The following is a 144,179-nucleotide window of genomic DNA, read 5'->3' on the forward strand; positions in this document are numbered from 1 at the left end:
ATTTTCGTACATTGCCACCCCCGACTGCCGCCGAGGAATGCACTATATATTAGCCCCGCCATCAAGATTATCGCCATCTCCCTCTTCGATGCGTTGATATTCATGTGGTTGCTCGTTTCTCTCTGTGTTGTCTCGTAAATTGTGTTCAGGTGGGTGTTATAGCAGTTGGAAAGAATCATATATAGCTTACCTGCGTGCAGAGTCAAAGATTTATAGTTGTTTTTAAGTCATTAAAAGGTTAGCTAGTTACAAAGAAGACAACCGGATGTTATGACTCGGTAAAGAGTTGACGAAAGTGCATCCTTTGTTTGGTAGAATGGAGAACATCGGCTTCATGAGGAGAGACTTTTTTCCCTAATTTTAGGTTGTATTTGTATGGGTGACCATACAGAATTTGATGTCTAGTCATATTTTAAATTGCCACCCAAACGTATTTCACAAAGTTAACTTTCGGTGAATGATATATATAATTCTTTTTCTTTTTTTGCCTTAACACGTGCTCATACATATCATTTCATTCGGCTTGTTGGCAATACCACCAAGTGATGCAATTATGTGATGTCGTTCCGGAGTCTAACAATCTTATGCACACCGTGAAAACATATAATCGTGTTTCGATACGAATCGTTAGAGGCATGACAAAGCCAACTTTGTTATATTGTAGGGCTTACATTTTCTTTTGTATTTATATCTCATGGTCAAGTTGAATATTAAAAAGGCACTTTTTATTTCTTGAGCAATGAAAGTACAAAGGCATTACAAAAGCTGAATGACTTTAGTGCAATGGATAAGTCTTCTGGCAACTCCGAGAGCATGAATCTGCACAAGCTCCAGCCTTGTTCACGTCCATTCCAACTTTCTCGGTGTCTACATAAGTTCGAATATGAAACAAGAGATTAAAAAAGTCACTCAAATTAAAATAGAAATTGAATTTCTTTTAACAAGAGCGTATATATGGAAGTCGAAGGAAATGAAATGATTTGGTACGCAACCATGCTCTCATATTTAAAATATATCAATGACACATTTATAAAGAAAATAAGATTATATAATGACTTCCTTGGTTTCACGGATCTCACAAGAAGCTACGTTATTTTTTCGATCTCGATGTGAAGATTGTTACCTTGATGATAGTCAAGGCAAGTAGACAAGAAACAACCGACATCGCAGTGTTGCGATGCCGCGTACGTCAAGGACTGTGGGGGAGGAATAATGAGGCATTTGAGCACGCATGGAAGTATGGGAGGTGAAAAGGCACATGAAATTACACATCTCCACTTGCGCGACAAAAGTTTGTGCGAATCGGCGTTGACACCTATTGTGACATTCCGGATTTCGACCCATTTTTGGGATTTATAAAACGTGTATTTCGTCAGTGCGCTTATAACAAAATCTCGCTCGGAACTGATCACTTTTGGGTTATTTCTTTGTAAATTAGAGATTTCAGTAGAATCGCACTCGATCGAATTTGACCGTTATTTAAAGCTCAAACTTTGGTGTTGAATTTCTTGGAGTTCCATGACGAATTTAATTGGATGGTGTCGATATTATTGTGGCCAGCCTCAATATTGCCCGGGATATGTGAAAAGTGAAATTTTGACAGGGTGCAGATTTGGACTAGTAGATCTCCCTCGTAGTGTGTTTTATTTGATTTCTTTTGGCCCTTTTTCCTAATTATTAATTAGGATTTTCGTGAACCGTTAGATCGTTTTCGGATTCGAATCGTGACCATTGGATCGCACTCGAGGACAAAAACTGACTTTTGTTCTCTCTCTCTCTCTCTCTCTCCTCTCTCTCCTCTGCCGCGCCCACACTGCGCACACGTCTCCCCTGCGCCTGTCCTCTCTCTCTCACTCTTCTTTACCGCGTGCCACTAAATCCCGCTCACGTCCCCTCGCCCACGTTTTCCCCCATGCCCATGCATACCTACCCCCTGCCCCCTCTCTCTCCTCCTTTTCTCTTCTTCTTCCTTTCTTCCTCTTTGGCCCCGACTGGTTCTGCTCCTGCTTCTGTTTCTGCTCGCCCGACTGTCGCTTGCTGCCTGACCGCCGCGCGCCGCCGCCGTCACCAGCCAGCTCGACCGCCACGCCACACCGTCCTTCTAGCCGCCACCTCGACCGACTATTCTCTCTCTCTTCTCTGCGCGAGCAGCAGCTCGCCGCCGCACCTGTCGCAGCCCGACGCTGCCCAGCCGGCTTGTCCTACTCTGCTCCGCCGCCAGTGATGTCGCCGTGCCACCCTCGACCGCCGCCTGCCTTGCTGTTCCCGCCGCCAACCCTCCTTCCCCGAGCTCCTCTCCCCTCTGTCCAACTCGCCAGTCGCCGCTGCATGCCCCCGTGCCGACCGCCGTTGCTCCCACTACCACTACCCAGCTCCCTTTGCCACCAACCGCCGCTGTAGCTTGCCGCCACCACCCAGCTTTCCCTCGAGCCGCCGTCGCCGCTACCTTGGCCGGACTGCTCGTGCCTTGGCCGAGCCAGTCGCCGGGACCAGCTCACCGCCTCCCACCGTCCTCCCATCGCCGCCGCCGGCCAGCCAGCCAGCCAGCCAGCCCGACCGTTGCCGAGCCCGTTGCCGAGTGTCCCGAGACGTGCCCGTTGTTGCCCGGGCCGTGGCCGACCACCAGGTTGCTGTCCTTGCCCGTGGTCCAATCACCGGTCCGTGTCACATCCCGATTTTGGGCCTGGGAAGCCGCAGGTAAATTGTAATATCCTCAATTTCAGTCCCGGGGAAATGGCTATGGTTTGAGTATGATGGTTTTCCAATCAGAACTAAATTGTTTACTCTTGTTTTGGAAAACCCAGTTTCGGATCCTTTGTATCCCTTCGTTTTGTTATTTTTTAGGAGACTTTTGTGATCCGAATTTCAGAATACTTCCTTCTTTAAAGTTGTTCCAAAAATCTTGAAGTTTTACATACTTTAATTTCATAATTTTTGGAGTTGATATGAGTGGTACGATGGACTGATTTTCGGACCGTGTGAAACTGCCCAGAATGGGTATTTCGGTGATGTTCACACCGTATTTATTTTCTACAAGATTTTCTGGGCCGATTTTGGAAAAGTTTCCTTCATGAAAGTTGTTGAGAACTTCCTTTTTTATAACTTTTATAAATTTGGGAATTTTCCAAGATGATTTGGATTCTGGACGGAGCTTACTTTGAGAAACAAGAATGCTGTTCCAGTGAACTGTTTTTAGTCTGTCTTTGAGTGACTGAAAATGGTGTTTACAGAGAGATTTAGATTTTGTATTCTTCATGAAAAATGTTTTTTAAGATCTTGTTTATGACATATCCGAATTTGAGAATTTTCGGAGTTGATTTACTATGTTTTTAAGTCCAATTTCGTAAACAGTGCAAAACTGTCTGGTTTTGTCAGATTTCAAAGATTCGGCATTTTCTATACGAGAACGTTGGAATTTGGACTTGGTGTCTTCTGGTGATTTAAAGTACATGTTTTGAGCTTTCAAATGAGATATTTTATACTTTGATTGGAGAAAACCCTAGAAAGTTTGACTAAGTCAAACCTTATCATCTTCATCATTACTCTCATTAATGCTTGGCCTTATTTTTCCACAAGCCATTATGAAGCCATTAATTGAAGCCTTGGTCATCAAGTATTGACCAAGAAAGGGAGAGGAAGCCACGGCAAGGAGGGGAGAGAGAGAGAGAGAGGCTATTAATGCTTGGATGACACGCGCGCTTACCTCACCTCATCGATGACACGTGCGCTTACCTCATCCAAGCTTTGGCCCCAAGTTTGTCTCTCTATAAATAGAAAGAAGGCCATTCGGCCAAAGAGAAAGAGAGAGAAAGAGAGAGAATAGCCGTGAGGGAGAAAGAGAAAAAGAGAAAACCGAGAGAGAGAAAGTCAAGGGAAAGAAAAGAAAGAGGTCGACACCGTGAGTGGCCGAGATCCCGAGGCCGTCGTCTTTTCCCATCCATTTTCTACTCTCTAGTTCTGGTTTCGTGAAGGGTAAGCGGATTCCCTAATATCGGGAAAGGATGTTGAGATGCGTTTTGACGTGGTTTGCTTGGACCGTTTCTCGGTCGTTTGGTTGGTTGTAGTTGGTTCATTTCTCGATTTGATCATGTTTCATGTTTGATGTTGTGTTGAGATAGAACCGAGCCTTGGTTTGTAAGGTGTGCACGATGTGGCCATGCGTGATGTTCTCTTGTTTGAACTTTGCTATTGATCTGCCATTGATGCGGGTGCGGTAAGGGCCGACTTATGTTAACGACGATCGATATATCCTCGCTTGATATTAGTGTTTTCACTTGTTGAGTCTCCCCGACTCATCCCCCATTTTTCCCACCCTCAGGTACATAGGATGGTCGAACGGACGGCGGCGACAGGGGGAGTTGAGCCATGTTGGAGTTCGGGGAAAGCTAGGAGCAGTGAATCCGAACTAGTGGGCTTAGGACACCCAAGCCAATTGTTATTATTGTGTAAATGGCTATGAAAATATGTGTTGTTGCCATGGCCCGAAGGGCTTGTTAAAACATGTTTGCATGCTTTATAAACATAAGGTTTGCTCATGATGCTGTTTGTCTTAATCCCGCTGTTGTTTTTAACGTGATTATCCCGAGAAATGCTTCCGCTTGTGTATTATGAAAGATAATAATGAACGGGACGTCACGTTAATGACCCCGAGGTCGGGGCGTCACAGTCCGTGTGCCCAGTTATGGCCGAGCGCCGCGCCGAGTTACCGGGCCATGTGTCGAGTCGTGGTCGAGCCCTGCGCCCGTCACGCTCTCGCCTGCTTCGAGTCGTCACTGTTCACCCGGGCCATTTTAAGCTTGAGTGGATTTTTCCCGGGGCAAATTTAAGTAAGTGACTTTCTAAACCCTACATAGTATAATGGGTATTTTTAGACTTGTTTAGGGTGTGATTAGTACCGGTTTAGTGGTTAAACTTGGGTTAGGGCCAATTTATGAATGTGGTTAATTGGTAGATTGAATTGCAATGATTATGTGGCATGTTTAGTGGCTAATTTATGTGGGTGTGATGATCGGATTGTCGTGGCGTTTATGGGTGAAATTGACGTGTGATTGGGTCGACTTGAATGTTGAATTGGTGGGCTAGTGTGATGAGTTTGTGATTGAAATTGGATTTGTACGACGTGTGAGAATGGCAAATTGTGATGTGGTGTATGTGCATGCGAAATGTCCAGTGAGGGACGGAGCCCGGATTGATCAGAGGGCTGACCTGAGGCGTGTTGACGCGGGTCGTGTGAAAGTGTGAAATGTTCAGTGAGAGACGGAGCCCGAATTGATCGGAGGGTTGACCTGAGGCGTGTTGACACGGATCGTGTGAAAGTGTGAAAGGTCTAGTGAGGGACGGAGCCCGGCTTGATCAGAGGGCTGACCTGTGGGGTGTTGACCCGGGTCGTGGAAAGTTGCTCGGCCACGCATGCAAATTGAGTGTGATTGAATTGATTGAATATATGTGTGAGAATAGCGAATTGTGATGTGGTGTATGTGCATACGAAATGTCCAGTGAGGGACGGAGCCCGGATTGATCGGAGAGCTGACCTGAGACGTGTTGATGCGAGTCGTGTGAAAGTGTGAAATATCCAGTGAGGGACGGAGCCCGGCTTGATCTGAGGGCTGACCTGAGGCGTGATGACGCGGGTCATGAGAAAGTGTGAAATGTCCAGTGAGGGATGGAGCCCGGCTTGATCGGAGGGCTGACCTATGGGGTGTTGACCCAGGTTGTGGAAAGTTGGTCGACCACACATACGAATTGAGTGTGATTGAATTGAGTGAATGTATGTGTGTATATGGCGCCCGAATGATAGCGATGTGTTCATAAGTTATTATGATATTCATGTGATTTGACTAATGTGCATAGTTGGCATGTGAATCGTGGCGAGGTAAGTTTGTTGTGTGAAAATTGATTGTGTTGGCTGGTGAATTACATGTTAGACTCGTCTGGATACGCATTGGCCTAGGTGGGGTATAGGTTGTCTACTTATTGAGATTTATCTCATCCCCCGTTGTTAAATATTTTCAGGTTTGGAGTGACGAACAGTCGTCAGGTGTGAGTCGGAGACCAGGAGTGGTGTTGGATATTGATGCTTTATCCCTTTTGTGGATGTCCCCTTTTTGTATAGTGAAGTGGGCTATCCAACCACTGTCCCTTTTGATGATCATGATTTAATGCTATGTTTATGGATGTTGTAAGCAACTATTTGATTTATGCAAGTGCTATCCCGTCGTCATTGATTATTGTCTGGGTTGATTTAAATTTGCTTCCGCTCGTGATTTAATTTGAATGTTTCGTTTGGGTCGGTGACGCGTCCTGGGACGTCGCGTTCAATACGGCCATCGAAGGGGTGTCGCGAGCCCGTCGGGGTTCGGGGCTTAACACCAATGGACGAGCACAGTATGAGAGTCGCCACAAGCATCATCAAGCCCATTCTTTTGGATGCTATTACCACCATGGCTATTCCCACCTATACTGTACTTGGCCTCTCTCTCTCTCTCTCTCTCTCTCTCTCTCTCTCTCAACGAGCCTTGACAGCTTCGTGACCTAATGCAGTGATGTGTTGAGATGAACTAGAGTAGCACCAATATATACTTAGAAATTCATTCAAATTGTTGAATGAGTTGATGACTAGAAAGGTAGAGGAGAAAGGGGATCCTTTTCATTTAATGATATATATCATCTAGTGGAATGATATGGATTTCTAACCAAATTTTAGGTCCATTGCAAAGCTGACAATATGTTGCCAGCTATTATGAGAATTTCTTGTTATACGTGGGTACTTGTCAAATTTAATCTCATCAATAAGTTCCGTTTTAGAGAGCCTTAATTTTCTATTGAATTTTTGAAGGATTCCATTGAATTTATTTGAAAAAACTAGAACTTTTTTTATACATGCCCAGAAAATAACATTGCATTTGGTCCCTAATTTGATCATTGTGTTGATTGGATCATGTGTTTAGATCCGGAAATTTAAGCCTATAAGTATCCACATGTGGTTCCGCAATTTCGTCATACTTGATGACCTCTTTTGCAAAATTTCAAAACTTTAAAGTTGTTCATTGGGGTCTTTATTTGAAGAACTCAAAGTTTGAGGACATTATTGCAACATTTGGGGGAGTCAATTTCATAAAAAAACTCGAATATGGTCAATCTGTTTTTGGAAAACGGTTTGCAACTGAGTCCTAGGTGAAATTCAATTTTTTTAAGAAAGATGAGGGGGGTATAGTAAAAACTCAAAACATGAAAGTTGTTCGTCACATGTTTTCCTAACTGCTTGCAAAATTTGGCAGGATTTGGATAATGTTTGTTATTTTTCCCGCATTTTTTCAAATTCCGAGCAAAATTCAGGTTGGGTCAAGGGTATCCAGGTCAAATCCCAATTTCGAAAAATTCGAATAGGAAATTGAACTTTAATCCTCACGACCTAAGATTTCTAATGGTAACTCATTCACGTCGTTTGAACATTGTTTGGTGGGTTGCTCGAATTTAAACATAACGTGTCCGAATTTGACAAATTTTAGTTGAATTAAGTGACCCTCCCAAGGCTCATTTTCCATTGCTTCTTTGATTGAGAAATAAGGTCATTTGGCCTAAACACATGTTCAATTCATCGCTTATGAATGTGTTTGCTAGGTGAATGATTAGGGTCTATACATATGTGGCGGGTAGCCCACGGTGGACATTTAGAGCCGACTTTGGGGGTTAATTGATATCGACCACCGTTTTGCGAATGTAAATGGTGGCCGACTATCATTAACCACTAATCAATCAATCATAGTTGATTAGGTCATTTGGTGATCGAAATGCATGAAATTCAAAGGCTGACCCCATGGCTTATTCTCGAATTGATGTTCGGGATGATTTGCTTGAATGTTTGCCTATTACTTGTACGAAATGTATGATGTGAATGTAAAATCGATACCCACAGGGCGATCCATGCTGAAAGTTGCCAAAACACGTGAAGATGACGACATACGACCGATATCCAATCCGATCTCATTTTGTACATCATTCAACACCCGACCATGTCTCGGGTTTTCCTTTCGTATTGTAATTAATACCTGACGAGTTGCGTGTTTTCATTTTCTGTTCTTAGATTAGATTGCCGTTTCAATTTCCTTGGGTGTTTACTTTACGCACCGCTTTTCATTACAATTGTTTGTTTGTTTTCTTTTCTAGACTAAGATAGGATTAGTTTAAAATCATAAACGAAAACACACAAAAACAAGATGCATGGTCACTTAGGGTGCGCATGAATACCATTCTGTGCCCGGGCGCTATTTCTGAACAGAAATGATTTTTTTTGATTCTGTGCCCGGAAACAATTTCTGAGTATTTGAAGGCGTTTGATAAACTGTCCAAAATTTCTATTCCTAGAGTAGAAAAGAACAGAAATGCGTTTGGTAACTACACAAAATTTATGTTCCCAAATAATATTTTAATAATATTTTGACTTGTTTAATTTTTTTTTTTACCCATTTTCTTCATTTGCCATGGCCGGTCGCCGGTCGCCGGCGACCGGCCACAGCCCCAGGGCCGGCGAGGGCGTCACGGCCCTCGCCGGCCGCCGGCGGAGGCGAGGGTCGCCCTCGCCGCCCGGGCGAGACGGCCTCGCCCATAGACAGGCGAGGCTCGGCCTCGCCCAGATCCTGGCGAGGCCGAGCCTCGCCGTCGCGACCCACGGCGGCCGACCTCGCCGTGGGTTGCGACGGCGAGGCTCGGCCTCGCCAGATCCGGGCGAGGCCGAGCTCGCCGTCGCGACCCACGGCGAGGTTGGCTTTGCCGTGGGTCGCGAGCCTCGCCAGATCTAGGCGAGGCCGAGCCTCGCCGTCTGCGGGCGAGGTCGACCTCGCCGTCGCGACCGACGGCGAGGCTCGGCCTCGCTCGATCCGGGCGAGGTCGCCGCCCGGGCGGCGAGGGTCCAGCCCTCGCCCTCGCCGGCGAGGGCCGTGACGCCCTCGCCGGCCCTGGGCGGTGCCGGCCGCCGGTCGCCGGCGGCCGGCGGCCAGCCCAGGGAAGAACAACACAAAAATAAGAAAAGAAAAAAAAAAAAGAAAAAAAACTGATTCTCAAAATTGTGCCGAGAAACAAGAAGCAACTTTTTTTTACTTCTTGTTTCTCTTCCAAAACTGTTTCTCGGCACAAATTTTTGCAAAAATGTGCCAAGGAATAAAAAGTTTACCAAACGCATTTCTGTTCCCAAACTATTTCTGGGAACAAAAGAACAGAAATTTTCACTATTTGGCACGTTACCAAACGGGCCCTTAGTGGATTAGGGCTTTGGCATGAAAATGATAAAAACAAATGTATGCCAACTTAGATAATAACCACATTAAGTTTAGCAATACCGAAAGGGCATTAGTGGAAATATTAACATAAGCTAGTCCTCCAACCCATGATCTCTGATTTTCATAGAAATAGAAACGAAATTCACGCGTTTCGATTGGGTAATCTAGTCGACCCCCAACAAAGGCTATGACATTCTAAATTTCGACCCATTTTCGGGATTTATGAAATGAATATTTCTTCAATGCGCTTTCAGTGAAATCTTGCTCGGAATTGATCACTCTCGAGTAGACTAACCATTAGGGAATGGCTAGCTAGGACTTAAGTACGTGGACCTAAGAACTTGGCCATGGATTGACACTTTGACCATAAGGATTGGCGAGGGAATATTTTGGGCCATTAAAGGCCGATCCAAGGATGGTTATGGAACGATTCGCAAATGTCGTGCAATTGGATCGCGGGTGATTCTGCTTGGCCATTGTATGAATTTCGAACGATCCTAAACCTAATCCGAACGATTGCGTCATTCGGAACTAGTGATTGACCCTCGCAATTACATGACAACCAAGGTCGCCATGGCTCGAGTAAACTTACATGTGGCTTGATAGCGAATCGACCACGAGTCGATACGCGTAATTTCTAAAAGCCGCCCGTTAGTTCGAGATACGCTAAAGTCGCATTCGATTGAATTTGGCCATTAATTAGAATCCGAATTGGGTATTGAAGTTTCAAGATTTCCACGACTAATTTATCGAACGTCGTCTCATTAAAGTGTGGCCAATTATCGGGTTGATCGGAATTTTGGAAAAAGGAAAATTGGACAATATTTTGTGGGTTAATGATTGAACCCCCTCTCCTCTCTCCTCTCTCTCTCTCCTCTCCTTCTCCCCTGCTGAACCCCCCATGCCGCTGCCCCACGTGCGGACTTCTTTCCGCTAACCTCTCCCACGTCCTTGCTGCCATTTCTGTTTCAATGTCTGCTGATTGCTTCTGCCTTGTTTTGACTGACCTGGCTGACTTTCCTCTGCTCCCTCACGTGTTACTGCTACTGCTGTTCTGCCTCTGCTTTGCTGCTTCCCTCCCCGCTAACTTCTCGCCGACATATTCTCGCCGACTTTGCTACGCCCCATGTTACTTCGCTTCGTTCTCGCGAACCCATGCCTCTCGTTTCCGCCTCGCCGAGCCGCTGGTTCCGCTTCACTTCGCTTTGTTTTCCCGTCGTCGCTTCTCACTCTCCATTCCACGACCACTCCCTCTCCTCTTCTTCTTCTTCTTCTTCTTCTTCTGTTTTCTTTTCCTTCTTGCTGCTTTGCTCCTGCTTCGCTACTGCTGCTGCTGCTTTGATGCTTCTTGTTCTGCTTCTCGCTTCTTCTTGCTGCAAGTCTGACCAGCAGCTTCGTCTGCCTCCACCGGTCAACCGCCTCAGCCGTTCGGCGACCGCTCGCCGCCGTCCGTCGCTGCTGCACCCGTGAGGTTGTTGCTGCCCTTTCGCTCAGTTTTTCTTGCTTAGGCTCCTAGTAAGTGCTCCCTAAGCCTTGGTTAGGATAATGGGTTACTAATGCACATGTTTAGGGGTGGATTAGAGCTGTGGATAGTTGGTTTAGTGGTTGGTGGTGCTTGTTGGTTGATTTCCGGTAAGGTTGCTGCTGCGTCGCTGGATTTTTCTATTTTTGTTGTAATTTGTGTGGGACGAATTTGATGAAGTGTTCTTCATGAAAGTTTCTCATGACATCTTGTAGCATAACATAAATTAAATCTGGAATTTTTGGAGATCATTTAGGGTCATTCGTAAGTCCATTTTTTTACTGTATTCAGTCTACCGGATTTACTGTTCACCCCGACCTTCTTGTCTTTTCTAATTTTTATAAAATTTTCCAGGCCTTTTTTCAACAAATTTCCTGCACGAAACTTGTTAAGAACACTTGTTTCTATGGTATATAAAAATTTCAAGGCTTTCCAAAGTGATTTGGGTACTGGATGAGATGCATTTTGAAGGTCAGGCGGCCTGACTGGACGGGTTGAATTTCGTCTGATTTCAAGTGACAAAAAGAGGTGTTTACATTTGGAACTGGGTTTTGAGTTCTTCACGGAAAATCTTTATCAAGATGTTTTATATGACATATCCAAAATTTAGAATTTTTGGAGTTGATTTACTATTTATTTAAAAAGGATTTCGGTCACTGTACAACAGCCCAGTTTGGCTTCGGTTTTGTACATTCTCGGTTTTTCTCTCTCTCGAGAATTATTCGGTGTTATCGTGGCGTTTTGACTGATTTAGTTGACATTGGGCTAATTTACAAAGATAAGAATTGGTAATGATTGTTGAGGTGTGTGCATGGTCACGACACGTTCCGTCTAGGCGGGAGTTCTAGACAATGCCCGGCAGGAGTTCGGATGCTGTCTGGTACTCGGGGTTGCCGGGGGTGTTCGATCTCAGATGATGCCGATCGCGGTGGAGGCCGGATTGATGCTCCTAAGTGGAATGCCATTGGGTACCCGGCTTACCGGGGGGTGTTCGATCCCCAACATTGTTGTCGCCGACGTAGCGAGACGATGCCTGGTTACGCCAGAAGACCGGCGGGAGTTCAGTAGCCCGAGGGGTCATTAATAATATGGAGTTAATGAGTGCAATTTGCATTTGGGAATGCTTTGCCTAAGTTAATCGATGAGCACGTCTAGATTATCAACCGTGTTATGCATGATTATGCCTTGAATTGCGTTGTACAAGCTTGATGAGCAATTGGCCATATTATGACGGGATTCTAATGTATAGGGCTTGCGTATGTGCCGAGGTAAGGTAAGGGCACCTATGATTGTTATGACATGTTGGATGTCGGTATTGCATGATTAGGATTGTTCGGAGGTACGCGTTAGCCTAAGCGAGACTTAGGTAGTTACTTATTGAGATTTATCTCATCCCCCATTGTTAAACATTTTTCAGGCTTGGAATGACGAGTAATCATCACGTGCGGTTCGGAGCTCCGGAGTGATATTGGGCATTTGATGCTTCATTCCTTTTTGGATGCCTTTTTTTTGTAGAGGAGTTAAGCTTATCAACCACCCAATCATTTTTGTTGTGTGTGGTTCGTAGATAGTGGCCTCGTAGAAGGCTTGCAAATGTATTTGTTGTAATCGATGTTCTGTTTAAAAAATTGCCTTGTTGATGTGTATACTTTGTCTTTCTACTATCCCATGGTTTATATATTGTAAGGAGAGTTCGAGGTTGCTTCCGCATGTGTTGCTTGTTAGTGTTTCGATTGGGTCGGCGACAAGTCCTGGGATGTCGCATACATTACGACCTTTAAGGGATGATCGTGCGCTCGTAGGGTTTGGGGCGTGACAAAGGCTAGTGGCGACTCTATTTGTTAAAAATAGATAAAATCAATCTCGTGTCATGCGAGGTATGGATTGAGGGAGAAGCGACGTTCATGATCAATGGACCTTATGGATGAACAGAAGATCGACGCTTTGGTAAGCTATCTTTTAAGATGTGCCATTTGGACCGTTTCATGAATAATTACCTCTAAACCCTTGCCCTTAGGTCGGTCTCGAGTTGCGGGTCGCGACAAGTACTTCTCCCCTGATATTTTCTTGTGACTGGTCTAACCCATAGATATCCTTTGGTTTTGCAGGAATACAGAAACTTCTCCAAATCGCATGTGGCAAGTTCTAAATCAGGAAGACGGGAAAGAGTAACATCCATGCTAATTTTCGTGTATACGGATATCCTCTTATATTATAATTGCAATATCTCTATTTTTTTTTCTTAAGAAAGCCATCTAGCATGGTTGTACCACTGAAGCGATTTCTGGCAACGTTAAAGACTTTGAGATTTTAGAGCTGAGAGACTGATGAGGGTATCGAGCCTTCGAGTCTTTTGGTGTCTAGGTGAAGCAGTGTTAGTTGAGTCAAGTTATGAGACAAGATGGTGACTGATCTAATAGTTGATTCGCGTGTAGGTCTAATTTAGCGAGATGCATGAGGTTCATAAGCTGAGGCGGTATGGTACCATTTATAAGATTGCCAAAAACCTTAAGTTAACAAGCTGAGGTAGGTTTTCAATTGAAAGAGAAATGTCACCTATTGGAATGATTCTTTCGATTTTCGAACTGGTGAGCTTTATCAGTTCCAAACCCAAAATAGAGAACATATAGTCTGAGCAATCGACGATTTCACTGTTGGATATAGGTATTCAAGCTTGTTAAGGTGACCAAATGATGATGGGATCATTCCGAAATATTCACAAGCTACCATATCAAGATAACTCGAAGACATAAGGTTTCTGATTGATGGTGGTAACTCCTCGAAACAACGCATAACTGGTAGTTGCAGTTCATTAGGTGGACTACTTGAGCTAAAATCCGGTAAGTGTCCCACGAGACTGTTGTTTCAGTCTAGGTTAATAAAATACTCTAGTTGGAAATACTCCAAATATGTCACAGCCATGCATCCTGAGACTTCTCAAAGTAGTCAAATTTGATAGAGTATTTGACACTATCGACGAAATGTTCAAGTCACCAGGGACTTGTTCTTCCACTTTGTAGAGCGCTTTTGGGATATATGTGTGAAAATTGCAATAAACTCACGGAGGCACCTTTTGAAGTAAGCGCACTGCTCGGCTTTGAAACTCCAAAGTCAAGTGTGCTCAAGTGGGAGCACCACCAAGAAGGGTTGGGAAAGTGCCTTCCCGTAAACCGAAATAAAAAATGGTTAGGCTCGGTATTAGATGGGCGAAGATGGACAACACCCCAGGGGGAATTAAATTCAGAGTGTCACAAATTGGAAATTAAGTATTACTTGTGTTAACTTCGAGCGAAGATTAGACGTAACGATAGTGTAGAAATTACACCTAAAGGCGATCGAAACACTCAGACACACACAACCAACATAGCATTGCTCAAGAACGGTCAGGACAAATGATTTGCCATCATTACATCCTCGCACGCAAAGGTCATAACAAATCCATGGTAAAATGGTAATCACGCAAGCACGAGCACACATTTTCTTACATTCCAAAGATGCCTCGACGAGGAATGCACTATATATTAGCCCCGCCATCAAGATTTTCGCCATCTCCCTCTTCGATGCTTTGATATTCATGTGGTTGCTCGTTTCTCTCTATGTTGTCTCGTAAATTGTGTTCAGGTGGGTGTTATAGCTGTTGGAAAGAATCATATTTAGCTTACTTGCGTGCAGAGTCAAAGATTTATAGTTGTTTTTAAGTCATTAAATGGTTAGCTAGTTACAAAGAAGACAACCGGATGTTATGACTCGGCAAAGAGTTGACGAAAGTGCATACTTTGTTTGGTAGAATGGAGAACATCGGCTTCATGAGGAGAGACTTTTTTCCCTAATTTTAGGTTGTATTTGTATGGGTGACCATACAGAATTTGATGTCTAGTCGTATTTTAAATTGCCACCCAAACGTATTTCACAAAGTTAACTTTCGGTGAATGATATATATAATTCTTTTTCTTTTTTTGCCTTAACACGTGCTCATTCATATCATTTCATTCGGCTTGTTGGCAGTACCACCAACTGATGCAATTATGTGATGTCATTCCCGAGGCTAACAATCTTATGCACACCGTGAAAACATACAATCGTGTTTCGATACAAATCGGTAGAGGCATGACAAAGCCAACTTCGTTATATTGTAGGGCTTACCTTTTCTTTTGTATTTATATCTCATGGTCAAGTTGAATATTAAAAAGGCACTTTTTTATTTCTTGAGCAATGAAAGTACAAAGGCATTACAAAGGTTGAATGACTTCAGTGCAATGGATAAGTCTTCTGGCAACTCCGAGAGCATGAATCTACACAAGCTCCAGCCTTGTTCACGTCCATTCCAACTTTCTCGGTGTCTACATAAGTTCGAATATGAAACAAGAGATTAAAAAAGTCACTCAAATTAAAATAGAAATTGAATTTCTTTTAACAAGAGCGTATATATGGAAGTCGAAGGAAATGAAATGATTTGGTATGCAACCATGCTCTCATATTTAAAATATATCAATGACACATTTATAATAAAAATAAGATTACATAATGGCTTCCTTGGTTTCACGGATCTCGCAAGAAGCTAAGTTATTTTTTCGATTTCGATGTGAAGATTGTTACCTTGATGATAGTCAAGGCAAGTAGACAAGAAACAACCGACATCGCAGTGTTGCGATGCCGCGTACGTCAAGGACTGTGGGGGAGGAATAATGAGGCATTTGAGCACGCATGGAAGTATGGGAGGTGAAAAGGCACATGAAATTACACATCTCCACTTGCGCGACAAAAGTATGTGCGAGTCGGCGTTGACACCAATGGACGAGCACAGTATGAGAGTTGCCACAAGCATCATCAAGCCCATTCTTTTGGATGCTATTACCACCATGGCTATTCCCACCTATACTGTAATTGGCCTCTCTCTCTCTCTCTCTCTCTCTCTCTCTCTCTCTCTCTCTTTCTCAACGAGCCTTGACAGCTTCGTGACCTAGTGTAGTGATGTGTTGAGATGAACCAGAGTAGCACCAATATATACTCAGAAATTCATTCAAGTTGTTGAATGAGTTGATGACTGGAAAGGTAGAGGAGAAAGGGGATCCTTTTCATTTAATGATATATATCATCTAGTGGAATGATGTGGATTTCTAACCAAATTTTAGGTCCATTGCAAAGCTGACAATATGTTGCCAGCTATTATGAGAATTTCTTGTTATACGTGGGTACTTGTCAAATTTAATCTCATCAATAAGTTCCGTTTTAGAGAGACTTAATTTTCTATTGAATTTATGAAGGATTCCATTGAATTTATTTGAAAAAACTAGAACTTTTTTTATACATGCCCAGAAAATAACGTTACATTTGGTCCCTAATTTGTTCATTGTTTTTATTGGATCATGTGTTTAGATCCGGTAATTTAAGCCTATAAGTATCCACATGTGTTTTCGCAATTTCGTCATACCTGATGACCTCTTTTGAAAAGTTTCAAAACTTCAAAGTTGTTCATTGGGGTCTTTATTTGAAGAACTCAAAGTTTGAGGACCTTATTGCAACATTTGGGGGAGTCAATTTCATAAAAAAACTCGGATAAGGTCAATCTGTTTTTGGAAAACGATTTGCAACTGAGTCCTAAGTGAAATTCAATTTTTTTAAGAAAGATGAGGGGGTTCTAGCCAAAACTCAAAACATGAAAGTTGTTTGAAACATGTTTTCCTAACTGCCTGCAAAATTTGGTAGGATTTGGATAATGTTTTTCATTTTTTCCGCATTTTTTCAAATTCCGGGCAAAAATCAGGTTGGGTCAAGGGTATCCAGGTCAAATCCCAATTTTCAAAAAATTTGAGAAGGAAATTGAACTTTAATCCTCACGACCTAAGATTTCTAATGGTACCTAATTCACATCATTTGGAGATCGTTTGGTGGGTTGCTTGCATTTAAACATAACCTGTCTGAATTTGACAAATTTTAGTTGAATTAAGTGATCCTCCCAAGGCTCACTTTCCATTGCTTGTTTGATTGAGAAATAAGGTCATTTGGCCTAAATACATGTTCAATTCATCGCTTATGAATGTGTTTGCTAGGCGAATGATTAGGCTCTATACATATGCAGCGAGTAGCCCACGGTGGACATTTAGAACCGACTTTAGGGGTTAATTGATATCGACCACCGTTTTGTGAATGTAAATGGTGGCCGACTATCATTAACCACTAATCAATCAATCATAGTTGATTAGGTCGTTTGGTGATCGAAATGCATGAAATTCAAAGGCCGACCCCATGGCTCATTCTCGAATTGATGTTCGGGATGATTTGCTTGATACTTTGCCTATTACTTACACGAAATGTATGATGTGAATGTAAAATTGATACCCACGGGGCGATCCATGCTGAAAGGTACCAAAACACGTGAAGATGACGACATAAGACCGATGTCCAATCCGATCTCATTTTGTACATCATTCAACACCTGACCATGTCTCGGGTTTTCCATTCGTAATGTAATTAATACCTGACGAGTTGCGCGTTTTCATTTTCTGTTCTTAGATTAGATTGCCATTTCAATTTCCTTGGGTGTTTACTTTACGCACCACTTTTCATTACAATTGTTTGTTTGTTTTCTTTTCTAGACTAAGATAGGATTAGTTTAAAATCATAAACGAAAACACACAAAAACAAGATGCATGGTCACTTAGTGGATTAGGGCTTTGGCATGAAAATGATAAAAACAAATGTATGCCAACTTAGATAATAACCACATTAAGTTTAGCAGTACCGAAAGGGTATTAGTGGAAATATTAACGTAAGCTAGTCCCCCAACCCATGATCTCTAGTTTTCATAGAAATAGAAACAAAATTCTCGCGTTTTGATTGGGTAATCTAGTCGACCCCCAACAAAGGCTAGTGGCGACTCTATTTGTTAAAAATGGATAAAATCAATATCGCGTCACGCGAGGTATGGATTGAGGGAGAAGCAACATTCATGATCAATAAACCTTATGAATGAACAGAAGATCGACGCTTTGGTAAGCTATATTTTAAGATGTGCCATTTGGATCGTTTCATGAATAATTACCTCTAAACCCGTGCCCCTAGGTCGGCCTCAAGGTGCGGGTCGCGACAGGTACTTCTCCCTTGATATTTTCTTGTGACTGGTCTATCCCATAGATATCCTTTGGTTTTGCAGGAATACAGAAACTTCCCCAAATCGTATGTGGCAAGTTCTAAATCAGGAAGACGGGAAAGAGTAACATCCATGCTAATTTTCGTGTATACGGATATCCTCTTATATGGCAATTGCAATATCTCTAATTTTTTTTCTTTTAAGAAAGCCGTCTAGCATGGTTGTACCTCTGAAGCGATTCTGGCAACGTTAAGGACTTTGAGATATTAGAGCTGAGAGATCGATGAGGGTATCGAGCCTTCGAGTCTTTTGGTGTCCAGGTGAAGCAGTGTTAGTTGAGTCAAGTTATGAGACAAGATGGTGAATGATCTGATAGTTGATTCGCGTGTAGGTCTAATTTAGTGAGATGCATGAGGTTCATAAGCTGAGGCGGTATGGTACCATTTATAAGATTGCCAAAAACCTTAAGTTAACAAGATGAGTTAGGTTTTCAATTGAAAGAGGAATGTCGCCTATTGGAATGATTCTTTCGATTTTCGAACTGGTGAACTTTATCAGTTCCAAACCCAAAATAGAGAACATATAGTCTGAGCAATCAACGATTTCACTGTTGGATATAGGTATTCAAGCTTGTTAAGGTGACCAAATGATGATGGGATCATTCCGAAATATTCACAAGCTACCATATCAAGATAACTCGAAGACATAAGGTTTCTATTTGATGGTGGTAACTCCTCGAAACAACGCATAACTGGTAGTTGCAGTTCATCAGGTGGACTACTTGAGCTAAAATCCGGAAAGTGTCCCACCAGACTGTTGTTTCAGTCTTGGTTAATAAAATACTCTAGTTGGAAATACTCCAAATATGTCACAGCCATGCATCCTGAGACTTCTCAAAGTAGTCAAATTTAGTAGAGTATTTGACACTACCGACGAAATGTTCAAGTCACCAGGGACTTGTTCTTCCAATTTGTAGAGCGCTTTTGGAATATATGTGTGAAAATTGCAATTAACTCACGGAGGCACCTTTTGAAGTAAGCGCACTGCTCGGCTTTGAAACTCCAAAGTCAAGTGTGCTCAGGTGGGAGCACCACCAAGAAGGGTTGGGAAAGTGCCTTCTCGTAAGCCGAAATAAAAAATGGTTAGGTTCGGTATTAGATGGGCCAAGATGGACAACACCCCAGGGTGAATTAAATTCAGAGTGTCACAAATTGGAAATTAAGTGTTACTTGTGTTAACTTCGAGCGAAGATTAGACGTGACGATTGTGACATTCCGAATTTCGGCCCATTTTTGGGATTTATAAAACGTGTAATTCGTCAGTGTGCTTATAGTAAAATCTCGCTCGGGAACTGATCACTCTCGGTTATTGTTTTTAAAATTGAGATTTCGCTAGAATCGCACTCGATCGAATTTGGCCATTATTTAGAGCCCAAACGTTGGTGTCAAATTTCTCGGAGTTCCGGGACGAATTTAATTGGACGGTGTCGATATTATTGTGGTCAGCCTCGATATTGCCCGGGATATGCGAAATGTGAAATTTTGACCGGGTGCGAATTTGGACTAGTAGACCTCTCTCGTAGTGTGTTTTAGTTATTATCTTTTAGCCTTTTTCCTAATTTATAATTAGGGTTTTTCGTAGGCCGTTGGATCATTTTCGGATTTGAACGATGATCGTCGGATCGCACTCAAGTGCATTTGACTTTCTCTCTCTCCTCTCTCTCTCCTCCCCCACGCCGCTGACTTCCTCCTCTTTCCCCGCTGCCCTCCTCCACGTTGTTGACTCCTCATCTCACGCTGCTCCACCCATGCTTCTGCTTTGCTTCTGTTTCTGCTTCTGCCTTTGCTGCTGCTGCTGACTTCTTCCACCAACTCCACCAGCCATCATCACTCCCCCATACTTCAGCTGACTCCCCCACGTTGCTGACCTCCCCATGCAGCTGCCATGATGGACTTCCCTGCTGCTTCTGCTGCCGTGTTGCTTCTGCTCCGCCCATGCCATTTCTGGCTTGCTTCTGCTTCTTACCGCTGCATCCACTGACTCCTCAAGCTGCCCATGCTGCCCCACGTTGTTTCTGTCACTACTATGCTGCTGCTAACTTCCCCCTACATTGTTTCTTTGCTGACCACCCCCACGCCTGCTGCTTCTACTTCATTTTCTGCTGCTGCTTCGCTGCTACTTGCTTCTTCATTCTGCTTCCTCTGGTTTCTGCTGCTTCTCGCCCTCCATTCCAGCCCGACCAGCACCACCGTTCAGCCCCCATCTCCACCCGACTCTGCCGTGAGCTGCCGCCTGTCCGCTGAGGCTGCTGCTGCTCCGGCGTCGCTGCTGCTGCTTTGCCGTGACTGAGCTGCTCCTTTCGCTCGGTTTTCTTGCTTAGGCTAAGTGTAAGTGGCTTCCTAACCCTTGACTAGGCTAAGGGGTGACTAATGGACATGTTAGGGATGGTTTAAGGGCTGTGGATAGTTGGTTTAGTGGCTGGTTGTGCTTGGTTTGCTTGGTGGTGCTTGTTGGTTAATTTCCGGTAAGGTTGCTGCTGCGTCGCTGGATTTTGCTATTTTTCCTGTGACTTGTATGGGCCGAATTTGAGGATGTGTTCTTCATGAAAGTTGTTCATAACATCTTGACGTTTGACATATATTAAATCTGGAATTTTTTGAGATCATTTAGTGCCATTCGTAAGACCATTTTTGGACCGAATTCAGTCTGCCGGATTTACTGTTCATCCGACCTTCTGGTCTTTCCGATTTTCTATAAATTTTTGTAGACCTCTTTTCAACAAAATTCCTTCACGAAAATTTTTAAGAACATCCGTTTCTATAACATATAAAAATTTTAAGACTTTCCAAAATGATTTGGATACTGGATGAGATGCATTTTGATGGTCAGGCGGTCTGACTGGACGGGTTGAATTTTGTCTGACTTCAAGTGACAAAAAGTGATGTTTACAGTAGGAACTGGGTTTTGAGTTCTTCATGGAAAATATTTATCAAGATGTTTTATGCGACATATCCAAATTTCAGAATTTTTGAAGTTGATTTACTATTTATTTTAAAGGAAATTCGGTGACTATGTTACTGCCCAGTTTGGCCCCGATTCTGTGCATACTCGGTTTTTCTCTCTCTCGGGAATTGATCGGTGTTACCATGACATTTTGGTGGATTTAGTTGACATTGGGCTAATTTACAAAGATAAGAATTGTTAATGATTGTTGAGGTGTGTGCATGGTCACGACACGTTCCGTCTAGGCGGGAGTTCTAGACGATGCCCGGCGGGAGTTCGGATGCCGTCTAGGCGGGGGTTCTAGACGTTGCCGATCGCGGTAGAGGCCGGATCGATGCTCCTTTGTGGAATGCCGTCTGGGCGGGGGTTCTGGACGTTGCCGTCGCCGAAGTAGCGGGACGATGCCTGGTTACGCCAGAAGACCGGCGGGAGTTCGGTGGCCCAAGGGGTCGTTAATAATCTGGACTTAATGAGTGCGATTTGCATTGGGGAATGCTTTGCCTAAGTTAATTGATGAGCACGTCTGGATTATTAACCATGTTATGCTTGATCATGCCATGAATTGCTTTGTGCGTGCTTGATGGGCAATTGGCCATGTTATGGCGATATTCTAATGTGCAGGGCTTGTGTATGCACCAAGGCGAGGTAAGGACGCCTGTGATTGTTTATGGCACGTCTATTGTTTGAGTCGCATGTTTAGAATTGTTCGGAAGTACACTTTGGCCTAAGCGAGGCTTAGGTAGTTGCTTATTGAGAAGTGTTTTCATGGTTGTATAACCAAACCATTTCAGACCCGCGACCGTGATTGATCCGGAGACGCTGCCAGGATACTACGGGGATTGAGGATAGGTCGAGTTACCCCGTTTTTTGAGTGCACCTTTTTCTAGAGGAGTTAAGCTTACCAACCACCCGATCCATGTCATTGTGCGTGGTTCGTAGATAGTGGCCTCGTAGAAGGCTTGTAAATGTATGTGTTGTAATCGATGTTATGTTTATAAAAGTGACTTGTTGATGTGTATTCTTTGTCTCTCTACTATCCCGTTGTTTATATGTTGTACGGAGAGTTCGAGGTTACTTCCGCATGCGTTACTCATTAGTGTTTCGATTGGGTCGGCGACAAGTCCTGGGATGTCGCGTACATTACGACCACGAAGGGATGATCGCACGCTCGTAGGGTTCGGGGTGTGACAACGATAGTGTAGAAATTATACCTAAAGGCGATCGAAACACTCAGACACACACAACCAACATAGCATTGCTCAAGAACTGTCAGGACAAATGATTTGCCATCATGACAACCTCGCACGCAAAGGTCATAACAAATCCACGGCAAAATGGTAATCGCGCAAGCACGAGCACACATTTTCTTACATTCCATAGATGCCTCGACGAGGAATGCACTATATATTAGCCCCGCCATCAAGATTTTCGCCATCTCCCTCTTCGATGCTTTGATATTCATGTGGTTGCTCGTTTCTCTCTGTGTTGTCTCGTAAATTGTGTTCAGGTGGGTGTTATAGCAGTTGGAAAGAATCATATGTAGCTTACCTGCGTGCAGAGTCAAAGATTTATAGTTGTTTTTAAGTCATTAAATGGTTAGCTAGTTACAAAGAAGCCAACAGGATGTTATGACTCGGCAAAGAGTTGACGAAAGAGCATCCTTTGTTTGGTAGAATGGAGAACATCGGCTTCATGAGGAGAGACTTTTTTCCCTAATTTTAGGTTGTATTTGTATGGGTGACCATACAGAATTTGATGTCTAGTCTTATTTTAAATTGCCACCCAAACGTATTTCACAAAGTTAACTTTCGGTGAATGATATATATAATTCTTTTTCTTTTTTTGCCTTGACACGTGCTCATACATATCATTTCATTCGGCTTGTTGGCAGTACCACTAAGTGATGCAATTATGTGATGTCGTTGCAGAGGCTAACAATCTTATGCACACCATGAAAACATACAATCGTGTTTCAATACGAATCGGTAGAGGCATGACAAGGCCAACTTCGTTATATTGTAGGGCTTACTTTTTCTTTTGTATTTATATCTCATGGTCAAGTTGAATATTAAAAAGGCACTTTTTTATTTCTTGAGCATTGAAAGTACAAAGGCATTACAAAAGTTCAATGACTTCAGTGCAATGGATAAGTCTTCTGGCAACTCCGAGAGCATGAATCTGCACAAGCTCCAGCCTTGTTCACGTCCATTCCAACTTTCTCGGTGTCTACATAAGTTCGAATATGAAACAAGAGATTAAAAAAGTCACTCAAATTAAAATAGAAATTGAATTTCTTTTAACAAGAGCGTATATATGGAAGTCGAAGGAAATGAAATGATTTGGTATGCAACCATGCTCTCATATTTAAAATATATCAATGACACATTTATAATGAAAATAAGATTATATCATGACTTCCTTGGTTTCACGGATCTCACAAGAAGCTACGTTATTTTTTCGATCTGGATGTGAAGATTGTTACCTTGATGATAGTCAAGGCAAGTCGACACGAAACAACCGACATCGCAGTGTTGCGATGCCGCGTACGTCAAGGACTGTGGGGGAGCAATAATGAGGCATTTGAGCACGCATGGAAGTATGGGAGGTGAAAAGGCACATGAAATTACGCATCTCCACTTGCGTGACAAAAGTATGTGCGAATTGGCGTTGACACCAATGGACGAGCACAGTATGAGAGTCGCCACAAGCATCATCAAGCCCATTCTTTTAGATGCTATTACCACCATGGCTATTCCCACCTATACTGTACTTGGCCTCTCTCTCTCTCTCTCTCTCTCTCTCTCTCTCAACGAGCCTTGACAGCTTCGTGACCTAGTGCAGTGATGTGTTGAGATGAACTAGAGTAGCACCATTATATACTTAGAAATTCATTCAAGTTGTTGAATGAGTTGATGACTCGAAAGGTAGAGGAGAAAGGGGATCCTTTTCATTTAATGATATATATCATCTAGTGGAATGATATGAATTTCTTACCAAATTTTAGGTCCATTGCAAAGGTGACAATATGTTGCTAGGTATTATGAGAATTTCTTGTTATACGTGGGTACTTGTCAAATTTAATCTCATCAATAAGTTCCTTTTTAGAGGGCCTTAATTTTTTAAATAAATTCAGCTTAATCCTTAACAAATTATCTGATACTAGTCCTTGGCAGAGCTCCATGGGGATGTACCCGAAGCTACTAAAGATTTGTTTACTTTTTTTGGTCTTTGGAGTCATTAACACATCGTTTTGTCCTTTAAATACTAGATTATATGTATGAAGGATTCCATTGAATTTATTTGAAAAAACTAGAACTTGTTTTATACATGCCCAGAAAATAACGTTGCATTTGGTCCCTAATTTGATCATTGTGTTGATTGGATCATGTGTTTAGATCTGGAAATTTAAGCCTATAAGTATCCACACGTGTTTTTGCAATTTCGTTAAACTTGATGACCTCTTTTGAAAAATTTCAAAACTTCAAAGTTGTTCATTGGGGTCTTTATTTGAAGAGCACAAAGTTTGAGGACCTAATTGCAACATTTGGGGGAGTCAATTTCATAAAAAAACTTGCATAAGGTCAATATGTTTTTGGAAAATGGTTTGCAACTAAGTCCCAGGTGAAAATCAATATTTTTAAGAAAGATGAGGGGGTTTTATCAAAAACTCAAAACATGAAAGTTGTTTGTCACATGTTTTCCTAACTGCTTGCAAAATTTGGCAGGATTTGGATAATGTTTTTTATTTTTCCCGCATTTTTTCGAATTTCGGGCCAAAATCAGGTTGGGTCAAGGGTATCCAGGTTAAATTCCAATTTTCGAAAAAATTGAGTAGGAAGTTGATCGTTGATCCTCACGACCTAAGATTTCTAATGGCACCTAATTCACGTTATTTGGACATCGTTTGGTGGGTTAATCGCATTTCAACAAAATGTGTCCGAATTTGACAAATTTTAGTTGAATTAAGTGATCCTCCTAAGGCTCACTTTCCATTGCTTGTTTGATTGAGAAATAAGGTCATTTGGCCTAAACACATGTTCAATTCATCGCTTATGCTTATGTTTGTGAGATGAATGATTAGGCTCTATACATATGCAGCGGGTAGCCCCTACGGGACATTTAGAACTGACTTTCGGGGTTAATTGATATCGACCACCATTTTGTAAATGTAATTGGTGGCCGACTATCATTAATCACTAATCAATCAATCATAGTTGATTAGGTGGTTGGGTGATCGCAATGCATGAAATTCAAAGGCCGATCCCATGGCTCGTTCTCGAATTGATGTTCTGGATGATTTGCTTGAATGTTTGCATATAACTTGTACGAAATGTATGATGTGAATGTAAAATCGATACCCACGGGGCAATCCATGGTGAAAGTTGCCAAAAGACGTGAAGACGATGACAAAAGACCGATGTCCAATCCGATCTCATTTTGGAACTCATTCAACACCCAACCATATCTCATTCATCACCTGACCATGTCTTGAGTGTTCCATTCATATTGTAATGAATATCCGACAAGTTGTGGGTTTTCATTTCTTGTTCTTAGATTAGGTTGCCATTTCAATTTCGTTGGGTGTTTACTTTACACACCACTTTTCAATAGAATTGTTTGTTTGTTTTTTTTTTTTAGACTAAAATAGGATTGGCTTAAAATCATAAACGGAAAACACAAAAACAAGATGCATTGTCACTTAGTGGATTTGGGCTTTGGCATGAAAATGATAAAAATAAACGTATGACAACTTAGATAATAACCACATTAAGTTTAGCAGTACTAAAAGGGTGTTAGTGGAATTATAAACATAAGCTAGTCCCCAAATCCATGATCACTGGTTTTCGTAGAAATCGAAACGAAATTCTCACGTTTCGATTGGGTAATCTAACCAACCCCCAACAAAGGCTAGTGGGGACTCTACTTGTTAAAAAAGTTAAAATTAATCCCGTGTCACGTGAGGTATGGATTGAGAGAAAATCCACCTTCATGATTAATGGACCTTATGGATAAACAAAAAATTAACACTTTGGTGAGCTGTCTTTTATTTTATTTTATTTTATTTTTTTTTTTTGGTAAAGGTAAGAGTTTGTATTACTTTTCTGAATCACCAAATACAAGGAAATGACAAGAGAAAACCCCGAATCCCGAATCTACATGAAGTCCGAAAGAGGGGGGGGCACTCAACAAGGCAAAAACGAAAAACTAACAACCAACAATGCTAGGTACAAGATAGAGAAACTACACAACCAAATTATGAAAAAATGGAAGGTGAGAGTTCCCAGTTCCTTTGGAGTCGCCTATTTGTAGGTGTGTCAGCAATTTTCCCTGAGGATAGTGCTTTATCCTTCACCAGCTTGAGCAAGTGTTTGCGGATTCCCGGAATAAAGATACTCTTGTTTCTGAAAAGAGAGTTATTCCGCTCAATCCATATGATGTGACAAAGAGCACCGAAGGAGAATCTAGCGATTCGGTGCCGGAAGGAAGTGCCTCCACAAACTTTGAAGGCCCACGAAAGAAGCTCCAGCCACGGACGATTGCGCCATGGCGGATTGCATTTGGTTGCCCAAAATGAGGCCGCCTGGCGTGTAACATTCGAAGAAGAGATGGTTGATGGAATCGGGATAGTACGACTGTAAAGCACATAAACCCGATTCAATCCGACGATTCCGCATAAGAAAGACCCGGGTAGGTAGCCGTTTTAATGACACAATCCATAATAAAAAGGAGTGGCGGGGGGTCAAGTGAGAGTCCCATATAAAGGAGTGCCAAGGTGCTTGGATTGCCTTTCTTCCTTATGTGGTTCCAGGCCTGGGCCACCGAGAAAGATTCAGTCGGGTTTGGACTCCAGGTAAAGCTGTCCGGAGTGTCATCATCTAATCTTGGAAGATGATCCATCCATTCCAGGATAGAGTGGAGGGTTGCTGATGGTTGCCATGTAGAGTGGAAAAAATCCCGAACCGAAAAGTCCCGCGGGATCCGAGATTGGTATATTTCCGTATTGTTGAAAAGTAGGTAGAGGGGGCCTCTTGTGTGCCAGCAATCATACCAAAAGGATATCGACCGGCCATTGCCAATTTTCCACCTGAAAAGGGTCTGGGCTGAGACTCGGAAGTCGAGAATCTTCTTCCAAGTCCATGAGCAAAAGGTGGGCTTGGGTACAACCCAAAAGTTCTTCTTTAAAAAGTTAGAATGTATCCATTTACACCACATGGATTCCTTATCGGTGAAAAGGATCCATATGTGCTTTAGAGTCATGGCTCTATTATATTCAGTAAGCCTTCGTATCCCGAGGCCGCCTTCATCTTTTGGGAGACAGACAACATTCCAAGATACCTTTGCACCTCCCCTGCCTAAGCCAGACCTTTCCAAAGGAAGCGTCGAAGGATAGCCTCAATGCTATTCAAGACCGATTTGGGGAGGGAGAAAATTGTGGCCCAGTAAACTTGGATGGAGAGTAAAACCGATTGTATGAGCTGTACGCGACCAGCAAACGATAGGAATCTTTGGGTCCAAGAACGGGCTCGTGCCGTTATGGATTCAATGAGGAATTTGCAATCCTCTTTACGCAGCCTAGAAGAGATAATAGGCACACCCAAGTATCGAAAGGGCAGAGACCCTTGTTGAAAACCGATGCATTGAAGAAGAGCACTACGGAGATCGGGATTACCGCCCGAGAGGTACATATTGCTCTTATTAAGATTTGGTCTTAAGCCAGAACAATTTGAGAACAAATCGAGGGATTCCTTTATGAGCTCTAACGATCTCATGTGTCCTTGCGAAAATAAAAGAACATCATCAGCAAAGAACAAATGGGATATACGAGGTTTCTTGCATCGCCAAAACCACTGGAAGTCTGGACTGTCAGTTTTGGACTTGAGGATAGCTGAGAAGATTTCCATAGCTAGGATGAATAGGTACGGCGATAGCGGATCGCCCTGACGTATCCCTCGGCTGCTATGAAAATGGCCATGTAGTTCTCCATTAATGGAGACCGAGAACTTTGCAGTTGAGATGCATGTCATAACCAGCCTAATGAAAAAAGCTGGAAATTTGAAGGCTGTGAGTACCCTTTCTATGAAGTTCCAATCAAGTGTGTCAAAGGCTTTATGAAAATCAACCTTAATGGCACATTTTGGTAGATAAGCTTCATGGTGAAAGTCCGCAAAAAGCTCTTGTGCAACCATGATGTTGTCACTGATTCGGCGGCCTTTAACAAATGCTGTTTGGGAGGATCCAATCAACGTCGGTATAACCTTTGCAATGCGCCCAAGCAAGGATTTTTGAGATGCATTTATAAAGGGTGTTGCAAAGATGCAATTGGTCTCAAGTCGCTCGTGGCCGATGCATTTGGGGATTTCGGTACCAACGTTAAGATGGTGTTATTAATCTCTTTAAGCAAACGACCTGTCTCAAAGAAGTCCTTTATAGCCGTCAGAATAGATGGGCCAATGATCCCCCATGTGTGCTTGAAGAACTCAACATTGTAACCGTCCATTCAGGCCATTTCATGAAGAATTACCTCTAAACCTGTGCCCCTAGGTCGGCCCGCGAGGTGCGGGTTGTGATAGGTACTTCTCCCATGATATTTTCTAGTGACAGGTCTAACCCACATATATCCTTTGGTTTTACAGAAATATAGAAACTCCTCCAAATCGCATGTAGCAAGTTCTAAATCAGCAAGATGTGGAAGAGTAACATCTATGCTAATTTTGGTGTATACGGATATCCTGTTATGTGATAATTGCAATATCTATAATTTTTGTATCTTAAGAAAGCCGTTTAGCATGGCTGTACCGCTGAAGCGATGAGGGTATTGAGTGTTGATACCTGATTTTTAACCGACGTGTTATAATGGTAAAAGAATCTTGAGACTAGGGTTTCTAATCGCAATAGAACCCAATCTTCAACCAAAAAGAGTCGTTTAACATTTGAATTAGCATTAACCATTTATTTTCTATGTTTTTGGATTTCAATTCAAAAAGTCAAAAGAGTTGACTTTTGAGTTGACTTTTTTTATCAAACTTTGACCAAAAGTCAACCAAAAGTCAAATTTTGGTTTTTTGCATGAAAAACCCCAAAATAGTGTCAATTTCACTTTTGCACAATCAATTTTCAAAAAATTCAAAGTTTGACCCATTAATTGACATTTTAGTACATAACTACTAAAATATTGACTTTTGGTCAACACTTCATCCAAAAAAAATTCAAAAATTTCAAAACCCCTAAATCAACTCATTTTTAGCTTAATTTCACTTTGGCATCATCAATTTTACAAAAATCGGTTTAGAATCAACTTTTTCTCAATTTGCAGAATTTGGTTCAAATCGGCCAAAAATTAAATTACTTCATTTCTAGTCATTTTTTAGGATAGTTTCCTTCACAACGTTTGATCTAGAGGTCGTATTGCATTCAATTTTGAAGCCAATTTTGTAATTCCAAGACAAGGGCAAAAACCCCCAATTTAGGCCATAATTAGTGATTCCGGTCAGTTCTTCATGATTTGCGCAATTGAGACACAAATAAGCCTAATTTCTTATATGCAATTTAAATCCAAAATCAATTTTGGAAGATTCACATAATTTGAGCCAATTTGACCAATTTAGTGATCCAATGATTGAGAAATCTAAGAGTAATTAGTCCAATTAGTACAATTCAACTTGACCCATTTTAGACTAACATCCAATTTGATGAATTGAAGCTCAATTTGGCCAATTGGACTTCAATTAAATTCATTATTCTAGCTTAGCCATGCAATTTAACTCAAATTGAAGAGCAATTGGGCTAAACAAGCTAAATTGGATTAATTCGTGCTTGAAATTCAAATTGGTTCAATCCAATTTAATCAAATTCAATTTAGTTGAGTCAATCAATTATAATAGGGATCAATTTATACAAAATTAGAACAAATTGGGCCGAGAATTGAACTGGTTCAACCCAGTCAAACTCGGGCCAAACCGCTCCAACCGGTTCAACTCGGTTTGACCGAAATGGAACCAGTCAGATCGGACCAGCCATTTTTTGATCAAAAATCCGGCGACCGGCAGTCCGTTTAGGCCAACCACATTCCTTTGTGCCCAAATTGACAAATATGCCCTTGAATGAAATTACAAAAATGCCACTAGGTGCAAATTACTAAAATGTCCTTACTTAAGGGTTAGTCAAATTACTTAGTGATTAAGCATATCAATTATGGCCATTCATTTAGAATAGATCATGGCCATCCATAGTGCCATGTCACTTATCCTTAGCCTTTAAGGAATATTCTTAATCATTAATGGAACATTTAGAGCCATTGGATTGATCTAAGGGCTATGATTCAAAATTGGGGGAGGTATATAAGCTTTTTCCCTCCAAAAATTGGGTGGAACTCTCCTTCCAGCTCATGCGCTCTCTCTCTCGGTCGTGAACTCCCCTCACCTGTTCGACTGCTCGCCGGCCGGTTCCCGGCGTGTCACCACCACTCTGGCGATCCTCTCGGTGTCCCAAAGCCAGTCGCAAGATCGGCCACAGCTACTGGTGGCCACAACATCTCCGATCAACTCCATCTCTCTCTCGGTTACATCACCGGTAATCGAGCCGGTGATTGATCTAGCCGGCTTCTGCGATGATTCCAGGGATCCGACGGCCCCCTTCGGCAATCTCAAGCCTTAAACGATCTTCCTTGGCATCCTCACGTGGCTGTGATGGCCGGCCTCCCTCCGAACGGTCATCGGATCGCTTCATTTTATTTGATTTTCCATTGATGGTTTATTTGTGCAAAACCGAGTCGGTTCTCACTTTAGCTTGTACACTTGATTTTCATAGGTTTGTTGAGCTTTCCGAGGCTTCTCCGTGCTGTCCTTGAGCTGAATACGGAGGTCAGATCGCTCAGTTATGCGTCAAAGTATCATTACACAAGGTGAGTTCAAATCTATCATTCTTGGATCCTGATGGTCAGTCTACTTGTTATAATGATTTGACCTTGAAAATGTTAGAATCTTGTGAAGTAATGAACTAGAGAGTCATAGAATACCTCTTAAGCTTCGATTTGATAGGTCACATGCCTTAAAAGGACGTCGTTTGCTAGGTCAAAAATTCTTCGAAAATTGTGATCAGAATCTGGAATACTGATGTTCTATCCTATTCTCATGTTTTCCTAATTGACGTTGTGCTGTTCCATGATTTTTACAATTTTTTGTGTCCGTTATTTGAAAAAACTTCCCTCATAAAAGTTGTCAAGAACATTTATATCTGTCCACAGTAAAAATTTCATAAAATTCCAAGCATGTTAGGTTAGGACGATTAGCAACGTCATCTAGGTTCAGTTCCTGTGATAGATGAGTTTCTGACTGACCTTCATGTGTTCTTCGATTTTTATAAATTATTTCGTTAAAAATATGGAAAAGTGTTCCTCATGAAAGTTCACACTGAGATCCATAGCTTTCCAGTGATATCAATCTCATCAAAATCGGAGTTCATTTGGATTTTCAAAGGAATTTTTATGATTTAGTCAGTATCTATGTCCAGATCTGATTTTCCCTCATCTGAAATCCAAAATATGTTTCTCCGAATTTTATAAACTTAGAGTCTTTTTTTCGCAAAAAATTAAAACTACAAAGTTGTTCATTAGGGTCTTATTATGTAGATTGGATTTGGGGACCTAATACCAATTTTTCGGAGGTAAACTTGCTGGAAGTCTCAGATAAGGTCTTCTCGGGCTAAAACTCGGTTTGCAAATGAGTCCTCGGTAAAAACCGAATTTTATAAAAATTTGGAGGACTTTTTAAAAAAAAAAATTTAAAAGTTGTTGGAAATAGGGAATCCTAGCTGTCTAAAAAGTTTTACGTGGTTTGGATAAGGTTTGTTATTTTTCCCGTCATTATTTTTAAATCCCTAACAAAACCGGGTCTAGACTATCCCCGAGGGTAAATTTGTCATTTTCGTGAAAATCAGTGGGGAATTGAGAAAAATGGTCTACTTGAATTTTGATCCTCACAGCATAAGCTTTCTAAAGACACATGATTTGCATCATTTGGACTTCATTAGGCTGATTAATTACATCTGAACAAAATGAGTCCAAATTTGATAATAACAATTGAATAAGTGGTCCATTTATGAGGCCCACTTCCCATTGCTTAATTGGTTGAGAAACAAGGCTCATGGGCCTAAGTGCATGCATTATCCATTGTCCTGCATGTGTTTGTTAGATGTATGTTAGGCCCGACACATGTTCGGCGGGTAGCCCACGGTGGTCACTTAGAACCCGACTTTATACTAGTTGTCGTTTTGTGAATACAAATGGTAGCTCGTTATCGTTAACCATTAATCAAATAATGTTAGATGATTAAGTGGATGGGTGAATCGAAATGCATGCAAAGCAAAGGCCGATCCCAAGGCCCATGTTTAATTAGTGAATTGCTTGCATCATTGCCTTGCTTTGGTTGTTCCTTTGTGCATTGTTTGTCATGAATGTATTTTATGGATGTAAAAACCGACACCCGAGAGACGGTCCATGGAGGAGATAGTCCAAAGTTGTAAAAACGGGGGCGATAGACCGATGTCCAATCCGGTCTCAACTTGCATTCAATTAACGGAGGTGATAGACTGATGTCCAATCCGATCTCAATTTGTATTCAATTCATTCATTCCCGATCATGTCTTAGGCTTCCAATTTGTGTTGTAATAAACATCCAACGATTTGCAGATTTTTACTTTCTCACACTTAGAATTAGCTCATCCTTTCAATACCTTGGGCGTTTATATTACGCAATGCTTTTCAATACAATTATTTCTTTTATTCTTTTTTAGACTAAGATAGGATTAGTTTAAAATCATAAATGAAAATATAAAAACAAGATGCATGATCACCTAGTGGACTAAGACTTCAGTGTGAAAATGGTAAAAAAAATGCATGACAACTTAGATAACAACCATATTTAGTTTAGCAGTACCGAAAGGGTGTTAATAGAAATATTAACGTAAGCTAGTCCCCGAACCTATAATCTCTGGTTTTCGTAGAAACCAAAACAAAACTCTCGCATTTCGATTGGGTATTCTAGCCGACCCCCGACCTAGGCTAGTGGCGACTCCTAAAAAAGATAAAATCGATCCGCTGTCACGCAAGTTATAGATTTAGAAAAAATCCATGTCCATGATCAATGGACTGTATGGATGACCAAAAGATCGATGCTTTGGTAAGCTATCTTTTATGGTGTGCCATATGGATCGTTTTATGAACACTTATCTCTAAACTTGTTTCATTGAGTTCGGCCCTCGAGAGGTAGGTCGTGACAGGCTTGGCAACTCCACTGGGGACTAGGTTACAAACCTAAGTGGATTAAAATCGTAATAAACTTGTTCGTCGTTATCTCACTTGTCTACCTTTTGTAGAATCGACTGCGTGTCAAAGTCACGTGGAAAATGAGGTTAGTCCACTAACCATGTGATAAATGATTTTGTAGGCGGGAGATATAATGGGTGGAGTGAGTGCAAACCCCTTGTTTTGTAGGTGGTGTTTGGATGTATGTCAAATGTATGAGATTATATTGAAGTGTTATTTGTTTAAATTTAAACGCATGTTTACTTGCTTTAGCACGACACAATGCGTTCTAAAACCCTAGATCGCTTTTAGGGCACCTTTAGGAGATATTAAGAGTGGAATCCGCATGTGAATCCATGTGGTAATTCATTCTTCAATATTGCTCATCTTGGTTAGTAAGAAATGCACCGACCGATGTTAGTAGCGATGGGTAAACTCTTCTTATCTAATCAAGGTGGGGACCTTGAATCTTTAGAATCCTATCCTCAGGTGTCAAACCTCACATGTCCTCATGCGATGTGTCGATGTATTTGCCATTTCTTCGCGACAAGGTTGATTGTATCGTTCCAATATTTTTACCGCAATCTCAATTATGCCATTTCAATTCCACGTTATACCATTTCTATAATACGTGGTGATTAATCTCAATGCCCCAAATTAGGGTTAGTCAAAATGGATATGTCAGATATTCGAATCATCCCCGTACTGAGAGCTCTCGTAGACATATGGGAAAGCCTCGAGCCAAAACACAAGGATTACGTGGAAAAGAGGATCGGATATCTTCCCGCACTTTTATACATCGAGCCTCGTGTCGCTATCATCAAAGCATTGTCACATTTTTTGGACATCCGCTTTTGCGTTTGGTCGAAATGAATTGACTCCTACAATTGAGGAGTACAATATTGCCATTGGAAATAATGGTGCTTTAAGTCTAGTTAGTCCTCCCTTAGGTGTCAATCCTATTCCACTTTTAAGTCAATATCTAGGAATAGATATTTCTTAAATCAAAAGTATTCTTAAAGGAAATTGTCATGCTCTTCCTTTCGCATTCTTAGTGTGTCATTTTCTAGGTTTACCAAAGAAAGCCAGAACTCTTACATCTTTCTCTTAGCATTATTTGGTTTTGTGGTCTTTCCACACACCAAAAAGACGGGAGAAGAACACTAGAAGTGCCAAAACTTGTGTATGGCGCTCACTTTAGTGCCAAAAGTTTATTTCGGATCACTTAAGTGCCACTTTTTTGAAAAAATGATCACTTAGGGTGCGCATGGAATGCATTCCGGAATAAAAATTCTGTTCCGGAATGCATTCCGGAATAGAACGGCGTTTGTTAAAAAATTTCCGGAATACATTCTGGAGCGATTTTTGCATTCTGGAATAAAAATGCGTTTGTTAAAAATACTTGATTCCAGAATACATTCTTGATTCCAGAATGCATTTTTGATTCCGGAATGAGTTTTTGGCAAGAAAAAGAGAAGCTACTTTTTGTAGCTTCTTGATACCGGAATGCATTCTCCATATTTTCTCACAATTTTTTTTTCAAAAAATGCATAAAAATTGAAAAATTGTAGAAAAATTCATAAAAATTTCCAGAAAATAAAAAAAAGTTAGATTTCGGGAAAATATGAAATTTGGTGAATTTTTTTTTAAAAAATAAAAAAAATCAAAAATTTCAAAACTTCACAGAATAGCTTAAAACACATGTGGCCACCCACTTTGAGTGAAATTTAAATATTTTGAGGTGCCAAAAAAAAATCAAAAATTTCAAAACTTCACAAAATGGCTTAAAATACCTGTGGCCACCTACTTTGAGTGAAATTTAAATTTTTTGAGGTGCCAAAAAAAAAGAAAATTAATAAAAAAATAAAAATTTTCAAAACTTCACAAAATTTCTTAAAATACCTGTGGCCACCCACTTTGAGTGAAATTTAAATTTTTTGAGGTGCCCAAAAAAATAAAAAAATAAAAAATAAAAAATTTTACATAATGGCTTAGAATATCTGTAGCCACCCACTTTGAGTAAAATTTAAATTTTTTGAGGTGCCCAAAAAAATAAAAAAATAAAAAAAATTCAAAACTTCACAAAATGGCTTAGAATACCTGTGGCCACCCACTTTGAGTGAAATTTAAATTTTTTTAGGTGCCAAAAAAAATTTAAAAAAAATCAAAAAATTCAAAACTTTACAGAATGGCTTATAATACATGTGGCCACCCACTTTGAGTAAAATTTAAATTTTTTTAGGTGCGAAAAAAATCAACAAATCAAAACAGATTTCTGTTCCAGAAATCAATTTCTGGAGCAGAATTAGTCATGTTTTACTAAACAGATTTCTCCTCCAGAAATCAATTTCTTGCAAGAATTCCAGAAATCAATTTCTGGCAAGAATTTGATTTTTGGAGCAGAATGATTACCATTCGCACCCTTAAGTGCCAACTCTGATTTGGGTTGCCGGAAATCTGACGTGGCCATATTTTATTAATTTCTCAGTCCTACGTGGCACGTTGGCGCTGACGAGGACAATATTTGATAATATTTTAATATTTTTAAATTTTTTATGATTTTTTTCTGTTTTTCCTTTTTTCTTTTTTTTTTTCTTTCATCTTCTTCGTTTGGCCGGTGACCAGACACCGGCCACCGGCCATGGCTGGCCGCCTGGCCTCACCCGGACGAGGCTGCCATCGCCCGCCACCGGCGACAAGAGGCCGCCGTGGCCTGGACGACCGCCGGCGAGGCCGCCGTAGCCTGAGCGAGGGTCGGCCTCGCCGGATCTCGGCGAGGTCGGCCTCGCCGTGCCACGGCGGCCTCGCGCGGCGGTCGCCTGTGCCATGGCGACCCCGAGCGACCGCTGCGAGGCCGCCGTGGCCCGGGCGAGGGCCGGCCTTGCTTCGCCCGGGCAAGGGGGAAGGCGACCTCCGGCGAGGCCGCCGTGGCCACGGCGACCTCGGCGAGGCCGTCGTGGCCTAGGCGAGGGCCGGCCCCACCGGATCCGGCAAGGGCCAGCCTCTCCTCGCTTGGGCAAGGGCATGCCCAGGCGAGGCGAGGCAGGCCCTGGCCAGATCCGGCGGGGCCGGCCCTCGCCCAGGCCACGACGACCCCCGGCGAGGCCAGGCGGCCGGCCATGGCCAGTGGCTAGTGTCCGGTCACCGGCCAAATGAAGAAGAAGAGGAAAAAACAGAAAAAAAGAAAAGAAGGAAAAAACAGAAAAAAAAATTAAAATTTTGAAATTTACACGTGGAAATGCCACGTAAGACTGAGAAATTCAAAATATACATGTGAAAATGTCATGTAGATTAAAATTTTAATTAAAAAAGCCACGTATTAATTTGGCCGGAATTTCTCGCTGTTGGCACTTAAGTGATCCGAAACAAACTTTTGGCACTAAAGTGAGCGCCGTACACAAGTTTTGGCACTTCTAGTGCTCTTCTCCCCCAAATGACTATAGATCCTTTGGTAGTCCATATTGTCAATCAAGTATGTATGTTCAAAAGATTCTCCAATATGATCCTAGGTGAAACCTTTGTTTCACTCAATAGGTTCAAACATGACAAAAATGGTACTTTTAGAGCCCCAATTGGTTTACTCCAAATTTGATTGGTCACTCACCTCAAATACTTTGGTTTGAGTTTGAAAATCACAGGTGTGTCCAAAGATTGTCATATTATCTCGCTTTTCCGAGAAAAGGAAGAAATCTTTCCTTATTGGTCATTCTCGACTTGGTTTAACTTTTTCAAGAATCTCATTCCAAATCAAATCAAATCAAATGGCATGTTCGTTGGCTTGGAAATCCCGAGGTGCGCCTTAATAATGGATTTGACAACTCGATCCCACTTTTAGGTCTCACGGAGTCTACGTCATATTGCACTTTTAGGGTGATCCGTCAATATCGCGTGCTTCAAAAGATTCCGCCATCCCTCAAGTTGGGGTTATATCATTTTGACTCTCACAAAGATGTCATCCAAAAAGACCAAATGGCGGATTTGGAGGAAATGATCAAGACCATCATTGATATATGGTACAAATGTCACCCAAAGCCTATCTTAGTCACCAACGAGTCGGAATTGGAAGGTGAGATGAAAATACACCACGCATCGCCGGAGTATATACATCGTCGCCTCGAGCTCGAGCTTAAAGTGAATTTCCCTAACGTCCCCGAGAAGCCAACTCAACAACAAGCCATAGCCACACGAGCTTTTAAGGAAAGGGATGAGGCTTTAGCCGAGGTTGAACGTTTGACTCAATAAAACAAATGGATTCGCCTCGTGCCTAAAGAAAATTCATTAGGAGTTTGTTTATTTTCCATTGGGAAATCTTTTTTCATGTCATCTTCATTTCATAGATTTGATGTATAGGATTTCCGTTTTACTCATTTTTAGTAATGATATAATATGATTCTCCTTTTGTTTCTAGATTGATGTATAGGAACTGTATTTCACAAATTTTGTTGTAAATAGTGAAATTTTCCTTGTATGCACTTTCTTTCTTTGAGATTCCAATGGAATATAGATGGGGCATCTTAATTAATCATCGCGTGTTACCCCTTCAATTGTATAATTTCTTGTGAAGAAATTTTGATAAGAAATTATTCACATGATATTGGGATCGTGAGAATATTTCTTGTCCCCATTTCATCCAAAGAAAATATAAAATTGAAGGGTTTTACACTTATTTCAATTCATTTTCCGAGTACTAACTTGATTTTTGTTTTCTAATCAAGGTAGTAAAAAACGGAACGAGGAAGATCAAGTGTAAGGACCCATTCTCAAGCTAGAATGGATCAAGAGGATGCAAACACTCGACTCACTAATGTCGAGAATCAACTCCCTCAAATAGTCGCCATGTTGGCAGAAATGAAAGCCGCCGCTACTCAAGAGGTGCCACCCATTCCTACAGCACAAATGGAACCACAAGTCAATGAGCATACCGACAAAATAATAGCCGATGATGTTCCCGTGGTCACCCCTATTGTAATCGATCTTGAGACCGTTCCAAAGGAGAATATCATGGCTTCCAAAGATGATGAAAGTGTCAAAAGGTTGGCAAAAATTGAAAAACGCTTGTACATGTTGCAAAGTTACCAAATGCAAGGCGTGAACAACTTGTCTCCGTACACCAAGGTGAAAGTCCCGGAATCTTACAAAAAACCGGAGTTTGTGAGAAAGTATGATGGCACCAGATGTCCCAAAACTCATTTGTGATACTATTTAAATAAGATGGACCGTTACTCGGACAATGTTCCGCTTCTTGTCAATACTTTTCAAGATAGCTTGATTGGACCCGCTTTATCTTGATTCATCGAGCTTGATTTGGAGAAGATTCATGGATGGGAGGACCTTGCCAATGAGTTTTTACAACAATACAAGTTCAACTCCAAGATCGTCCCTACTCGAGAAGATTGAGTGCAAGTTGAGAAAAGAGAAATGAGTCAATCAAGACTTTTGCCCAAAGATGGAGAGCCATGGCTTCTCAAGTGAAACTGCCATTGAGCAAGAAAGAGACCATGCAATTGTTTATTAAGACATTGTCCGCCGGATACTTCAACAATCTCTACAACTTTCTCATATCTTGCGGATGTGGAAGAAAGAGTGGAAGGGGCTATCTGAGATGGAAGAATATTTGAAGGTGGACCTAGAATGTTTCCAACCAAGAAAGATAAAGGATCCACCGTTGAAGTAGCATACATCCAAAACCTCCCGTCTCAAAAACACAACCTGTACCTTCAGAAAAACCGATTGTTTTGTCCGAAAGATCTACTAGAAACTATGAACAAAAAGGAAAGGCGCCTCAAAGGCAATTCTCTCCGTTGCCAAGACCATTATCAAAACTTTTTCCCATGCTCCTTGAGCGAAAAATGGTGGCAAAAGAAGTCCTGAGGGACAACCATATGAAGTTCGTTGGCTTTAATTCCACGAAATCTTGTGAGTACTATATGGGCGAGAAAGGCCATAGCACCAACAATTGTCTTGCTTTGAAAATTAAAGTTTAGAATTTGATTGATAAAGGGATCTTATCTTTCAAGAATCCCAACCCAAATGTGCAACAAAATCCGTTACCCAATCATACCGATTGCGTGAACATGGTGGAAATCAAAGAAAACAAGAAAGTCTTTAAGGTGGATGTGTCAAAATTGAATGACATTTTGATGCAAACCAAACTTTATGAGAAAGGAGATGACATCTCAAAGGAAGAAAAGTTTATGCGTATTTCCAAATTAATTGACATGGGGATTATTCAGTGAATGGGAGATGAATAAGATGCCGCGATGATGACAGCTATGATTGACATATCGTCCGAGAACTTCCTTTACGAGTTAGCAGAGGAAGAGAATGGAGATGGATCCGTCAAAGCCTTGACCAAAGAAATAAAAGCTTTAGAAGTATTTGATGATGATTTCATATTCGAAGAAGATGAAGAAATTGTTTCCGATGTGGATTCCGACCTCGATGTCAAAAGAACCCATTGGGACTATGAATTCATGAAGACTGCTCGTGAATGCGAAGAAGTGGTGGATACCTTGAGCCCACCAAGTGGAAAGTATGACTTCTATGTCAAATACACGCCACCTCCAAGCTTTTTCGTTGACCTAAAGGATATTGTTCCCGATGGATAGAGAGGCATGGAAGATGAAAACATAGATGATGATCACCCATCGAAGGTCATTGAACCATTATCCCTTAAAGAAGATGAGGAGCATATTTCTGAAATGGATTCCGAGCTTAATGCTAGAAGAGCTCATTGAGATCGTGAATTTGTAAGAGCCGCTCATGAGCGTGGTGAAGTGGTTGATTCTCTAGGTCAGCCAAGGGGGAAGTATGATTTCTTTGTCACATACACACCTCCGCCAAGTTTCTTCATTGACCCGAAGGACATTGTTCTCGACGGATGGGAGGGAATGGGTGACGAAGGGAAGGTGGCTATAATCACTCCCATTGTGATTGACCTCTCCAAAGAGGATGTTTATGAGAGCAAGCCCATGGGTTTTGAACCCGTGGTGATTGACTTGTCTAAAGAAGCCGCGTATTATGAAATCAAGCCATTGAGTGTGGAACCTGTTGTTATTGATCCATTAGTCGAAGACTTTAAGTCAATTGAGATTTCGAGGGATGATTTCGAGCCCATTGTGATTGAATTATCGCCAATGATGGAAGGTGAAGAAATAACTGTTGAAGTTACCCTCAAGTTTGATAGAAGAACCGCTCCATGGAAGTACGGAATAAATGAAATTGACGCTGTCACTCGGTCGGGTCATTGTTATCCACCTAAAGAAGGAGTCGAAAAGAAGGCTGTGATGAAGAGGCTGCTAAGCAATTCCTAGCTGTGGTGAAGACTAATGAATTCAATGTGGTGAACCAATTAAGAAAGATGCCTGCTCAAATCTCCTTATTAGATTTATTCAAGTCATCGAACAAATACAAGAATGCTTTGCTCAAGGTGTTAAATGAAGTGCATGTATCCTATTCCATTGATGATGCTCAACTCAGAGAATTTGTTGGGCCAATCCTTTTGAAGGATTAAATCTCTTTTTCCGATGAAGACTTCCCTCCCGGAGGACATTCTCATTCTAAGGCAATGTACATATCCGTAAAGCATCATGACATGATTTTATCGCGAGTTCTCATTGATAATGGCTTGGTCCTAAACATATGCCCATTGGCTACGTTGCGACGATTGAGGACATGTGAGGTTTGATGCCTAAGGGTGGGATTCTAAAGGTTCAAGGTCCCTATATTAATTAGATAAGAAGAGTTTACCGACCACTACTAACATCAGTCGGTGCACTTTTTACTAATCAAGATGAGCGATATTGAAGAATGGATTACCTCATGGATTCACATGCGAATTCCACTCTTAATATCTCCTAAAGGTGCCCTAAAAGCGATCCGGGATTTTAGACCGCGGGACGTGGGTGCATTGTGTTGTGCTAAAGCAAGTAAACATGCGTTTAAATTTAAAGCAAACTACACTTCAATATAATCTCATACATTCGATATACATCCAAACGCTACCTACAAAACAAGGGGTTTGCACTCACTCCACCCCTTATATCTTCCACCTACAAAACCATTTAACATATGGTTAGTGGACTAGCCTCATTTTCCAGGTGACTTTGACATGCAGTCGATTCTACAAAAGGTAGACTAGTGAGATAACAACTAACAAGTTTATTACGGCTTTAATTCACTTAGGTTTGTAACCTAGTCCCCAACGGAGTCACCAAGCCTGTCACGACCTACCTCTCGAGAGCCGAACTCGATGAAGCGGGTTTAGAGGTAAGTGTTCATGAAATGGTCCATACAGCACATCATAAAAGATGGCTTACCGAAGCATTGATATTTTGATCATCCATACGGTCCATTGATCACTTGCATGACAGCGGATTGATTTTATTTTTTTTAGGAGTTGCCACTAGCCTAGGTCGGGGGTCGGCTAGAATACCCAACCGAAACGTGGGAGTTTTGTTTTGATTTCTACGAAAACCAGATGTTATGGGTTCGGGGACTAACGTACATTAATATTTCTATTAACGCCCTTTCGGTACCGCTAAACTTACATGGTTGTTATCTAAGTTGTTATGCATTTGTTTTTTACCATTTTCATGCAAAAGCCTTAGTCCACTAAGTGATCATGCATCTTGTTTTTGTGTTTTCATTTAAAATTATAAACTAATCCTATCTTATTCTAGAAAGGAAAGAAACAAACAACTATATTGAAATGGCGATGCGTAAAGTAAACACACAAAGTATTGAAAAGACGAACTAACCCTAAGTGCAAGAAAGTAAAACCCGCAACTCGTCGGATGTTTATTACAACACAAATTGAAAGCCTGAGACATGGTTAGGAATGAATGAATTGAATACAAATTGAGACCGGATTGGACATCGGTCTATCTCCTCCACTAATTGAATACAAGTTGAGACTGGATTGGACATCGGTTTATCGCCTCTGTCTTTTACAACGTTGGACTATCTCCTCCATGGACCACCTCTCGGGAGTTGGTTTTTACATTCATAAAATACATTCATGACAAACAATGCACAAAGGAACAGCCAAAGCAAGGCAACGGTGCAAGCAATTCACTAATTAAACACGGGCCTCGGGATCGGCCTTTGCTTTGCATGCATTTCGATTCACCCGCCCACTTAATCATCTAACATTGTTTGATTAATGGTTAACAATAACGAGCTACCATTTGCATTCACAAAACGATAACTAGTATCTATTAACTCCTAACATACATCTAACAAACACATGCAAGACAATGGATAATGCGTGAGGATCAAAAGTCAAGAAGACCATTTTTCTCAATTCCCCACCAATTTTCACGAACATGACAAATTTACTCTTGGGGACACTCTGGACCCAGTTTGGTTAGGGATTTCAAAATAATGGAGGGAAAAATAACAAACCTTATCCAAACAGGGTGAAAATTTTTAGGAAGTTCGGATTCCATATTTTCAACAACTTTTATGTTTCAATTTTTTTCTGAAAAGTCCTCCAAATTTTTAAAAAAATCGGTTTTCATCGGGGACTCATTTGCAAATAGGGTTTTAGCCCGGGAGGACCTTATCTAAGACTTTTAACAAATTTACCTCATAAAAATTGATATTAGGTCCCAAAACTTTCCAGTATATATAATAAGACCCTAATGAACAACTTTTTAGTTTTAAGTTTTTGCAAAAAAGGACTCTAACTTTATCAAATTTGGAGAAATATATCTTGGATTTTAGAGGAAGGAAAATCAGATCTGCACACAGATACTGACTAAATAATAAAAATTCTTTTGAAAATCTAGATGAACTCTGATTTCGATAAAATTGATGCCATTAGAAATCTCTGGATCTCACTGTGAACTTTTGTGAAGAATACTTTTCAAAATTTTGAACACACGAATTTATAAAAATCAAAGAACACATGAAGGTCGGTCAGAAACTCATCTATCACAGGAATTGAGCCTAGATGATGTGGCTAATCGTACTAACCTAACAGGCTTGGAATTTTATGAAATTTTTATGATAGATAGATCTGAATGTACTCTACGACTTTCATGAAGGAAGTTTATTCAAAAAACAATCATAAAAAATCGTAAAACTCATGGAACAGCACAATGTCAGTTAGGAAAACAGGAGAATAGCAAACGACGTCCATTTACGGCATGTGACCCATCAAATCGATGCTTTCAAATCGAAGCTTATGATGTATTCTACTACTCTCTAGTTTATCACTTTGCGAGATTCTAGCATTTTAGCGGTCAAATCATCATTTCAAGCAATCATGTCAACAGGATTCGAGAATAGCAAATTTGAACTTACCTTGTGTTTTAACTCTTTGACGTATAACCGAGTGATCCAGCCTCTGTATACAACCTTAGGACACCACGGAGAAGCCTTGGAAAGCTCGACAAACCTCTGAAAGTAGAGTATACAAATCACGGTGGGAATCGGTTCAGTTTGATCAAATGAGCTATCAATGAAAAATCAAGTAAAACGAAGCAATCCGGTGACTGTTCGTAGGGAGGCCGGCCACCGGTGACCGTTCGGAGGGAGGCCGGCCACCACAGCCACATGCGGACACCAAGGAAGACCGCTAGATAGCTTGGGATCGCTGGAGGGACCACTGGGCAACCGGTTCAGCCACTTGAACCGACTAATCCAATCATCGGCACCTATGCCGGTGATGTTGCCGAGGACGAAAATACACCAGACAGAGTAGCTCCAGCCACCAGCAAGGGCGGCTAGTCTTACGACCAGCTTTGGACCACCGTGGAGGACGGCGGTGAGGCGGCGGCTCACGGTAAAATGTCTGGCAAGGGGCCGGCAAGAGAGATCCCAAGAGATAGAGAGGAGGCGTGAGCTAGAGAGAGACAAGGAAGAGAGGAGAGAGAAAATTCATATATGAAAAATGAGTGTTCTCCCCAATTTTTGTAAGGAAAAAGCTTATATATCTCCTCCAACTTTGGATCCTAGCCCTTGGATCCATCCAATGGCTCTAAATGTTCCCTTAATGATTAAGAATATTCCTTAGAAGCTTAGGATAAGTGACATTGCACTATGGATAGCCATGATCCATTCTAAATTAATGGCCATAATTGATTTGCTTAATCCCTATGTAATTTGCTCAATCCTTAAGTAAGGGCATTTTAGTAATTTCCACCTAGAGGGCATTTTTATAATTTCCATTTAAGGGCATATTTGTCATTTTGGCCACAAAGGGATGTGACCAGCCAGAATGGACCGCCAGTCGCCAGATTTTTTACTAGAAAATGGCCGATCCGATCGGATCGGTTCAATTCCGATCAAACCGGGTTGAACTGGTTCAATTCTCGGCCCAATTTGTTTTGATTTCTTGTAATTTCACCCCTATTATGATTGATTGACTCGATTGAATTGAAATTAATTAAATTGGATTGAACCAATTTGAAATTCAAGCACGAATTGATCCAATTTAACTTGTTTAGTTCAATTGCTTTTCAATTTGAGTTAAATTACATGGCCAAGCTAGACTAATGAATTTAATTGAAGTCCAATTGGCCAAATTGAGCTTCAATTCATCAAATTTGATGTTAGTCTAGAATGGGTCAAGTTGAATTGCACTAATTGGACCAATTACTCTTAGATTTCTTAATCATTGGATCACTAAATTGGTCAAATTGGCTCAAATTTATGTGAATCCCTCAAATTTGATTTCAGATTTGAATTGCATGTAAGAAATTAGGCTTATTCGTATCTCAATTGTGCAAATCATGAAATCGATTGGAATCACTGATTAGGGCCTAAATTGGGGGTTTTTGCCCTTGGCTAGGAATTACAAAATTGGTTCCAAAATTGAATGCAATACAACCTCTAGATCAAATGTCGTAAAGAAAACTATCCTAAAAAATTACTAGAAATGAAGTAATTTCATTTTTTGGCCAATTCGAACCAAATTCCGCAAATTAGGGACAAGTTAATTCTAAATCGATTTTTGTAAAATTGATGATGCCAGAGTCAAATTAAACTAAAAATGAGTTGATTAAGGGGTTTTGAATTTTTTGAATTTTTTTAATCAAAGTGTTGACCAAAAGTCAACATTTTAGTATTTATGTACTAAAATGTCAATTAATTGGTCAAACTTTGAATTTTTTGAAAATTAATCGCACAAAAGTGAAATTGACACTATTTTGGGGTTTTTTATGCAAAAAATCAAAATTTTATTTTAGGTTGACTTTTAGTCAAAGTTTGACTAAAAAAATCAACTCGAAAGTCAACTCTTTGACTTTTTGAAATTGAAATGCAAAAAACTAGAAAATGAATGGCTAATGCTAAGTCAAATGCTAAATGACTCTTTTTGGTTGAGAATTGGGTTCTGTCGCGATCAGAAACCCTAATCTTAAGATTTTTTACCTTTATAACGCGCCGCCTAAAAATCAGATGTAAACAATTGCCCCTCTTTAAGAGGGAGTTCGAAGAGGTTCCTCTCAAAGACTAAATGATAGTTGCAATTTTTAGTTGATTCCATCAAGATAAAAGGAAAACAACAAAATGAATGACACTTGATTGGAGGATGTACCTTTGAAACTTGCCTCAAGCCTTGGTATTGATCTCACGATTAATGTTCTCATCTCTCTCTAGACCATGTAGCATGAATGGGAAGGAAAGATGCGAAAGAAAAGAAAGAAGGGTAATTTCTAAGAGTGAATTTTGACCAAAGGTGGGAAGTCTTACCGTGTAACAACGGGGTTCAACTAGAAGGGGAAAGTCTCACCATTCAATAATGGATATTGACTAGAGAAGGAATAGTCTTACCGTGTAACAACAGATTTCGACTAAAAAGAAATGTCTCACCATTAAACAATGGATATTGACTAAAAAAGGATTAGTCTAACCGTGTAACAACGGATTTCAACTAAAAAGGAATGAATCAGTCATGGTTACTAACATTCGCCATGTCGATTTATAATGGGAATGGTCATGAGTGCAAAAGCACATCATGCCAATTTGAAGAGGAAAAGGAGGCCACGGGCGCGAAAGCTCACCATGCCTAATTTGAAAAGGAAGTGGTCATGAGTACGAATGCACATCATACCGATTTGAAGAGGCTATGGGTGCTAAAGCTCACCATACCTAATTTTAAAAAGGGGTGGCCATGAGTGCGAAAGCACATCATGCTGATTTGAAGAGGTCACAGGCACGAAAGCTCACTATGCCTAATTTGAACAGGGGATGATCATGAGTGTGAGAGCACATCATGCCGATTTGAGAAAAGGAAGAGGATAATGAAGATCCACTCCACCTGGGAAATTTTGATTTAAGAAGGACTACTGCATACTGCAATTACTTGGCTATTAAAGATTCGAAGCTATTAACTTGCATCCACTTGGAAAGACTGTTAAGAGGGAATCATTCAATGTTGCATAACCAATCAACCAAGAAATTTTATCAAATGAAGACTTTGAACGTCATTCAAAGAATTGTCAATTGAACTCTTGGTAAATGCCATCAATTTGTCAAAATTCCTTTAAAGGAAAGCTTTGAACAAAATGATTTTGATGTCTTCAAAAGGGTTTGTTAAAAATGCCAAATTGAAGTACCTTAATCGGAAAAGTCTTTTACCATGGCTCTCATGAAGGCTTTCGTTCCCATCCATTAGTGTGGGATTCCAACTTCGATCACTGTGGATACCTCATATTACCTATGCCAAAGGCTTTTCAAAATATTCGCAGTGAATACAACTTGATCAATAAAAAAGGTCTTTTGAAGGACTATAATGTAGGCTTGGTCATGGGCTTACACAAAGGATTATCGCTTTGAGGCCAAGAAAAGAATGCCAAATAATATCTTCGTCATGTTTACAAGTCAAGAACCTTGAAAATAAGACAAGATAGGATTGCTTCCACTCCTTCAAGCTGTGACGCCCTCACCTCGGGGTCATAAACGTGACATCCCGTTCATTGTTATCTTTCTTTACACACAAGCGGAAGCATAATTTCGGGACAATCACATTAAAAACAATAGCGGGATTAAGACAAACAGCATCATAAGCAAACCTTATATTTATAGGACACGCAAACATATTTTTTACAAGTCAACTTAGCCGATTTTAGCCATTTACACACAACAAACGTTATGGCTTGGGTGTCCTAAGCCCACTACTTCGGATTCACAGCTCCTAGCTTTCCCCGAACTCCAACATGGCTCAAACTCCCCCTGTTGCCGCTGTCCGTTCGACCATCTTATGGACCTGAGAGGGAAAAACGGGGGATGAGTCGGGGAGACTCAGCAAGTGAAAACACTAATGTCAAGTGAGGATAAATTGATCGCCGTTAACATGAGTCGGCCCTTTCCGCACCGGCGTCGATGGCAAATCAATAGCAAAGTTCATGCCGACAAATACTAGAGAACTCTAAGCATGGCTATAACACGTGAACATCACTAGCCAAATTCCGGCTTCTATCTCGAGATATGAACGTCAAACACAAAACATAAACAAGCCAAAGAGATAACCAATCAAGACCGAACACGGTCCAAGCAAACCACGTCACAACGCATCTCATCATCCTTTCCCGAGATTAGGGAATTCACTTACCCAATGATATCAAACAAGAACTAGAGAAAACGAGGCGTGTGAAGGACACATGAGTCTCGGCGATTCTCGGGCGATTCTTGGTGGTTCTCGGGCGGCCTTGGACGTGGCTTCCTCACTTGATCGACCCACAAGAGAGACACGGGCTAGTCGGTAAGTTCTCTCTCTTTCTCTCTTTCTAGGCGTGAACAAGAAGCAAGGAAGCAAGAAAGAAGGTTGGTCGGGCCTCTTTGGGCGTGAACTAGGAAGCAAGAAGGTCAAAGAAGAAGGTGATGGCCGGCTAGTTTGGGCGTGGAAATGGCGTGAGGGAGAGGAAGTGGCGTGAGAGAGAGGGAGGGCTTCCTATTTATAGAAGCTCTTTACTTGGTCACCACTCCAAGCCATCAATGCATGTCATCATGGAGGGGCCCTAAAGTCTTGATTCATTAATGCAAGCCATCATGAAGGGCCACCAAAGTCCAACTTTAATAAATGAAAGCCATAATGAAGCTTGGAGGATAAGCTTTGACTTGGTCAAGACCTTATCCTCTAGATTCTTCTACCAATTTCCCGAACCGTGTACTCCCTAGAACCTTCTGACTTTGCTGGTTTCTCACGCAAATGACTCGGGCCAATCGGGTCACATGAAATAGACTAATCGGCTCCACAATCACAACCCACATCATAAACATCTAACTTATTTTCCGAGGGTTTTCCACGACAAAACACGTATAATAATTCCATCCAACCCGAGGTTCGGCGCAGGAATATCCTCAAATATCACCAAAAGACATCAAGTCGAGATTCCAACGTTCTCATATAGAAATTGATAAATCTTTGAAATCTGACAAAACCGGATAGCTTTGCACTGTTCACGAAATCGGACTTGAAAACATAGTAAATGGACTCCGAAAATTCTCAAATTTGAATATGTCATAAAAAAGGCCTTAAAAAACATTTTTCATGAAGAGTAAAAAATCTGAATCTCTCTGTAAATACCATTTTTAGTACCTCAAAGACAGACTAAAAATGGTTCACTGGAACAGAATTCTTGTTTCTCAAAGTAAGCTCTGTCCAGAATCCAAATCATTTCGAAAAATTCCCAGATTTATATACGTTATAGAAAAGGAATTTCTCAACAACTTTTGTGAAGGAAACTTTCCCAAGATCGTCCCAGAAAAGCTTGTAGAAAATAAAGACGGTGTAAACATCACCGAAATACCCATTCTGGGCAGTTTTACACGGTCCGAAAATCAGGCCATCGTACCACTCATATCAACTCCAAAAATTCTGAAATTAAATTATGTAAAACTTCGAGATGTTTGGAACAACTTTCAAGAAGGAAGTGTTCAGAAATTCGGATCACAAAAGTCTCCCCAAAAATAACAAAATGAAGGGGTACAAAGGATCCGAAATAGGGTTTTCCAAAACAAGAGTAAAAATTAGTTCCGATTCGAAAACCACCAAACTTAAACCATAGCCATTTCCCAGGGACTAAAATTGAGGATGTTACAATTTACCTGCGGCTTCCTAGGCCCAAAAATCGGGATGTGACACAAGCGGTAGCTTCTTTGTGAAATCTTCACGTCAACTCAAACTCTCCCAATCGGAAGAGACTTCGGAGAGTGTTGTTATGTCGGTTTGGGCGAGGCTCAAGAGGTTTAAAATTTTGTAGAAGGGTTTTTTTTTAAAATGGTGATTATCTTGGCATCATTACCAAATCATCCATTATTAACAACATATGGCTCTTTGAACTTGTCTCAAAGTCCATTTTTCTTGCAACAAAAAAGCTTTGCCCTTTTCTAAACAATTTTTTTTTTGCAATTGGAATTTTTGGTTTCATCACTAGCATATCGCTTTTTGCTTTTTCTTTTGATGCATTTTTTTTCATGGGCATTGGCCTTGCTGTTATCAGGCACATTGTTTTTTGATGCCCTCTAGTATTTATCTTTTGAGCTCTTAGGACTCTCGAGACACTCTACACATATTTCACCAATTTTTTCAAATTTTCTTGGTAAATCATATGCATTGCCCCAATATAGAGAGATAATCACCACTTGGGTTTTGAAATGAACATGTTTAAGGCTCAACTTGACTAAACAAGGGATAATTGTGTTTGGGTAGAGAAATTAATGCTCTTCTTCGCTTTGGGATGCTTCGAGCTTCCATAAAGATCCACCTAAAGTTACTACAAGAAGGTTAATGCAAGTGAAAGCAATGGAATCTTTCTTAATCTTTTTGCTCCAAAAAATGATCAACCATAACCTCCTAACTTGCCCCAATGTGGAGTGGTTCTTGACAGGGATATTTTGAAAATTCTTCCTATTTGGCTCAAAATGGCCAGCAAGGGACATCATAAGTGTTTAAGATAAAGAAATGAAATGCCTTTCATCACTTTGGGATGCTTCGAGCTTCCATAAAGATCCACATGAAGTTACTACAAGAAAGTTTATGTAAGTGAAAGCAATGAAATCTTTTTTAATCTTTTTGCTCCAAAAAATGATCAATCATAACCTCCTAACTTGCCCCAATGTGGGGTGGTTCTTCACAAGAGTATTTTGAACATTCTCCCTATTTGGCTCAAAATGGCTAGCAAGGGACATCATAAGTGTTTAGGATAAAGAAATGAAATGCCTTTCATCACTTCAATCCATGTATTCAATACAAATAAATCCTATGTCCTAAGACAAAGCTATAATTTTTTCGCTCAACTCTCAAAAGTGTATAGGAACGTATTTGGATTAGGCTTGCCTTCTGTCATCTTAGGCACTTCAACTTGGCATGACTAACATTCTCTTTTATTTCATCAAAAATCATTTGCTCAAATTATCCTCCGTGGGGATTTTTTATGCATGATGTACTTACCAACGTATGAATGAACAATCACAACAGAGAATGTCATTTGAGATCTCTTGAAAAAAGTGATTTCAAATTTCTCTCTTGATCACTTGAAAGTTGAACTTGGAACATTTTTTAGTTCAAAACAATGTATCTAAGATTCTACATCTAGGACTTAATGTGCCTAAGTTTTGTACAAAGGACTTAATGATGCCTAAGATTCCTCATCTTGGACTTGATGAATGCCTAAATTCCACACAAAGGACTTAATGAATGCCTAAGATTCCTCATCTAAAACTTAATAATGCCTAAGTTCCACATAAAGGACTTAAATGTTCCTAAGATTCCTCATCTAGGACTTGGTAAATGCCTAAGTTCCACACAAAGGACTTAATGAATGTTTTAAAATGAACGAATGTCATTCAAAGCATTTGAAGACAATGGTTTCAAATTTACTTTGATCATGAAACCATATTTTTTATCCAATAGGTTTTGAAATGGAATGGCTTTGAAAGTTCATTTTTTAAAATTATTCAAATGATTTTTCTTGAAAGATCTTTGAGGAAAAGGATACTTACTTGTTCCGCATTGGACAGTTGATCCTACAGGAATACAAATGAAATCATGTCAATGAATATCCTTTGAAAGATGACAACTTGGAACAATACAACTTTACCCTTGTATTTTCCTTCTATTGATCAATGTGTTCCTATCAAGAGAAAGGAAATTGAGTCAACAAATGATATCAGAAGAAGTAACTTGGAGCTGATATAGCTTTACCCTTCATTTGAGTCCATATAAATGACTCTTTGAGCTTTCTTGATTGTCGACAACTTAGTTGATTGCACTAAATCCATTTGCCCTAGTTGGACGCTTTTACATTCAAAGAATCTAGTATGTTCAGTGCTCTTCCTTGTTTGATTTCCATTGCCTATTGTTTGAATCTTTTCCTTTTTTCACCTTCATGTAAAGAAAAGATATGTCAATTTGGATTCTAGATAAATTTGAACTTAAAAATGAAATGCTCCCTTTGATGATGACATCATCCCTTCGTCATGTCCATATTATTCAACCGTCTTGACACCTTATCTATAAGATAAACGAATGAACAAGTCAAATCAGATACGGGATATTCCCATTGGAACGAGTACTTTTATTGATCTTTGAGATCAATCTAATTAGGTAAATAGGAGCCAAACTTTATGCATGATTATTTGGAAATCATTTTTGAAAAAATATTCAAAAGTCATTTGTAAATCTAACTCTCAAATCCTTTGGTCCTTTCTTATTTAAAAATCTAATCTTCAAAATTTGTTGAAGGGTCAATCACACATTCATGATGTACCCCGAAAATTGGTTTTGAAACCATGCCATAAAATATTTTAGGAACTTAGTCCTCATATCCTTGGATGTCCTCGTTCCACAAAAAATTGGAAATTAGAAAGCGTGTGGAAGTCCAGGCCTCAAAGCATCATCATAGAACTGGTTTGGTGTACTTCCACACATCCTTAATAAAACGTGCATATGCTTTTATTGAAATTCAAATGATAAGGCCATATTACAATATGTATTACCTTGGACCAACGGCTCAAGATCCAAGTGTTCATTACAAATCAAAGATTGAATTGAAAAAAAATCAATTGAACTAACAAATTGATCCCACGCAAGGGAAACAAATGGAGCAACAACGAATGCAACAATTTGAAAAGAAGGGCAAGGAGCATCCCTACTCAGCAGGATCGGTAGATGCTTTGGATGATTTGGCTTCATTATGTGCCAAGATAGCACCAATAAGGTCTTTATTAAAGAGATTTGCCATAAACTCGAAGGAAGTCTCTTCCTCTTGTAAATCACAGGAGGTCCAAGAAATGTCTCTTTCAAAGATGGAAGCAATAGCCTCTGTCGACTGTTTGTCTTTCCATTTTGGTCTTTACAATCACCTTGACCTTCATGGCTTCTATGGTAACCTAAACCTTTCTTGTTCCTTTTCATAACGGCTTCAATTGGCTTCAAGATGCCTTGGGAATGCTTCCCCAAGCCTTTTTTGAGAGTATAACCATTTTCAAGCAAGACTTTGCTAGACATAATCGCGGGCTTTAACTATTGAGGAATTCTCATCATTGTCTTGACAGGTACATGTGCAATCGAGACAAACTCGAATGAGTGGTAACTCGATTCCTCCTTGATTTCGGGCTTGACATATGGAATGGTGGTGTAATGGAACACCTTGAAATCCGTCTCTGCATGTATGGTTATGAGCTTGCCATCCACCACGAATCTCACTTTTTGGTGAAAGCTTGAGGGTACAGCTCCGGCGGTGTGAATCCAGGGTCTACCAAGAAGCAAGCTAAAATTGCTTGGTTTGTTCAGTACTTGGAAAGTGAGCAAAAATAGCACAAGCCCAATCATGAGCTCTAACTCAATCTCGCCTATAGTTTCCTTCTTCATTCCGTCGATCGCTCGTACGGGCATCTTAGCAGCACGAAGTCTATCTTCATTTACTCCCAATCGTCGTAACATAGCCAATGGGCATATGTTTAGGGCCGAGCCATTATCAATGAGAACTCGCGACAAAATTGTGTCACAATGCTTCACAGATATGTATAAGGCCTTCGAATGAGAACATCCTTCGGGGGGAAAGTCTTAGTCGAAAATGAAATTTGATCCTTCAATAGAATTGCCCCAACGAACTCTTCTAATTGGGCATCGTCGATGGACTTGGGCACATGAACTTCATTTAACACCTTGAGCAAGGCATTCTTGTGTTTTCGGATGCCTTGAATAGATCTAGTAAAGAGATTTGAGTAGGCATCTTCCTTAATTGGTTCACAACATTGAATTCACTAGTTTTCACCACGGCTATAAATTGCTTAGCATCCTCTTCGGTCACAGCCTTCTTTTCGACTCCTTCTTTGGGTGGATAACAACGACCCGACCGAGTGATGGCGTCGATTTCATTTGTTCCATACTTCCATGGAACGGCTCTTCTATCAAACTTGGGAGTAACTTCAATAGTGATTTCTTCACCTTCCATCAATGGTGGTAATTCGATCACAACAAGCTTAAAATCATCCCTTGAGATCTCAATTGATTCAAAGTCTTCAACTAATAGATCAATAACAACAGGTTCCACACCCATCGGCTTGATTTCATAATGCGCGGCTTCTTTAGACAAGTCAATCACCACGGGTTCAATAACCATTGGCTTGCTCTCGTGGACATCCTATTTGGAAAGGTCAATCACAACGGGAGTGATCCTAGCCACCATCCCTTCGTCAACCATTCCCCTCCATTCGTCGGGAACAATGTCCTTCCGGTCAATGAAGAAACTTAGCGGAGGTGCGTATTTGACAAAGAAATCATACTTCCCACTTAGCTGACCTAGAGTATCAATCACTTCACCACGCTCATGAGTGGATTTTACAAATTCACGATCCCAATGAGCTCTTCTAGCACCAAGCTCGGAATCCACATTAGAAACATGCTCCTCGTCTTCATTAATGGGCATAGGTTCAATGACCTTAGATGGGCGATCACCATCCACGTTTTCATCATCTACGCCCCCCCCCTCCTCCCATCCATCGGGAACAATATGCAAAAGCTTGGAGGTGGCATGTATTTGACATAGAAGTCATACTTTCCGCTTAGTGGGCCCAAGGTATCCACTACTTCTCCACATTCACGAGCAGTCTTTATGAATTCATAGTCCCAATGAGTTCTTTTGACATCGAGGTCGGAATCCACATCAGAAACAATTTCTTCATCTTCTTCGAATATGAAATCATCATTAATAACTTCTAAAGCTTCTATTTCTTTGGTCAAGGCTACGATGGATCCATCTCCATTCTCTTCCTCTTCTAACTTGCAAAGAAAGTTCTCGGATGATACATCAATCATAGATGTCATCATCGTGGCATATGATTCATCTCCTATGCATCGAATAATTCCCATGTTAATTAATTTGGAAATACTCATCAACTTTTCTTCCTTCGAGATGTCATCTCCTTTCTCATAATGTCCACCTTGGATCAAAATGTCATTCAATTTTGACATATCTACTTTGAAAACTTTCTTATCTTCGTTTATTTCCACCATGTTCACACTATCGGTATGATTGGGTAACGGATTTTGTTGCACATTTGGCTCGGGGTTCTTGAAAGATAAGATCCATTTATCAATCAAATTTTGAACTTTAATTTTTAAAGCAAGACAATTGTCTGTGCTATGGCCCTTCTCGCCCATATGTTACTCACAAGATTTCGTGGCGTCAAAACCAATGAACTTCATAGGGTTATGCCTCGGGACTTCTTTCGCCACCATTCTTCGCTCAAGGAGCATGGGCAAAAATTTTGATAATGGTCTTGGCAATAGAGAGAATTGCCTTTAAGGAGCCTTTCCTTTCCGTTCATAGTTTCTGGTCGATTCTTCTTACCAACCAATTAGTTTTTGTGAAGGTACTGGTTGTGTTTTTGAGATGGGAGGGTTTTGGATGTATGCCACTTCAACGGCGGTTCCTTTATCTTTCTTGGTTGAAAACTTTCTAACTCTACCTTCGGATATTCTCCCATCTCGAATAGCCCATTCCACTCTTTCTCCAACATCCATAAGATGCGAGAAAGTCAAACAACTGTTGTTGTAGAGATTGTTGAAGTATTCAGTGGGCAATGTCTTCACAAACAATTGCATGGTCTCTTTCTCGCTCAATGGCGGTTTCACTTGAGAAGCCATGGCTCTCCATCTTTGGTCAAAAGTCTTGAATGTCTCATTTCTCTTACTCATACCAAATCTTCTCGAGTAGGGACGATCTCGGAGTTAAACTTGTATTGTTCTAAAAACTCATCTCCAAGGTCCTCCCATCCATGAATCTTCTCTAATCGAGCTCAATTAACAAAGATAAAGCGGGTCCAATCAAGCTATCTTGAAAAGTATTGACAAGAAGCGGAACATTATCCGAGTATCGGGCCATCTTATTCAAATAATATCTCAAATGAGTTTTGGGACACCTGGTGCCATCATACTTTCTCACAAACTCCGGCTTTTTGTAAGATTCCGGGACTTTCACCTTGATAAACAGAGACAAGTTGTTCACGCTTTGCATTTGGCAACCTTGCAACATGCACAAGCGTTCTTCAATTTTTGCCAACCTTCTTGCACTTTCATCATCTTTGGAAGCCACGATATTCTCCTTTGGAAAGGTCTCAAGATCGATCACGACAGGGGTGACCACAGGAACATCATCGGTTATTCCTTTATCGGTATGCTCATTAACTTGTGGTTCCATTGGTGTGGTAGGAATGGGTGGCACCTCTTGAGTAGTAGCGGCTTTCATTTCTGCCAACATGGCAACTATTTGAGCGAGTTGATTCTCGACATTAGTGAGTCGAGTATTTGCGTCTTCTTGATCCATTCTAGCTTGAGAATGGGTCCTCACACGTAATCTTTCTCGTTCTGTTTTTTACTACCTTGATTAGAAAACAAAAATCAAGTTAGTACGCGGAAAATGAATTGAGACAAAAATATAAAACCCTTCAATTTTATATTTTCTTTGGATGAAATAGGGATAAGAAATATTCTCATGATCTCAATATCATGTGAATAATCTCTTATCAAAATTTCTTCACAAGAAATTATACAGTTGAAGGGGTAACACGCAATGATTAATCAAGATACCCCATCTATATTCCATTGGAATCTCGAAGAAAAAGAGTGCATACAAAGGGAAATTTCACTATTTACAACAAAATTCGAGAAATACAATCCCTATTCATCAATCTAAAAACAAGAAGAGAATCCTATTACATTATTACCAAAATGAGTAAAAAGGAAACCCTATACATCAAATCTATAAAATGAAGATTACATGAAAGAAGAATTTCCAATGGAATATAGACAAACTCCTAATGGTTCTTTTTTAGGCACGAGGCAAATTCGTTTGCTTTCTTGGGTCAAACGATTAACCTCGGCTAAAGCCTCAGCCCTTTTCCCTTAGAGCTCGTGCGACTATGGCTTGTTATTGAGTTGGCTTCTCAGGGACATTAGGGAGATCCACTTTAAGCTTGGGCTCGAGGCGACGATGTATATACTCTGGCAATAGATGGTGTGTCTTCATCTCACCTTCCAATTCTGACTCTTCAGTAATGAGAATTGGCTCCGGGTGACATTGGTATCACATATCAATGATAGCCTTGATCATTTTCTTCAAATCCGCCATTTGGTCCTTTTGGATGACATCTTTGAAATAGTCAAAACGATATAACCCCAACTTGAGGGATGGTGGAATCTTTCAAAGCGAGCGATATTGATGGATCACCCTAAAAGGGTAATATGATGTAGGCCCCGTGAGACCCAAAAGTGGGATTGAGTTGTCGGATCCGTTATTAAGGCGCACATGCCATTGGATTTGATTTGGAACGAGGTTCTTGAAAAAGTTGAACCGAGTTGAGAATGATCAATAAGAAAAGATTTCTTCCTTTTTCTTAGAAAAAGCGAGATAGGATGACAATCTTTGGACACATCTATGATTTTCAAACTCAAACCAAAGTTTTTGAGGTGAGAAACCAATCAAATTTGGAGTAAGCCTTTTAGGGCTCTAAAAGTACCATTTTTATCTTGTTTGAACCTATTGAGTGACGCGAAGGTTTCACCTAAAATCATATTGGAGAATCTTTTGAACATACACACTTGATTGACAATGTGAACTACCAAAGGATCCATAGTTTTTATGGTGTATGGAAAGACCACAAAACCAAAGAATGCTAAGAGAAAGATGCGAGGAATTTGAGCTCCGGTTTTCTTTTGTAAACCTAGAAAACGACGCTCTAAAAATGTGAAAGGAAGAGCATGACAACTTCCTTCGAGGATACCTTTGATTTGAGAAATATCTACTCCTAGATATTGACTCAAAAGTGGAATAGGATCGACACCTATTGGAGGACTAACTAGACCGAAAGGACCATTATTTCCAATGGCAATATCATACTCCTCAATTGTAGGGGTCAATTCGTTTCTACCAAACACAAAAGTGGATGCCTTTGAATTCCAAAAATGGGATAGTGCTTTGATCATGGCGACACAAGGCTCGATGTATAAAAGAAGGGGAAGGTATTCGATCCTTTTTTCCACGTAGTCCTTGTGCTTTGGCTCGAGGCTTTCCCACATGGCCACGAGAGCTTTAGGTACGGGAATGACTCGAATCTTTGACATATCCATTTTGACTAACCCTAATTTGGGGCATTGAGATTAATCATCGCATATAGAAAGAAATATAACATGGAATTGAAATGGCGTAATTGAAGTTGCTTTAAAAATATTGGAATGATACAATCAACCTTACCGTGAAGAAATGGCAAACACATCGACACATCGCATGAGGACATGTGAGGTTTGGCACCTAAGGGTAGGATTCTAAAGGTTTAAGGTCTCCACCTTGATTAGATAAGAAGAGTTTACCCACCGCTACTATTGTCGGTCGGTGCGTTTCTTACTAACCAAGATGAGCGATATTGAAGAATGAATTACCACATGGATTCACATGCGGATTCCACTATTAATATCTCCCAAAGGTGCCCTAAAAGCTATCTGGGGTTTTAGACCGCGGGATGTGGGTGCATTGTATCGTGCTAAAGCAAGTAAACATGCATTTAAATTTAAAGCAAACAATACTTCAATATAATATCATACATTTGACATACATCCGAACGCCACCTACAAAACAAGGGGTTTGCACTCACTCCACCCCTTATATCTCCCACCTACAAAATCATTTAACACATAGTTAGTAGACTAACCTCATTTTCCACATGACTTTAACATGCAGTCGATTCTACAAAAGATAAACAAGTGAGATAATAACCAACAAGTTTATTACGGCTTTAATTCACTTAGGTTTGTAACCTAGTCCCCAGTAGAGTCATCAAGCCTGTCGTGACCTACCTCTCGAGGGCAAACTCGATGAAGTGGGTTTAGAGGTAAGTGTTCACAAAATAGTCCATATGGCACATCATAAAAGACGGCTTACCGAAGCGTCGATCTTTTGGTCATCCGTACGGTCTGTATGGCACATCATAAAAGACGGCTTACCGAAACGTCGATCTTTTAGTCATCTATACGGTCTATTGATCATGAACGTGGATTTTCCCTAAATCCATACCTCGCGTGACAGCGGACCGATTTTATCTTCTTTAGGAGTCGCCACTAGACTAGGTCATGGGTTAGCTAGAATATTCAACCGAAATGCAAAAGTGTCGTTTCGATTTCTATGAAAACCAGAGATCATGAGTTCAGCAACTAGCTTACGTTAATATTTCTATTAACGCCATTTCGATACCACTAAACCTAACATGGTTGTTATCTAATTTGTCATGCATTTGTTTTTTTACCATTTTTCATGCCAAAATCTTAGTCCACTAGGTGATCATGCGTCTTGTTTTTGTGTTTTCATTTAAAATTCTAAACTAATCCTATCTTAATCTAGAAAACAAAGAAACAAACAATTGTATTGAAAAGCATTGCGAGTAAACAACCAAAGTATTGAAAAGACGAGCTAATTCTAAGTACGAGAAAGTAAAATCCACAACTCGTCGAATATTTATTACAACACAAATTGAAAGCCCGAGGCATGGTCCGGCATGAATGAATTGAATACAAATTGAAACCGGATTGGACATCAGTTTATCACCTCCGTCAATTGAATACAATTTGAGACCGAATTAGACATCGGTATATCACCTCTGTCTTTTACAACTTTGAACTATCTCCTCCATGGATCGCCTCTCGAGTGTCGGTTTTTAAATCCATAAGATACATTCATGACAAACAATGCACAAAGGAACAACCAAAGAAAGGCAACAATGCAAACAATTCACTAATCAAACACAGGCCTCGGGATCGGCCTTTGCTCGGCATGCATTTCGATTCATCTACCCACTTAATCATCTAACATTGTTTGATTAATGGTTAATAATAACGGGCTACCATTTGCATTCACAAAACGGCAACTCATATCAATTAACCCCTAAAGTCGGGCTCTAAGTGACCTTCATGGGCTACCCGCCCAACATCCACTAGGCCTAACATACATCTAATAAACACATGCAAGACAATGGATAATGCATGCACTTAGGCCCATGAGTCTTGTTTCTCGATCAATCAAGCAATGGGAAGTGGGCCTCACAAATGGACCACTTTTTCAGTTATTATTATCAAATTCGGACTCATTCTGTTCAAGTGTAATTAATTAGCCTAATGATGTCCAAATGATGCAAATCAAGTGTTTTTACAAAGCTTATGTTGTGAGAATCAAAAGTCAAGAAGACCGCTTTTTCTAATTCCCCACCGATTTTCACGAAAATGACAATTTTACCCTCGGGGACAGCCTGGACCCGGTTCTGTTAGGGATTTCAAAATAATGGCAGGAAAAAAAACAAATCATATCCAAACCGCTAGAAAATTTTTAGACAGTTAGGATTCCATATTTTCAACAACTTTTATGTTATGAGTTTTTGCTTAAAAGTCGTCCATAGTTTTATAAAATTCGGTTTTCACCGAGGACTCATTTGCAAACCAGGTTTTAGCCTGAGAGGACCTTATCTGAGATTTTTAGCAAATTGACCCACTAAAATTGCTATTAGGTCCCCAAAATTTTCAGTCTACATAATTATACCCTAATTAGAAACTTTGTAGTTTTGAGTTTTCATATAAAAGAACTCTAACTTTATCAAATTTGGAGAAACATATTTTGGGTTTTAGAGGAAGGAAAATCAGATCTAGACACAAATACTGACTAAATCATAAAAATTCCTTTGAAAATAAAAATGAACTCTGATTTTGATAAAATTGATATTATTGGAAAGCTCTAGATCTCAGTGTGCAATTTCATCCGGAACACTTTTCCAGATTTGAACGGACGAATTTATAAAAATCGAAAAACACATGAAGGTCAGTCAAAAACTCATCTATCATAGGAACTGAGACTAGATGACGTTGCTAATCGTCCTAAACTAACATACTTTGAATTTTATGAAATTTTTACAGTGGACATATCTGAATGTTCTTGACAACTTTCATAATGAAGTTTTCTCAAATAACGAACAAAGAAAATCAGAAAGATCATCCAACCGAGCAAGGTCATTCGGTATTACAGAAGAATAGAACACAACATAATCATTCCAGATTCTGATCTTGACTTTCAAAGAAGTTTTGACCTAGTAAACGATGTCCGTTTAAGGCATGCAACCTACCAAATCGAAGCTCAAGACGTATTCTACGACTCTCTAGTTCATCACTTTGCAAGATTCTAACATTTTCGAAGTCAAATCATCATCACAAGCAATCAGGTCTTCAGGATCCGAGAATGACAGATTTGAACTCACCTTGTGTAACGATACTTTGACGCACAACCGAGAGATCCAGCCTCCGTATTCAGCTCAAGGATGTTGGAGAAAGATATGATTTGGTCCTTGACTCCGATTCTAATCACGGAGATTGAAGATTAATTGATTTGATCAATCGAGATAAAATAGGAAAATGTATCATGTTTATTCTTTCTTCGATTTCTTTTTTGTACTATAAATAGTGGTATGTACATGTGCAAAATAAATAAGACAGAAAACACAAATTTCCAACATTCTTCCTTCTTTATAATTTCTGTCAAGGTATCAGAGCATTCGGTTCTGAACTAGCTTCCGCAAATTCTTTCGAATTCCCCCCCGATGGCTCTCTAATTTTGGTTGTTGCAAAACTCATCCGGCAAAACGAATTAGCACTTCAGGTAGGAATTCAAATATTGTCCAGCAAATGCAGTTCTGCACATTAGATACATCATGCCAAAGAATCAGAACAAAAACCCAACCACCAGTGAAAATCAAGAAACAATCGTGCCTACAATGGAGGAATCGTCCAACAACTCACCTCAGAATCAGACTTCAGACCAAGTTGACCCGACACACAATGAACGGGATTATGTCCAACAACATCCCCCGGCTCTAGTGCCAACTCCAGTTCAACCTTCCGGTCATGTCCAGTGGGCGGCCAATGGACCATTGGGCAAAATCAGCAGCGGGGTCAACACAGCCCACTCATGGAAGATGCGAATACTAGACTTGGGGCTCAGTCCAGTGTAGGTGGGCATGCCTCAGCCACCCTCGGAGCCCAGCCCAATGGACCCAGATAACCACCTTCGAATCACAATTCACCGGGTCAAGGGGTGAATCTCTACCCGGGATTACAACCTGGTTTTTACCTGTATGCAGTTTTGACCGCCAGCAGCCGACCAGAACCCAGCGACGCGCTTTACACATCGCCGGCTGATGGACCGGAGCTCCGGCGTAAGTTACTCGTTGGTCCCGATAACTACAATGCATGGGCTCAGGATTTCCAGCAAGCCCTCGTAACCAAGGACAAGGATGGATTTCTCGACGGCACCGTGCCTTTCCCGACCGACGACCGGATGCAACGATATTGGCGCAAATGCAACCAACTTGTTCGTACCTGGATCAGGAACTGCATAGCCCCCGACGTTGCCGCCAGCCTCCCACCAACCAATGACTCAAAGAAAATATGGGATAGCATCCGGGAAATGTACGGAAAAATGAACCGAGCAAAGCATTTCTCACTTACACAAGCCTTGTCGAAGTTGAAGCAAGGGAACCTCTCGGTTACCGCTTGCTTCAACCAACTCTTGGCTCTATGAAACGAGCTCGAGGCGGCTAAAGAGGAGCTTCAAGGGCCCAAATTGACACTGGAACAATATAGAAAAATTCAAGAAAGAGAGAAGGTGACTCGATTTTTGTTGATCTTGAACGAAAGTTACTCACCGTTTCTATCACAAATTCTCGCCATGGATCGTGTTCCTCCGCTTGGCCAGATCTATCAGTTAGCCATGCAAGAAGAAAACCAACGGTTGGCCACCACGGAATTTGTGAAGATAGCAGAGAGCGTGACTCTCGCTACTCCGGCAGGGCCATCGCAACGAGTGTCCAGTGCTCTCGGACCACCACTGCCACTGCAAGCTCTGAGCTCGTTCGGGTCACACGCGAGAAACTCTACTCGACTGGAAGAAGATGACCCTAATATTAGGGTTATGAGAACCGACGATCCAGATAATAAGAAGGGATCCGATGGCTCATATTCCATCATCCATGCGGCTGAATCGAGCGGTCCTCATCAGGCCACATCAGCTCCGGTTTTCAAACCTTCTAGTGGTCCACGGAGCGCCACATCAGCTAGAGGAAATGTCACGCCCCGAACCCTATCGAGCTCGCGACATCCCTCTTTGGTCGAATTAGTGCGACATCCCAGGAAAACGTCGCCGACCCAAACGATCACATCAGAGTTTGCACACGGCGGAAACAAGAACATAAACCCTGACAGTAAAAATCATGGGTAATAGGGAGAGATAATTCACCAAGCCACCAAACATAACATTATACCTCGAGATATATACAATATCCATTCTCATCCATTACACAACCATTAGTCACTTCGAGCACTCACCAAATTTACATCAACCTATAATACACATACAAACTGGCTTCTCCGGGTCACGTCATCAACTCCAAAAAGGTTAGTAGTCTGGGTATATTCTATTTCCAAAAATGGGACACTTCAAAAGGCTTGGCTACCCCTAGTCTAGCCCCTACGCCCTGTAGACGGCGTCCATTCCGATCCGATCTCCCCAGAATCCGAATCTGAATCCTCCTCAGGCATGTGCTCCTCTGAAGACTCGGAGTCTGCCTCGATCTCGATCGGGTTATCCTCATTCCCCGACTCTAATGGCACCTCAATCCGTTCCTCGGATTCAGACTCTTCCTGCAATTTTTCCTTATGCTCCTCCCCTGGTTCTTCCTCTGGCTTTACCCCTAAGTCTACCCAGACTACGGTCGTATATTTGATCCAAGCCAAATTTTCATCTACTGAATACTCTACAACTGAATGCTCGGTGTGCATTGGTATACCAAAATGCTGCGGTGGCGGCGGTGGTTGATTCATGGCTCAGGGTGGGGTTCTGAATTAATTTGGTTAAACAACCATGAGACAACTCTCAATAAGTTGACAGCCTAAACCCCACTTAAGCTACCACGTATCTCCAGACAGGTCCAAACACACAATCACTCAATGCATACATATCACACACAAATGGACTTACCTGGGCTTGACCTGCACATTAGTCTCAATACACGAATTTCAAACCACATGCACATTCCAAGACATTCTTATGCCCAAAAGCACTTGTCGTACACACAACAATTCCGAACCCCACATTTCACACTCATTCATGCACTGACACACCATTTTTATTTTCCATCTCTTTCCTCGGCCCGCGTAAACACGCCTCAGGCCCGATCTCACTTTTCACTTGCCACATCACACATTCCTATCGCGACCCGCGTAAACACACCTCAAGCCCGATCACACTTTCCACTTGCCACATCACACATTCCTATCGCGACTCGCGTAAACACGCCTCAGGCCCGATCACATTCTCACTTGCCACATCACACTTTTCACTTTCAATTTCTTTCCACGGCCCGCGTAAACACGCCTCAGGCCCCACATTCGTATCACGATCTGCGTAAACACGCCTCAGGCCGGTTCAATTCCCCGCGTAAACACGCCTCAGGGATTAAGTGATCACGCGAACATGCCAACACACCATATTTTATCTGTACCCCGCGTAAACACGTCTCGGGGCTTTTTAGTGATCACACGCACATCGTACGCCTCAAATCTCACACGTTCACATACTCGAACATTAATTAAATGCACCCAAATGCACCCAATTGAACCATTTCAATTCAGCCCCTAGAACATACAAACACACATTCAAGCATCAATTCCAGTCACGAGGGCAGCAACTATTCAACCTCGACATCCCCACCATTCCGCTCATAAAAATGAACATAGAATCTGGGTAAATCTGGGCAGTTTACACAGTGACCGAAATCCCATCAAAATAAACAGTAAAAGAATTCCAAAAATTCTAAATTTTGGATATATCATAAAAAAACATCTTGATAAACATTTCTTATGAAGAACACAAAATCCGGTTTAATCTGCAACCATGCTTTTTCATCCCTCGAAACCAGACCAGAATCAGTTCGCTCTAACAGACTATTTTGTCCACAAAATACATTTCTTTCAACACCAAAATCACCTTGAAAAGATTTAAAATTTTTATATGTCATAGAAAAGAAAGTCATCAACAACTTTTGTGAAGGAAGTTTATTGAAAATAGATCTGAAAAATTTTATAAAAATTCGGTAAGACAAGAAGGTCGGGATGAACAGTGTTCCAGGCAGTTTTAAGACGGTCTGAAAATGGGTTTTCGTGCGACCCAATTGGCCTCCAAAAATTTCAAATTTAAAATATGTTATACTTCAAGATGTTGGGAGCAACTTTCATGATAAAACTTCCTCAAATTCAGCCCACACAATTCTGCACAAAAATAGCAAACCGGACGGGTACAGTAACCGCGAATCCGAGAATCACACCAAACCTCAAGGATTCAAACCCTAATTGATTTCTACCGAATTTCAACCGCCAAAACTCATTCCACCATGTCCAAACTATCATGCCACAACCATCATATAACATGCCATTTTTCATCAAAAAAACCATGGCACAACGATCACGGCATTACACGGCAATTTCACACAATTAATTGCCGAATCAAAACATCCAATCTACGCGTCAAACAGAAAATCACAGCATCCAATCCAGCCAATCACAGCCCTTATTTGGCCTCTAATTTACCACCAAAATACCACAATTTCATCCCTATGGCCTCTCATCCAAATCAGCCCCTAAAACTGACTAAACCGTGTCTAAAGTAGTCCGTTAATACCCGATATCCTAAATAGGGTTTAGATTGCAAGTTACTTGGAATCCGAAGCACGTCCAAGTAAGAGAGAGAGAGTGATGAGCCGGCGGCCAAGCGGTGGCAGCGGCGGTCCGGCTGAACGGCGGTGATCGGCAACGGCGGACGGTGGCCGGCACGGCAACGGTACGACCAAGAGGGAGAAGAGGCGGTCGGTCGGTGGGGGAGGGAAGAGAGAGAGAGTGAGCCGTGAGAGGGGGAAAGAATGAGGAGAGAGAGAGAGAGAAAATGGCTTAATATACTCCAATAATTGTCCCCCTTTGGGCAAAATGACCATCTTGCCCCTCTCTCTACTTTTCAATCGACGGCCACGATTCGTTCTTATCTTGAGATCAACGGCCGAGATCGAATCTTTTCCAAAATATCCAAGGGTAAAATGGGAATTTCCCAAAAAGTCCAAGGGCAAAATTGTCCAATAATTGTCATTTCTAAAGTGAGGGTAAAATTACCAAAATGTCCTTCCCCATTTACACTTGGCCTTAACAAACTTCCAGGGGTAAAACGGTCATTTTCCATTTCTCACCGAAATTCGATTTTTCTGAAGGATTCGGACAATTCTAAGGCTGATCAGGCTAATAACAATGCCATCCAAATGTTCTGTTGTGACTTTCTAAATTTCCAATGCCCAACTTGGTCTCTAATTAATGACTAAATTTTAAATAACGTAACTCGAGCGTATCTCAGACTAACGGGTGGCTTTTGGGGAAATTTGCACTTTTGACCCGTGGCCGATACTGAATCAAGCCATGTTCAAGTTCACTCGGGTCGTGACAACCTCGGTTGTCACTTAATTGCAAGGATCGATCGCTAGTTCCGACGGGCGCGATCGTTTGGTATAGATTTAGGGTCATTCGTCAATTCATCTCGTGGTCAAGCGGAATCACCCGCGATCCACTAATATGACAGCGGCGAATTGATCCCTAACTAACCTTGGATCGGCCTACATTGGCTCAAAATATCACCTCGACAATTCTATGGTCGAAAGTCAATGCACGATCGAGTTTCTTTGGTCTCGCGAATTTAAATCCCCAATTAGCCTTTCCCTAACGGTTGGTATCCTAGGAATGATTAGTTCCGGGCGAGATCTAACTACAAGTACGTTCATAAAATCATCCATTTCATAAATTTTAAGTGGGTCAGATTTCAAAATGTCACAGAAAATGGGCAGAATTTTAAAATAAAGGTAAATTGCAAACGCCCACATCACACTATCGACTGGCAAAATAATGGGCTTGGGTAGTGTTGCACAAGGATTGTATTTTTGGATCAGCTTCCCAAAAGATTTTTATATATCATTATTCAATAAAAGCATTTCATGTAATGCCACCACCAGCAATAAAAATTTCCTTTTTCACCAACGATTGGGTCATAGTGCTCGTTTTCCTTATCCAAATTGTCAAATTTGTCCTTTGGCAAAACAATCACGAGCACCATTTCCAACAAGCACATCTCAAGCTACTAGTACATTCTCTTTGATTCATATAGATATCAGGGGTCCCTATCACACCTCACATTTTGATGGGTCTTGTTTTTTCCTAATGATTGTAGATGATTATACTCGCACCACTTGGGTTTTCCTCATGCAATCCAAGAGTCAAACATTCTCAAATTTGTCGAATTTCTTTTCCTTAATCAAAAATCAATTCGACAAGTCTGTTCAAAAAATTTGCACAGACAATGGACGTGAGTTTTTCACTACAAAATGCAAGTCTTTCCTTGCTTCTCATGGGATAATTCATGAAACCTCTTGCATATACACTCCTCAACAAAATGGGATTGTAGAGCGCAAACATTGCCATCTCTTAAAAGTAGTTCAAGCTCTTAAATACCAAGCCTTTATCCCTGAAACCTTTTAGGGTGATTGTGTGGTCACGGTGGCTTATTTGATTAATCGCATGCCAACTAGAATTCTTGAAGGTCAGTCTCCTTTTGAAATGCTTTTCGGCAAACCACCGGAAATTGGACATTTAAGAGTTTTTGGCTGCTTATGTTATGCAACAAATGCGAGTCCTCATGACAAATGTACCCTTGTGCCCTTCGATGTGTATTCATGGGATATTCTCTCCTGCAGAAAGGCTACAGAGTTATAAAAATATCTACAGGCCATTTTTTGGTAAGCAGAGATGTTACTTTCCTTGAAGATATATTTCCATTCCAGGAATCGACATATTCTTCTCAAATAGATATATCAAAGTCAAAACATCATCAATTCTTATCAGAAGAAGACTTGTCTATGACTTCACCATATATTCGTCTCACCAGATCACACAACAACAGTTCCTGAATACTCAAATCAGACAATAAAGTCATCTATGCCATACTGCAAGGAGGATGATGTATTGATTTCATCTCTACAAGAGCATATTGACCAACCATCTCCATCACAATCAGAACAGCCAATTGCCGAGCCACCTTGGTGTTCTAGACATCATGTTCGTCCACCTACATGGACAAAAGACTACATATGGCCCATGCTGGATTCTCCAGGTACACAATACCCTGTATCTTCCTATGTCTCTTTTAGTCAACCATCAGCGGAACACAAGTATTGTTTTAGTCACATATCTAAGGAACAGTAACCTTCATCTTATGAAGAAGCAATATGTGACTGGCAACAAGCAATGGAAGCCGAGTTAGGTGCCATTTTAGATAATCATACTTGGGACATAGTTCCCCTACCTTCACACAGAAAACCAATTGGCTGCAAATGGGTATATAAAATCAAATACAAGGCAAATGGCTCCATTGAATGTTACAAATCTCGACTAGTTGCTAAAGGATTCACGCAACGAGAAGGTTTTGATTATCATGAAACCTTTTCTCCAGTTGCCAAAGAGGTCACTGTTTGTTCTTTTCTATTAGTTGCTGCATTTTGTCATTGGCAATTACATCGAATGGATGTCCATAATGCTTTTATTCATGGTGATCTGGACAAAGAAATATATATGGAACTCCCACAGGGTTTACGCAAACAGGGGCAGTCTCGGGTATGTCGTCTCCATAAATCCTTGTATGGACTCAAACGGGCTTCTCGACAGCGGTACACCAAATTCACTACTACGCTCACAAATGTAGGTTTTAAGCACTCCAAGCATGATTATGCTCTATTCACATGGACCAAAGGTACTTCATCAATCTATTTATTGATATACATTGATGATATGCTCCTTATGGGAAATGATGATTCCATTTGTAAGAAAGTTTAAGGATTATATGTGCTCTACCTTCCATATCAAAGATTTGGGACCTCCCAAATATTTTCTTGGTATTGAGATAGCTAGATTCGACAAAGGAATATGCCTAAGCTAGCGGAAATTTGTCTTGGAGATTATCTCAGAAGTAGGATTATCAGGATGTAAGCCAGTTGTTATTCCCATTGAACAGAATGTCAAGCTCACAACGCTTGAATATGATAAGAGCTCATCATCACCTAATAAGGACCCATCACTTAAAGATCCATCAGGATATCAGCGACTCGTGGGGAAATTAATTTATCTCACCATGACTAGGCCCGACATATGTTATGCAGTACAAATACTCGGCCAATTTATGCATAATCCGAAGCAGTCCCACATGAATGCAGCACTAAAAGTCGTGAAATATTTGAAAAGATGTCCAGGACTTGGAGTCTTATTGTCTCATGATTGCAACATGAAAATGACGGCTTATTGTGATACAGATTATGTGACTTGCCCAATGACCAAAAGATCTATCACAGGGCTTTGCATTAAATTGGGAAGATCCTTAATCTCATGAAAGACAAAGAAACGATCAACTATGTCTTTATCATCAGCTGAGTTAGAATATCGAGGTATGGCGAAAACTATTTGTGAGATAATTTGGATATGAGGTTTGCTATTGGATCTTAGGGTACGAATTGATGGAGCAAGTGAACTATTTTGTGACAACAATGTAGCACTAAAATTAGTAGCAAACCCAGTTTTTCATGAAAAGACAAAACATATAGAAATTGACTGTCACTTTACTCGAGAAAAAATTCAAGAAGGGATCGTTACAACTCAAGGAATTAGAACTGTGGAATAGCCTGCAGACATCTTCACTAAGCCTTTGTGCAAGAGAGAGCATGCGTATCTACTAAGCAAGCTGGGCGTCTTTGACATATATAAGCCGCCAGCTTGAGAGAGAGTGTTGGAGAAAGATATGATTTGGTCCTTGACTCCGATTCTAATCACGGATATTGAAGATTAATTGATTTGATCAATCAAGATAAAATAGGAAAATGTATCATGTTTATTCTTTCTTCGATTTCTTTTTTTGTACTATAAATAGTGGTATGTACATGTGCAGAATACATAAGACAGAATACACAAATTTCCAACATTCTTCCTTCTTTATAATTTCTATCAAAGGTCAGCACGAAGAAGCCTCGGAAAGCTCAATAAACCTATGAGAATCAAGTGTACAAGCTAAAGTGAGAACCGACACGGTTTTGCACAAATGAACTATTAATTGAAAATCAAGTAAAACAAAGCGATCTGGTGGCCGTTCGGAGGGAGGCCAGCCACCACAACCACGTGAAAGCGCAGAGGAAGGTTGCTGGATGCTCCAGATCTTCAAAGGGAGCTGTCGAATCGCCGGATCAGCCGATTGAACTCGTTGGAAAGCTCATCGGCTCGGTTGCTGAGAGAGAAAAAGAGTCGATCGGAGGAGCTCCGGCCACCAGCTGTAGTGGCTGGAATTGCGACTGGCTTCGGGACATCAAGAGGATCCCCAGAGCGGTGGCGACACATCGGGAACCAGCCAGCGAGCAGTCGAACCGGTGAAGAGAGTTCACGGCCGAGAGAGAGAGAGGGAGAGAGAGAAGGCGTGAGATCGAGAGAGAGGGAAGAGAGGAGAGAGAAACCAGATCTAAAAACGAGAGTTCTTCCCAATTTTTGGAGGGAAAAAGCTTATATACCCTCCCAACTTTGAGTCCTAGCCCATATATCACTCTGATGGCTTAGAATACATCCTTAATGATTAAGAATATTCCTTAAGAGCTAAGGATAGGTGATATGGCATTATGGATGGCCATGATCTATTCAAAATGAATGGCCATGATCGATTTGCTTAACCCCTAAGTAATTTTGCCTAAACCTTAAACAAGGGTATTTTGGTAATTTCATTTAAGGGGCATTTTTCTAGTTTCATTTAAGGGCATATTTGTCATTTTGGGCATAAAGGGATGTGGCTAGCTGGAATGGACTGCCGATCGCCGGATTTTTTACCTAAAAATGGCCGGTCCGATCGGACTGCTTCAATTCCGATCAAACCGGTTGAATCGATTGGACCAGTTTGACCCAAGTTTGACCAGGTTGAACCGGTTCAATTCTCGGCCCAACTTGTTCTAATTTTGTACAATTTCATCCCTATTATAATTGATTGACCCGATTGAATTGAATTTGATTAAATTGGATTGAAATAATTGAAAATACAAGCACAAATTGATCCAATTAACTTGTTTGGCCTAATTACTCTTCAATTTGAGTTAAAATGCATAGCCAAACTAGACTAATAGATTTAATTGAAGTCCAATTGGCCAAATTGAGCTTCAATTCATCAAATTGGATGTTAGTCTAGAATGGGTCAAGTTGAATTGCACTAATTGGACCAATTACTCTTAAATTTCTCAATCATTGGATCACTAAATTGGTCAAATTGGCTCAAATTCATGTGAATCTTCCAAAATTGATGTCAAATTTGAGTTTCATATAAGAAATTAGGCTTATTCGTGTCTCAATTGTGCAAATCATGAAGAATCGATCGGAATGACTGATTAGGGCCTAAATTAGGGGTTTTTTTTCCCTTGGCTTGGAATTACAAAATTGGTTCCAAATTGAATGCAATACGACCTCTAGATCAAATATCGTGAAGGAAACTATCCTAAAAAATGACTATAAATGAAGTAATTTCATTTTTGGCCAATTTGAACCAAATTCCGCAAATTGGGGAAAAGCTGATTCTAAATCGATTTTTGTAAAATTGGTGATGCCAAAGTGAAATTAAGCTAAAAATGACTTGACTTAGGGGTTTTGAAATTTTTTAGATTTTTTGGACAAAATGTTGACCAAAAGTCAACATTTTAGTAGTTATATACTAAAATGTCAATTAATGGGTCAAACATTGAATTTTTTTGAAAATTGATGATGCAAAAGTGAAATTGACACTATTTTGGGGTTTTTTTTATGCAAAAAACCAAATTTTGACTTTGAGTTGACTTTTAATCAAAGTTTGACCAAAAAGTCAACTAGAAAGTCAACTATTTGACTTTTTGAAATTGAAATGCAAAAACATAGAAAATGAATGGCTAATGCTAATTCAAATGTTAAAGGACTCTTTTTGGTTGAGGATTGGGTTCTATCGCGATTAGAAACCCTAGTCTCGAGATTTTTTTATCTTTATGATGCGTCAACTAAAAATCAGGTGTCAACAGCTGCCCCTCTTTGAAAGGAAGTTCAAAGAGGTTCCTCTTAAAGACTAAATGATACCTGCAAGTTTTAGTCGACTCCACTGGAGCTAAAAGGAAAATAACAAAATGAACAACATTTGCTTAGAGGACGTACCTTTGAAACTTACCTTGAGCCTTGGTATTGATCTCACCATTGAACCTCTCACCTCTCTCTCAACCATGTAGCATGAATGCGAAGAAAATATGCGAAAGAAAAGAACGAGGGGTAATTTCTAAGAGTGAATTTTCATCAAAGGGGGGACGTCTTACCGTGTAACAACGGGTTTTGACTAGAAAGGGGAAAGTCTCACCATTCAATAATGGATATTGACTAGAGAAGGAGTAGTCTTACCATTCAACAATGGGTATTGACTAAAGAAGGAAAGTCTCACCATTCAACAATGGATTTCAACTAAAAGGAATAGTCTTACCATGTAATAATGGATTTCGACTAAAGAGGGTATGAATCGGTCATAGTTACTAACATTGATCATGTCAATTCGAAAAGGAAATGATCATGAGTGCATGAGCACATCATGCCAATTTGAAGAGGAAAATGAGGCTACGGGCGCGAAAGCTCACCATGCCTAGTTTGAAAAGGGAATGGTCATGAGTGCAAAAGCACATCATACCGGTTTGAAGAGGCCACAGGCGCGAAAGCTCACATTGCCTAATTTTGAAAAAGGAATGGCCATGAGTGCGAAAGCACATCATACCGGTTAGAAGAGGTCACAGGCGCAAAAGCTCACTATGCCTAATTTTGAAAAGGAAGTGGTCATGAGTGCGAAAGCCAATCATACTGATTTGAAGAGGCTACGGGCACTAAAGCTCACCATACCTAATTTTAAAAGGGGTAGTCATGAGTACGAAAGCACATCATACCGATTTGAAGAGGCTATGGGCGCGAAAACTCACCATACCTAATTTGAAAAGGGGATGGTCATGAGTGCGCAAGCACTTCATGCCAATTTGGACAGGGAAGAGGATAATGAAGATCCGCTCCACTTGGGGAATTTTGATTTGAGAAGGACTGCAAGCTGCAATTACTTGGATATTGAAGATCCGAAACTACTAACCTGCATCCACTTGGAAAAACTGTTAAAAGGGAATCATTCAAGGTTGCATAACCAATCAACCAAGAAATTTAATCAAATGAAGACTTTGAATGTCATTCAAAGAATTGTCAATCAAACTCTTGGTAAATGTCATCAATTTGTCAAAATTCCTTTAAAGGAAAGCTTTGCACAAAATGATTTTGATATCTTCAACAGGGTTTGTTAAAAATGCCAAGTTGAAGTACCATAATCGAAAAGGCCTTCTTACAATAGCTCTCATGAAGGCTTTTATTCCTACCCATTAGTGTGGGATTCCAATTTTGATCACTGGGGATATCTCACATAACCTATGTCAAAGGCTTTTTAGAAATATTCGCAGTGAATACAATTTGATCAATCAAAAAGGTCTTTTGAGGGATCGTAATGTAGGCTTGGTCATGGGCTTACACAAAGAATTATCGCTTTGAGGCCAGGAAAAAAATGTCAAATAATATCTCTCATCGGGTTAACAAGTCAAGAACCTTGAAGATAAGACAAGATAGGATTCCTTCCACTCCTTCAAGCGGGAGATTCTTTGTGAAATCTTTACGTCAACTCGAACCATCCTAATCGGAAAAGACTTCAGTTCGGGTTGTAATGTCGGTTCAGGTGAGGCTCAAAAAGGTTTAAAATTTTTGGAAAGGGATTTGAAAAGAAGATGGTGATTATATTAGCATCATTACTAAAACATGATTTGACTCTTGAAATCTAATATGTCTCGAGAGCTCATTGTCTAATTATTTTTCTTGCAACAAGAGCTTTGCTCTTTTCTAAGCATCTTTTACAATTGAAATTTTGTTTTCATCATAAGCATGTTGCTTTTTACTTTTGATGCATTTTCTTTTTCATGAGCATTGGCCTTGCTTTTATCAAGCACACTACTTTTTCATGCCCCCTAGTGTATATCATTTGAGCTCTTAGGACTCTTCAGACATTTTATATATATTCACCAATTTTCAAAATTTTCTTGATAAATCATATGCATCGCCCCAATATGGGGAGATAATCACCATTTAGGCTTTGAAATGAATATGCTTAAGGCTCAACTTGGCTAAGAAATGGATAATTGTGTTTGGATAGAGGAATGAATGCTCTTCTTCACTTTGGGATGCTTTGAGCTTCCATAAAGATCCACCTGAAGTTACCACAAGAAGGTTGATACAAGTGAAAGCAATGAAATCTTTCTTAATCTTTTTGCTCCAAAAAATGATCAACCCAAACCTTCTATTTTGCCCCAATGTGGGGTGGTTCGTGATAGGGGTATTTTAAAAATTTCCCCCTATTTGACTCAAAATGGCTAGCAAGGGATATCATAAGTGTTTAGGTTAAAGAAATGAAATGCCTTTTATCACTTCAATCCATGTATTCAATGCGAATAAATCCTATGTCCTAAGACAAGGTTTTATTTCTCGCTAACTCTTAGAAAGTGTATAGGGACGTGTTTGGACAAGGCTTGCCTTTCGTCATCTTAAGTGCTTCGACTTGGCATGATTAACATTCCGTCTTGTTTTGTCAAAAATCATTTGCTCAAATTATCCTCTGTGGGGATTTTTTACGCGTGATGTATTTACCAATGCATGAATGAACAATTTGAAGAATGTCATTCAAGTTCTTCAAAATCAAGTTTTCAAATTTGCTTCAAACTTGGAATTGTTTTTCCAACTTTTGAAAAACTTTGAGAAGTCTTTTTGAAAAGCGTTGACAAAGAACACTTTTTCCAAAGGATTGTTCACCTACTCCACTACGGGTAGTTGACAGCAAGGAGATTATGTCGATGTATAACTCTCGTCACAACATCACCTTTGATATTGATCTCTTCAAGAGTGGTGTCTCCTATCAAAAGGAAGGAAACAATGTCAGAGAATTATATTGGAAAGAAATAAATTGGAACAATACAATTTACTCTTTCGCATGATTCCGCATTGGAAAACACCTCCAATTTTCTTGAGAATGTTTTGATACCTACAAAATGAACACATAAATGCCTTTATGCGATGTATGCATGATGCAAGTGACCTAAAGTGACACGGTCTTGCTTGAAAAATGGCTTCGTGGCCTTTCATTCATGGAAAATATTTCTTGACAACATATGCATTTACAGGATATGGCAACTCTTGGCCATCTATTTCAGCAAGAATTAAGGCTCCACTAGATAGGACCTTCTTTACAACATATGGGCCCTCTTACTTCGGGGTGAACTTCCCACGGGATCCAATGTGTTGGACAAAACTTTGCTTATCACAAGATCATTAACCTCAAAGTGCCTTGGTCGAACTTTGCGGTTGAAGGACTTTGCCACTCTCTTTTGGTAACTTTGTCCATGACATAAGGCTTTCAACCTCTTTTCCTCAATCATGTTCAATTTGAGAGGGGAGTGTTTTAGATGTATGCTACTTCAACAGTGGATCCTTTATCTTTGGAAAGTTTGGGGACCCAATAGCAATTTTTAGGGCTTTGAGGTGAGAGACCAACCAAATTTGGAGTAAACCTTCAAATCTTTTGTTGTCCAGATGAAATAGTGTTAGTTAAGTCATGTAATGAGACAAGATGGTGAAAGATCTGATAGTTGATTCGCGTGTAGGTCCAATTTAGCGAGGTGCATGAGGTTCATGAGCTGAGGCGGTATGGGACCATTTATAAGATTGCCGAAAACCTTAAGTTAACAAGCTGAGGTAGGTTTCCAATTGAAAGAGGAATGTCACCTATTAGTATGATTCTTTCGATTTTCGAACTAGTGAGTTTTGCCAATTCCAAACCCAAAACAGATAACATATAGTCTAAGCTGTGACATTCTGAATTTCGACCCATTTTCGAGATTTATGAAATGAATATTTCTTCAATGTGCTTTCAGTGAAATCTCACTCGAAATTGATCACTCTCGAGTAGACTAACCGTTAGGGAATAGCTAGCTAGGAATCAAGTACGTGGACCTAAGAACTTGGCCATGCATTGACACTTCGACCATAAGGATTGGCGAGGGAATATTTTGGGCCGTTAAAGGCTGATCCAAGAATGGTTATGGAACGATTCGCAAATATCGTGCAATGGGGTCGCGGGTGATTCCGCTTGGCCATTGTATGAATTTCGAACGATCCTAAACCTAATCCGAACGATCGCGTCATTCGGAACTAGTGATTGACCCTCGCAATTACATGACAATCGAGGTCGCCATAGCTCGAGTAAACTTAGATGTGGCTTGATATCGAATCGGCCACGAGTCGATACGCGTAATTTTTAAAAGCCGCCCGTTAGTTCGAGATACTGTCAGGTGCATTGAATTTGGTCATTAATTAGAATCCGAATTAAGTATCAAAGTTTCAAGATTTCCACGACTAATTTATCGGACGTCGTCTCGTTAAAGTGTGGCCAATTATCGGGTTGATCGGAATTTTGGAAAAAGGAAAATTGGACAATATTTTGTGAGTTAATGATTGAACCCCCTCTCCTCTCTCCTCTCTCTCTCTCTCCTCTCCTTCTCCCCCGCTGAACCCCCCATGCCACTGCCCCACGTGCGGACTTCTTTCCGCTAACCTCCCCCACGTCCTTGCTGCCATTTCTGTTTCATTTTCTGCTGATTGCTTTTGCCTTGTTTTGACTGACCTGGCTGACTTTCCTCTGCTCCCCCACGTGTTACTGCTGCTTCTGTTCTGCCTCTGCTTTGCTGCTTCTTCCTCTCGCATGATTACTTCGCCGCCGACTTCTTCCGCTGACTTTGCTACCGCCCCACGTTGTCGACCTCCCCATGCACGCCATGATGGACTTCCCCCGCTTCTCTCGCCATGTTGCTTCTGCTCCGCCCATGCCATTTCTGGCTTGCTTCTGCTTCTTACCGCTGCATCCACCGACTCCTCAAGCTGCCCATGCTGCCCCACGTTGTTTCTATCACTATTATGCTGCTGCTAACTTCCCCCTACATTGTTTCTTTGCTGCTGACTCCTGCTTTGCTGACCACCCCATGCCTGCTGCTTCTACTTCATTTTCTGCTGCTGCTTCGCTGCTACTTGCGTCTTCATTCTGCTTCCTCTGATTTCTGTTGCTTCTCGCCCTCCATTCCAGCCCGACCAGCACCACCGTTCAGCCCCCATCTCCACCCGACTCCGCCGTGAGCCGCCACCTGTCTGCTGAGGTTGCTGCTACTCCGGCGTCGCTGCTGCTGCTTTGCCGTGATTGAGCTGCTCCTTTCGCTCGGTTTTTCTTGCTTAGGCTCCTAGTAAGTACTCCCTAAGCCTTGGTTAGGATAATGGGTTAATAATGAACATGTTTAGGGGTGGATTAAAGGCTGTGGATAGTTGGTTTAGGGGTTGATTGAACTTGGCGTGCTTAATGATTCTTAATTGGTTGATTTTCGAATTCGCTACTGCACTGCCTCTGTGTTTTGTTTTGTTTTTTGTAGAGACTTGTGTAGGCCGAATTTGAGGAAGTGTTCTTCATGAAAGTTTCTCATAACATCTTGAAGTATAACATATATTAAATCTGGAATTTTTGGAGATCATTTGAGGTCATTCGGAGTCCATTTTCGGACCGTGTTTAGTCTGCCGGATTTACTGTTCATCCGACCTTCTAGTCTTTCCGATTTTCTATAAATTTTTCCAGACCTCTTTTCAACAAACTTCCTTCACAAAAATTTTTAATAACATCTGTGTATATGACATATAAAAATTTCAGAGTTTTCCAAAGTGATCTGGGTACTGAATGAGTTATATTTTTATGGTCTAAGGGGCTATCCGAGCGAACCGGGTTCTTTGCGGCTTTGAGTTACAAAACGAGGCATTTACAATAAGAATTAGATTTTGTGTCCTTCATGAAAATGTTTATCAAGATGTTTTGTACAACATATCCAAATTTCAGAATTTTTGGAGTTTATTTACTATTTATTTCAAACGGATTTCGGTCACTGTGCAACTGCCTAATTTGGATCCGGTTTTGTACATTCTTGGTTTTTCTCTCTCTCGAGAATTATTCGGTGTTATCATGGCGTTTTGACTGACTTAGTTGACATTGGGCTAATTTACAAAGATAAGAATTGGTAATGATTGCTGAGGTGTGTGCATGATCACGACACGTTCCGTCTAGGCGGGAGTTCTAGACGATGCCCGGCGGGAATTCGGATGCTGTCTGGTACCTGGGGTTGCCGGAGGGTGTTCAATCCCAGACGATGCCGATCGCGGTGGAGGCCAGATCGATGCTCCTAAGTGGAATGCCGTTGGGTACCTGGCTTACCTGGGGGTGTTCGATCCCCAATGTTGCCGTCGCCGACGTAGCGGGACAATGCCTGGTTACGCCAAAAGACCGGCGAGAGTTCGGTGGCTCGAGGGGTCGTTAATAATCTGGACTTAATGAGTGTGATTTGCATTGGGGAATGCTTTGCCTGAGTTAATTGATGAGCGCGTCTAGATTATTAATCGTGTTATGCATGATTATGCCTTGAATTGCGTTGTACAAGCTTGATGAGCAATTGGCCATGTTATGGCGGGATTCTAACGTGCAGGGCTTGCGTATGTGCCGAGGCGAGGTAAGGGCGCCTGTGATTGTTATGACATGTTGGATGTCGGTATTGCATGATTGGGATTGTTCGGAGGTACGCGTTAGCCTAAGCGAGACTTAGGTAGTTACTTATTGAAATTCATCTCATCTCCCGTTGTTAAACATTTTTTCAGGCTTGGAATGATGAGTAGTCATCACATGCGGTTCGGAGTTCTGGGGTGATGTTGGGCATTGGATGTATCATCCTTTTGGATGCCCTGTTGTAGAGGAGTTTAAGTTAACCTCCCTTTTGTATCAGTGGCCTCATTAGGAAGTGGCTTCGTGTGAGGCTTGTAATCGTGTAAACCTCCTGGGATTATCTGTGTGAGCATATAATGACTTGCTGGTTTTTATGGGAAATGTTTTCCTTACTACCCCATCGATTAGAATGTTATATGGAGTGTTCATATTCGCTTCCGCATGCGTTTAATCGCTAGTGTTTGGATTGGGTCGGTGACAAGTCCTGGAATGTCGCATACTTGATGACCTCAGAGGGATATTACGTGCTCGATGGGGTTCTGGACGTGACATGAGCAATCAAGATTTTATTGTCAGATCTAGGTATTCAAGCTTGGTAAGGTGACCGAATGATGATGGGATCATTCCTAAATATTCACAAGCTACCATATCAAGATAACTCGAAGACAGAAGGTTTATAATTGATTGTGGTAACTCCTCGAAAAAACGCATAATAGGTAGTTGTAGTTCCTCAGGTGGACTACTGAGCTAAAATCCGGTAAGTGTCCCATGAGACTGTTGTTTCCTATATTGGGATGTTCTAGTCTAGGTTAAAAAAATACTCCAGTTAGAAATACACCAAATATGTCACGGCCATGCATCCCGAGACTTCTCAAATTAGTCAAATTTGCTAGAATATTTGACACAACCGACGAAATGTTCAAGTCACCAGGACCAGTTCTTCCAGTTTGTAGAGCATTTTTGGGATATATGTGTGAAAAATGCAATTAACTCATGAAGAAGCCTTTTGAAGTAAGCACACTGCTCTGCTTTGACACTCCAAAGTCAAGTGTGATCAAGGGGGAGCACCACCAAGCAGGGTTGGGAAAGTGCCTTCCTGTAAGCCGAAATGAAAAACGATGAGGCTCCGTATTAGATAGGCCAAAGCGGACAACACCTCGGGTGAATTAAATTCAGAGTGTCACAAATTGGAAATTAAATGTTACTTGTGTTAACTTTGGGCGAAGATTTAGATGTAATGATAGGGTAGAAATTATACCAAAATGGTGATCAAAGCACTCAAACACACACAACCAAGATTGCATTGCTCAAGCACAGTCAAGACAGATTATTTGCCATCATGACGACCTCGCACGCAAAGGTCGTAACAAATCCATGGCAAAATGGTAATCACGCAAGCATGAGCACACCTTTTCTTACATTCCATAGATGCCTCGACGAGGAATGCAATATATATTAGCCCTGCCAGCTAGATTATCGCCATCTCTCTCTTCGAGGCTTTGATATTCATGTGGTTGCTCGTTTCTCTCCATGTTGTCTCGTAAATTTTGTGTTTAGGGGTGTGTTATAGCAGTTGGAAAGAATCACATGTAGCTTACCTGCGTACAGAGTCAAAGATTTATAGTTGTTTTTAAGTCATTAAATGGTTACCTAGTCACAAAGAAGACAACAGGATGTTATCACTCGGTAAAGAGTTGACGAAAGTGCATCCTTTGTTTGGTAGAATGGAGAACATCAGCTTCATGAGGAGAGACCTTTTTCCCTAATTTTAGGTTGTATTTGAATGGGTGACCATATAGAATTTGATGTCTAGTCTTATTTTAAATTGCCACCCAAACTTATTTCACAAAGTTAACTTTCGGTGAATGATATATATAATTCCCATTTTTTTTTGCCTTAACACGTTCTCATACATATCATTTCATTTGTCTTGTTGGTAGTACCACCAAGTGATGCACTTATGTGATGTCGATGCCAAAGGCTAACAATCTTATGCACACCGTGAAACTTTAATAGCGTGAAGACTTACAATCGTGTTCCGACACAAATCAGTAGGACAAAGCCAACTTCATTATCATGTAGGAGTTACCTTTCCTTTTGTATTTATATCTCATGGTCAAGTTAAATATTAAAAATGCACTTTTTATTTGTTGAGCAATGAAACTAAAAAGGCATTACAAAAGTTCAATGACTTCAGTGCAATGGATAGGTCTTCTGGCAACTCCGAGAGCATGAATCTGCACAAGCTCTAACCTTGTCCACGTCCAGTCCAACTTTCTCGGAGTCTACATAAGTTCAAATATGAAACAAGAGATTAAAAAATCACTCACATTAAAAAAGAAATTGAATTTCTTTTAACAAGAGCACATGTATGGAAGTCGAAGGAAATGAAATGATTTGGTACGCAGCCATGCTCTCATATTTAAAATATGTCAATGAGACATTGATAAAGAAAATAAGGTTATATAATGACTTCCTCGGTTCTACAAATCTCACAAGAAGCTACGTTATATCTTCGATCTCTATGGGAAGATTTTTACCTTGATGATTGTCCAGGCAAGTAGACAAGAAACAACCGACATCGCAATGTTGCGATGCCGCGGACGTCAAGGACTGTGTGGGAGGATAGATGAGGCATTTGAGAACGCATGGAATTATAGGAGGTGTCAAGGCACATAACATTACACATCTCCACTTGCGCGACACAAGTATGTGCGCGTCGGCGTCGGCACCAATGGACGAGCACAGTATGAGTGTCGCCACAAGCATCATCAAGCCCATTCTCTTGGATGCTATTACCACCATGGCTATTCCCCCCAAAACTGTACTTGGTCTCTCTCTCTCTCTCTCTCTCTCTCTCTCTCTCTCTCTCTCTCTCTCTCTCTCTCTCTCTCTCTCTCTCAAAGAACCTTGACAGCTTCGTGACCTAGTGCAGTGATGTGTTGAGATGAACTAAGAGTAGCACCATTATATACTCAGAAATTCATTCAAGTTGTTGAATGAGTTGATGACTAGAAAGGTAGAAGAGAAAGGGATCCTTTTCATTTAATGATATATATCATCTAGTGGAATGATATGGATTTCTAACCAAATTTTAAGTCCATTGCAAAGGTGATAATATGTTGCCAGCTATTGCGAGAATTTCTTATTATACGTGGGTACTTCTCAAATTTAATTTCATCAATAAGTTCCTTTTTAAAGGGCCTTCATTTTCTAAATAAATTCAGCTTAATCCTTAACAAATTATCTAATACTAGTCCTTAGCGGAGCTCCTTAAGGCAGTACCCGAAGCTACTAAAGATTTTTTTACTTTTTTTTGTCTTTGGAGTCATTAACACATTGTTTTATCCTTTAAATACTATATTATATGTCTGAAGGATTCCATTGAATTTATTTGAAAAAACTAGAACTTTTTTTATACATGCCCAGAAAATAACGTTATCCCTAATTTGATCATTGTGTTGATTGGGTCATGTGTTCAGATCCGGAAATTTAAGCCTATAAGTATCCCCACGTGTTTTCGCAATTTTGTCAAACTTGATGACCTCTTTTGCAAAATTTCAAAACTTGCTCATTGGGGTCTTTATTTGAAGAGCTCAAAGTTTGAGGACCTGATTGCAACATTTGGGGGAGTCAATTTCACAAAAAAAAACTCCGATAAGGTCAATCTGTTTTTGGAAAACTGTTTGCAACAGAGTCCCGGGTGAAAATCAATTATTTTAAGAAAGATCAGGGGGTTTCGGCCAAAACTAAAAACATGAAAGTTGTTCGTCACATGTTTTCCTAACTACCTGCAAAATTTGGCTGGATTTGGATAATGTTTGTTATTTTTTTCACATTTTTTCAACTTCCGGGCCAAAATCAGATCTGGTCAAGGGTATCCAGGTCAAATCCCAAGTTTCGAAAAAATTGAGTAGGAAATTGGCAAAGTGGTCTGCATGAGCTTTGCTCCTCACCACCTAAGATTTCTAATGGCACCTAATTCACGTCATTTGGACATCGTTTGGTGGGTTAATCGTATTTAAACAGAATGTGTCTGAATTTGACAAATTTTAGTTGAATTAAGTGATCCTCCCAAGGCTCACTTTCCATTGCTTGTTTGATTGAGAAATAAGGTCATTTGGCCTAAACACGTGTTCAATTCATGGCTTCAGCATGTGATTGTTAGATGAACGATTAGGCGATATACATATGCAACGAGTAGCCCACGGTGGACATTTAGAACCGACTTTAGGGGTTAATTGATATCGACCACCGTTTTGTGAATGTAAATGGTGGCCGACTATCATTAACCATTAATCAATCAATCATAGTTGATTAGGTGGTTAGGTGATCGAAATGCATGAAATTCAAAGACCGATCCCAAGGCTCGTTCTCGAATTGATGTTCCAGATGATTTGCTTGAATGTTTGCCTATTACTTGTACGAAATGTATGATGTGAATGTAAAATCGAATACCCACGAGGTGATCCATGGTGAAAGTTGCCAAAAGATGTGAAGACGACGACATAAGACCGATGTCCCATCCGATCTCATTTTGTATCTCATTCAACACCCGACCATGTCTCGGGTTTTCCGTTCGTATTGCGATAAATACCCGACGAGTTGCGCGTTTTCATTTTCTATTCTTAGATTAGCCTGCCATTTTAATTTCCTTGGGTGTTTACTTTAGGCACCAATTTTCATTACAATTGTTTGTTTGTTTTCTTTTCTAGACTAAGATGGGATTAGTTTAAAATCATAAACGGAAAACACAAAAACAAAATGCATGGTCACTTAGTGGATTAAGCCTTTGGCATGAAAATGATAAAAACAAACGTATGCCAACTTAGATAATAACCACATTAAGTTTAGCTGTATCGAAAGGGCGTTAGCGAAAATATTAACATAAGCTAGTCCCTAAACCCATGATCACTGGTTTTCATAGAAATAGAAACGAAATTCTTGCGTTTCGATTGGGTAATCTAGCCAACCCCCAGTAAAGGCTAGTGGCGACTCTATTTCTTAAAAATGGATAAAATCAATCCTGTGTCAAGCGAGGTATGGATTGAGGGAGAAGCCACGTTCATGATTAATGGACCTTATGGATGAACAAAAGATCGACGCTATGGTAAGCTGTATTTTATGATGTGCCATTCGAACCGTTTCATGAACAATTACCTCTAAACCCGTGCCTCTAGGTCGGCCCTCGAGGTGCGGGTCGCGATAGGTACTTCTCCCCTGATATTTTCTTGTCACAAGTCAAACCCATAGATATCCTTTGGTTTTGCAGGAATATAGAAACTCCCCCAAATCGTATGTGGCAAGTTCTAAATCAGGAAGATAGGAAAGAGTAACATCCATGCTAATTTTCGTGTATATGGATATCCTCTTATATGATAATTGCAATATCTCTAATTTTTTTCTCTTATGACAGCCGTCTAGCATGGTTGTACCGCTGAAGCGGTTTCTAGCAACGTTAAGGACTTCGACAGTTTAGAGCTGAGAGATCGATGAGGGTATCCAGCCTTCCAATCTTTTGGTGTCCAGGTTAAGCAGTGTTAGTTAAGTCATGTTATGAGACAAGATGGTGAAAGATCTGATAGTTGATTCATGTCTATGTCTCATTTAGCGAGATGCATGAGGCACATGACAACCTCGCATGCAAAGGTCATAACAAATCCACGGCAAAAGGGTAATGGCGCAAGTACGAGCACACCTTTTCTTACATTCCATAGATGCCTCGACGAGGAATGCACTATATATTAGCCCTGCCATCAAGATTATCGCCATCGATCTCTCTCTTCGAGGCTTTGATATTCATATGGTTGCTCGTTTCTCTCCATGTTGTCGTAAATTTTGTGTTCAGGTGGGTGTTATAGCAGCTGGAAAGAATCATATGTAGCTTACATGTGTGCAGACTCAAAGATTTATAGTTGTTTTTAAGTCATTAAATGGTTACCTCGTTACAAAGAAGACAACAGGATGTTATCACTGGGCAAAGAGTTGACGAAAGTGCATCCTTTGTTTGGTAGAATGGAGAACATCAGCTTCATGAAGAGAGACTTCTTTCCCTAATTTTAGGTTGTATTTGAATGGGTGACCATACAGAATTTGATGTCTAGTCTTATTTTAAATTGCCACACAAACGTATTTCACAAAGTTAACTTTCGGTGAATGATATATATAATTCCCATTTTTTTTTGCCTTAAACACATGCTCATACATATCGTTTCATTTGTCTTGTTGGTAGTACCGCCAAGTGATGCACTTATGTGATGTCGGTGCCAAAGGCTAACAATCTTATGCACACCGTGAAACTTTAACTGCGTGAAGACATACAAGTGTGTTTCGACACGAATTGGTAGAGGCATGACAAAGCCAGCTTCGTTATATTGTAGGGGTTACCTTTTCTTTTGTATTTGTATCTCATGGTCAAGTTGAATATTAAAAGGGCTGTTTTTATTTGTTGAGCAATGAAACCACAAAGGCATTACAAAAGTTCAATGACTTTAGTGCAATGGATAGGTCTTTTGGCAACTCCGGGAGCACGAATCTGCACAAGCTCCAGCCTTGTTCACGTCCATTCCAACTTTCTCGGAGTCTACATAAGTTTGAATATGAAACAAGAGATTAAAAAATCACTCACATTGAAAAAGAAATTGAATTTCTTTTAACAAGAGCACATGTATGGAAGTTGAAGGAAATGAAATGATTTGGTACGCAGCCATGCTCTCATATTTAAAATATGTCAATGAGACATTGATAAAAAAAAATAAGATTATATAATGACTTCCTCGGTTCTACAAATCTCACAAGAAGCTACGTTATATCTTCGATCTCGATGGGAAGATTTTTACCTTGATGATTGTCAAGGCAAGTAGACAAGAAACAACCGACATCGCAATGTTGCGATGCCGCGGACGTCAAGGACTGTGTGGGAGGATAGATGAGGCATTTGAGAACGCATGGAATTATAGGAGGTGTCAAGGCACATAACATTACACATCTCCACTTGCGCGACACAAGTATGTGCGCGTCGGCGTCGGCACCAATGGACGAGCACAGTATGAGTGTCGCCACAAGCATCATCAAGCCCATTCTCTTGGATACTATTACCACCATGGCTATTCCCACCTAAACTGTACTTGGCCCCTCTCTCTCTCTCTCTCTCTCAAAGAGCCTTGACAGCTTCGTGACCTAGTGCAGTGATGTGTTGAGATGAACTAAAGTTGCACCATTATATACTAAGAAATTCATTCAAGTTGTTGAATGAGTTGACGACTAGAAAGGTAGAGGAGAAAGGGGATCCTTTTCATTTAATGATATATATCATCTAGTGGAATGATATGGATTTCTAACCAAATTTTAGGTCCATTGCAAAGGTGACAATATATTGCTAGCTATTGTGAGAATTTCTTACTATATGTGGGTACTTGTCAAAATTAATTTCATCAATAAGTTCTCTTCTAAAGGGCCTTAATTTTCTAAATAAATTCAGCTTAATCCTTAACAAATTATCTGATACTAGACCTTGGTGGAGCTCCTTGGGGAAGTAACCCAAGCTACTAAAGATTATTTTACTTTTTTTTGTCTCTGGAGTCATTAACACGTCGTTTTATCCTTTAAATACTATATTATATGTATGAAGGATTCCATTGAATTTATTTGACAAAACTAAAACTTTTTTTATACATGCCCGGAAAATATCGCTGCATTTGGTCCCTAATTTATCATTGTGTTGATTGGATCATGTGTTTGGCAAGATTTGGATAATGTTTGTTATTTTTTTCGTATTTTTTCAAATTCCGGGCCAAACTCCGGTCGTGTGAAGGGCATCCAAGTCAAATCCCAATTTTTGAAAAAAACGAGTAGGAAATTGAACTTTGATCCTCACCACCGAAGATTTCTAATGGCACCAAATTCACGTCAATTGGACATCGTTTGGTGGGTTAATCGCATTTAAACAGAATGTGTCCGAATTTGACAAATTTTAGTTGAATTAAGTGATTCTCCCAAGGCTCACTTTCCATTGCTTGTTTGATTGAGAAATAAGGTAGTTTGGCCTAAACACATGTTCAATTCATCGCTTATGCATGTGTTTCTTAGACAAATGATTAGGCTCTATACATATGCGGCGGGTAGCCCACGATGGACATTTAGAACCGACTTTAAGGGTTGATTGATATGGACCATCGTTTTGTGAATGTAAATGGTGGCCGACTATCATTAACCACTAATCAATCAATCATTGTTGATTAGGTGGCTGGGTGATCAAAATGCATGAAATTTAAAGGCTGATCCCAAGGCTCGTTCTCGATTTGATGTTCCATATGATTTTATTGAATGTTTGTGTATTACTTGTACGAAATATATGACGTGAATGTAAAATCGACACCCACGGGGCGATCCATGGTGAAAGTTGCCAAAAGATGTGAAGACGACGACATAAGACCGATGTCCAATCCGATCTCAGTTTGAATCTCATTCAACACCCGACCATGTCTCGGGTTTTCCATTCGTATTGTGATAAATACCCGACGAGCTGCGCGTTTTCATTTGATGTTCTTAGATTTGCTTGCCATTTAAATTTCCTTGGTTGTTTACTTACACACCACTTTTCATTACAATTGTTTGTTTATTTTCTTTTCTAGACTAAGATAGGATTAGTTTAAAATTATAAACGGAAAACACAAAAACATGATGCATGGTCACTTAGTGGATTAGGCCTTTGGCATGAAAATGATAAAAATAAACGTATGCCAACTTAAATAATAACCACATTAAGTTTAGCCTTACCGAAATTGCATTAGTGGAAATATTAACGTAAGCTAGACCCAGAACCATGATCTCTGGTTTTCATAGAAATAGAAGCAAAATTCTCACGTTTCGATAGGGTAATCTAGCCGACCCCCAACAGAGGCTAGTGGCGACTCTATTTCTTAAAAATAGATCAAATCAATCATGTGTCACGCAAGGTATGGATAGAGGGAGAAGCCACGTACATGATTAACAGAAAATCGATGCTTTGGTAAGCTATCTTTTATAATGTGCCATTCGGACCGTTTCATGAACATTTACCTCTAAACATGTGCCCCTAGGTCGGCCCTTGAGGTGCGGGTCGCGACAGGTACTTCTCCCGTGATATTTTCTTGTCACAGGTCAAACCCATAGATATCCTTTGGTTTTGCAGGAATATAGAAACTCCCCCAAATCGCATGTGGCAAGTTCTAAATCAGGAAGACAGGAAAGAGTAACATCCATGCTAATTTTCGTGTATATGGCTATCCTCTTATATGATAATTGCAATATCTCTAATTTTTTTTCTCTTAAGATAGCTGTCTAGCATGGTTGTACCGCTAAAGCAGTTTCTAGCAACGTTAAGGACATCGAGAGTTTAGAGCTGAGAGATCGATGAGGGTATCGAGCCTTCCAATCTCTTGGTGTCCAGGTGAAGCAGTGTTACTTGAGTCATGTTATGAGACAAGGTGGTGAAAGATCTGATAGTTGATTCATGTCTAGGTCTCATTTAGCCAGAAGCATGAGGTTCATGAGCTGAGGTGGTATGGTAACATTTATAATATTGCCGAAAACCTTAAGTTAACAAGCTAAGGTAGGTTTCCAATTGAAAGAGGAATGTCGCCTATTAGTATGATTCTTTCGATTTTTGAACTGGTGAGCTTTGTCAATTCCAAACCCAAAACAGAGAACATATAGTCGGAGCAATCGACGATTTCACTGTCAGATCTAGGTATTCAAGCTTGGTAAGGTGACCGAATGATGATGGGATCATTCCGAAATATTCACAAGCTACCATATCAAGAGAACTCGGAGACAGAAGGTTTCTAATTGACGGTGGTAACTCCTCGAAAAAATGCATAGCAGGTACTTGCAGTTCCTCAGGTGGACTACTTGAGCCAAAATCCGGTAAGTGTCCCACGAGACCGTTGTTTCAATCTATGTTAATAAAATACTCATGTTCGAAATACTCCAAATATGTCACAGCCATGCATCCTAAGACTTCTCAAAGTAGTCAAATTTGCTAGAGTATTTGACACTACCGATGAAATGTTCAAGTCACCAGGACCTGTTCTTCCAGTTTGAAGAGCGATTTAGGGATATATGTGTGGAAACTGCAATTAACTCACAAAGGCGCCTTTTGAAGTAAGCGCACTACTCGGCTTTGAAACTCCAAAGTCAAGTGTGCTCAGGTGGGAGCATCACCAAGAAGGGTTGGAAAAGTGCCTTCCTGTGAGCCGAAATGAAAAATGGTGAGGCTCGGTATTAGACAACCCAAAGTGGACAACACCTCGGTTGAATTAAATTCTGAGCATCACAAATTGGAAATTAAGTGTTACTTGTGTTAACTTCGAGCGAAGATTTAGATGTAATGATAGGGTAGAAATTATACCTAGATAGCGATAGAAGCACACAGACACACACAACCAAGATTGCATTGCTCAAGCACGGTTAGGACAGATGATTTGCCATCATGACAACCTCGCACGCAAAGGTCATAACAAATCCACGGCAAAAGGGTAATGGAGCAAGTACGAGCACACATTTTCTTACATTCCATAGATGACTCGACGAGGAATGCACTACATATTAGCCCCGCCATCAAGATTATCGCCATCTCTCTCTTCAAGGCTTTGATATTCATATGGTTGCTCATTTCTCTCCATGTTGTCTCGTAAATTTTGTGTTCAGGTGGGTGTTATAGCAGCTGGAAAGAATCATATGTAGCTTACATGTGTGCAGAGTCAAAGATTTATTGTTACGTCCCGAACCCCATCGAGCACGCGACATCCCTCTTTTCGGTCGAATTAGTGCGACATCCCAGGAAACATCGCCGACCCAAATGAACCCATCAGAGCTTAATCGCGGCGGAAACATCAAACACCCAAACAATAATTTACCTGGGGTACTAGGGAGAATAAATTGCCAAACCACCAAATCTTATACTATACCTCGAATTAAGCACAATATCCATTTACAACATAAATGTATGCTACAACTGCCAATTTACAAACCACAAAGCAAAATATGCACATTGGACTACTAAACTGCAAACCATCATTATCACAAAAGATTAGTAGCCTGGGTAATGCTACACCAAAATGGGACACTTCCAAACTCTTCCTCAGCTCCAAAACTAATCCCTACGCCCTCTAGATGGCGTCCACTCTGACTCACTCTTTTCGGAATCCTCATCCGAATCCTCATCAGGCACGTGCTCATCCGTCGACTCCGAATCGGGCTCCATCTCGATCGAGAATTCTACCACATCATGATCAGAGTGCATAACAGTCCCAAAACGCTGCGACGGCTGCAGAAGGTTCATGGTTCGGGCGGGTGCTCTGAAATGGTTTGGTTGAAACAACCATGAGACACTTCTCAATAAGTTCACAACCTAAACCTTACCTAGGCTACCACGTATTCCAGACAAGTCCAGACACCGAATCAAGCAATACACAAACAACGTCCACACAATCGTACTTACCGGATTCTCAATACACGCAACCTGCACGTTAGTCTTACAATAGCACTATTCCACTCACATGCATGTTCTAATGACATTTCATGCATTTGTTTCCGTTTCATCACATCTTTTTCCACAACTCTCGCCAGTGACCCGCGTTACAGTACACGCCTCAGGTCTACTGCGACCAACTTATCACAACACTTCAGGGCCCGGGTTACAGTACACGCCTCAGGCTATGTCTCTTGCCCGCGTTACCGTACACGCCTCAGGCTCAACATCTACCACCTACTGCGCAACCCGCGTTGAAGTACACGCCTCAAGATGGCAGTCTTCCGGTAATACCGGGCATCGTCCCGCGTTGAAGTACACGCCTCAGGACGGCACAATTCCCACAATCGCACATGCCACACCACATTCACTCTCTTATTCATGCATATGCTCAACAATCATTTGCCACATTCAATTGGTCAATCACACGTGGCCCGTGCACGCATCAATTCACACACAATTCATGCTCACTAAGCATTTGACATGGCCAATTTAACAATTAATTCAGTCTGGCCCAAGCGTGCACATAACAAAGCACATTTCAATCCATCAAATCACGGTTCAATAAACACACAAGGCCACTCATGGGCCCACAAACACAGCCACGTTCATAGGCATAAATTCGACATTTCCAAGCATATTAAACACCACAATCCAGCCATACTACCACACACCAAACCGACACCATTTGTCCTTAAATCGAGCCCTAAGCTCGCCAATTCCATCCCACAACATCCGACACTCTAATCAGTCTCCCTCCAGCCTCGAAACATCCTCAAATCAACTCATCTAACACATATTCAAGCATAAATTCTGGTCACGAGGCAGCAACTATTCAACCCCGACACCCCTACCATTCCGCTCATAAAAACGAACATTCAAAGAATCGGGGTAAAATTGGGTAGTTTACACAGTGACCGAAATCCCATTCAAATAAATAGTAAACGAACTCCAAAAATTATGAAATTTGGATATGTTGCATAAAACATCTTGATAAACATTTTCTGTGAAGAACTTGAAACCCAGTTCCAAATGTAAACACCTCTTTTTGTCACTTGTAGTCGGATGAAAATCAACCCGCTCTAACAGACCGTTTTGTCCTCAAAATACATTTCTTTCAATACCCAAATCACCTTGAAAATCCTTGAATTTTTTTATATGTCATATAAAAGAAAGTCACCAACAACTTTTGTGAAGGAAGTCTATTGAAAATAGCTCTGGAAAATTTTATAAAAATTCGGCAAGACAAGAAGGTCGGGATGAACAGTGTTCCGGGCAGTTTCAATACGGTCTGAAAATGGGTTTTCGTACGATCCAAATGGCCTCCAAAAATTCCAAATTTAAAATATGTTATACTTCAAGATGTTGGGAGCAACTTTCATGAAGAAAACTTCCTCAAATTCAGCCCACACAATTCTCCACAAAAATAACAAACTGGACGGGTACAGTAACCGCGAATCAGAGATTCACCTCAAATTTCAAAGATCTGAACCTTAGTTAATATCCACCGAAATTCAGACCACAAAACTCATTCCCCTCAGCTCAAATGACCATCCAACAGCCACAAGAATATCCAAGAACACAATAAAGGATCAAGCTCTCCTCTAATCCAATTACAATCACTTCCATCAACCCCTAAACTACCCCAAACCGCGCCTAAACGAGTCCGACAATACCCGATGTCCTAGGCAAGGGTTAGATTGCGACTTACCGAGCCCTAGACTATCTCGGCTAGAGCGACAAGTGGCGGCGATTGGCGGGGACGGTGGCGAACGGCGCGGCTTGGCTCGGCGGATGGCGATCGGCGCACGGCGGCGGCACGGCAAGGAAGCCGTGGGTCACGACCAAGGGAGAGGGGAGAGAGAGAGAGTCCATGGTGGGGGATGGTGTTGCCGTGAGGGAGAGAGAGGGGGAATGAGGAGAGAGAGAGAATGGTCTTGACTAAATAGTCCAATTTGACCAAAACGGCAAATTACGATCTTGCCCTCATCTAATCTTTTCAATCAACGGCCCAGATTCGATCTTATCTTGAAACCGATGGCCGAGATCGCATCTTACCCAAAATATCCAAGGGCAATTTGGGAATTTCATAAAAATCCAAGGGCAAAAATGTCCAACCAAATATTTAGGGCAAAATGACCAAAATGCCCTTGCCCATTATAACTAGCCCTTTATAAATCCTTAGGGGTAAAATGGTCACTTTCTTCATTTCTCATTGAAATCGAATTTTTCCGAAGGAGTCGGGACATTCCAAAATTGCACGATCCATTCACAACGTCATCCTAGCGCCTAGTTGTGACTTCCTAATTTTCCGGTGTCCAATTTGGGCTCAATTAAATAATTAAATTTTATTAAACGTAACTCGAGCGTTTCTCAAACTAACGGGTGGCTCGTTGGGGAAATTCGTATATTCGACTCGTGACCAATAATAAATCGAGTCACGTGAAATTTTATTCGATTCGCGACGACTTCGGTTGTCATTTAAATCGCGAGGATCGATCACTAGATCCGAGGGGTACGATCGTTCGGTATAGGTTCAGGATCATTCGTCAATTCATTTCGTGGTCTGGCGGTATCACCCGTGATCCACTACTCTGACAGTGGCGAACTGACCCCTGACTATCCTTGGATCGGCCAACAGTGGCTCAAAATGTCACCTCGGCGATTTTATGGTCGAAAGTCAATTCACGATCGAATTTTCTCTTAGTCGTACGAATTTAGATCTCCAGTCAGCCTTTCCCTAGTGGTTAGTATCCCAGGAATGATCAGTTCCGGGCGAGAACTAACTACGAGTACATTTATAAAACCAAATATTTCACAAATCCCAAATGGACAAATTTTCAGGATGTCACATTTATAGTTGTTTTTAAGTCATTAAATGGTTACCTAGTTACAAAGAAGACAACAGGATGATATCACTGGGCAAAGAGTTGACGAAAGTGCATCCTTTGTTTGGTAGAATGGAGAACATCAGCTTCATGAGGTGAGACTTTTTTCCCTAATTTTAGGTTGTATTTGAATGGGTGACCATACAGAATTTGGTGTCTAGTCTTATTTTAAATTGCCACACAAACGTATTTCACAAAGTTAACTTTCGGTGAACGATATATATAATTCCTTTTTTTTTGCCTTAACACATGCTCATACATATCGTTTCGTTTGTCTTGTTGGCAGTACCGCCAAGTGATGCACTTATGTGATGTCGGTGCCAAAGGCTAACAATCTTATGCACACCGTGAAACTTTAACTGCGTGAAGACATACAAGTGTGTTTCGACACGAATTGGTAGAGGCATGACAAAGCCAGCTTCGTTATATTGTAGGGGTTACCTTTTCTTTTGTACTTGTATCTCATGGTCAAGTTGAATATTAAAAGGGCTGTTTTTATTTGTTGAGCAATGAAACCACAAAGGCATTACAAAAGTTCAATGACTTTAGTGCAATGGATAGGTCTTTTGGCAACTCCGGGAGCACGAATCTGCACAAGCTCCAGCCTTGTTCACGTCCATTCCAACTTTCTCGGAGTCTACATAAGTTTGAATATGAAACAAGAGATTAAAAAATCACTCACATTGAAAAAGAAATTGAATTTCTTTTAACAAGAGCACATGTATGGAAGTCGAAGGAAATGAAATGAATTGGTACGCAACCATGCTCTCATATTTAAAATATATCAATGAGACAATGATAAAGAAACTAATATTATATAATGACTTCCTAGGTTTCACGAATCTCACAAGAAGCTACGTTATATCTTCGATCTCGATGCGAAAATTTTACCTTGATAATTGTCAAGGCAAGTAGACAAGAAACAACCGACATCGCAATGTTGCGATGCCGCGGACGTCAAGGACTGTATGGGAGGATAGATGAGGCATTTGAGAACGCATGGAATTATAGGAGGTGTCAAGGCACATAACATTACACATCTCCACTTGCGCGACACAAGTATGTGCGCGTCGGTGTCGGCGTCGGCACCAATGGACGAGCACAGTATGAGTGTCGCCACAAGCATCATCAATCCCATTCTCTTGGATGCTGTTACCACCATGGCTATTCCCACCTAAACTATACTTGGCCTCTCTCTCTCTCTCTCTCTCTCAAAGAGCCTTGACAGCTTCGTGACCTAGTGCAGTGATGTGTTGAGATGAACTAAAGTAGCACCATTATATACTAAGAAATTCATTCAAGTTGTTGAATGAGTTGACGACTAGAAAGGTAGAGGAGAAAGGGGATCCTTTTCATTTAATGATATATATCATCTAGTGGAATGATATGGATTTCTAACCAAATTTTAGGTCCATTGCAAAGGTGACAATATATTGCTAGCTATTGTGAGAATTTCTTATTATATGTGGGTACTTGTCAAAATTAATTTTATCAATAAGTTCCCTTCTAAAGGGCCTTAATTTTCTAAATAAATTCAGCTTAATCCTCAACAAATTATCTGATACTAGACCTTGGTGGAGCTCCTTGGGGAAGTAAACCAAGCTACTAAAGATTATTTTACTTTTTTTTGTCTTTGGAGTCATAAACACGTCGTTTTATCCTTTAAATACTATATTATATGTATGAAGGATTCCATTGAATTTATTTGAAAAAACTAAAACTTTTTTTATACATGCCCGGAAAATATCGCTGCATTTGGTCCCTAATTTATCATTGTGTTGATTGGCTCATGTGTTCAGATCCGGAAATTTAAGCCTATAAGTACCCACACGTGTTTTCGCAATATCGTCAAACTTGATGACCTCTATTGCGAAATTTCAAAACTTCACAGTTGTTCATTAGGGTCTTTATTGAAGAGCTCAAAGTTTGAGGACCTAATTACAACATTTGGGGGAGTCAATTTCATAAAAAAACTCGGATAAGATCAATATGTTTTTGGAAAACGGTTTGCAACCGAGAGTCCCTGGTGAAAATCGATTTCTTTAAGAAAAATCGGGGTTTTCAGCAAACACTCAAAACATGAAAGTTGTTCGTCACATGTTTTCCTAACTGCCTGCAAAATTTGGCAAGATTTGGATAATGTTTGTTATTTTTTTCGCATTTTTTCAAATTCCGGGTCAAACTCCGGTCGTGTGAAGGGCATCCAAGTCAAATCCCAATTTTTGAAAAAAACGAGTAGGAAATTGAACTTTGATCCTCACCACCGAAGATTTCTAATGGCACCAAATTCACGTCAATTGGACATCGTTTGGTGGGTTAATCGCATTTAAACAGAATGTGTCCGAATTTGACAAATTTTAGTTGAATTAAGTGATTCTCCCAAGGCTCACTTTCCATTGCTTGTTTGATTGAGAAATAAGGTAGTTTGGCCTAAACACATGTTCAATTCATCGCTTATGCATGTGTTTCTTAGACAAATGATTAGGCTCTATACATATGCGGCGGGTAGCCCACGATGGACATTTAGAACCGACTTTAGGGTTGATTGATATGGACCATCGTTTTGTGAATGTAAATGGTGGCTGACTATCATTAACCACTAATCAATCAATCATTGTTGATTAGGTGGCTGGGTGATCAAAATGCATGAAATTTAAAGGCCGATCCCAAGGCTCGTTCTCGATTTGATGTTCTGTATGATTTTATTGAATGTTTGTGTATTACTTGTACGAAATATATGACGTGAATGTAAAATCGACACCCACGGGGCGATCCATGGTGAAAGTTGCCAAAAGACGTGAAGACGACGACATAAGACCAATGTCCAATCCGATCTCATTTTGAATCTCATTCAACACCCGACCATGTCTCGAGTTTTCCATTCGTATTGTGATAAATACCCGACGAGCTGCACGTTTTCATTTGATGTTCTTAGATTTGCTTGCCATTTAAATTTCCTTGGTTGTTTACTTTACGCACCACTTTTCATTACAATTGTTTGTTTATTTTCTTTTCTAGACTAATATAGGATTAGTTTAAAATTATAAATGGAAAACACCAAAACTTGATGCATGGTCACTTAGTGGATTAGGCCTTTGGCATGAAAACGATAAAAATAAACATATGCCAACTTAGATAATAACCACATTAAGTTTAGACTTACCGAAATTGCATTAATCGAAATATTAACGTAAGCTAGACCCAGAACCCATGATCTCTGGTTTTCATAGAATTAGAAGCGAAATTCTCGCGTTTCGATTGGGTAATCTGGCCGACCCCCAACAGAGGCTAGTGGCGACTCTATTTCTTAAAAATAGATAAAATCAATCTCGTGTCACATAAGGTATGGATTGAGGGAGAAGCCACGTACATGATTAATGGACCTTATGGATGAATAGAAAATCGACGCTTTGGTAAGCTGTCTTTTATAATGTGCCATTCGGACCATTTCATGAACAATTACCTCTCTAAACCTGTGCCCCTAGGTCGGCCCTCGAGGTGCGGGTCGCGACAGGTACTTCTCCCCTGATATTTTCTTGTCACAGGTCAAACCCATAGATATCCTTTGGTTTTGCAGGAATATAGAAACTCCCCCAAATCGCATGTGGCAAGTTCTAAATCAGGAAGACAGGAAAGAGTAACATCCATGCTAATTTTCGTGTATATGGCTATCCTCTTATATGATAATTGCAATATCTCTAATTTTTTTTCTCTTAAGATAGCTGTCTAGCATGGTTGTACCGCTAAAGCAGTTTCTAGCAACGTTAAGGACATCGAGAGTTTAGAGCTGAGAGATCGATGAGGGTATCGAGCCTTCCAATCTCTTGGTGTCCAGGTGAAGCAGTGTTACTTGAGTCATGTTATGAGACAAGATGGTGAAAGATCTGATAGTTGATTCATGTCTAGGTCTCATTTAGCCAGATGCATGAGGTTCATGAGCTGAGGTGGTATCATAACATTTATAATATTGCCGAAAACCTTAAGTTAACAAGCTAAGGTAGGTTTCCAATTGAAAGAGGAATGTCGCCTATTAGTATGATTCTTTCGATTTTCGAACTGGTGAGCTTTGTTAATTCCAAACCCAAAACAGAGAACATATAGTCGGAGCAATGGACGATTTCACTGTCAGATCTAGGTATTCAAGCATGGTAAGGTGACCGAATGATGATGGGATCATTCCGAAATATTCACAAGCTACCATATCAAGATAACTCGGAGACATAAGGTTTCTAATTGACGGTGGTAACTCCTCGAAAAAATGCATAGTAGGTACTTGCAATTCCTCAGGTGGACTACTTGAGAATCCGGTAAGTGTCCCACGAGACCGTTGTTTCAATCTATGTTAATAAAATACTCATGTTCGAAATACTCCAAATATGTCACAGCCATGCATCCTAAGACTTCTCAAAGTAGTCAAACTTGCTAGAGTATTTGACACTACCGATGAAATGTTCAAGTCACCAGGACCTCTTCTTCCAGTTTGAAGAGCGTTTTAAGGATATATGTATGGAAACTGCAATTAACTCACGAAGGCGCCTTTTGAAGTAAGCGCACTACTCGGCTTTAAAACTCCAAAGTCAAGTGTGCTCAGGTGGGAGCATCACCAAGAAGGGTTGGAAAAGTGCCTTCCTGTGAGCCGAAATGAAAAATGGTGAGGCTCGGTATTAGACAACCCAAAGTGGACAACACCTCGGTTGAATTAAATTCTGAGCATCACAAATTGGAAATTAAGTGTTACTTGTGTTAACTTCGAGCGAAGATTTAGATGTAATGATAGGGTAGAAATTATACCTAAATGGTGAAAGAAGCACACAGACACACACAACCAAGATTGCATTGCTCAAGCACTGTGACGCCTGAAACCCCATCGACCTCGCAACATCCCTCTTCGGTCGAATAATGCGACGTCCCAGGAACATCGCTAACCCAACCCAACACATCAGAGTTCGATCAAGGCGGAAACGAGAACATAAACCCTGACAATAAAATCATGGGGTAAAAAGGATAGACAAATCACCAACCACCAAGCACTATATTACACTGTGATATATTTACAGTATCCAATACAATCCATCATATACAATAACCAACCACTTCATACACCCACCATATTCACAATAAAACTATTACACAAGCATACCGGCTTCTAAAATTCACCCCGCTAACATCAAAAGAGACCAGTAGTCTGGATGCAAACTAACTCCAAAAAGGATACTTAAAAAATGATCACCCTACCCTCAGCTAACACCTACGAACTCTAGATGGTGTCCACTCTGAGTCGGTCTCCTTCGAACTTGAATCTGACTCCCCCTGATTCACCTGCTCCTCTGACGACTCAGAATCTGCCTCAATCTCGATCGGATTATCTATAGGGTATTCTACTACTGCATGGTCAGTGTGCGTAGGTATGCCAAAACGCTGAGGCGGTGGTGGTGGAAGATTCATGGTCCAGGCCGGGTTTCTAAAAATGTTAATTTATACAACTATGAGACAAATCTCAATAAGTCGACAGCCTAAACCCCACTTAGGCTATCACGTACCTCCAGACAAATCCAAACACATATCATTCAATAAACACATATATGCACACAAATGCACTTACCTGGACTCTTAGTGCACACAACCTGCGCGTTAGTCTCCAATTCACAAATTTCAAACCACATGCACTTTCCAAACTATTCTCATGCCCAAAAGCAAATGTCGAACACATGGCATTTCCGAACTCCGCATTTCACACTCATTCATGCACCACCACAACATTTTCATTAACTTGCCACCGACCCGCGCAAACACGCCTCGGGTCCTATCTTACTTTCACTTGCCACATCACACATTTCACTTTCAATCTCTTTCCACGGCCCGCGTAAACACGCCTCAGGCCCCACATTCCTATCGCGACCCGCGTAAACACGCCTCAGGCCAGATCTCGTTTCCACTTGCCACATCACACATTCCCATCGTAACCCGCGTAAACACGCCTCAGGCCCGATCTCACTTTCCACTTGCCACATCACACATTTCTATCGCGACCCGCGTAAACACGCCTCAGGCCCGATCTCACTTTCCACTTGCCGCATCACACATTTCACTTTCAATCTCTTTCCACGGCCCGCGTAAACACACCTCAGGCCCCACATTTGTATCACGACCCGCGTAAACACGTCTCAGGCCGGTTCAATTCCCCATGTAAACACGCCTCAGGGATTAAGTGATCACGCGAACATGCCAACACGCCATATTTTATCTGTACCCCGCGTAAACATGCCTCAGGGCTTTTTAGTGATCACACGCACATCACACGCCTCAAATCTCACACGTTCACATACTCGAACATTAATTAAATGCACCCAAATGCACCCAATTCAACCATTTCAATTCAGCCCATAGAACATACACACAACCATCATATAACATGCCATTTTTCATCACGAAAACCATGGCACAACAAGCACGGCACTACACTACAATTTCACGCAATTAAGAACCAAACCAAATTATGCACCCTACACCCAAAACCGAATTTTGCAGCTCCTATACCAGCCATACTCAGCCCTCGTTTAGCCTCTAAATATTCACCAAATCACCACAAATTCGTCCATAAGGCCCCTCCTCCAAAACAGCCCCTAAAACTACACTAAACCGTGTCTAAACGAGCCCATTAATACCCGATATCATAAATAGAGATTAGGGTGTCACTTACTTGAAATTTCTAAGCAAGAATAGCCGCTCAAGGGGGCGGCAAGGCAGCAAAGGAGCGGCGGCCACGGTGGTCCGGCGGTGGAACACACGGCGGACGGCGAGCGCGCGGCGATCCGGCACGACTCTGGCCAACTCACGGCCAAGGGGGAAGGGAGAGGGTTGATTTGGCTAAGGGGGAGAGGGAGGGGGTTTTGGCGTGAATGAGAGGGAGAGAGAGAAAGAGATAGAGAGAAAGGAAATTAAATATGAGTGACACCAATAATTGGTGTCCTTTCCCTAGCCAAAATTACCATCTTACCCCTCTCTCTACTTTCCATCCGACGGCCAAGATTTGTTCTTATCCAAGGATCAACGGCCAAGATCAATCCTTACCCAAAAATATCCAAGGGTAAAACGGGAATTTCACAAAAAGTGCAGGGGTAAAATCGTCCAAAAATTTATATTTCTAAAGTGGGGGTGAAATGACCAAAATGCCCTTCCACTTTTATACTTAGCCTTCACAAAATCCCAGGGGCAAAACGGTCATTTTCCACTTCCTGTCAAAACTTCAATTTTCTGACAAATCCGGACAAATCCGAAACTGACCACAATCATAACAACGTCGTCCAATTACTCTGTCATGACTTTCACAATTTTCAATACCCAAACTCAGTCTCTATTTAATGACCAAACCCAAATAAACGCGACTTGAGCTTATCTCAAACTAACGGGCGGCTTTCGGGAAAATTCGTATATTCGACCCATGGTCGATACTAAATCGAGCCACATTTAAGTTCACTTGAACCATGGCGACCTTGATTGTCATGTAATTGCGAGGATCAATCATTAGTTCTAAAGAACGCGATCGTTTGGAATAGGTTTGAGATCGTTCACAAATTCGTATTCTGGCAAGGCGGAATCACCCGCGATCCAATTATACGACATTCGCAAATCGATCCCTGACCATCCTTAGATCGGTCTATATTAGTCCAAAATATCACCTCGACAATCCTTATGGTCGAAAGTCAGTCCATGGTCAGGTTCTATGGTCGCACGAATCTAAATCCCTAATTAGCTTTTCCCTACTGGTTAGTGTCCCAAGAGTGATCAATTCTGGGCGAGATTCACTACAAGTGCGTTATTGAAATTACGCATTTCATAAATACTAAGTGGGTTGAAATTTAGAATGTCACAAGCACGATTAGGACAGATGATTTGCCGTCATGACAACCTCGCACGCAAAGGTCATAACAAATCCACGGCAAAAGGGTAATGGCGCAAGTACGAGCACACCTTTTCTTACATTCCATAGATGCCTCGACGAGGAATGCACTATATATTAGCCCCGCCATCAAGATTATCGCCATCTCTCTCTTCGAGGCTTTGATATTCATATGGTTGCTCGTTTCTCTTCATGTTGTCTCGTAAATTTTGTGTTCAGGTGGGTGTTATAGCAGCTGGAAAGAATCATATGTAGCTTACATGTGTGAAGAGTCAAAGATTTATAGTTGTTTTTAAGTCATTAAATGGTTACCTAGTTACAAAGAAGACAACAGGATGTTATCACTGAGCAAAGAGTTGACGAAAGTGTATCCTTTGTTTGGTAGAATGGAGAACATCAGCTTCATGAGGAGAGACTTCTTTCCCTAATTCTAGGTTGTATTTGAATGGGCGACCATACAGAATTTGATGTCGAGTCTTATTTTAAATTGCCACACAAACGTATTTCACAAAGTTAACTTTCGGTGAATGATATATATAATTCCTTTTTTTTTTTTGCCTTAACACATGCTCATACATATTGTTTCATTTGTCTTGTTGGCAATACCGCCAAGTGATGCACTTATGTGATGTCGGTGCCAAAGGCTAACAATCTTATGCACACCGTGAAACTTTAACTGCGTGAAGACATACAAGTGTGTTTCGACACGAATTGGTAGAGGCATGACAAAGCCAGCTTCGTTATATTGTAGGGGTTACCTTTTCTTTTGTACTTGTATCTCATGGTCAAGTTGAATATTAAAAGGGCTGTTTTTATTTGTTGAGCAATGAAACCACAAAGGCATTACAAAAGTTCAATGACTTTAGTGCAATGGATAGGTCTTTTGGCAACTCTGGGAGCACGAATCTGCACAAGCTCCAGCCTTGTTCACGTCCATTCCAACTTTCTCGGAGTCTACATAAGTTTGAATATGAAACAAGAGATTAAAAAATCACTCACATTAAAAAAGAAATTGAATTTCTTTTAACAAGAGCACATGTATGGAAGTTGAAGGAAATGAAATGATTTGGTACGCAGCCAAGCTCTCATATTTAAAATATGTCAATGAGACATTGATAAAGAAAATAAGATTATATAATGACTTCCTCGGTTCTACAAATCTCACAAGAAGCTACGTTATATCTTCGATCTCGATGGGAAGATTTTTACCTTGATGATTGTCAAGGCAAGTAGACAAGAAACAACCGACATCGCAATGTTGCGATGCCGCGGACGTCAAGGACTGTGTGGGAGGATAGATGAGGCATTTGAGAACGCATGGAATTATAGGAGGTGTCAAGGCACATAACATTACACATCTCCACTTGCGCGACACAAGTATGTGCGCGTCGGCGTCGGCACCAATGGACGAGCACAGAATGAGTGTCGCCACAAGCATCATCAAGCCCATTCTCTTGGATGCTGTTACCACCATGGCTATTCCCACCTAAACTATACTTGGCCTCTCTCTCTCTCTCTCTCTCTCTCTCTCTCTCTCTCTCTCTCTCTCTCTCTCTCTCTCTCTCTCTCTCTCTCTCTCTCTCTCTCAAAGAGCCTTGACAGCTTCGTGACCTAGTGCAGTGATGTGTTGAGATGAACTAAAGTAGCACCATTATATACTAAGAAATTCATTCAAGTTGTTGAATGAGTTGACGACTAAAAAGGTAGAGGAGAAAGGGGATCCTTTTCATTTAATGATATATATCATCTAGTAGAATGATATGGATTTCTAACCAAATTTTAGGTCCGTTGCAAAGGTGACAATATGTTGCTAGCTATTGTGAGAATTTCTTATTATATGTGGGTACTTGTCAAAATTAATTTCATCAATAAGTTCCTTTTTAAAGGGCCTTAATTTTCTAAATAAATTCAGCTTAATCCTTAACAAATTTTCTTATACTAGACCTTAGCGGAGTTCCTTGGGGAAGTAACCGAAGCTACTAAAGATTTTTTTACTTTTTTTTGTCGTTGGAGTCGTTAACACGTTGTTTTATCCTTTAAATACTATATTATTTGTATGAAGGATTCCATTGAATTTATTTGAAAAAACTAGAACTTTTTTTATACATGCCCAGAAAATAACGTTGCATTTGGTCCCTAATTTATCATTGTGTTGATTGGATCATGTGTTCAGATCCGGAAATTTAAGCCTATAAGTATCCACACGTGTTTTCGCAATATCGTCAAACTTGATGACCTCTATTGCAAAATTTCAAAACTTCACAGTTGTTCATTGGGGTCTTTATTGAAGAGCTCAAAGTTTGAGGGCCTAATTGCAACATTTGGGAGAGTCAATTTCATAAAAAAACTCGGATAAGATCAATCTGATTGTGGAAAACGGTTTGCAACCGAGTCCCAGGTGAAAATCGATTTCTTTAAGAAAGATCGGGGTTTTCAGCAAACACTCAAAACATGAAAATTGTTCGTCACATGTTTTCCTAACTGCCTGCAAAATTTGGATAATCTTTGTTATTTTTTTCGCATTTTTCAAATTCCGGGCAAAACTCGGGTCTGGTCAAGTGTATCCAGGTTAAACCCCAATTTTCGAAAAAAATGAGTAGGAAATTGAACTTTGATCCTCACCACCTAAGATTTCTATTGGCACCTAATTCTCGTCAATTGGACATCATTTGGTGGGTTGATCGCATTTAAATAGAATGTGATGCAGCCTGGTGTAGGCTACTCGAACGTTAGGATCGGGAGAGTGACTTGCACACATGGAACAGGACGAACAGTAATTACAGTCCTGCGCAAGCTCGGGAAAATGGATATAACTTCGTCGATACAGATCGGAATGACCTGATTCCAAAGCCAAATGAACAAAGACTTCTGGATTGGCAATTTCTCTGTTTTGAGTTTTCTCAAATAAGCACTATAGGGAGGACGAAATCGGGGTGGAAGTGGACGGATGTAAATGAACAGAACAGAGGAAAAGATAGAACTTCGTTGGTTGCTCTTTTAAGCCTCCAAGGAAGTGGATAGGGCACCGATTCTTCTAGATCGATGACTGCAACTCTTCAAGGATGCAGATTTGAAAACCTCCGACTCTTCAAGGACGGAGTGAAAACTCTTCTAGGTTTTCAAGGGTATGAACTCTTCAAGGTTTAAGATAATTGCTTGATGCAAAATTTTCATTAATCAAATTCGTCTGTCGAATACATAAAGTAGATGGTCTTTTATAGCCAAAGAAAAACAAATGAAAAGACTCAAGCAAATGAAGAGACTAAAGAGCATTAAAGAACTTAGAAACTAGAAACTAGATATATGCCCAACGTCTTCTTGATCATCCCAAAGTATCTTTTAGGCTTCCAATGTATAGGGAAAGACAAGGAATTTATTGTGGCATGGACTCGCGGATGAGACTCTTGGTCTTCGAATTGCGTCCCTTCGATATCTTCAAGACTGGTCGAGCGACTTGTCGAGCTCGGATGCGGGCTGATCTCCTTGGTCGAGTGAGCTCGTCTTCGATGCGGGTGGCGTTATCAATCTGGCCTGCATCAGAATGTGTCCGAATTTGACAAATTTTAGTTGAATTAAGTGATACTCCCAAGGCTCACTTTCCATTGCTTGTTTGATTGAGAAATAAGGTAATTTGGCCTAAACACATGTTCAATTCATCACTTATGCATGTGTTTCTTAGACAAATGATTAGGCTCTATACATATGCGGCGGGTAGCCCACGGTCGACATTTAGAACAGACTTTAGGGGTTAATTGATATGGACCATCGTTTTGTGAATGTAAATGGTGGCCGACTATCATTAACCACTAATCAATCAATCATAGTTGATTAGGTGGTTGGGTGATCAAAATGCATGAAATTTAAAGGCCGATCCCAAGGCTCGTTCTCGAATTGATGTTCTGTATGATTTTATTGAATGTTTGCATATTACTTGTATGAAAAATATGACGTGAATGTAAAATCGACACCCACGGGGCGATCCATGGTGAAAGTTGCCAAAAGACGGGAAGACGACAACATAAGACCGATGTCCAATCCGATCTCATTTTGAATCTCATTCAAGACCCGACCATGTCTCGAGTTTTCCATTCGTATTGTGATAAATACCCGATGAGTTGCGCATTTTCATTTGATGTTCTTAGATTTTCTTGGCATTTCAATTTCCTTGGGTGTTTACTTTACGCACCACTTTTCATTACAATTGTTTGTTTGTTTTCTTTTCTTGACTAAGATAGGATTAGTTTAAAATCATAAACGGAAAATACAAAAACAAGATGCATGGTCACTTAGTGGATTTGGCTTTTGGCATGAAAATGATAAAAACAAATGTATGCCAACTTAGATAATAACCACATTAAGTTTAGCTGTACCGAAAGGGCGTTAGTAAAAATATTAACGTAAGCTAGTCCCCGAACCCATGATCTCTGGTTTTCGTAGAAATAGAATCGAAATTCTCGTGTTTCGATTGGGTAATCTAGCCAACCCCCAACAAAGGCTAGTGGTGACTCTATTTCTTAAAAATTGATAAAATCAATCCCATGTCACACGAGATATGGATGAGGGAGAGTCCACGTTGATGATTAATGGACCTTATGGATGAACAGAAGATCGACGCTTTGGTAAGCTGTCTTTTATGATGTGCCCTTCGAACCGTTTGATGAACAATTACCTATAAACCCGTGCCCCTAGGTCAACCCTCGAGGTGCGGGTCGCGACAAGTTCTTCTCCCTGATATTTTCATGTGATAAGTCTAACCTATAGATATCCTTTGTTTTTGCAGGAATACAGAAACTCCCGCAAATCGCATGTAGCAAGTTCTAAATCAGGAAGATGGGCAAGAGTAACATTCATGCTAATTTTCGTGTATACGAATATCTGTTATATGATAATTGCACTATCTCTAATTTTTTTTATCTTTAGAAAGCCGTCTAGGATGGATGTACCGCTGAAGCGATTTCTACCAACGTTAAGGACTTCAAGATTTGAGAGCTGAGAGATCGATGAGGGTATCGAGCCTTTGAATCTTTTGGTGTTAGTTGAGTGATGTTATGAGACAAGATGGTGAAAGATCTTATAGTGGATTCGCGTTTAGGTCAAATTTAGTGAGGTGCATGAGGTTCTTGAGCCGAGGCGGTATGGTACCATTTATAAGATTGTCGAAAACCTTAAGTTAACAAGCTAAGGTAGGTTTCCAATAGAAAGAGGAATGTCGCCTATGAGTATGATTCTTTCGATTTTCGAACCGGTGAGCTTTGTCAACTCCAAACCCAAAACAGAGAACTTATAGTCTGAGCAACCGACGATTTCCTTGTCGGTTCTAGGTATTCAAGCTTGGTAAGGTGACCGAATGATAATGGTATCATTCCAAAATATTCACAAGCTACCATATCAAGATAACTCGGAGACAGAAGGTTTCTAATTGATGGTGGTAACTGCTCGAAAAAACACATAAGAGGTAGTTGCTGTTCCTTAGGTGGAGTACTTGAGCTAAAATCCGGTAAGTGTCCCACAAGACTATTGTCTCCTATATTGAGATGTTCCAGTCTAGGTTAATAAAATACTCTAGTTGGAAATACACCAAATATGTCACAGACATGCATCCTAAGACTTCTCAAAGTAGTCAAATTTGCTAGAGTATTTGATACTACCGACGAAATAATCAAGTCACCAGGGACGAGTTCTTCCAGTTTGTAGAGCGTTTTTGGGATATATATGTGAAAACTGCAATTAACTCGGGGAGGCGCCTTTTGAAGTAAGCGCACTGCTCAGCTTTGACACTCTAAAGTGCAGTGTGCTCAGGTGAGAACACCACGAAGAAGGGTTGGGAAAGTGCCTTCCTATAAGATGAAACGAAAAAACGGTGAGGCTCTGTATTAGACGGTCCAAAGCGGACAACAACTTGGGTGAATTAAATTCAGAGTGTCACAAATTGGAAATTAAGTATTACTTGTGTTAACTTTGAGCGAAGATTTGGACGTAATGATAAGGTAGAAATTATACCTAAATGGCACTCGAAGCACTCAGACACACACAACCAAGATTGCATTGCTCATGCACAGTCGGGACAGATGATTTGCCATCATGACAACCTCGCATGCACGAGCACACCTTTTCTTACATTCCATAGATGCCTCGACAAGTAATGCACTATATATTAGCCCCGCCATATGTAGCTTACCTGCGTGCAGCGTCAAAGATTTATAGTTGTTTTTAAGTCATTAAATGGCTAGCTAGTTACAAAGAAGACAACCAGATGTTATGACTCGGCAAACAGTTGACGAAAGTGCAAGCTTTGCTTGGTAGAATGGAGAACATCAGCTTCATGAGGAGAGACATTTTTTCCCTAATTTTAGGTTGTATTTGAATGGGTGACCATACAAAATTTGATGTCCTGTCTTATTTTAATTGCCACCCAAACGTATTTCACAAAGCTAATTTTCGGTGAATGATATATAGAATTCTTTTTTTTTATTTGCCTTAACACGCGCTCAAACATACCATTTCATTCGTCTTGTTGGCAGTACCACCAAGTGATACACTTATGTGATGTCGTGCCGGAGGCTAACAATCTTATGCACACCGTAAAACTTTAACAGCTTCAAGACATACAATCGTGTTTCGATACGAATCGGTAAAGGCATGACAAAGCCAACTTCGTTATCTTGTAGGGGTTACCTTTTCTTTTGTATCTATATCTCATGGTCAAGTTGAATATTAAAACGGCACTTTTTATTTGTTGAGCAATGAAACCACAAAGGCATTACAAAAGTTCAATGACTTCAGTGCAATGGATAGGTCTTCTGGCAACTCCGAGAGCATGAATCTGCACAAGCTCCAGCCTTGTTCACATCCATTGCAACTTTCTCGGAGTCTACATATGCTCGAATATGAAACAAGAGATTAAAAAAGTCACTCACATTAAAAAAAGAAAACGAATTTCTTTTCACAAGAGCACATACATGGAAGTCGAAGGAAATGAAATGAATTGGTACGCAACCATGCTCTCATATTTAAAATATATCAATGAGACAATGATAAAGAAACTAATATTATATAATGACTTCCTAGGTTTCACGAATCTCACAAGAAGCTACGTTATATCTTCGATCTCGATGCGAAAATTTTACCTTGATGATAGTCAAGGCAAGTAGACAAGAAACAACCGACATCGCAATGTTGCGATGCCGCGGACGTCAAGGACTGTGTGGGAGGATAGATGAGGCATTTGAGAACGCATGGAATTATAGGAGGTGTCAAGGCACATAACATTACACATCTCCACTTGCGCGACAAAAGTATGTGCGCATCGGCGTCGGCACCAATGGACGAGCACAGTATAAGAGTCGCCACAACCATCATCAAGCCCATTCTCTTGGATGCTATTACCACCATGGCTATTCCCCCCCCCAAAACTGTACTTGGCCTCTCTCTCTCTCTCTCTCTCTCTCTCTCTCTCTCTCTCTCTCTCTCTCTCTCTCTCTCTCTCTCTCTCTCTCTCTCTCTCTCTCTCTCTCTCTCTCTCTCTCTCTCTCTCTCTCTCAAAGAGCCTTGACAGTTTCGTGACCTAGTGCAGTGATGTTTTGAGATGAACTAGAGTAGCACCATTATATACTCAGAAATTCATTCAAGTTGTTGAATGAGTTGATGACTAGAAAGGTAGAAGAGAAAGGGGATCCTTTTCATTTAATGATATATATCATCTAGTGGAATGATATGGATTTCTAACCAAATTTTAGGTCCATTGCAAAGGTGACAATATGTTGCCAGCTATTGTAAGAATTTCTTATTATACGTGGGTACTTGTCAAATTTAATTTCATCAATAAGTTCCTTTTTAAAGGGCCTTAATTTTCTAAATAAATTCAGCTTAATCCTTAACAAATTATCTAATACTAGTCCTTAGCGGAGCTCCTTGGGGCAGTACCTGAAGCTACTAAAGATTTTTTTACTTTTTTTTGTCTTTGGAGTCATTAACACATTGTTTTATCCTTTAAATACTATATTATATGTATGAAGGATTCCATTGAATTTATTTGAAAAAACTAGAACTTTTTTTATACATGCCCAGAAAATAACGTTGCATTTGGTCCCTAATTTGATCATTGTGTTGATTGGGTCATGTGTTCAGATCCGGAAATTTAAGCATATAAGTATCCCCACGTGTTTTCGCAATTTCGTCAAACTTGATGACCTCTTTTGCAAAATTTCAAAACTTCACAGTTGTTCATTGGGTTCTTTATTTGAAGAGCTCAAAGTTTGATGACCTGATTGCAACATTTGGGGGAGTCAATTTAATAATAAAAAAACTCGGATAAGGTCAATCTGTTTTTGGAAAACTGTTTGCAACTAAGTCCCGGGTGAAAATCAATTATTCTAAGAAAGATCAGGGGGTTTCAGCTAAAAATCAAAACATGAAAGTTGTTCGTCACATGTTTTCCTAACTGCCTACAAAATTTGGCTGGATTTGGATAATTTTTGTTATTCTTTTCGCATTTTTTCAAATTCCGGGCCAAAATTGGGTCGGGTCAAGGGTATCCAGGTCAAATCCCAAGTTTCGAAAAAATTGAGTAGGAAATTGGCAAAATGGTCTGCATGAACTTTGCTCCTCACCACCTAAGATTTCTAATGGCACCTAATTCACGTCATTTGGACACCGTTTGGTGGGTTAATCGCATTTAAACAGAATGTGTCCGAATTTGACAAATTTTAGTTGAATTGAGTGATCCTCCCAAGGCTCACTTTCCATTGCTTGTTTGATTGAGAAATAAGGTCATTTGGCCTAAACACATGTTCAATTCATGGCTTCAGCATGTGTTTATGAACGATTAGGCTATATACATATGCAATGGGTAGCCCACAGTCGACATTTAGAACCGACTTTTGGGGGTTAATTGATATCGACCACCGTTTTGTGAATGTAAATGGTGGCCGACTATCATTAACCACTAATCTATCAATCATAGTTGATTAGGTGATTGGGTGATCGAAATGCATGAAATTCAAAGGCCGATCCCAAGGCTCGTTCTCGAATTGATGTTTTGGATGATTTGCTTGAATATTTGCCTATTACTTGTACGAAATGTATGATGTGAATGTAAAATCGAATAACCACGAGGTGATCCATGGTGAAAGTTGCCAAAAGACGTGAAGACGACGACATAAGACCGATGTCCCATCCGATCTCATTTTGTATCTCATTCAACACCCGACCATGTCTCGGGTTTTCCGTTCGTATTGTGATAACTACCCGACGAGTTGCCCCATTTTCATTTTCTATTCTTAGATTAGCTTGCCATTTCAATTTCCTTGGGTGTTTACTTTACGCACCACTTTTCATTACAATTGTTTGTTTGTTTTCTTTTCTAGACTAAGATGGGATTAGTTTAAAATCATAAACGGAAAACACAAGAACAAGATGCATGGTCACTTAATGGATTAAGCCTTTGGCATGAAAATGATAAAAACAAACGTATGCCAACTTAGATAATAACCACATTAAGTATCGTTGTACCAAAAAGGCGTTAGTGAAAATATTAACTTAAGCTAGTCCCTCAACCCATGATCGCTGGTTTTCATAGAAATAGAAACAAAATTCTCGTGTTTCGATTGGGTAATCTAGCCGACCCCTAACAAAGGCTAGTGGCGACTCTATTTCTTAAAAATAGATAAAATCAATCCCGTGTCACGCGAGGTATGGATTGAGGGAGAAGCCACGTTCATGATTAATGGACCTTCTCGATGAACAGAAGATCGACGCTTTGGTAAGCTATCTTTTATGATGTGCCATTTGGACCACTTCATGTGGGTTTAGGTCGGCCCCTAGGTCGGCCCTCGAGGTGCGAGTCGCGACAGGTACTTCTTCCCTGATATTTTCTTATCACAGGTCAAACCCATAGACATCCTTTGGTTTTGCAGGAATATAGAAACTCCCCCAAATCGCACGTGGCAAGTTCTAAATCAGGAAGACGAGAAAGAGTAACATCCATGCTAATTTTCATGTATACGGATATCCTCTTATATGATAATTGCAATATCTCTAATTTTTTTCTCTTAAGAAAGCCGTCTAGCATGGTTGTACTGCTGAAGCGATTTCTATGACATTCTGAAATTCGACCCACTTGGGATTTATGAAATGGATGATTTTATGGACGTGCTTGTAGTTAGATCTCGCCCGGAACTGATCACTCCTGGGATACTAACCGTTAGGGAATGGCTAATTAGGGATTTAAATTCGCGCAACCAAAGAAACTCGATCGTGAACCGACTTTCAACCATAAAAATTGTCGAGGTGACATTTTGAGCCAATGTAGCCAATGTAGGCCGATCCAAGGATAGTTAAGGATCAATTCGCCGCAGTCAAACGTGTCACGCCCCGAGCCCCATCGAGCTCACAACATCCCTCTTCGGTCGAAAATTGCGACGTCCCAGGAACATCGCCTACCCAACCCAACACATCAGAGTTCGAACAAGGCGGAAACGAGAACATAAACCCTGACAATAAAATCATGGGGTAATAGGGAGAGACAAATCACCACCCGCCAAGCACTATATTACACTGTGATATTTACAATATCCAATACAATCCATCATATACAACAACCAACCACTTAATACACCCACCATATTCACAATAAAACTATTATACAAGCATACCGGCTTCGAAAATTCACACCGCTAACATCAAAAGAGATCAGTAGTCTGGGTGCAAACTAACTCCAATAAGGGTACTTCAAAAATGATCACCATACCCTCAGCTAACCCCTACGAACTCTAGATGGTGTCCACTCCGAGTCGGTCTCCTCCGAACTTGAATCTGACTCCCCCTGATTCACCTGCTCCTTTGATGACTCAGAATCTGCCTCAATCTCGATCGGATTATCTATAGGGTATTCTACTACTGCATGGTCGGTGTGCATTGGGATACCAAAACGCTGCGGCGACGGCGGTAGATTCATGGCTCAGGGCGGGGTTCTGAAATAATTTGGTTACACAACCATGAGACAACTCTCAATAAGTTGACAGCCTAAACCCCACTTAAGCTACCACGTATCTCCAGACAGGTCCAAACACCTAATCATCCAATACATACATATCACACACACAAATGTACTTACCTGGGCTCAACCTACACATTAGTCTCAAATACACGAATTTCAAACCACATGCACATTCCAAGCTATTCTCATGCCCAAAAGCATATGTCGTACACACAACAATTCCGAACCCCACATTTCACACTCATTCATGCACTGCCACACCATTTTCATTTTCAATCCCTTTCCTCGGCCCGCGTAAACACGCCTCAGGCCCCACATTCCTATCACGACCCGCGTAAACACGCCTCAGGCCTTATCTCACTTTCCACTTTCCACTTTCCACATCACACATTCCTATCGCTACCCGCGTAAACACGCCTCAAGCCCGATCACATTCTCACTTGCCACATCATACATTCCTATCGCGACCCGCGTAAACACGCCTCAGGCCCGATCACATTCTCACTTGCCACATCACACAATCCTATCACGACCCGCGTAAACACGCCTCAGGCCCGATCACATTCTCACTTGCCACATCACACATTCCTATCGCGACCCACGTAAACACGCCTCAGGCCGGTTCAATTCCCCGCGTAAACACGCCTCGGGGATTTAGTGATCACACGAACATGCCAACACGCCGTATTTTATCTGTACCCCGCGTAAACACGCCTCAGGGCTTTTTAGTGATCACACGCCTCAAATCTCACACGTTCACATACTCGAACATTAATTAAATGCACCCAATTCAACCATTTCAATTCAGCCCCTAGAACATACAAACATACATTCAAGCATCAATTCCAGTCACGAGGGCAGCAACTATTCAACCTCGACACCCCCACCATTCTGCTCATAAAAATGAACATCCATAGAATCAGGGTAAATCTGGGCAGTTTACACAGTGACCGAAATCCCATCAAAATAAATAGTAAACGAACTCCAAAAATTCTAAATTTTGGATATATCATAAAAAACATCTTGATAACATTTCTTATGAAGAACACGAAATCTGGTTTAATCTGCAACCATGCTTTTTCGTCCCTCGAAACCAGACCAGAATCAGTTCGCTCTAACAGACTGTTTTGTCCACAAAATACATTATTTCAACACCAAAATCACCTTGAAAAGCTTTGAAATTTTTATATGTCGTAGAAAAGAACGTCGTCAACAACTTTTGTGAAGGAATTTTATTGAAAATAGACCTGGAAAATTTTATAAAAATTCGGCAAGTCAAGAAGGTCGGGATGAACAGTGTTCCGGCAGTTTTAAGACGGTCTGAAAATGGGTTTTCGTGCAACCCAAATGGCCTCCAAAAATTCCAAATTTAAAATATGTTATACCTCAGGATGTGAGGAAAAACTTTCGTGAAGGACATCACCCCTGATTCGGCCTCCAAAAATCTCCACAAAAATAGTAAACCGGGAGGGTATAGAAAACACAATTTCGAGATTCAACTCAAACTTCAAGGATCCGAGTCATTGTTGATAACCACCGAACTTCAGCCCTCAAAATTCATTCCTCAAGGTTCAAACTACCATGCCACAACCGTCATATAACATGCCATTTTTCATCACAAAAACCATGGCACAACAAGCACGGCACTACACGGCAATTTCACCCAATTAATTGCCGAATCAAAACAACCAATCCACGCGCCAAACAGAAAATCACAGCATCCAAACCAGCCAATCAAAGCCCTTATTTGGCCTCTAATTTGCCACCAAAATACCACAATTTCATCCCTACGGTCCCTCATCTAAATCAGCCCCTAAAACCGGCTAAACCGTGTCTAAACTAGTCCGTTAATACCCGATATCCTAAATAGGGTTTAGATGGTAACTTACTTGAAATTTCCTAGCAAGCACAACCTATCCAAGGGCGACAAGGCGGCTGGAACGCGGCGGCTATGGCGGTCCGGCTGAACGGCGGCGATCGGCAACGGTGGCGTGCGGCTAAGGGGAAGAGGAGGCGGTCGGTCGGTGGGGGAGGGGAGAGAGAGAGAGAGTGAGCCGTGAGAGGGGGAAAGAATGAGGAGAGAGAGAGAGAGAGAAAGTGGCTTAATATACTCCAATAATTGTCCCCCTTTTGGCCAAATGACCATCTTGCCCCTCTCTCTACTTTTCAATCGACAGCCACGATTCGTTCTTATCTTGAAATCAACGGCCGAGATCGAATCTTTTCCAAAATATCCAAGGGTAATTTGGGGATTTCACAAAAAGTCCAAGGGCAAAATTGTCTAAAAATTGTCATTTCTAAAGTGAGGGGTAAAATTACCAAAATACCCTTCCCCATTTACACTTGGCCTTAACAAACTTCCAAGGGTAAAACGGTCATTTTCCATTTCTTGCCGAAATTTGATTTTTCTGAAGGATTCGGACGATTCAAAGGCTGATCATGCAAATAACAACGTCGTCCAAATGTTCTGTAGTGACTTTCTAAATTTCCAATGCCCAACTTGGTCTCTAATTAATGACTAAATTCTAAATAACGTAACTTGAGCGTATCTCAGACTAACGGGTGGCTTTTGGGGAAATTCGCACTTTTGACCGGTGGCCGATACTGAATCAAGCCACGTTCAAGTTCACTCGGGTCGTGACGACCTCGATTGTCACTTAATTGCGAGGATCGATCGCTAGTTCCGACGGGCGCGATCGTTTGGTATAGGTTTAGGGTCATTCGTCAGTTCATCTAGTGGTCAAGCGGAATCACCCGCGATCCACTAATATGACAGCGGCGAATTGATCACTAACTATCCTTGGATCGGCCTACATTGGCTCAAAATGTCACCTCGACAATTCTATGGTCGAAAGTCAATTCACGATCGAGTTTCTTTGGCCTCGCGAATTTAAATCCCCAATTACCCTTTCCCTAACGGTTAGTATCCCAGGAATGATCAGTTCCGGGCGAGATCTAACTACAAGTACGTTCATAAAATCATCCATTTCATAAATCCCAAGTGGGTAAAATTCAGAATGTCACAATACGAGTGGATAGCGGGTGATTCCACTTGACCACGAGATGCATTGACGAATGACCCTAAACCTATGCCAAACGATCGCGCCCGTCGGAACTAGCAATCAATCCTCACGATTACATGACAACCGAGGTCGTCACGATCCGAGTGAACTTAAACGTGGCTTGATTCAGTATCAACCACGGGTCAAATATGCGAATTTCCCGAAAGCCACCCGTTAGTTCGAGATACGCTCAAGTTACGTTATTTAAATTTAGTCATTAATTAGAGACCAAGCTTGGGCATTGGAAATTTCGAAAGTCAAGACAGGATAATTGGACGACGTTGTTATTAGCTTGGTCAGCCTCAGATTTGTCCAGATTCTTCAGAAAATTCGAATTTTGGCAAGAAATGGAAAAATGACCGTTTTACCCCTAGAATTTTGTTAAGGCCAAGTATTATGTGAGAAGGGCATTTTGGTCATTTCACATCACCTTTAGAGATATAAATTTTTGGATAATTTTGCCCTTGAAAATTTTGTGAAAATCCAATTTCGCTCTTGGATATTTTTGGTAAGGATTGATCTTGGCCGTCGATCTCAAGATAAGATTGAATCATGGCTGTTGATTGGAAAGTAGAGAGAGGGGTAGGATGGTCATTTGGCAAAGGGATAGACACCAATTATTGGTGTCATTGGTATTTATTCTCATTTTCTCTCTCTCCCCCTCATTTTTCTCTCTCTCTCTTGGCAATCTATCTCTCACTCTCCCTCTTGGCCGACTCCTGCCCCTCCTCCCATGACCGTGGCCAACCAGCCAAGCCCGCCGTCGCCGCCGTTCAGCCGCCGTGTGTTGCCGCCGCCGCCGCTCGCCGGAGTTGCTGCCTTGCCGAGGTCTTTCCTGCTGCTTGTTGGGTTTTTCTTGCTTAGGTTTAAGGCAAGTTTCTCTCTAAACTTTGAGTAGGATGATGGGTTGTTAATGGATTGGTTTAGGGGTTGATTGAGGTGATTATAGGTGGATTTTGGGAGAGCTTGGCCCTTGTTGTACTCTTGGTTGTTCATGTGATTGTTGGATGATAGTTTGGATCTAGTGGATTGAGTTTTGGGGGTTGAAATTCGGTAGAGATCAATTAGGGTTTGAATCCTTGAGGCTTGGTGTGATTCTCGGATTTTGCGGTTACTGTACCCGTTCGGTTTGTTAGTTTTGTGGAGATCTGTGTGGGCCGAATTTGAGAAAGTGTTCTTCATGAAAGTTGCTCTCGACATCTTGACGTATAACATAATTTAATTTTGGAATTTTTGGAAGCCATTTGGGTCGCACGAAAACCCATTTTCAGACCGTCTTAAAACTGCCGGAACACTGTTCATCCCGACCTTCTTATCTTGCCGAATTTTTATAAAATTTTCCAGATCTATTTTCAATAAACTTCCTTCACAAAAGTTATTGATAACTTTCCTTTCTATGACATATAAAAATTTCAAATCTTTTCAAGGAGATTTGGGTGTTGAAAGAAATGTATTTTGAGGACAAAACAGTCTGTTAGAGCAAACTGATTCTGGTCTAGTTTCGAGGGATGAAAAGGCATGGTTTCAGATTGAACCAGATTTTGTGTTCTTCATAAGAAATGTTTATCAAGATGTTTTTTATCATATATCCAAAATTTAGAATTTTTGGAGTTCGTTTACTATTTATTTTGATGGGATTTCGTTCACCGTGTAAACTGCCCAGTTTTACCCTGATTCTATGGATGTTCATTTTTATGAGCGAAATGGTGGGGGTGTCGAGGTTGAATAGTTGCTGCCCTCGTGACTGGAATTGATGCTTGAATGTGTGTTGTATGAGGTGGTTGGTGATTACCTAATTGTGACCGTGTGCGTGGAAGGGCTTGTGGATTTAATTGAGGGGAAGTGGTTTATTTGGCATGTGCATGTGGATTGATCAGTTTCGTGGCTGAATGGTGCTTGATTGACGGCCTAAATGGTGCTTATGCACGTGTGACTTGATATTGAATACTCGGTGTCCATGTTGATTGATTGGTTGATTTGTAATGATTGATGTTGTCGAAACCGAGGATGATTTGGTGGTAATCATGGGTTGCGATTGAGTTGACATACATTATGTGAGCATGTGGTGTGATTAACACGCGAAGTGAATGCATTGCATGACATGAGTGATCACTAAAAGCCCTGAGGGGCAAAGATAAAAAGTGGTGTGATGGTGTGCTCGTGTGATCACCTAATCCCTGATGCGTTTTACGCGGGGATTTGAACCCGTCCTGAGGCGTGTACTGTAACGTGGGACGATGCCCGGTATTACCGGAAGACCGCCAACCTGAGGCGTGTACTATAACGCGGGTTGTGCCGTAGGTGGAGGATGTTGAGCCTGAGACGTGTACTGTAACGCGGGCAAGAGACATAGCCTGAGGCGTGTACTGTAACGCGGGCTAAGAAGTGTTGTGAAAATGAGACGGTTGTTTATGCCGTAGGTGGAGGATGTTGAGCCTGAGGCGTGTACTGTAACGCGGGCAAGAGACATAGCCTGAGGCGTGTACTATAACGCGGGCTAAGGAGTGTTGTGAATATGAGATAGTTGTATATGGACCGTGGATTGACAGTGGGCCTGAGGCGTGTACTGTTACGCGGGTCATGAATAATCTGGGTACTGTGATGCATAGTGCTTGATTATGGGGTAAAAACTGCTAGGAATGGTATAGGACGTGCCCAAGTGGGTTTTGCCTTATAATCGAGGCACGCACGACTGTGATACATTGATGCATGTAAATTCTTATTACATGCTTTGGTTATGTGATATGGTTGATGCATCATTGTGGCATATCTGTGTGTCTAAGCCAGGTAAGAATGCCTATGATTGTATTATGGCACGTTTATTTCAGTAGCCTTGTATGTTTAGGACGATCCGGAGGCAACTTATTCTCCTAAACGAGGTTTAGGGAGCTTACTTGCTGAGTTATCTCACCCCCCGTGGTTAAACATTTTCAGGTTTGGGGTAACAAATAGACGTCACATAAGGATCGGAGACCAGGGTCGATGTAGGGATGGGATGAACTTTCCGCTTTTGGATGCCTTGCTATAGAGGACTTTAGGTTAACCCAATCCTTTTGTACGTGCGGTTGGTGGCAAGTCGCCCTCAGGTTGGGCTTGTAAATTGTACCGAACTTGGGTTAACAGTGTGTTTATAAAAGTTGTTTTGTTGATGTGTATTTCTACTGTCTCCTTGGCTGCCCCGAGTTATATGTGACGTTGATAGGGTGTTATAGTTCGCTTCCGCATGCGTATGATCGTTAGTGAATCGATCGGGTCGGCGATGCGTCCTGGGATATCGCACTCTTAACGACCGTCGTGGGATGATCGCGTGCTCGTCGGGTTCGGGGCGTGACAGTTTCTAGCAACGTTAAGGACTTCGAGATTTTAGAGCTGAGAGATCAATGAGGGTATCGAGCCTTCGAATCTTTTGGTGTCCAGGTGAAGCAGTGTTAGTTGAGCCATGTTATGAGACAAGATGGTCAAAGATCTAATAGTTGATTCGCGTGTAGGTCTAATTTAGCGAGATGCATGAGGTTCATGAGCTAAGGCTATATGGTACCATTTATAAGATTGCCAAAAACCGTAAGTTAACAAGCTAAGGTAGGTTTCCAATTGGAAGAGGAATATCGCCTATTAGTATGATTCTTTCGATTTTCGAAATGGTGAGCTTTGTCAGTTCCAAACCCAAAACAATCAAGATATTGTCTGAGCAATCGACGATTTCATTGTCGGATCTAGGTATTCATGCTTGGCAAGGTGACCGAATGACGATGGGATCATTCCGAATTATTCACAAGCTACCATATCAAGATAACTCGGAGACAAAAGGTTTCTAATTGATGGTGGTAACTACTCGAAAAAATGCATAACTGGTACTTACAGTTCCTCAAGTGGACTACTTGAGCCAAAATCCGGTAAGTGTCCCACGAGACTATTGTTTCAATCTATGTTAATAAAATACTCTTGTTCGAAATGCTCCAGATCTGTCACAGCCATGCATCCTGAGACTTCTCAAAGTAGTTAAATTTGCTAGAGTATTTGACACTACCGACGAAATGTTCAAGTCACCAGGGACCTATTCTTGTGGTTTGTAGAGCGTTTTTGGGATATATGTGCGAAAACTGCAATTAACTCACGAAGGCGCCTTTTGAAGTAAGCGCACTGCTCGGCTTTGAAACTCCGAAGTCGAGTGTGCTCAGGTGGGAGCACCACCAAGAAGTGTTGGGCAAGTGCCGTCCTATGAGCCGAAATGAAAAACGGTGAGGCTTGGTATTAGACGGGCCAAAGTGGCCAACACCTCGGGTGAATTAAATTCAGAGTGTCACAAATTGGAAATTACGTGTTACTTGTGTTAACTTCGAGCAAAGATTTAGACGTAATGATAGGGTAGAAATTATACCTAAATGGCGATCGAAGCACTCAGTCACACACAACCAAGATTGCATTGCTCAAGCACAGTCAGGACAGATGATTTGCCATCATGACAACCTCGCATGCAAGGTCGTAACAAATCCACGGCAAAATGGTAATGGCGCAAGCACGAGCACACCTTTTCTTACATTCCATAGATGCCTCGACAATCAATGGACTATATATTAGCCCCGCCATCAAGATTATCGCCATCTCTCTCTTCAATGCATTGATATTCATGTGGTTGCTCATTTCTCTCCGTGTTATCTAATAAATTTTGTGTTCAAGTGGGTGTTATAGGGGTTGGAAATAATCATATGTAGCTTACCTGCATGCAGAGTCAAAGATTTATAGTTGTTTTTAAGTCATCAAATGGTTAGCTAGTTACAAAGAAGACAACCGGATGTTATGACTCGGCAAACAGTTGACGAAAGTGCATGCTTTGTTTGGTAGAATGGAGAACATCAGCTTCATGAGGAGAGACTTTTTTTCCCTAATTTCAGGTTGTATTTGAATGGGTGACCATACAGAATTTGATGTCCAGTCTTATTTTAAATTGCCACCCAAACGTATTTCACAAAGTTAACTTTCGGTGAATGATATATATAATTCTTTTCTTTTTTTTGCCTTAACACGTGCTCATACATACCATATCATTCGTCTTGTTAGCAGTACCACCAAGTGATGCACTTTTGTGATGTCGTGCTAGAGGCTAACAATCTTATGCACATCGTAAAACTTTAACAGCGTGAAGACATATAATCGTGTTTTGATACGAATCGGTAGAGGCATGACAAGTGTGCTCAAGTAGGAGCACCACCAAGAAGGGTGACTCTTAGGAAAGTGCCATCGTGTATGCCAAAATGAAAAAACGTTGCGGCTCATTATTAAACAGTGTGGCTAGTATTAGACTGGCTAAAGCGGACAACAGCTCGGGTGAATTAAATTCAGAGTGTCACAAATTGGAAATTAAGTGTTACTTGTGTTAACTTTGAGCGAAGATTTAGACGTAATGATAGGGTAGAAATTGTACCTAAATGGCGAGTGAAGCACTCAGACACACACAACCAAGATTGCTTTGCTCAAGCACGGTCAGGACAGATGATTTGCCATCACGACAACCTCGCACGCAAAGGTCGTAACTGTAGCATCCCAGGCCTGCCCCTTTTCAAGATGAATCATCTAATTCTCAATAGTTATCAGATTATTCGCAGGTAAAAGATGCTTCTTTTTAAAGGTCAACATTTATAACATGAATATGACATAGAAACATATACATATATAAATGTAAGGACACGCAAGCTATGAAAATACTATCCATCTCATAAAATAATACGGGTGATACAAAGGTGAGTTCTAAACACGGGGGGACTACATAACCACTCCAACCCGGCTAAACACTGTGACCCACCAGCCCTAACCAAAAACAAACAAGGCTATCACTCAATACTACACGACTCTATCTCAAAAAAAATGACAGTTGTGTCTTTCCCAAAAACTTGCTCCTTCCTCCTCCTCGATACTATCCTCACTCAACCCTGCTACTAGCATCATCATCAGCTCCATCCAACCCCTGGTATGGGAGTGGTCCCACCAACCGCCCGCTAGCATGAACGTAGACGATGACAAACCCCAAAAGAATGGGTCCCATTGGGGACCCAATGTCTACGGTCAAGATGGAGATGCATTTCACAAAAACAAGCTTAGGAAAATGTGGATCCACATATTCAAACAGGTGGCCCTCAAAATCGATGGGCACCCCGTAGCTAATAGAGGTCAAAGCGGGGAGTATCGTCATGGCTACTAATCTATAAAAAGTGTCAATAACAAACAACGAGCAAAAGCTCAGCAAAGTAAACTCAATCACGCCATACTAATCAGATAATAGCATGCACCTCAACAAGGTCAATTAGATAGGCAACTAAACCAATCCACAACCAGACATAGCATACATAAACTCCCTTTTTCATTCAAGCACTAATCACCAGGCAAAAAGATTGTCAATCAATGAACAACCATTCACACGAGCACATGTTGCAGGCGTTGTGTGACATTCATCAAACTTTAATTACCACTCCAAGAACATGTGACCAGTGCGCTCCCTGGCCACGCATGGAGGAACATCCGGCTAGCAAGGTCCGATGTGCCTAGACCGGTCTATTGCAGTATATGTCGGATTACTCAACAGCCCGGGCAGGCTTCGTAGGTCCACTGACCACGACATCCCGTTCGTACTCCCAGGGCATCTAGGGCATGGCTCTTCCTAGGCAACGTGGACCACCAACCCACGGCATCCCGCTTTCCCGATAGGCTCCTCGAGGCATCGTCGTCCGTAGACCGATAGCATCAATCATTTCTTAGTTACACAATCACATGCACAAACAATCTTTTCATTTTATTCGACACGTCTTTCACATCCAAAATTTTCAGATTCTATGCTCTCAAAGATTACCCAATTTACATAAGCATTTGACATTGAATCAAGGCCAAATAGGCATCATTGAAAAGCTAGATAGTGCGGTTACTGTCTCCAATAGACCAGAAATCAAAAGCCATCATCTTCCAATAGAAATTCGAGATTTTCTAACAATGGGTTAAATAAGGCAGTTTTGAGCATTTTGAGAAACCAAGATCAATAATATAGGGCAAAAGTACACCAGAAGTACCATAACTTGTGTACGGCGATCACTTTGGTGCCATAACTTTTTTTCGGATCACTTTGGTGCCAAGTCGGAGGAAAAAAGATCACTTTAGTGCCAATTTGGCCGGAAATCCGACGTGGCATTTTTTATTAATTTTTTACGCCTACGTGGCTCGCCGGAGGATGAGTCAGTGTGTACAGTCATCATTTTTTATTTTAAATAATTTTTTCCAGCGTGTACAGTCAGCATTTTTAATTTTAAATAATTTTTTTTCCTTTTTTTTCCTCTTCTTTCCTTTTTCTTTTCTTTTCTTTTTTTTCTTTTCTCCCCTCGCCGGCCGGCCACCGGCGAAGCCCGGGAAGGGCTGGGCGAGGGCGGCCTTACCCATGGCCGGCGAAGGGCGGCCTCGCCATATTTGGGCAAGGCGACCCTCGCCGGCGACAGGCGACCCTCGTCGGCGACAGGCGAGGCCGCCCCTCGCCGGCCCAGGCGAGGGCTACCCTCGCCGGATCTGGTGAGGGAGACCCTCGCCGGCGTCCCTCGCTGGCATCGGGCGAGGGAAGCCCTCGCCTGAGTCGGGCGTGGGCGACCCTCGCCCGCCCAGGCGAGGGCTTCCCTCGCCCGACGCCAGCGAGGGTCACCTCGCCCAGATCTGGCGAGGCCGCCCCTCGCCGGCCATGGGCAAGGCCGCCCTCGCCCAGCCCTTCTCGGGCTTCGCCGGTGGCCGGCCGGCGAGGGGAGAAAAAAAAAGAAAAGAAAAGAAAAAGGAAAGAAGAGGAAAAAAAAGGAAAAAAATTATTTAAAATTAAAAATGTTGACTGTACACGCTGGAAAAAATTATTTAAAATAAAAAATGCTGATTGTACACGCTGACTCATCCTCCGGCGAGCCACGTAGGTGTCAAAAATTAATAAAAAATGCCACGTCGGATTTCCGGCCAAATTGGCACTAAAGTGATCTATTTTCCTCCGACTTGGCACCAAAGTGATCCGAAAAAAAGTTATGGCACCAAAGTGATTGCCGTACACAAGTTATGGCACTTATGGTGTACTTTTGCCAATAATATAGTAAATGACCTCAAAAAATTATGAAATTTGACTATGTCGTAGAAAAGACCTTAAGAAATATTTTTCATGATAACACAATCCGAAAATCTTTAAGTAAAGGCCACTTTTAACGGCTCGAAGACAGACCAAAACTGGTCCGCCGAAATAGGAAAGCCGAGTCAAAAAGAATGTTGGTTTTACAAGCCAAACTCTTTTAAAACACTTTGAAATTTTTATATGTTGTATAAAAGGGCTTCCTTAACAAATTTTGTGAAGGAAGTGTGACTAAATTCGAAGTGGAAATTTTTATAAAAATTCGAGAAGGCACGAAGGTCACAGGTTTCGCGGTATAAAACAGCTTTGATTTGGTAAGAAGTTGGACTTTCGTGTAACCCATTTGAACTCAGAAAAATCTGGAATTTAAGTATGTTATAGTCCAATATTTTCTCAACAACTTTGACGAATAACATTTCACAAGATTCGGACCACAAAAGGCGCTATAAAAATGGAAAACCAGGAGTGTCCAGTAAAATCAGTTCTGGAACCGAGACAAAACTCCAGGAAACACTTTCAACTTGAGGTCCACTACTTCTCAGCCAAGAAAATACCAAACTATGAGTTCAATTCAACACGAAACATCCCTTTCCAACTTAGTCTATTGTCCTATACTCACAAAACTCATTCCTAGAGGTTCAAACCATTATAAACAGCAATTATGAGACCAAACCATTCTCTCCCACCCCTAACCAGCCAACTCATTGCCCCATCCAAGACCCGAAATCAACATACAAACATACATTATCATGGTTAGTATAGAGTGAGAGAGCACACTTGCCTCAACGGCGAGTGCGGCGGTCACGGTGTGCGGCCTGGGCGGAGAGAAGAGGGCATGGCGGCGGTGGTTTCCCGAGCTCGCGCGGCTACTGCTGGTGGCGTGGGTGAAACGGGACGGCGGAATGGACAGCTGCTGGTCAGACGGTGCCGGGTGGTGGACCGTCGACCGTGGACTCGAGCAGCGGATGGTGCTCCGGCAGAGAGACGAGCGAGAGAGAGAGAGCTGGTGAGAGAGTGAGATGGTCAGAGAGTGAGCTGGGGCAAAGTGAGCTGGGGGAAATGAGAGGGAAAAGTAATATGTGGCTCTTCATCTTCTTGCATGCAGACAGCCCCAACGTGGGCACCACCTGGCAATTCTCCTCTGCCAAGTGGCAAAGGGGAAGAAAAAGAAAAAGAAAAGAAGGGGAAAAAAGGAAGATGAAGGGACGGTGGTGGTGGAGATGATCCGGCAGTGAGAGAGGGAAAGAAATGGAGGAAAAAATGAGAGAAAAGGGCTTGGCAAGGAGTCAGTTCGCGCAAATGACACGATGTCAGAGTTAGTCGGTTCAGTGACAATTGATACCAAGAATGAAAATTTGCGATTCCAAAATAACGATGGCGACATTAGTGTGACACCCGAATTTCCAACACTACAAAAAAACATCTTTTTTCCAACGAAAAATTGGGAAAAATTCGTTGGAAAACGAATTTCCAACAAATTTTCCAACGAAAAAAAATTCGTCGGTAATTCTTCGTTGCAAATTTTTCCCACGAAAAATTTCAATTTTCGTTAGAAATTTGCGACGAAATTTTTTTCGTTGGAAAATTCGTTGGAAAATTCGTGGCTAAATTCGTTGGAAACACTACAAAAAAACAACTTTTTTCCAACGAAAAATTTAGAAATCCAACGAAATTTTTTTTTGGTCGAAAATCGTGGCAAAATTAGTTTCGTCGTGACAAAAATCGTGCGGGCGAGGGCCAGCCTCGCCGCCGGCGAGGGCCAGCCTCGTCGCCGGCGAGCTCGAGGTCGCCCGGATCCGGGCGAGCTCAAGCTCGCCTAGATTTGGGCGAGTTCCCGGGCGACCTCGAGCTCGCCGGCCATGGCGAGCTCGGCCCTCGCCATGACCGGCGAGGGCCAGCCTCGTCGCTGGTGAGCTCGAGGTCGCCCAGATCTGTGCGACCTCGAGCTTGCCGGCCATGGCGAGCGTTCTGGGCGAGCTCGAGGTCACCTAGATCTGGCCGAGTTCTGGGCGAGCTCGAGCTCGCCGGCCATGGCGAGCTCGGCCTTCGCCATGGCCGGCGAGGCCTAGCCTCGTCGCCGGCGAGCTCGAGGTCGCCCAGAACTCGCCCACCATGGCGAGGGCCTGGCTCACGGCGGTCGCGCTCGGCCTCGCCGCCGCGAATGCGACGGACACCGCCCCCTTCATCGGCCGGATGCTCGGCGGCGGCGGAGGGAGCTTGGGCCCGGCGGTGGAGCAGTGCCTCAGCAAGTGCGCCGACCAGTGCGCAAACGCGGTGGAGCAGGTGGAGGTGTCGATCGCGGAGAGAGAGAGAGAGAGAGAGAGAGAGAAAATGTGGAAATTGAGAATCGTTGCGGGAATAATAAGCGCGAAAATATTGAATAAGGAAGGAGTAGGGTTTTCGTTGCAAAATTCGTGGGAAATTTCCCACGAATTTTGCAACGAAAATTGTGCACACTAAAATAATTCCCTAGAAAATTGAAATTCGTGGGAAAATTCGTTGGAAATTTCCAACGAATTTTCCCACGAATTTTAAAAATGCCGAACAATACCGGGTTTTTTTGAATTCGTCGCAAAATTCATTGGAAATTAGCGACGAAAAATTTTTCGTCGCAAAATTCGTCGGAAATTAGCGACGAAAAATTTTTCGTCGTTAATTTCCGACGAATTTTACTTTTCGTTGGAAAATTTGTCACAAATTTGCTACGAAAATTTTTTCGTCGCAAATTTTCGTGGCAAAAATCCAGTTTTTTTGTAGTGCAATTTCAATATTTCCTAATTTCGGCAACGAGCACTCTAGTCCATTAGGGTCCGTACATTTCTTTGGTCATAGGAAAATTCAGGATGTCACAGTAACAAATCCACGGCAAAATGGTAATTGCGCAAGCACGAGCACACCTTTTCTTACATTCCATAGATGCCTCGACAAGGAATGCACTATTTATTAGCCCCGCCATCAAGATTATCGCCATCTCTCTCTTCGATGGTTTGATATTCATGTGGTTGCTCGTTTCTCTCCGTGTTGTCTCGTAAATTTTGTGTTCAGGTGGGTGTTATAGCAGTTGGAAAGAATCATATGTAGCTTACCTGCGTGCAGAGTCAAAGATTTATAGCTGTTTTTAAGTCATTAAATGGTTAGCTAATTACAAAGAAGACAACAGGATGTTATGATTCGGCAAAGAGTTGACGAAAGTGCATCCTTTGTTTGATAGAACGGAGAACATCAGCTTCATGACGAGAGACTTTTTTCCCCAATTTTAGGTTGTATTTGAATGGGTGACCATACAGAATTTGATGTCCAGTCTTATTTTAAATTGCCACCCAAATGTATTTCACAAAGTTAACTTTCGGTGAATGATATATATAATTCTTTTTTCTTTCTTGTTTTGCCTTAACACATGCTCATACACCAAGTGATGCACTTACATGATGTCGTGCCAGAGACTAACAATCTTATGCACACTGTAAAACTTTAACTGCATGAAGACATACAATCGTGTTTCGATACGAATCGGTAGAGGCATGACAAAGCCAACTCGTTATCTTGTAGGGGTTACCTTTTCTTTGGAAGAAGAACACTAGAAGTGTCAAAAGTTGTGTATAGCGTTCACTTTAGTGCCAAAAGTTTTTTTTGGATCACTTCAGTGCCAAATCAAAGAAAAAGCGATCACGTAAGTGCCAATTCTAGCCAAATTGATTACATGGCATTTATAATTAAATTTTTTAATATGACTTGACATTTTTTTTTTAAAATTCAATCCACGTGGACATTCAAAACGACGTTGCACAATCTAACTGGCACTGAAATGATCGTTTTTTAACAACAATTAGCACTGAAGTGATCATTTTAAACAAAATCTGGCACTCAAATGATCATTATTTACAACTTTTATACGATGTCGTTTTTGAGTTATATGCTAACTGGGCACGTCAGCAAGCCACATAGGATCAAAAAATTAATAAAATATTGCCACTTCAGATTTCCAGCAATCCAAATCGGATTTGGCACTTCAGTTATCATTTTTTTTAAAAGTGGCAGTTAAGTGATCCGAAACAAACTTTTGGCACTGAAGCGAGTGTAGTACACAACTTTTGACACTTCTAATGTCCTTCTCCCCTTTTCTTTTGTATTTATATCTCATGGTCAAGTTGAATATTAAAAAGGCACTTTTCATTTGTTGACCAATAAAACCACAAAGGCATTACAAAAGTTCAATGACTTCAGTGCAATGGATAGGTCTTCTGGCAACTCTGAGAGCATGAATCTGCACAAGCTCCGGCCTTGTTCACGTCCATTCCATTTTTCTCGGTGTCTACATAAGTTCGAATATGAAACAAGAGATTAAAAAAGTCACTTACATTAAAATAGAGATTGAATTTCTTTTAACAAGAGCATATATATGGAAGTCAAAGGAAATGAAATGATTTGGTACGCAACCATGCTCTCATATTTAAAATATATCAACGAGACAATGATAAAGAAAATAAGATCATAGATTGACTTCCTTGGTTTCACGGATCTTACAAGAAGCTACGTTATATCTTTGATCTCGATGTGAAGATTTTTACCTCAATGATAGTCAAGGCAAGTAGACAAGAAATAATCGACATCGCAGTGTCATGATGCCATGGATGTCAAGGACTGTGTGGGAGGAATAACGGGGCATTTGAGAATGCATGGAAGTATGGGAGGTGTAAAGGCACATGAAATTACACCCTTCCACTTGCACGAGAAAAGTATGTGCGCGTCGGCATCGGCACCAATGGACAAGCATAGTATGAGAGTCACCACAAGCATCATCAAGCCTAGCCTCTGGGATGCTATTACCACCGTGGCTATTCTCACCTAAACTATACTTGGCCTCTCTCTCTCTCTCTCTCTCTCTCTCTCTCTCTCTCTCTCTCTCTCTCTCTCTCTCTCTCTCTCTCTCTCTCTCTCAAAGAGCCTTGACAACTTCGTGACCTTGTGCAGTGATGTGTTGAGATGAACTAGAGTAGCACCATTATATATACTCCTCAGAAATTCATTCAAGTTGTTGAATGAGTTGATGATGTGACATTCCGAATTTTGACCCATTTTTGGGATTTATAAAACGTGTATTTCGTCGGTGCGCTTATAATTAAATCTCGCCCAGAACTGATCACTCTCGAGTTATTTTTAAATTTGAGCTTTCGCTAAAATCGCATTTGATCGAATTTGGCCGTTATTAGAGCCTGAACTTTGGTGCCGTTATTAGAGCCCGAACTTTGGTGTTGAATTTGTCGGAGTTACATGACGAATTTAATTGGACTGTATTGATTTTATTGTGGCCAGCGTCGATATTACCCGGAATTGGTGAAAAGTGAAATTTGGACCGGGTGCGGATTTTGACCAGTAGACCTCCCTCTTAGTGTATTTTAGTTAGTGTTTTTAGCTTTTTCCTAATTTATAAATTAGGGTTTTTCGTGGACCGTCAGAACGACTTCGAGTTTGAACGTGGGCCGTTGGATCACACTCCATTGAGTTGACTCTCTCTCTCTCTCTCTCTCTCTCTCTCTCTCTCTCTCTCTCTCTCTCTCTCTCTCTCTCCCCTGTCCTATGCACACGTCCCCTCCCTCTCTCTTTCTCTCTCCTCCTTTTTCTTTTCTTTTTCTTCTTCTTCTTTCTTCTTTCTTCTTCTTCTTCTTCCTCCTGTCCCTTCGCCGCTACTCTTGCTCCCCTTCTGCCCGACCGCCGCCCACCCAACCACAGCTCGCCGGCCATCCGCCTTGCGCCGCCCGTCGCTACGCATCTCGCCGCCCAGCCACCGCTCGCCATCACCATCGCTAGCCAGCTCGACGCACGCCTGCTCGCGGCTCGCCTGGCCGAGCCTATCGCCACCACCATCGCTGTCGCCCAGCCACCACACACCATCACCATCACTCGCCAGCTTGCCGCCCGCACTCTCGCGGCTTGCCTGGCCGAGCCCTTCGCCACCATCGTCGCCACTGTCGTTGCCGTCGCCGTCGCCGCTCGCCCAGCCGTGTCACCTAGCCCGCTGCCCAGGTCGTGGCCGAGCTCACCTGGCCGCTACCTCGGGCTGTGGCTGAGCCGTCCTAGCTAGTACCCGGCCGCTTGCCCGTCACCTGGCTGAGTGCCCTACCCAAGCTGAGTGCCTCGCCCGTGGCCGAGGGCTGCGCCAAGCCTGACCCGCAACCTTGCCCGTTGGCCAACCGCTGCACCTTCGCCCGTGCCAAGCCCGCCGCTGCCCCGATCGGCCATTTGGCCCCCTTACCGATTTTCCTTGGGTCAAAACCTAGATAAGTGACCTCCTAATCCCTACTTGGTACTTTGGGTATTATTAGACTTGTTTAGGGGTTGATGAGTGTTGGTTTAGTGACTAAGTTAGGTATGGATTAGTTATTTGAATGTGATTGGTTTATGGATTATGTGGTGGCGATTTTTGTGGCTAGATTAGTGATTGATTGAGATGGGTTCAATGATCGGGTTGTCGTGGAGTTTATGGGAGAAATCGATGCTTGAATGTGGCCGACTTGAAGGTCAGATTGGTGGGCTAATGTGGTGAGCATAACTTGTACTTGAATAGTATGACGTGTTAGATTGGTATTGGCAATTGTGTTGTGGCGTATGTGCATGAGAAATGTCCTGAGGTGTGGTTACGCGGGCCTAAGCCCGGATTGATCGGAGGGCTGCCAATCTGAGGCGTGGTTACGCGGGTGTGGTTAGAAAGGCAAGAAATGACCTGAGGCATGGTTACGCGGGTCGAGAGAAATGTCCTGAGGCGTGGTTACGCGGGACGAAGCCCGGATTGATCGGAGGGCTGCCTACCTGAGGCGTGGTTAAGCGGGTGTGGCTAGAAAGGTAAGAAATGACCTGAAGCGTGGTTACGCGGGTCAAGAGAAATGTCCTGAGGAGTGGTTACGTAGGACTGAGCCCGGATTGATTGGAGGGCTGGACCTGAGACGTGTTGACGCAGGTCATGGTTAGTTGGTTGGACACGCATGCGAAATGTGTTTGGTTGAATTGGGTGAATGTACGTGGTTATGGCGCTCAAGTGTTTATGTTATGTTCTTGAGCTATTATTGCATTATTGTGATTTGACTAATGCGTGGAGTTAGCGTGTGATTTGAGGCGAGGTAAGTGTGCATGAGAATTCTATTATGTCGATTGCTAGATTGCATGTTGGGACTCGTCTGGGTACGTATTGGCCTAGGTGGGGTTTAGGGTGTCTGCTTATTGAGATTTATTCTCATTGTTGTAGTGCAAATCATTTCTGATCCTTGACCCCGACCTTGATCATGCCGCCACCTCGTCGATTTGGGATTCCTATGCATACGGTGCATGAGGAGACCAAGTATCCAATAAGTCCACATCAGACTTATATTAGGCACCTCACTAGGGTCTGGGTAGACGTAGGCCTAAACAACTTGCAGCGTCACACTTACTTGGCCTGGTTTTATCGTTACGAGTTGGAGTTAGTTAGCCCAATCCGAGGTTTTGAGGGATAGTAGCACGGCAACGAGGATGCCATGGATTGGGAGCCCGGGGACATGTATGCTCCTGATGATGGACTCCGAAGATCCCCCGGAGAACCCTGGTCCCGAACCCGAGCCTCGTACCAGAACCTGTAGCACCTGCGGATCTCGAGCTCGAAGAGGAATTTGAGGCGTCCGAACCTGAAGAAGAGCCTGAGCCTATGCCAGAGCCCATGGAGTCCGAACCTGAAGAAGAGCCTGAGCCTATGCCAGAGCCCATGGAGTCCGAGCCCGAGGAGGAGCCAGGTAACAAGGAAGAGCCGATCGAGATCAACTCTGACACAGAGTCGGAGTCTTCAGGGTCTGATTCAGATTGTGCACCGTAAGAGTGTTTAGGTCAGCGACGCGTCCTGGCACGTCGCGTTCGATACGACCATCGTAGGGGTGTCGCGAGCCCATTAGGGTTCGGGACATGACATCCTCGTTGATTTGGTATCAAAGCAAGGTCAGCTCAGTCCAAGTTGGTCGAAGCCTTGAGTGATAAGGAGCGATGACTTTGGGGTAGCCAGTTAGGGAGACTCGTGTGCCATGCGTACCCTAGACTGTGTGATTATGGTTACTAAGTGATCTTATGCAATAATGTGTGAAGTGCAGGTGCGTCAAGACTTGAGGTAAGTGCACGAACCATGTTGGCTGCGATTGAGTGCTGTATGTGATTGGCTGCCTGCTTGGTGAATTATGGTTGTGATTCATTACCTAGGAATTTAGACTGGTATAGTTGGCCTAGGTCTCTAATTCCTGAGTGGAATTATGGCAGGTAGGCGAGTGTGAGATCCTGTGAGAATGAGTAGCAGAGGTCGAGGTCGAGGTCGAGGTTGCATGGCCTCGCAAGCTGGAGTTGTGGAGGACCCCCGAGCAGATGGAATCCTGACGGCACTACGAGAGGTTGGAATTTTAATGGGCAGACAGACTCGAGATAGAGATGCCACAGTGGTTGCTGCTGCCGAAGCCGCTGTAGCCGCCGCTAATGGGGCCAACAGAAACAATGGAAACAATAGGAACAACGGGAATGGTGGCATCCCGCTCAGAGCCAAGTAAATGCAAATAGGCCGATGTCTAAGCTGGTTGAACAGTTTTTGAAGCTGAAGCCTCCAAGGTTCAATGGTAGAGGTGATACTGAGGCTGCACCTCGATGGGTGGAAGAGCTAGAAAAAGCTTTCGAAGTGCTGGGATGCACTGACGAGAAAAAGGTAACCCTGGCAGTATACCAGCTTCAAGGAAATGCGAGCGATTGGTGGAGAGCCACAAGAGGCCAAGTGTTCCCTGCTGGTACTGCTCTGACTTAGACCATGACTTTTAATGGCAAGTATTTTTCGAAAAGTGCCTGAGAGCAGAAGTTGGCAGAATTCATGAGACTTCGCTAGGGTCAAATGTCAGTAGACTAATATGAGGCTGAGTTTGCAAGGCTGTCCAAGTTTGCCCCAACAATGGTAGAGGACCCAGTGGACAAAGCCAGGAGCTTCCGAGATGGACTAAAGCCGGACCTCCGCAGTCAGATGATCTCACTGAACCTGAGGGGTTATCATGAGATTTATGACCAGGCCAAGGCAATCGAGCATGATTTGATGGATCGGGCTGTCGCCACTAGATCGCGGTAGGCCCCTGCTCGGGACAACCGTCGTTTTGGGAAGAGACCTATGACGGGAAATAATCGTTTTGTCCCTCCTATTCAGAGAAATATCAGGAAGCCGAATCGCTTTCAGAACGCCCCGTGTCGGTCATGTAGAGGGAAACATAAAAATGGACCTTGCCCAAACAAGGGCGGAGCGTGTTTTAAATGTGGCGGAAGGGGCCATCAGATGAGGGACTGCCCCAACAACAGGCAGGCTAGGTCACCTGCACTACTGCCAGTGTCGCCCCGGAATGGAAATCAATTTGGAGCTATCCCGCCAGCCAATCAGAATAGGCCATCGACCCAAGGATGAGTATATGCAATAGCGATGAGGGAAGCTGAGGACGCACCTGGCGTGGTCACAGGTACGGTCTCTCTCTGTGATCATGTTGCATATACTTTATTTGATCCGGGGGCGTCGTATTTGTTTATATCTCAGCAGTTCGTTAAATTGTCTGGAGTTAAGCCGAAACCGCTTGAAGTTATGCTATGTGTGACTACTCCGTTGAATGATAAAATGTCGATTGCATTTAGATGCTCTGATTGTAAGATAGTGATTGGTGATAGGAAAGAAAGAATAGATTTGACGGTTTTAGCTATGTATGACTTTGATGTGATTGTTGGTATGGACTGGTTAGTTAAACAGAAAGCTGTAATGGACTGTAGTAACAAGGTGATCCAATTTAATCCGGTTGAACATCCTATATTCGAGTTTGTGAGAAATCGAGGAGGAACCTTGATCCCTTGGATCTCGTCACTTGAGGTGACTAAGCTGTTAGACGAAGGGTGCCAAGGATTTCTAGCGACTGTAGTTGATTCAACGGCTGGAGAGCCGAGGCTAGAAGACATAGCCGTAGTGCACAATTTCCCCGATGTCTTTCCTCAGGAGTTGCCAAGATTGCTACCTGATAAAGAAGTAGAGTTTGTGGTTGAGTTGGCCCTGATACGAAACCGATCTCGAAAGCGCCTTATAGGATGTCGTTGTCAGAATTGAAGGAATTGAAAGTTCAGATGCAAGAGTTACTGGATAAGGGCTTTATTCACCCGAGTGCATCTCCATGGGGAGCGCCGGTGTTATTCGTGAGAGAGAAGGATGGGTCTTTGAGGTTGTGCATTGACTACAAACAGTTAAATCAGGTGACCATTAAGAATAAGTACCCACTACCAACGATAGATGACCTGTTTGATCAGTTGCAAGGAGCATTGATGTCACGCCCCGGACCTCGACGGGCTCGCGACACCCCTCCGAAGGTCGTATTGATCGTGACGTCCCAAGACGAGTCGCCGACCCTAAACGAAACACCCAAAGTCGTACGCAGGCGGAAGCGAAATTTAAACATCCCAAACAATAAATAATGACAACGGGGTAGAACAAACGCAAATCAATAAACATATAACATTAGCTTGAAATCCCAAATATTCATACATTAGGCCTCTAGGGTTAAAATCCACCTTCGTCATAAAAAAGGAACAGGTGGCCGGGCAGACTACTAACTGCACAAAAAGGGATTCTACCAAAAAAACTTGTAGGCCCAACTTCTAAACATCCCTACGGCGCCCAGTCCGAATCGAATCCTGAAGGTTCTGACTCCGTGTCCGAGTCGATCTCGATCGGCTCCTCCTCATGCTCGGACACTATAGGCTCCTCCTCAGGCTCGGGCTCGGGCTCGGATTCCTCTTCAAGCTCGAGGTCTACAGGGGCCATAGGTTCGGGTTCGGGCTCCGGAACGGGCGCTGGTTCCGGACCAAGGTTCTCCGGTGGATTGTCGGGATCTGACACCTCACCATCGGGAGTAAACTTGTCCCAGGGCTCCCAATTTATTGCACCCTCATTAGCATGCTGCAACCCCTCAAAACCCCGGATTGGCCCAGTATTCACCAACCCGACCCGATGGGACCAAGCCAAATAGGTATGCAATTCTAGCTCCTCTAGTCCCACGTCTACCTAAACGGTGGTAAGATGCCTAATGTACTTATCATCTGGATTCAGTCCCGGATACTCGGTCTGCTCATGCACCGTATGCATGGGAACCCCAAAACGCTTAGGTGGCGACATGTTCAAGGTCGGGGATCTGAAAATGTTTGCACTACAGAGAATAAATCTTAATAAGTAGACAACCTATACCCCACCTAGGCCAATACGTACCCAGACAAGTCTAACATGCAATTCACCAGCCAACACGATCAATTCCACACAACATACTTACCTCACCTCGAACTACGTGCCAACTCTGCATATTAGAATATCCACCAGAAAGCAAAAGTAATTCAAGAATATAACATCGCCACTCAAACGCCATAACCACATACATTCAATCACACTCAATTCGCATTCGTGGTCGAGCAACTTTCTCACGACCCGCGCCACTGCGCCTCAGGTCCATTCTCACTGCCCGCGCCACTGCGCCTCAGGCCCAATCTCACTGCCCGCGCCACTGCGCCTCAGGCCCAATCTCACTGCCCGCGCCACTGCCCCTCAAGCTCAGCCCTCCGATCGATCCGGGCTTTTCTCATGCACATGCACCACAACACAAAATTCACCATTTCCTCATTCGTATAATTCAAATTCAAATCACCACACTTTCACCAATGTCAATCTGACACGCCATAACACCCAATTCAAGTCATGCTCTCCACATCAGCCTACTGATCCGACATTCAAGCCGGCACATTCAAATATTCCATTTCACCCACAAACGCCACGATAACTTGGTCACGTCACCCATCTCATTCAATCACTAATTTAGCCACACAATCACCACCACAATAATCCATAAATTGAGCATATTCAATTTAACTAATCCACGCCTAATTTAATCCCTAATCCGGTACTAAATCACACCCTAAACAAGTCTAAACATACCCATTATACTAAGTAGGGTTTAGGAAGTCACTTACTAGGTTTTGGCCCAGGAAAAATCGGCTCAAGCCTAAAATGGCCCGAGTGAACAGTGACGACTCGGCGTGGGCGAGGGCGCGAAGGACGCGGGGCTCGGCCACGGCTCGGCACGCGGCCCGGCAACTCGGCCACAACTGGGCACACGGCTGGTTATGTTTGGGCAACGGGCCAGGCGACGGGCAGCGGCCTGGGCTGAGCGGGCAACAGCTCGACCGTGGCCCGGGCGACTTGGTCGCGGGTTGGGCTGGCTAGCTAGCTGGCAAGCTGCGACGGTGACGGCGACAGCGATGGCGACGCGGCGGAGACGGCGCGGAGGGGAGGGGGAAGTCAGCCGGGGGTGGTGATGGCGAGATGGAGAGGGAGATGGGGGCTAAGGGGGCGCGAGCCGGCGGCGACGAGGCCACACGGCGGCAGTCGGCGGCAAGGGAGGGCTGGGTGGTGGTGGTGAGAGCAGCGGCGGCCGGCACGATGGCGTGCGGCGACGACCGGCGAGCTGGACAGAGGGGAGAGGAGCTCGAGGAAGCTAGGGCAAAAGGGGGGTGAACCGGCGACGACGACGGCGCGGCGGCTTGCTGGTCTCAGCGGGCTGGCACGACGACACGGCGGATGAGCTGAGCAGGGCGGAGACGGCTGGGTAGCACCGGGCCGTGACAGGCACGGCAGCGAGCTGTTGCTCGCACGAAGAAGAAGGAGAGAACAGTCGGTCGGGGGCGGCGGCCGGTAGACGGCGCGACAGCGGTCGAGCGACGGTGGCTGGGCTGGAGGCGAGCTCGGGCGATCAGGGTTGAGCAGCAAAGAGAAGAAGCAGAAGCAGTCACGGCCCAGGAAGAAGAAGAAGAAGAGAAAGGAAGAGAGAGAAAAATAAAAAGGGGGGGAGGGGACATTGCATGGGGCACAGAGAGAGAGAGAGAGGACGGGTGCAGTGGGGGAAGAGACAGGCGCAGACGCGGCAGAGGGAGGAGAGAGAGAGAGAAAAGTCAACGTACTCAATCACAATCCAACGGTCACGATTTGAACCCAAAAACGATCCAACGGCCCACGAAAATCCTAATTAATAAATAGGAAAAAAGGCCAAAAGAAAATAACCCAAAACACACTACGAGGGAGGTCTACTAGTCCAAATCCGCACCTGGTCAAAAATCTATTTTTCACATTTCTCAGGCAATATCGAGGCTGGCCGCAATAATATCGACACCGTCCAATTAAATTCGTCTCGGAACTCTGAGAAATTCGACACCAAAATTTGGGCTCTAAATAACGGCCAAATTCGATCGAGTGCAATTCTAGCGAAATCTCTATTTTAAAAATAATAACCCGAGAGTGATCAATTCCGGGCGAGATTTTATTTTAAGTGCACTGACGAAATACACGTTTTATAAATCCCAAAAATGGGCCGAAATTCAAAATGTCACAATTGATATTTTCTAAGATCGACTTAAGAATGGGTTATCACCAACTGAGGATTAGAGAGAAGGACCTGCCGAAGACAGCATTCATGACGAGATATAGGCACTACGAGTTTACGGTGATGCCGTTTGGATTGACTAACGCCCCTGCAGCCTTCATAGATTTGATGAATTGGGTGTTCAAGGAATTCCTGGATCAGTTTATAATCGTGTTCATAGACGATATCTTGGTATACTCGCAGAGCTTCGCCGAGCATGAGTAACAATTGGAAAAGGTTCTACGGACTTTAAGGGAACATGCACTTTACGCTAAGTTCAGTAAGTGCGAATTCTGGCTTCATCATGTAGCGTTTTTAGGACATGTGGCATCCAGGGAACGAATTGCAATAGATCCGACGAAGATCGAAGCCGTCACGAATTGGCCGAGGCCGACAACAGTAACCAAGGTTCGGAGCTTCTTGGGTCTAGCAAGTTATTACAGATGCTTCGTGGAAAGGTTTTCGGCATTAGTGACACCGTTGACGCGGTTACTAAAGAAGGGAACGAGGTTTGAATGGACAGATAAGTGTGAAAAGAGTTTCCAAGAGTTAAAGCAGAGATTGACGACCGCACCAGTGTTAACAATCCCGTCAGGTCCGGGAGGATATGAGATCTACAGTGACGCGTCGCTAAGGGGATTGGGATGCGTGCTAATGCAACACGGAAGAGTAGTGGCATACGCATCGCGACAATTGAGACCGCATGAGCTGAATTATCCGACTCACGACTTGGAATTGGCTGTGATTATCTTTGCTCTTAAGATTTGGAGACACTACTTGTGTGAGGAGAAATTTCAGATTTATACGAACTATCAAAGTTTAAGGTTCTTATTCTCCCAAAAGGAATTGAACATGAGACAACGTCGTTGGATGGAACTCCTTAAGGACTATGACTGCGATATTCTGTATCACCCCGGAAAAGCTAATAAAGTGGTAGATGCACTAAGCCGGAAATCAAGCATCGCGCATATTATGGTCAAGGAATGGACTCTGTTGGAGAGAGTTCGGGATTCGGAGTTTAAGTTTGAAGTGAGTCATGTCTCAAGTCTGCTTGCCGCATTGAGGATTAAACCGGAAATCCAGACTAAGATTAAAACTTTACAATCGACGGACCCGAAGATTTAGAAGATTCTGAAAATGAATGTTACAAAAAGGAAATCGGACTTTCAGGTACCCGAGGATGGGATTCTGAAGTTCCGTGGACAATTGTGTGTGCCAGGTGATGCAGAACTGAAGGAGGAGATTTTGTTAGAAGCTCACCATAGCAATTATAGTATTCACCCAGGTAGTACGAAGATATATCAAAACTTGCGACAGTATTATTGGTGGAACGGCATGAAAGTGGATGTAGCCAAGTACGTGGCTAAGTGTTTAACATGCCAACAAGTGAAGGCGCAACATTGCAAACCGGGTGGAATGTTGCAGTCATTGGAAATCCTTGAATGGAAGTGGGAACACGTCACGATAGACTTTGTAATGGGATTACCGAGGAGCCAAAGGGGTCATGATTCAATTTGGGTGGTAGTCGACCGATTGACAAAGTCCGCACATTTTCTGCCGGTGCGAAAAGACTTTGCCTTGGAAAGGTATATCGAGATATACGTGCGACAAATAGTCCATCTTCACGGAGTGCCAGTGACGATTACTTCAGACCATGATCCTAAGTTTACTACCGCTTTTTGGAAAAGTCTTCATACGACATTAGGAACGAAGTTACAGTTTAACACGATCTATCATCCCCAAACGAATGGCCAGTCTGAAAGGACGATTCAGACTTTGGAAGATATGCTACGGGCATGTGTATTGGATTTTAAGGGTAGTTGGGAGGAACAGTTGCATCTGGTTGAGTTTGCCTACAACAATAACTATCAGCAGAGTATCAGAATGGCACCATTTGAAGCGCTGTATGGCAGAGCTTATAGAACACCAGTTTATTGGGATGACATTGGTGAGAGGAGCATCACGGGTCCAAAGTTAGTTCAGCAATCAGTTGAAACAGTCAAGGTGATTCGGGACAGGCTTAAGACCGCTTAGAGCCGCCAAAAGAATTATGCAGACCGAAGACGTAGGCCTTTGGAATTTCAAGTGGGGAACCACGTTTTCCTCAAAATATCGCCGATGAGAGGATTGTCACAGTTTGGCAAGAAAGGAAAGTTGAGCCCGAGGTATGTGAGTCCATTCGAGGTCTTAGAGAGAATTGGTACTTTGGCCTATCATCTCGCACTATCGCCGAATTTGTCCCAAGTTCACAACGTATTTCACGTGTCTATGTTAAGTAAGTACGAATCGGATTCGTCCCACGTGCTGAATTACGAAGAAATAGACGTGGACGACAGAGTGTCATATATGGAAAGGCCCGTAAGGATCGAGGATAGAATGGAACGAGTGTTGCGGAACAAGACAATTCCGATGGTCAAAGTAATTTGGGAACATCATGGAACCGAACATGCGACATGGGAAAGCGAAGAGTTGATGCAACATCAATACCCCTATTTGTTCGAATAATTGGGTTGGGTTGTAAATTTCGAGGATGAAATTTTGTAAGGGGGGAAGAGTTGTGACATTCCGAATTTCGACCCTTTTTTGGGATTTATACAACGTGTATTTCGTCGGTGCGCTTATAGTTAAATGTTGCCCAGAACTGATCACTCTCGGGTTATTTTTAAATTTGAGATTTCGCTAAAATCGCATTCGATCGAATTTGGCCATTATTAAAGCCCGAACTTTGGTGTCGAATTTCTCAGAGTTTCGTGACAAATTCAATTGGACGGTGTCGATATTATTGTAGCCAGCGTCGATATTACCTGGAATTGATTAAAAGTGAAATTTGGACCAGATGCGGATTTTGACTAGTAGACCTCTCTCTTAGTGTATTTTAGTTAGTGTTTTTTGCTTTTTCCTAATTTATAAATTAGGATTTTTCGTGGACCGTCGGATCGACTTCGAGTTTGAACGTAGGCCATTGGATCGCACTCCATTGAGTTGACTCTCTCTCTCTCTCCCTCTCTTCCCCCTCTGCCGCGCACGTCCCCTCCTCCCCTCTACCCCATGCACATGTCCTCTCTCTCTCTCTCTCTCTCTCTCTCTCTCTCTCTCTCTCTCTCTCTCTCTCTCTCTCTCTCTCCTCCTTCTCTTTTCTTTCTTCTTCTTCTTCTTTCTTCTTTCTTCTTCTTCTTCTTCCTCCTTTCCCTTCGCCGCTACTCCTGCTCCCCTTCTGCCCGACCGCTGCGCGCTCGACCGCCGCGCACCGAGCCGCAGCTCGCCGGCCGTCCGCCTTGCGCCACCCGCCGCCGTGCGTCTCGTCGCTCAGCCACTACTCGCCGTCGCCGTCTCTCGCCAGCTCATCGCCCACCTGCTCGCGGCTCGCCTGGCCGAGCCCGTCGCCACCATCATCGCTGCCGCCCAGCCACCGCTCGCCGCCTGCTCGCGGCTCGCCTAGCCGAGCCCGTCGCCACCACCATCGCTGCTGCCTAGCCACCGCATGCCGTCGCCGTCGCTAGCCACCTCGCCGCCCGCCCTCTCGCGGCTCGACTGGCCAAGCCCGTCGCTACCACCATCGCCGTCGCCGCTCGCCCGGCCGTATCGCCTAGCCCCCTGCCCAAGTCGTGGCCAAGCTCGCCTGGCCGCTGCCCCAGGCTGTGGCCAAGCCGTCCTAACCGGTGCCCGACCGCTCGCCCGTCCCCTAGTCGAGTGCCCTGCCCGGGCCGAGCGCCTCGCCCATGGCCGAGGGCCGTGCCAAGGGCTGAACCAAGCCTGACCGGCCACCTTGCCCGTTGGCCGACCGCTGCGTCCTTGCCTGCGCCGAGCCCGCCACTGCCCCGACCGGCCATTTGGCCCCTATGCTGGTTTTCCTTGGGCCAAAACCTAGGTAAGTGACCTCCTAATCCCTACTTAGTACTTTGGGTATTATTAGACTTGTTTAGGGGTTGATGAGTGTTGGTTTAGTGACTAAGTTAGGTATGGATTAGTTATTTGAATGTGATTGGTTTATGGATTATGTGGTGGGGATTTTTGTGGCTAGATTAGTGATTGATTGAGATGGGTTCAATGACCGGGTTGTCGTGGCGTTTATGGGAGAAATCGATGCTTGAATATGGCCGACTTGAAGGTCGGATTGGTGAGCTAATGTGGTGAGCATAACTTGTACTTGAATAGTATGACGTGTTAGATTGGTGTTAGCGAATTGTGTTGTGGCGTATGTGCATGAGGAATGTCCTGAGGCGTAATTACGCTAGACTAAGCCCGGATTGATCGAAGGGCTGCCAACCTGAGGCGTGGTTACGCGGGTCGAGAGAAATGTCCTGAGGCGTGGTTACGCGGGACGAAGCCCGGATTGATCGGAGGGTTGCTAACCTGAGGCGTGGTTACGCGAGTGTGGCTAGAAAGGCAAGAAATGACCTGAGACGTGGTTATGTAGGTTGAGAGAAATGTCCTAAGGTGTGGTTACGCGGGACTAAGCCCGGATTCATTGGAGGGCTAGACTTGAGGCGTGTTGACACGGGTCGTGGTTAGTTGATTGGACATGCATGCGAAATGTGTTTGGTTGAATTGGGTGAATGTACGTGGTTATGGTGCTCGAGTGTTTATGTTATGTTCTTGAGCTATTATTGTATTATTGTGATTTGACTAATGCGCGGAGTTGGCGTGTGATTTGAGGTGAGGTAAGTGTGCATGAGAATTCTATTATGTCGATTACTAGATTGCATGTTGGGACTCGTCTAGGTACGCATTGGCCTAGGTGGGGTTTAAGGTGTCTGCTTAATGAGATTTATTCTCATTGCTGTAGTGCAAACCATTTCAGATCCTCGACCCCAACCTTGATCATGCCGCCACCTCGGCGTTTTGGGGTTCCTATGCATACGATGCATGAGGAGACCGAGTATCCAGTAGGTCCACATCAGACTTATATTAGGCACCTCACTACGGTCTGGGTAGACGTAGGCCTAGACGACTTATAGCGTCATACTTACTTGGCCTGGTTTTATCGTGACGAGTTGGAGTTAGTTGGCCCAATCCGAGGTTTTAAGGGACATTAGCACGGCAACGAGGATGCCGTGGATTGGGAACCCGGGGACGTGTATGCTCCTAATGGTGAGATTCTGGACTCTGAAGATCCTTCGAAGAACCCTGGTCCCGAACCCGAGCCTGTACCAAAACCTGTAGCGCCTGCGGATCTCGAGCTCGAAGAGGAATTTGAGGATTCCGAACCTGAAGAAGAGCCCAAGCCTATGCCAGAGCTCATGGAGTTCGAGCTCGAGGAGGAGCCGGGTAACGAGGAGGAGCCGATCGAGATCAACTTTGACACGAAGTCAGAGTCTTCAAGGTCTGATTCAGATTGGGCACCATAGAAGTGTTTGGGTGCTGGGTTTAGAAGCTTTTTGGTAGAGCCCTTTTTGTGCAGCTAGTCTGCCTACCCTACCACCTGTCCTAATTTTATGATAATGGTGGATGTTAACCCTAGGAGCCTAATGTCTGATTGTCTGACCAAATGTTGTAAGTGACTGTTTTCCATTGCTATGAAATTATTGTTTTATGCTGTTATCATCCCTCTATCATTGTCTATTGTCTGGGTTATTATATTTCGCTTCTGCTTGTGTATTTATGTGGGTATTTCGTTTGGGTCGGCGACGCGTCCTGGGACGTCGCGTTCGATACAACCGTGGTAGGGGTGTCGCGAACCCATTAGGGTCCGGGGCGTGAAAGATGACTGGAAAGGTAGAGGAGAAAGGGGATCCTTTTAATCTAGTAGAACGATATAGATGTCTAACCAAATTTTAGGTCCATTGCAAAGGTGACAATAAGTTGCTAGCTATTGTGAGAATTTCTTATTATACGTGGGTACTTGTCAAATTTAATCTCACCAATAAGTTCCTTTTTAGAGGGCCTTAATTTTCTAAATAAATTCAGCTTAATCCTTGACAAATTATTTATAATTAGTCCTTAGCGGAGCTCCTTGGGAAAGTCCCCAAAGCTACTAAAGATTTTTTTTCTTTTTTTTTTCTTTTGAGTCCTTGACACGTCGTTTTATCCTTTTAACACTTAATTATATGTATAAAGACTCCATTGAATTTACTTGAACAAACTAGAACTTTATTATGAAGGCCAAGAAAATAACGTTGCATTTGGTCCCTAATTTTACATGGCATACCTCAATTTTTGTATTTATTGTGACATCCTTAGATTAACTCACTCGGGGTAGCGTCCGATTTGGTTCCTCCCATACCGGGTCTCACGGCTTTGTCATTTGGCGTATAGACAAGCACTTTTCTAGGAGGTCATCCATCCTAGTAATACTCTAGCTTGAACACACTTAACTTTAGAATTCCAAAGCAAAGCTTGCCATTACGTTAAAAGGCACCTTGGCAAGTTAATTCCAATTTTAACACACACACACACACACACACACACACACACACACATACATAAATATATATATATTGCAAAATCGCTCTCCCCTTGTTCGGTGCACTATTCAGGCCTCTTCGCCATCCTAAAAGCCTACTAGGAGCTGCTCCTTATCTAAGGCCTCAAACCCCGTTAACACTCCTCGCCCTTGTCGAGCCAAGTGGTTACAAGTCACCACCTTCCGATGCTTTGTCCCCAAACCACACACCTATCAAAGGGGGTCCCACTATGATACCAATAGATGTAACACCCCCAAAACCAACCAGAATAAGGGAATGACACGGCTATTCTTTCATTCAAAGGATGCAGCCTGAAACAAAAACCAATAACACGTCATCAAAATATATATCCAGAAGTTTGGTTACAACATCAGAGTTTCTTTAATCCATGAAAAGAAATATACATCTCCAACAACCTAGCAAACTCATCTCGATCGCATATGGCTAAGATATATACAACTAACTAAATTCAAATATCCAAAATTCACCATATAAAAAAGAAATTCGATCGATAACATGAATACTCTCATTCTATCTGCCGCTAACTAAGAAATCCAATGGATGACGAATGGAATGAGCAACAATAACCTAGTGAGTATTACATGTCTTCAAACAAGATCGAGCATCCACAATACACATTTAAGACACAAAAACATATATCATTACACAAAATCTAGAATGTAACAAACTTACAAGATGAAAACGAGTTTTATATTACTTTAGCATGAATATAATCACGGCAGAAATACTAATCTTTATCAATAATATCAAAACAAATATCAACGGTTCAGTCCACTAATCAATCTAATCAAATCATACGTTGATGGTCCATTCCAACGGTTCTCGGATATCTAACCATGATTAAGCTTCACACCCCATGGCAAAGAGGACCAAGATCCCCCCTTGGCTGGGTCTCCATCTATATTACTAATCGCCGGCCTACCAAGATATCCTGTAATTAGTATCCATACCAACTGTCATGACCCTCCCAACATGGTGTTGGGCAAAATACGATTTTAGAGGTAATGTCGACTTGGGGACTAATGGACCTCAATCGACGCGGGTTCTCCTTAACCCTTTGTCGGCCGCGCTTCTTTTTTTTCGAGATTTGCGTGCTAGGGAGGTATTTTCGTGTAAGGGTCTCTCCCAGACCATACCTCACGTGACAGCGGAAGGTAATTTCCTATTTAATCTAAATTTATAATTTTGGAGTCGCCACTAGTCATTATTGGTAGGTAAACTAGGAACCTAATCGAGATACGAGAGAAATACCACGATTCTACGAATCAGAGATTCTGAGTACAGGGACTTGATTACATTATTGATCTCGAAT

At 41.9% G+C, this 144,179-nt stretch overlaps 1 protein-coding gene and 3 long non-coding RNA genes across 7 annotated transcripts; all 4 read right to left on the reverse strand.

Moving 5' to 3' along the window:
* Nucleotides 1-1,242: 1,242 nt before the first annotated feature.
* Nucleotides 1,243-15,763, reverse strand: LOC130135077 (uncharacterized). The gene is made up of 3 exons (XR_008814545.1): nt 15,737-15,763; nt 6,370-6,492; nt 1,243-1,315 (listed from the first exon to the last, which is right to left on the reverse strand). It is a non-coding gene; the product is annotated as an uncharacterized LOC130135077 (long non-coding RNA).
* Nucleotides 15,764-23,060: 7,297 nt separating this feature from the next.
* On the reverse strand, nt 23,061-81,417 carry LOC130135076 (uncharacterized). Its single transcript, XR_008814544.1, has 3 exons — nt 81,394-81,417; nt 81,025-81,345; nt 23,061-23,116 (listed from the first exon to the last, which is right to left on the reverse strand). It is a non-coding gene; the product is annotated as an uncharacterized LOC130135076 (long non-coding RNA).
* A 3,491-nt stretch (nt 81,418-84,908) lies between these two features.
* Nucleotides 84,909-85,670, reverse strand: LOC130135075 (uncharacterized). The gene is made up of 2 exons (XR_008814543.1): nt 85,324-85,670; nt 84,909-85,067 (listed from the first exon to the last, which is right to left on the reverse strand). It is a non-coding gene; the product is annotated as an uncharacterized LOC130135075 (long non-coding RNA).
* Nucleotides 85,671-93,362: 7,692 nt separating this feature from the next.
* On the reverse strand, nt 93,363-108,220 carry LOC130135074 (uncharacterized). Of its 4 annotated transcripts, none has more exons than XM_056303331.1 (2): nt 107,912-108,220; nt 93,363-93,521 (listed from the first exon to the last, which is right to left on the reverse strand). In XM_056303331.1, the coding sequence occupies exons 1-2, from the start codon at nt 108,174-108,176 to the stop codon at nt 93,430-93,432; spliced, it is 357 nt and encodes a 118-aa protein (XP_056159306.1). In that variant the 5' UTR covers nt 108,177-108,220; the 3' UTR covers nt 93,363-93,429. The 4 variants fall into 4 exon arrangements, 3 of the variants coding, with proteins under 3 accessions (XP_056159306.1, XP_056159305.1, XP_056159304.1); XR_008814542.1 differs by lacking the exons at nt 93,363-93,521; nt 107,912-108,220 and adding exons at nt 101,573-101,738; nt 101,994-102,286; XM_056303330.1 differs by lacking the exon at nt 93,363-93,521 and adding an exon at nt 101,573-101,738.
* Nucleotides 108,221-144,179: the final 35,959 nt, after the last annotated feature.

Source organism: Syzygium oleosum, unplaced genomic scaffold (assembly GCF_021117445.2).
Source record: "Syzygium oleosum isolate NSW1041296 unplaced genomic scaffold, Sole_v2.1 Sole_v2.27, whole genome shotgun sequence".
Lineage (NCBI taxonomy): Eukaryota > Viridiplantae > Streptophyta > Magnoliopsida > Myrtales > Myrtaceae > Syzygium > Syzygium oleosum.

Excerpts from the sequence above, each read along its gene's own strand:
- LOC130135074 (XM_056303331.1), bottom strand. The coding sequence starts at position 108,176 with ATGGTGGTAATAGCATCCAAGAGAATGGGCTTGATGATGGTTGTGGCG. Across the intron at positions 93,522-107,911 it reads TTGCCTTGACTATCATCAAG|ACTCCGAGAAAGTTGGAATG; the intron begins GTAAAATTTTCG and ends AAACTTATGTAG.